This window comes from Chaetodon auriga, chromosome 13 (assembly GCF_051107435.1).
Source record: "Chaetodon auriga isolate fChaAug3 chromosome 13, fChaAug3.hap1, whole genome shotgun sequence".
Lineage (NCBI taxonomy): Eukaryota > Metazoa > Chordata > Actinopteri > Chaetodontiformes > Chaetodontidae > Chaetodon > Chaetodon auriga.
The window spans coordinates 9,907,318-10,050,292 of record NC_135086.1 but is presented as its reverse complement, the minus strand read 5'-3'; the positions used below and the strand labels follow the sequence as shown (position 1 = coordinate 10,050,292).

The following is a 142,975-nucleotide window of genomic DNA, read 5'->3' as shown; positions in this document are numbered from 1 at the left end:
TCTTGATCACTGAACCTGCTGTGTCTTCCAAAGGCAGAACTGTCACTTAATAGCAGGTGCTCATATATTGTGCCCAATTTTATCCTGTTTTCCTCAATAATTCCAGCCACTCTCACAAAACAGCACAGAGTAGTTATGTCCCTACCTGTATTTTGGCAAAGCAGAAATAGGACACCAGGGTAAACAGAACAGACTCTGCCTTCCTAGAAAAGCAGCAATGGCTCATTATACCAACAGGATATACACGCCAGGAGGCAGCAGGGCGAAGAAAGCAGGCAAGAAACTGGGGAGAAACAGAGAAACTGAAAAAAAAGGAGAAGAAATAAGAAAAATATCATGGCAGCATTTGGTTGCCATGATGTTTAGGGAGATGGGAGTAAGTATTCAGCGTTAATCTGTTTAAACACTGCATCATCGTGTGATTGGTCTCATTTAATGTGGATCTGAGTATCAAGGAAGAAGTGTAAAGATGAGACAGATGTGCCAAAAGTGTGGTTTTATTAGATTTGTTAGATTGTTGTTTGGACAAAACAAGATTTTTAATGCCTCACTTAGGCTATTTTTGGCATTTTTCAGATGTATGATTGGTTAATAAAGAAAACAACCCTCAGATTAACTGATGTGGATTTCTGTTCAACAGTATTTTCTTATGCCTTTAAAAATCATTTCTAGCTGAACCCTTCATGAACCTTTCAACTGGTTTACTTAAAAAAAAAAGTCAAATATTCCTCAGGTTTGTTTAGACTGACGGTGCGGCTGCCAGTGTCATTCACGCTCATGACGACAGACTGTTTTTCCTCTGTCCTACTCTTTTTCAAGAAGACAGGAAATTCCACAAGTGTGAATCGTGTCTTCTCAGCACCATTTCTAGGGCAGGACATAAATAAAGTGAGAGAAAAGAGAACAAAAGGCAATCTTCAAAAGACAGAGAGAAGCTTCATGTCATCCGTAAGTGTCGCTGAACGCACACCTCATCAGGTACGATGCATTATTAGTCAACAGAAAATTCAATCTACAACTTTAATGTCACTGGTAGTGAAGTTATGAGCAACGTGAGCTGTATTGAATCAAACTCAAAATGTCTGTGAATCTACTGGTGGCGGCTCACGATTGTACAAGTTTTATTATTTGCCAGTAAAGAGTCATAAGTTAATTATGTGAGGTCTGCTTCTACTCAAGTAAAATTCTGCCCACAACTTTTCCTTTTGCTGCAGGCATCTCGCTCCATCCTGGCGTTGCTCCTTTGTGTTACAGGAAGCAACACAGTCATGCTTAAAATACTCCAAATGTTTGTGTGTAAACAATTGGATTCTTTCAGGTTTTCAGGCATGAATATTCCCAGAATTGTAGCCATATTTAAGCCTCCCTGTTTGTACCGTTGCCTCTGTTCTACAGCATGTGTGCATGTGTGTATCTATGGGACTGCTGGGATGTTGGAAAAAGTGAAGCACAAGCAGCCAGCTGGTCAGGTCCTCCCAGGCCTCTGTGGTCGGTTCTGAAGCCACATCACTCGCTCCTCGGCTGGGTGGGGTTCGGAAGATGCTGGCGCGCACACAGGGCCCACATTAAAAATGACTGCGAACTGTCACTGCGATGATGTTGTTTGAACATGAGGAGCATTTGTTCATTTGTTTCAATTAGATGGTGTCTTGATTAGTGCGCGGTTGCTGTTAATTCTAATTTAACAGCGGCTAAACACAGCTAAATGTGGAACCATCAGAGAGGTCTAACTATAACACAATGGACATGATTTGCAGTTTGAGTTCATACTTATGGTGGCACTAATTACTACTATTGACAATATCTTTTACTGTGCAGGATTTAAGAGTTTTTTTTTTCATGATATTTTATATTGGCACAAAAATATTGGCCTTCAAAATTTCAAACTGGCTGACTACGATATGTCAGTATATGACGTCTAATTTGTCTGGTATTGGGCCTTGTTCAGAGTGAAATCCGTTTTTGGCATATCCGAACTATATGCAGTGTGATTTCAGAAAGTCTGGGCTACAAACAAAAAACAAAATAGACCCATAAAATCTGATTTTGCAATTGGATCCATTTCGAGGTGGTTTGAAATGCGATTCAAATCAAATTTCCACAGATGCGTCTCAATCCGGATGCTCTAGCCACTGAACTTGGGTTTCAAAGCGTCTGGAGAAAAGTCACAAGGCGAAACACAATGACGACGTCAAATCCAGAGTGATGGAAGCGCATCAGAGCGGCTGAGCACAATCCATGCTGCGACTAGCACAGCAGTATGGAGGACAACACAGAGAACAACAGTCCGTGGACGGACACTGAAATAAGCTGTCATGCGTACTTATGACAGCATGCAGATAGTTCTGTGATGTCAAGATGAACAAATTCAATGTGATCACTTGCAAATAAGTGCAGACAGTCTGTCTTAAAGATCAGAACAAATCTGATTTGCCCACAGTCTGAACAAAGCCTGAGGTGCAATCACACCAGAAGCCTTTGCTGTTACTTTTGGCAGTAACACATAACATGACCACGTAAGTTCTTGCTGCTGGGATGCTCTTTTGCAAACATTCATAACTAATAAAAACTTTCTCCTTCATTCTGTTCAAACTTTCATTACTCAATGCCAGTAGTGACACAGTGATACTGACTGCTGGAGATAAGAGTGTGTTAACTTACTTACTTAGACTAAATGGGTATTTAAGCAATATCAGTGGGGGGGTGTAAATGGTCACGCATCATTAGAAGTTCATTAACTTGTTGTCTGAAGTTGTTTTCAAGTCTAAGTGAAGTAAAACTATTAGTTTGTAGAGAATCTCATTTTTCAAAAATGAAAATATAAAAATGTTTTTGGCAGCACAAAAAAAAGTTTTGCAGCCACCTTCAAAATAAGAGCTCACACCCCAGTTGTTCAGTATTTGTATCAGACCCCAATGAGCCAGCATTGGTTCTAGTCAACATACAACCCTCTATTTAACACCCAAGGCCCTAGATCAAAATTATATCTTCTATTCTCTTCAGTGTCATTTCTCAATGTTTTGGTCACAACTATAGCTTTTTACATTAAGCCACAAAACCACAACAAGAATTAATTCAGGGGAAAAAAATGTCTCAGTGATGAGGAGTGAGTGATGTAAGGAATGGTGTGAAAAGAAAATGTGGTCAAAGCAGTTTAAAGTAGCTTAATGCAAAGAAAATACACAGCAACTCCTGTCTCTGCTGCACAGAAGTGAAACACTGTATGAGTGATGTTATCACAGTAAATACTGTATCCACAACGCATTATGTGTGAATGTGTGTGTTTCAGGGGGATAAACATCCTGCCGAAGCACTGTGGCGAATTTAGACAAGCGTTTCCTCCACAGCCGACCAAAATAACCCCTAATTTCCATTTGCAAATGAAAACAGAAAAAAAAAAGAAATCAACTAGGGGATGAGAAAGGAGAAAAAAGAGGGAAACTCTGCACACAAGCTTTCTGACTACAAATTATGGATGTGAATTTCCTTTCCCTGTTCTTTTCTCTTTCAATGCATTTCATTTATTTGCTGTGTAAAAAAAAAAAAACGGAGGAAAAGAGTAAAAGTAATTACAAAGGCTCCACACACATTAAAGAATAAATGACTTTGCTAAAATTACCTTTTTTTCCTCTATATGCCTCTGTCACCTGTTATCTCTCCCTCATTTTGACCAGTCCCCTGGTCTTTCTCTCTGTTTCAGCGGCACTTACCAACAGCCACAGTGAAAAGAAGCCACCATATGTATCGTCAAATAAAAAGCTCGTCCTGTCGGTGTCAGACGTCGTGCAGCCTCAGATGGTGGTGCTCTTTACAACAGAGCAAGCGTTTTCACAGCTTCTTTATGAGTTCGCGTGGGCTGCAATATAAACAGCACCACTCAATTATGTTACCAGCAAGCTGATGAACACTCCCTCGTCTGTGATCTCGCACACGTACCTACAGTGCAAGCACACACGTGCACAAACACCCACTAGCGGACACATATGGAGAGCTTGTGGTTGTGATCGCTTGTTGTTGTTCTGTGGCTGCAATCTTTAGATCAGCGTTCACATTACTATCACGACAGCACCAATGGTTATGGTGTGTGAGGCCGGTCTCATTCCCAGAGTGCCAAATACAGATGCAAAAGGTTCCCATTAGTGTCTGTATGAGACGCACCGAGCTGTCAGCTAACTCCAATGTAAACCCATCTATGGCAACATCACACAGACATAAGAACTGGTCTACCTGATGTAATAGAAACAGCAAAAAAGTCCTTACAGGTGTGGAGGTTGGTGGGTTATACACGTGAGCCTCACGCAGGAGACTGGAGATCATGTCCCATATTATCTGAAACCTCCACTAATTTTGTCTTTCTTTATCATGCAGCTACAAGGTTGGCAAGTATAGTAAGAACATAGCCTGCTCTGACTGATTTTTTTTTTTAGTAATTTTACAGCAGGAGGCATTAAACCATGGAGCAATCAGAAACAGGGTGGGATTAGAGGAGTACACTCCTAATCAGGTGCTCTCATAGCCTGGCAAATGCAATACATTTGTTAACATGCCCATAATCAATATATTAGTGTGTCTACAGCATGTTAACATACATTCAATGCTAGGCAAATAAAAAATAAACAGAAAATGAGGCGTACATAAGAACAATGCAAAACATGAAAAAGGTGCTTCCTACAACTAAAGACATGTCCTGCGTGATCACAGTCTTTATGTAATTTCCATCCTCTGGCCTACATATATCACACTAAAGATAATTTTAGCTCTACAACATTATTAAGAAAACTGTGCTAACACACTTGAGCGTAGTCCAATATTGTGTTTAGTGTATCCTATATTAAACAACATATGGGACTTATTGCAAAGGCTGTTCCGTGGGCCTCCTGGGCAGTGTGCAGTGTGTGTTTTGTATATCACTACCACAGAGACAACTACCAGGGGAGCAGTGAAACGGTAAACCACGGCAGGCAACACAACTACTGTTGAATTAATAAACAACTGCGGGCAGAAAGACCTGCTCAAGTGTGTGGGTCAAGCAACATCTCAGTGTTAACACAACTCTACTGATGCCAATATTTAGTCTTTTATGTTATTTTCAAAATTCCAGAACTATGATCATTTAGTAATTCACATTAATTACATTATTTGTAATACAGTATATTAATTTCATGTAGTTACAGTGTTACAGTACTATTAACTAAAGGTCATTTCAATTAGGAGTGACTAGTTTACGGATATAAAGCATTGTTGGAAAAATAGCAGAACGAGCTCTTTAACTGGTTAGTGACGTACTACACCTGACAAACGTTACTTGCATGATATTTCAAAGAGCAGGCAGGGCAAGAAATAGTGCAGGGAGGGCTGTAATAACAAACAGCTCAAGGCTGGGAGCTGGGGGCTTTCATCATTCTACAAGTTATAAATTATACAGCTTCTGTTTTTCTCACTTTATTGTCATTAACCTCTATCGCCTGCCGTTCACTGCAGCAGAGCAGCATCCCTCCTTTTCTGCTATTATTCTGCCATGCAGTTACATAAAGAACGATGTAAACAATCAATACTTCTTGAATGAGAGGCCATTCCCATTAACTCGCTCAAACTGTCTGAACACTTCGCATGTCAAAGTTGAGTCAGACTGAACTCTGACTGCGTGAGGCCAACGAGGCACGAGCAAATTGTGAACAAAAGCGATTACGTCTTGCTCCCGTCCTCACAGTCCATTCTCACGGCAGACATTTTGACACGCCGCAGCATGAAAAGCACAATTGTAAATAATAAAATTAACAATGGCTGAATGACATTTAGCTGCTTCAGTCTCAGGGTCCTGGTCACGCTGTCAGGGCTTACCGGGACACTTGAATAGAATGAAGCCATCATTAATGTTATTAGTAACACCTGTACTTTGACATGTGAAAATGACCTATGGGGAGCACCTGGAGGCTGTGTTACAGGTGCGGCTGATTGGATTGATAAAGAGCATATCGATTAGTGATTGACTTCTGTGTGCTGCTTTATTCAAAACATCCAAACAGCGACCAGCATTCACTGTTATTCACTGTGAAAAATATAAATACTAAAACTTCTCAAACCTTTGTTGCAGCACAGTCTCTGCACTCAGTCTACATGTCCAGTGTGTTGGAAACACTCAATTTGACCAAACTGTGGCTAAATACACCATTTCTGTGCTGCTGCTATAGTGCTTTGTGACATTAGGGATGAAAGGAACAATACATTCAGTGATGTTGACCAATGAATCATCCTCCATGTCTCAATTCAATTTAGGCCTCACTGTCGCATGAGTACAGCCAAAGCAGCACATTCGTACAGAAATGCATCTGTCTGTGTCTGTCTGCGAGGTTTAAATAAAAGACATGCACCGGATCTGTCATATTCACAACTCTGCTACATCATAAAACACATGTCTGTGTGTGTCCATAAGTGTCTCTCTGTGTGTGTGTGTGTGTGTGTGTGTGTGTGTGTGTGTGTGTGTATGTGTGTGTGTGTGTGTGCGCTGGTTGGCTGAAGGGAGCGGGGAGGACTGCTGTGGGCGGTGATGAGCAGCCACTCAGTTTCCACAGCAACACCCTCACTCAGTCAGTCTCCATGGCAACTGATAACAGCATTAGCTGATTCAGCCTAAGTGAAGGTTCATATGTTCATATCACAGGGAGGAAAATGGATGTCTCCTACCCCCCTACCCCCCCCCCCCCCTTTTTTTTTTTTAAATGGGCTGTTGATGACAAATGGGTGTGGGGTGTGGGGGTACTCCTGGGATACATTAGCAAACTGGAAGGGGGCTCGTAGAGGGCTCACCTGTGTCATGGCCAACAGCCCACTTTTTTATTAAATGCAAATCGGCAAGCACCACCGCTACATAAATCTGGATATACAGCATTTCCAAAACTATAAGAATTACGTCAAAATACGGTTGTGCCCAGCTGAAGCCTCATCATCTCAGCTGTGCAATTATCGACTTCTGAACTGAAAATATTTACTTAACAAACATGTATGATATTGCATACTGTGTCACAGTGTTACAATAATCTACCTATAGCTTATATAAAACAATACCTTTTGGCGGTCATTGCAAAATGCCAGCACTTGCAGTCAGGGTAAACAGTTAAGCTGTAACGACAGTAACAACAACTGCATGACAGGGTAACAGAAAGTTCAGCTTGCATTAACTGTGTCTGGCTCGGCTCAGGATCGGACATAAAACACAGAATGCCTGTCGGGTTTGGGTCGGGCACGGTTACGACCCTCTTGGACTCGGGTTGGGTTTGGACAAAAATATGCTGCCTGAGCTCTAGTGAGGACCTCACCGGGCATCTACCAAAGTGACATGTGTGCACGTATGTTTACATGCTGGTAAATACACTGCAGCTGAGCAGCTAATTAGCTACTTAGCCTGCAAACTGACATGAGCAGTGCACTTTCCCCGGTGAGTGTTTGTTGGGTGGCTCATTCAACAAGACATTCAACATGAGACTTGTGTTCTTGTTTGTAAGTTACATATTAAGGAGACTTAAGCAGGAAAGCTAATGTGGGTCTAAAATTCACTTCACACTGGGAGTGAGCACATATTTACAGGGGACACTGGTGAAGGTAATGAGGTGAAACTGCATGGGAAGCCTCTGGGGCCAAGCAGAGTCTATAACGCAACAAAAACTATGTAACTTCAAATAACCAATAAGTAGTGACCAAAGACACTGAAGCGTAACTTCAACAAATGATGCAGCACTGTGAAATATAACCCAATTAACACAAGCACAACCCACATCAGATGAATACAATAACTTGACCTTGGTATTAATTTTCCTTTACTCTCACCACATTTATCATCACAAAGTAAATAAGGAGGAGGGATTGGGTGGGATGGGTGTGAGGTTAAAGGAGAAATGAGAAAATGAGGAGGAGGAGGATGTAGCATAGCGACTGGTAAGACACTTAAAGATCAGTGACAATAAGGTCAGAAAGTGCTGAATTCATTGAGATACAACACTGCAGGTTTATTTATGACTGCACGTCAGTTATGTTTGTTCATGTGCTCATTTGTTTTGTAGTGTTGTCAAAGGTGCATACTTTGAATTGTCCCACAATCTAAATTGTAAGTTTTGTAAGCCTTATACCTCTTTTTCATGTTAAAAGCAGATCATACACAAAAACTGGGATTACATGATCAATATCACACAGACTGCTGTTCAAATCAGTCATAGAGGAGTTCTAATGCCAGTTTTCCTCCTTGCTGTTTGGACACTGAGGGGATGCCAGATGCAAGTAGAATACATGGAAATGGTCAGAAATGATGATGATAGCATAGCTAATGAACGATATGCTCATTGCTTCATGGCCGCCTTCCAAATCAAAGATAAAGTGGACACAAAGTGTAACTCTCCCACCTCTACCCCATTAAAAGAGCCAGAGGAGAAATGCCTTGCACAGCTCAAATAATTACTGCTGTTTACTTCATTTGGCACCATGTATCCACCTTGTTTTCCCAGTAAAGATACGAGACATAACTTTGACTGTCTCCACTGTTAATAAAAATGACTCAGTTGCCAGCCTGCAGTCATCATTGGTTTTCTACTTTGATTCTTTCTCTGTGTATGTTACATAAATGCAAATAGAGAGCAATAATTATTGTTATCTCCGCATCACAATTGGATTACTAGCACCAGGTTGCCATGGAAGCAAAAAGAGGCGGTTGATGCAACGGCTGAGCAAACACACACTTGGCATACAAAATATACAGAGGGAAACAATGAGAGAGAGGGCGAATGATCATGCTGATCTAGACTTGCATTTCCAAGGCTGCTCCCTGCAAGCAGTTACTATATATAAGGAAAGAGCTGGCAGGGTGCAAACGCTTGCTCCTCCAGGATTCCTTCATCCCTCCCCTCATTCCTCCAGCCCCTGCTGCTGAAAACAAGAGAGAGGCACACAGACCCATCACTGCAACACAGCAGAACACTGCATTGAGCAAATCAAAGCGGATGTGGATTGGATTGCATTAATGGATTGGAGACTGTTAAGGAGCAGCAAGCTTAACTGTGTGTGTGTGTGTCTGTGTGTGAGTGCGGGGCATGTGTGACAACGGTGGGTGGTTTGACTTAATGGCTGCCACTGGGAGAAAGGAACAAGGCTCGATATACAATTTTAGCTGCAATTGTAACAGCTGGGATGCGCTGCCTACCTGAGCAGTGCGTGTGGGTCGCAGAAGCTCCTGCTTTTCATTTCGGGGGCCATGTTAACAGGTTAGAGCAGCCACACAGCAACGCGAGCAGCTCGGCTGCAGCACTGCTACAGCAGCACGTTATCTAGAGAGTCGGTGTGTCATCTAGTTTTTCTACGACGTGCACAGTTCTCAGCAAAAACTGTGAAAATGATTTGATAGTTACATTGACATCATACCAGCAACATTACACCTGTCACTATAGTTTCAATGTCTATACCTGTAGAATATGCCACAGAGCCTGGGCAGCTCTGGTTTAGACAGTTGGGGATGTATCTGGGCTAGTCGGAGCTAGCTAAATTAAGTATGAGCTAGTTGAATATGGGCACGACAGCTAAGGTCACACAGTTTCATACAATGTTTCAGAATAACTGTATATGTTAAAAGTGAAGTTTCACGCCAGCAGTGTAGCACAGGGTAAAGAAAAAATATCTGCCAACACTTCATCCAAAAAGCAAAGCAAAAGAAAAGCATGGCTTTTGTTCAACTCTTCAACTCGAGTCCTGAAACCTCATTGGCTTTAAAATCTACCAATGGATTCACTAAGTTCAGATTGTACTCGAATTAAGAATTATTTTCTGTATGCTGTTGCATTAATCTACCATTTTGTCTTTGATAATGACAGTAATTTCAAGACAATTCCTGAAGGGAAGCTGGGCCGGAACAAATGCTGTTATCTAAAATGGATTTTTTTCTCTTGAAGGCTGAATATGAAACTCATGACAAATGATGAAATTACTTGTTAAAGCGAATATTTTGAACTTTCAGGATTAGTCTGTGCTCAATGTGTTAGATGTGCTTGGCTGGAGTCATGTCACCGACCCCTGAATAGAGGCTGGCAGGTAGATTGGTTAAACGTCCGTCTCCATTTGTTTTGCTTGTCACTTGGCTTGTAGTGCATGACATCTTTCCTGAGAATGGTATGTGTGTGCAGTTAAAGCTATTTAGTCTGAATTATTCTTCCCTCTTTCCCTCCTTTTCCCAGTCACCCATTCCCTCCAAGACATATTCTTCCCGCAATACGTTATTTTTTGTGTGCATATGCGTGATCTGCCAGTACAGTGATCCCATCCTCTGTTCAATTGGTGTAATCCTGTAATTTCCTCCAGTAGGGAGGTTCCCACTTGCACTTAATCTTATATAAACTAGCTCTTAATCCGGGAAATCTAATAACCATCGTATTGTTTGTGCTGCTGTGTCTGCAGGTTCTTCTGTGTGCCTTTACTTCTGGCCTCTATGGTTTTCATTGAGTGTTATCATGTTAAGACAGGTGACTGACAGGGGAAAGTCAGCACAGGCACATGGAGACCATGGATGGCAGGATTATGTGTATATTATCTGAATACAATTTCACGATGAAAGGATCCAGACAATACAATCCAGTAAAACATTCAGTCCAAAATACATGAACAACCCACAGAAAGCTGTTGCATCATTTCAAATTAGCTGGCAGACATGTTTATCTTGTACCTTTTCTCCATACAGTATGTACATGTAGAAAATACATTGGTATCAAAGTTTTCACTACACTCTGACCCCACTATGATATGTATTTGCATAAATACAGAGTACAGATTTCCTAAATATAAATATTGATGTTTATCTAGAAGCCTAGAGATACAAAAACAAAATATTCATTTTCTGTGGTATTGTTATCAATTCTTACTGAACTTGGACCAAAGGTAAGGCTTCAAGCTGTGGTTTCGTTGTGTATAGTCATCTGTAGGCAGATATTTGCAAAAAAAAAAGTACACAGGCAGAAATAAACCTTCCCCTTCACTGTGTTCAAACTTCTATTACTCAATGTCAATCACCTCTCAAAGGAGACAAAAAACCACGCATGTACTCCAAACTGCTCAATAACATCTTTCAAATTACTTATTTACCCCTTGAATAGGCGTTTTATGCTAAATTCACAGGAATGGTAATGCAACTTCCATACTGACATTAAAATGACACAATTATCCAGCTCAATGAACAACATGTACAATGTGCACTTTGCATAAATTTGTTTGACTGAATAGCTACTTCGGCATACATACAGTCAGGTACAGCATGTTGCATGAGGTTGGGTGTGATCAAAACGGAGTTTGGCTAGAGCAGATGGTCAAAGATTAAAGCCTAAAAGAAGGGAGCTGCTTCCCCTCCCCCTCAAGAGTCAGCCCACAGGTTGCTTGAGAGAAGAAAGGACACACACGCACAGTGTTGTGTTGTGTTTCCATCACTTTTGAGGACGTTACATAGACTTAAATTCATTTCCTGGAGACTTATCCTAACCCTAACACAAATATTCAAAGGTAACGGGGACTTTTGTTTTGTCCCCATAAGGAAGGCCAGGCCCCACAATGTGACTGTGAAAACAAATATACGTCCCAGCAACATGAGCAATACACAATCACTCACACATACACACAAACACATATGCACAATAATGGATCTGTGATAATCTTTGATGGTGCCTCAGTTGTGACAGTGGGTATCCGAGAATAAAGCTCTGTGGTATTTGGGGGTAGTGTGGATCCTGCTCTAAGTCGGATTTGGTGACAGCCACACTGAAGCTATCTGATAGGATAGGTCTGTCAAGAAGAGAAAAGTCTAGTACAACACATACGATGACACACAGCATTCAAAAGCGTTCAGAAGGAACCAGATTAAAGAGAGACAAACCATCTAGTCATCTATTTTAATTGACTACCAAGGGATGTTTGTGTATTTGTACATCCAGTGTATGTGTGAATGTCTGATTTTGTTCTGTGTGGGTCTGTACGCGTGTAGGCACGAGTGTTTATTACATAACCGAAAGAGGGCCGACTTGCCTCCCCAAAGACAACTGCTGAAATCATGAAACGCAACTCTTCAAAACAATGAGGGAATCATCCACGTTCCTTTCTTGTGTCTAACTTGTAAGCTTTTACGCTCTGAATTCCCACAGATCTCCAACAAGTTCAGAACCGCAGATCACACACTTAACAAAGCGTCTGGCGACACTTCCAGCATTATGATGGGAAATGGGAAAAACCAGCATGCCAGGCAATGAACAAAACTCAGAAATCAGATGAGGCCAAACTGTGACTCAGCATTTTGTACCCTCACTGTGTCTAAATATAAGATCAATTAATTTAGCTCAGTTTAAGTTACATTAAATTTCATCTCCAGTATTGAAAACACATATTGATTTCTCTCCTTCATCAAACTGTAGACAACTACACACATCACTGTCTCAGGTAACATTTACCCTAATAATCGGCAGTATTATCCAAACCTTGCTTGTTTCACAGCTACAAGAAGCCTGACATTTCCTGTTAATCTGGAACATAGTGGCATTTCATTAACTCCCTGTTGTTGTTAATGCGACTAAAGGCATCTCTGACTATCCCTGGAGAGAATAAATGGACTTTTAGCACATCTTAGGTGCATTTATGCCTGAAATTGATGGGATTTTTGCATTTTTCTGAACGAATGCTATTATCCAAGACGTGTGTTACTTAATGCAGGTGTAAAAAAAAGGTCATAACTTGGTATTCACTTGAGTGCTCTCTGTCTCTGCCTGTCATTCAGCAGCTCCTGTACCTGTTCAGACCTTACGTTGCATCACCATTAACCTCTGCACTCCACCAAGAAAAAAAACACTAAGAGAAGCAGAAGGGAAGTAAGAGCAGTAATATTAAAGCATTTCAATGAAGTGATGTGAGAGGCAATTATCCTGACAGAGGCTGTAAAACAGGTTTACGCTGGTGTTCAGTATCTGCATGTACAGTATTAAGACTCTTTCCTCTTGTTAGGAAGGGATTCAAAAAAGAATGACTATACACACACAGTCAAGGAAGATTCTGACACACCGCACATAAAAAATGGCATACCAAACAATAAGCCAGGGCTTAACAACATTTCCATTTAATTCTGCATTGGACCACCTGAAACCCTGTCAGGAACCTTTGGGAACCGCTTTTCTATTCATCTCTGTCATAGATTACTGCATCTTGATTGACAGGATCTCTCAGATGAGAGGTGGACTCTGCAATCAGATCGTGAGGCCTGTCATCAGCGCATGAAGAATTCCTGATGGAGAGATGAAAGAGGAAAACGTAGAGAAGGCTTGGGGATATTACATATTTCTTCTTTAAATCCTTGGAGACCATGAGGCGGTGGGTGGTGGGAATTTGATAGGCACTGGGTGGGAAGATCTCTGGATAATCTTTGGATCATCTCAGGGGTTTTGGCTCTCTGATAATGAGCGAGGTGAGTCTCAGTCTCTGCACTGCTCACACACTCCATCAGTTTGCTGATATACTGCATTTTATCAGGTCTATAATTGTGGTGATGCTGTCAATAAGAGGCCTTTTTATCAGCTTCCCAGTAAGTACATGTGCTTATGTAAAATTATTAATTATTAATATGTCAATGGAAGCACATTGAACATGCTAACCCACATTCGACAGCATCACCCAGATGAAAAGAAATGTATCACTATGCATTTTGTTTTTCTCCTCATCTACCAAACAACACGTGACTCCCAAACTGGGGTATGAACCGAACTGTGTACCGTTACATCCCTACTGTACTACAGTGCTGGTTGTGCTCGAGAGATATTTTCAGTGCAACTACAAAGGAGTTTGCTTATGGGAAAACAATCATAAACCTGAGGTATCTCTAACTGACAGGCCATTTAGCTGCATCTCTATGCCCACACACTCCTCTATGGAGCTTGTTATAAGGCCTTCTGCAAAATGCAGGAAACCACTCACACTGAATTGGATAGAGCAGGCTGAAAGAAATCAAATTACAGCATTATGTCACAAAATAAAGCCTGAGATGCACTAAACATCACACATGAGGTATCAAAGTGAAAGACACAGAGGGTGATTTGTTTCCCTTTAACACAAGCACATAAAACTGTAAATGATACCCACACACAAGCATACACTCCCACACGCAGACTGAGTGATACCGCACATCAACACTGATGCACACACACCAACACACTATGAGCTATCACACAGATGCAAGACACATACACACATACTTGTTTCCTTGAGCAGAGGAGAGGCAATACTAAATAGTTAGGTGAGCTGTGACTCACCCTTATGTTTTTCCTGGTTCAGCCCACACATGTTTCTCTATGAGCTCTCTATCTGTTCAGTACTGTTGGGTGAAGAGAATATGGCTCTATAGATATACTTACATCCTATAGACTTCTGACATCAGGCTGGTGCCAAAAATAAAACCGCCATTCAAAATTCCAGTTGCATCTTTTATTTATTTATTTACTGCTTTCCTATATGTGTTATGCAGCAAGAGCACAAACACTTTCACAACAAGTCGTGCCTCAAAATGTGCAAGGATCTTCTTGTGCTTTGAAAGAGAGACTCCAACAACGCCTGTAGAGGGTGACAGCTGACCTGTTGTCATCTCTGCAACTTTTTCAGTCTACTTTTAATTCTAGAAGCAATATTTTGGGGCTCTGAAGCACACAGTATGGCCTAAACAGGCTGAAATTTGCATGAAACACAGAAAGGATTGTGCTGCATTTTCTATATGTGTAAATACAGACTACCCCAGTCCCATTTCATGCCACAACTTAAGCAAGAGCTTCGATCTGAGTGTACAGGATATTGCGAAAGCACAAAACACCTGCATACCTGAATAACACACTCAGCTGCCAGTGAATTAGGTATACCTAGCAAAATGTCTAATATGTTGTTGTATTAGTCTGCACTAGTTTATGTGCTATTATGATAGTAAAGCCAAGTAGTAAAACTGGAACTGAACCTAGGCTGTTGAGATAAGGACTCAGCTTTGATGCATGGTACGTCCTGTGCCAGGTGAGCTACTAGAGCGGCCCCCAACTGAGTGTATTAATGAGTGTATTAATAATCTTTGGGAACATACTGCTAAGGCTTCAGCATATTAACTCCTGGAAAGGTATCTTTCTAAGAAGTGACATTCCCTCAGAGTGTAAAGCAGTTTCATCACTGAAGGGGTTCACTTATGGAGGTTCAGTATACTACACACAGCAGTGGTCCATCCCCAACTCAGAGCTGTCAGGAAGACAGATACAGCCTCGGTGTTGGGATGGACTCTTGTGGGTTTGACTGGTCTCAACCCCCCACAAACTAAAGATCAGCTAGTTGGACTTCAAGTGCTCCTCAGGGCAAAAAAAAAAGACAGTTGAACGTCGAAGAATCCCAAGACACTTAAAAAATGGGAATATCACTGTGCTGTGTAGCAGGTAGAAATGTGTCAGTGCAGTAAGTGGATATCCTTTAGCTGAAGATCAGGTGAGAGATCAGCCATAACACTCTACAGACAAAAAATGGACTTGAGCTTAGACTTGTCAGCAGCCCATTCCCTGACAGGACTGTCAATGCACAACAACTGAGATCAGCATTCTGCAGCCCATCAACATTTTAACGCAAATCCAAGATTAAGACTTACATTTTTTATTTTCTTTGACCGTGGAACGATTGGGGAGCTTTTCATTTTCTGGACATGAGATGTAAAAACGCATGACAACCTGAGCCTCAAAAGTAAAACATGAAATCTGACAGGGAGGCTATTCAATGGAGGTACTGGATTGGGGAAAAGTGCTTCAGTTCAGTGCACTTTCTCAAAAAGCAAAGGCAGGCATGACTTTTCTCTTCTTGAACCCACCATATGTGACCTTCACTGCCACCACAAAGTAAAATTCTCATGAATACACATATCTTTTCTGACACTAAATCCTTTAGGAACCATCCAACTTGTGAACAACAGCTGAACACAGTCCACAGACCTCACTGATGTAACCTGCTGTAACATATAATACAGGTTATTTTATTTTATATTCAGTAGAAGGAGCATTGCTCAACCAGACATTCAGTCAGAGGTTAAAACCCTGATGTCAGCATATGCTGAAGTGCCCTGGAACTAGACACTGACTCCACCATTTAATGGCTGCCCTTCAGTAACTGACCATGACCTGAAAACAACCTATAGGTGTCAATATCAGTTTATTATCACACAGGCCATGTAGGTAAACGCCCTCCACTGTGAAGCTGAACATAAGCAGCCAGCTAATGTACAATGCCAAGCACTTTATCAATGACATGCTAGCTGTTTATGGACCCTGTGTTCCAGCTTGTTTTTGTTTACTCTCCCTACCCTTGAGAAGAGGAGAGGTCAACTTCAAGAGGAGAGATAAGAGTGAGAAATGGCTTTTGAAGTGACATGTGACACTGTCAACAGAGCATGTTCAATAAAGAAATGATGATGTCATTCATATGTGCCTGTAAAAATATTACTTCTCAAACGAAATGAAAGTGCCACAGTTTTGTAGCTTGAGCCTTCAGTTTATTTCTGTCCCGAACATCTGCTACTTTCCACCACTCTCATCCAACCTCAAAATAAACACGACTGCATGGAGATGGGGGATTTTCCCTCATGGGTTGCCATACTTTAATTTGGCAACCCATGAGAGTGACCTGTGTGAAATATATTAAGTGAATATAGGGTACATAAAATACCACAGTGTTCAGGTTTTGAGGGATTATGTCTAGAAAATCAGAACTCATAGCAACTCTACATATAAATGGTAAAGATAAGTTGCTATAATAAGATTACCAGTTTTGTATATCAGATTGGTACAGTTTAAATTAAATATAATATACAGTATACAACATAAATACAGTACAGTTTACTAAAAAAAAAAACCTGACATTTTAATGACTGCAAGTCATTTTTCAAGGAAAAAATGTCAAACATGACCTGACTCTTATGTGACTTATAAACTTACATCTTTGGATTTAATAACAAAAACAAGAAATTTGTAAATATTAGGAAATTGTTGTTGGTATTTTCACTCTTTTTAGACATTTTTTGACACCAAAAATTAATCAATTAATGAAAGAAAACAATCAAAAAAGAAAGTACAAATTAGTTGCAGCTCTAGTTGACACTTAGATGTTATGTATAAATCACAGGAGCATCTTCTCACAACTTCACAAGCACGTAGACCAACAAGCTTCTCTCCTAAAAAACCTGGAGGACTTCACTTCGGCACACACAGAGAGGGAGCGAGATTGGCAGCTAGCTGGCAGACATGCCGGCTGATTGTGTTGGTGCTCCTGCCAAAGCTACCACCAAGTGTCTCTCTTCTTTCGTTTACAGATCCTTTCCCACATTCTCTGTCTCACACACACAACACACACACACACACACACACACACACACACACACACACACACACACACACAGAGCAGCATTACGTCAGTCGATGAATGTGACAAGTGTTGGTGTGTTTTTGTGTATGTATGTGTGTGCCTGGCTGACTAAGTATCTTGGTAGGAATCAGGATTAGGTTGTCTCACTGGCACACAAGGCTTATGTAAATCTGACCTACAGTACGTGGCACCACATGAGTGTGAACCGGTCTGCTGCAGTGCTACCTACACTGGCACCTGTGCCTGGACAGCTCACTCACTGACAGCCGACTGGACTGAAGACAATGAAAATTATCAGTTCAGTGAATATTTCCTGATACCAATCAAAGAAATGTGATTGCCATATTTTAATGCTCTTTAAAGGAATATCTTTTTACAGCCTGGGCCATACTTTTCCATTTCAATCCAATCCTACCAATTTCACACGTGCTATAATGTAATCGCTGAGTTAGGAATGCAGTGACACAGCAAGACGTGGGATTAATGTACAAGAGTCCATTAGGGCAAGCAACACATGGTCAGACAACAAATCCCCACTTTAACCTAATTATCCAAATTATCTAATCAGGAGCTGAACGGTACATTTGTTACCTAAACTGTCCACTGTTTGCGTCCACTAGATCGTCTCTGTAGTGAAATACAGACACTGTAACACAGGGGATGCTCGCCATCTTTCCAACTTGTTTTGAGTATCAGATGTTTCCATTTTACAGCTGATCCACTGAAACATACAGTGATGCTTTGTCTGAGGCGTGTATCTAGAAATTGTCTGTGCCTTAATCTCTGTCTGTCTTGATTTCTTTCTACCTCTGTGTCTGTGGGAGTCAGCCAGTCTACTCTGCAGGTGGCCTAAAATGCTGCCACCAGGCTCCTGACTGTCACCAACAAAACAGTCTATTAATTCCTCAGAACCAGCCTCCCTTCACTGGTTATCAGTCAAACAAACAATTGGTTTTAAAGCTCTGTTTTAAAAGTGCCGCATGTTTTGGGACCATTTTCCTTTTCTGAGCTCCACTGACTTTGTTCCACTTTCAGATTCCCTCACCCAATTACTGGTCCCCAGTAGCCGCTTGCCAGTGAAAACCCAGGGGAAATTTTAGAAGTGAGACTGTCTGTCCTTTGGTTTTTTTGTTGTTTTTGTTTTTAAGTGTTCTGTGTAGAATCCATACCTCCAGGACAGACCTTGACTTTGAAATGGGTTTTATTATCCTATTTAAAGTGCAACCCCAGGCTCTGCTAGGCACTCACCTCATGGTTAATTTCCTCACAGAAAAACTCTATACAAAAAGCTATACATCTGTGTTCATTCACACCACTACTGTACAAGTTGAATTCATCTGGTGTTGCTGCAAACCACAGGAGCAAAGACAGACCATGAAAAAGAACCTCTCGTAAAGGAAAACCAATCAGCGCTCTGGTTCATCTTGATTCCTCACTCTGACATCTGACTGACATCCAACCTCCTGCTGTATCGATCGCTCGCAACACAGGCAGTGATTCATTAGCTCAGGTATAGACCACCAATGCATCACCTTGACATATGCACTTTCACCTGATCTCTCTGCACACGTTGAATAATTAATGAATATTCACTTATAATTCAATTGCTTCTATAAATCAGATTGTAACAAGGAATTTTCAGGATGAGTTTTGAAATGAAAGTACTGCTAACTCAGTGGCCAAAAAAACTGGTTACTTCTATCACTGGTAGAGAGCAGGTACGTCATTGTAAAGACAGGCCAGCACATCCCATCTCAGAGGTCCACTTCCCCTCTAAGGCCCTACCAAAGTTTCACAACATTTCTATCAAGTATTCAGCACTAGAATTAGGTATTTTTGCCTACACAAACACATGCAAGCATGATCACAGAGTTGCATACATGAGATGCCAATGTTAATGCACTTTAGAGGTTGCAAATTATAACCTACAGATTTTAACCATACAGAAATTATATAAGAAGATCAAGATGAAGATACATTTCCATGTTTCAACCAAGACACACAACAGAATATAGACATCAGCTGCGACATATGTTTGCATCACCTCTCGTCCGTCCTTCCTCACGGTCTGGCTTGGAGCACGTAATGGCCAAAGAGTCACATGAGTATAAAACTGAATCTCCTCCTGTGCTTCACAGTTACAGGAGCCAAAAAGTAGACCGAGGTGAAACAATAGAAACTGATTGACAACCAGCCTGGCCCTCCAGGAGTACGAGCCCACACCATCAATGAGGAGGAGCCCCAAGCTGCTGCCTCATCCTGAATGCATCATGCATTTAAATGCATCTGCACGCACTGCTGGAAAAGTGGGCACAACAGAGGGAAATCAAAATAGCCAGCCCCTGTATGTAAATGAGACTGGACTGCAGCCCACAAATTTAATATCCCATCAGTATGAAGTAAAGAATCTCTGAGGTGGAACAGCCCAGACCGCTTTAGCTGCATTTACAAGTGATGGGTTCATGATGAAGCTGGGGTTCAGCGGAGATATCTGATCTTAATGTGAACACCTTTCACATATGAATTCAAAATCAAATCAGCTCAACAACACGAATGCAGCAGCTAAAAACTGGTCATGATGACAAAGACAAACATGCACATATTAAGGTTTAAATTGTGTGAACAGTCTGAGAATAACCAGCTAATATGACTCAGCACCTGTATTTGCACCTCTCTCTCTTTGTGTCTCATTAAGCAGCTTTGCTCAGCATATAAACCACTATTTCATTTCCACAGGGGCGTATTCTCAGTGAATTTTTCACAGTGACCTCATGTTATAGCGCTCTATAATGTCTTACAGGATGAATACAGCCCGGTAGCCGTGCACTGCCACCGCAGCAAGCCAAGTTCCCGCAGTGACCGCAATAGGTAGAGCCTTTATGTGGCACAATGCAGACATTATCCTTTCAACTCATCAACAAAACAGGCAATTAAGTGCGTAATTGGACCAATAACAGCTAAGACAATCAAAAAGTCTTACCTATCTCAGAGATTTTCTTGCTTGATCTGTTGCTCAGCTGTGATTTCATATCAGCCTAATTCCGCAACACTGCTCATTTAGACCTGGCAGAAAACAGAGATGAGACAGCGTAAGAACCCAAACCCAGTTCTCCTGTAGACGAACAATGCGTCCTTTCTCCATCCACACAGAGAGGGGCACCTCATCATTTCAGCTTCAATGACTGCTGAAATGCTCATTCACTGCCGGCGAAAGCCTCCCTATGACCGCCAATGTCACAAGCTTTTGTTGAGTCATTGCCATTCAAACACATTCGCTTGTATTATTACGCTGCTATGCAAATAAAGAAGTCATTTTTTTTACCTGTTCGGCGCAGTGTCTTTCAGTGCAACTCACGGTCTGTCGGACACAGAGGCTCCGCAGCCTGCATTTACCGTAATTACTGGACTAGTAACGCCGTTGCATTTTGACTGTGCTGTGGTAATTACGGTGTTGCGCTCCAGCAGTTTCCAAGAGATTAGAGGCAGATTAAATATAAATTTCGTATATTTCAATTTAGAAAAGTTTAAATGCAACTCTACTGTCTATCTATAGTGTTGTCATCCAGATTGTCCATACCGTGTTTTCACTATTTTGCTCTATGACAGCTAGTGCCTATCTTATCTGTCCAGGGAGAGGGAGGGCCCCTCCTCTGCTACCCTACCCCACGTTTCTTCCATTTTTTCCCGTTAAAATGTTTTTTGGGGAGGGGGATTTTTTCGTTATCAAACAGGGTCTTGGATAGGGGGTGTCATATGCTGGAGTTAAAACTGTGAACCCCCTTGAAGCAACATGTACTTTGAGATATCGGTCGATAAGTTTGACTTGAATGTAGCTAGCTTACAGTGTAGCTTGGCAGCACTGCTACCATTAGCTAACTTTAACTGACCCAACTCGCCGCAAAATAACTGAAACTATGATGAAAACGTGGTAACTGCCCTAGCTTGCAGGTTATTAAAAGTAAATCGTCGTGTTTTAATGGATACCCCATACTTTATTGTCATTTAGCGTTTGACCATTAAACTCAACGGATCTGCTGCTGCTAGCCTGGCGTATTAGCGTTAGCATACAAATATTAGCCAGACTAGCTAGCTCCTTTCTCCACACCCTTCCTATTAAAAACTAAATGTATTTTACCCACCCCTTGTAATAGCCCATTCATCCAAAAGTTGCAGTTTATGTCTGTTAAACTTGCCTTTGCCACCTCTGGAAACTTACTGAGTCTAAAATCACTCAGAGGTTTGACGGAGGCCCGTCATTCAAAAAAACCGCATTTACCGCGCATTTACACAGGAACTACTTTCTGACAAAGAAATAGTCCCTATAATGTAAAGTTGAGCTTTTAATTTCATCAGATATTATTTCAATTCACAATATTTTCTTGATGATTTAAAGTAGAAGTGTAGGTTTTGTATGGACTGACGGGGATGCATAAACTTTCATTTCAAGTATTATATGGTTGCATTACTTTATACTGCATCCAGTGTTTGGTTGTTCAAACCGTTCTCGGACATGTAAGAGCACCCTCTAGAGTGGAAATGCTGTAAATACAACCATGTAGAACTAATATAGAACAAAGTGCTGCCCTTCATAGTTGTGTCCATAATACATACACAATCATTCATTAATTTGAAGGAATACTAATTTACCAACAGTTTACATACAGTTTATCCTGTTAATTCCACTTACATTTAAAGTTGCTTGAGGAATTCTGTCTCAGTGTTGACTGAAGTTGACTTCTGAGGAGCAATATGGCCCCCATGTGGCCACCAGAGGCTCATTTTGCCTGCCAGCTATCAGGATCAGACAAACGTGGCAGGGCAGAGCTGAGGTGCACCTCCTGCATGGAGATGAGAGGGTCTCCTGATCACAGCACCTGAGCAAAGAAGCAAGTGGCCAAAGTGGAAAGTGGTGGAGGAGGAAGAATCCAGCTGTTCATATATGGTGGCAATTTTTTGTGTGCCACTGTACATTTTACATGTTGTTTTCTGAGAACCCAGGAAATATATTTAACATCACCAAAGAGGGGATCTTGTTTAAGTAAGAATGAAAATAAAGATCTGCCTCCGCTGACATCTAAAGCGATGGAGATGGAAAACTCGATTAACAGCTAAATCCTATTCACCTCTGCAAACCTGGAACCAGATAATTACTATGTGTAAATTAATTTCATGTGATTGAGTTTCTAATTCTGGACACCCACTCTCTCATATCTGGTATAAAGCAGGTGACACACATGCATGTGGATGAGAAGGATGACCTTGAACCACCATCTGCCCATTAAGCCTCATGGTAGCTGTGAAGGATATTATAAGAGGAGGTTATGCATATGGGATCAAAGTGTGAGCTGTTTCAGTCGGGCTTTGGCTCTAAAAAGCAATGACCTCCATAAATGTTTATCATCCCAATGACTGAAATGACCTCACATTAGTTTGTCCTTCCAGCCTTAGCTTGTACCAATGACATCTAAGTGAAGCACACTTGGCTGAAGTTGCAGACATATTTCATGTGATTGAAATAAAAAGCTTCTGACTGATGAGATGCTTCACTTAATATTAGAGTTTTAGGTTTTCTGTGTCTTAACCTGTATTTATACATGCATGCTCTAATTCTATATTTCCTTTTTTAATTTATATATTTCTGCATAAAGACCGTAACATGGCTTTGTACATTTTTCTCTGATACACAAAGGTTTGTGCAATCCAGTGTTCCCATCATAAAACTTGAGAAAATGTACCAGCTGGCAAAGTATGACATCCACCACTAAAGTATGTTTACGAATGTTAATATTTACTAATCATTTTTCCTTCTTCATAAAAAATACATACCAAAACGACAGTGTCAACACACAAAAAAATCAAATAGCACATGTGAATCAGGTGAAGGTTACATAAATATAAGTATGTTCTACAGTCTTTCTATGCAGACTTTTTAAGACAACTATGAAAATAAATAGCAAACGACAACTACAAACAGTATACAAACCTGAGACTACAATAGTGTTGTGCTGGCACATATTTCTTTACATACAGTACCTGTTGTACATTAAAATCTGAAAGTGTAGAAGGAACTAAAGTTGTCAGCTCAAACTATTGCGACACATTACAATACTTGCTAAATAACACTTTTGCTTCAAAGTATTAAGCAAATAACATCAAATCTCTGTAGTGGTGGAATGTATGAAGTATCCCAATTAAGATTCCCAGGGCACATTTTCTCCTCGTGGTCCCAGAGGTGAGGAAATCTGCAGAAGAAAGAATATAATCACTAATTAATTTAACTTACAAACATAATCATTTAAGTCACTTTCAGAAACACTCCTGTGTGTCGACTCTCAATCTTTGAGATCTGCTGACGGGACTGTGTGAACCCTCTACTCTTTCTTACAGACTTAACTTCCTAAATTACTTAAATTACTGGACTCCGAAATGAAGGAATGAATGAATTATGCCTTTGTTAATGACCAGTGCATGTATGTCCTGAAAAATGAAACCAGAAATCCATTAACAAATTAAAAAATAATTTGTGCTATGAATTACTTATTGGACAGATGAATGAAAGCGCAGAAAATTAATTAAATGACAAAGTAACTTAATGAATGAATGACAAAGTGATTTAATATACTGCCTTAATGAACCCAAGGACCAAATGAATAAATGGCTGTAAATTTGGAAATTGTCTTTTTTAATAAACGCCTTGCAACTGACTCACTGAATTACTTACAAAAGAAAAATTAATTATTTACAAAAAATTATTGAACAAAATTAAGAATTTGTTATGAACGAAAGATGTATCAAAAACATTCTGCAAAAAGCTCCACTGTGCACAATCTTGTGCTACAGCGTTTGAAAGCACTACATGTGAACATATTATTCAACGGGGCGTTCACTGTATTTCTCAACTTACATGTAGAAAACGTAAGGCACTGCTCTCTCAGTGGCCATCGGGTGTTCTGCTCTTGCTTTGTCCACCAGACGGCACTGAAGCACCAGAGGACCGAGCGAGGGAGAGCTGGGAGTTGGAGTTCTTTGATGTGGAGGAGGCAGAGCTCCACTCCGACTGCCCTGATGGGACTTTTTCTAGGTTATCAGAGAGCAAGGCTTCTTCGTCATCCTCGTGCAAAGGAAACACTCGTGGCTCCCAAGGCGTCTGAGGCTGCTGGAGGACAGAGGGCACAACTGAGTAAACCTGCAAGATCACATCCTGTTCAACCCTGATACCAAAAAAGTTAAGACACTGTGTAAAACATAAATAAAACATTATGTGATAACTTGCTAAGCCTTTTTGACATATACTCAATTGAAAACAGTACAAAGACAACATATTTAATGTTTTACCTCATCAACTTTTGTAAAATATCTGCTCATTCTGAATTTGATGCAGCAACACAACAAGCTGGGACAGGAGCAACTAAGGGCTGGGAAAGTTGTGGAATGCTCCAAAAACACCTGTTTGGAACATTCCACAGGTAAAAAGGTTCATCGGTAGCAGGTGATAAAGATACTATCATTATTGGGCATGACAGGGGCATCATGGGAAGTTCAGCCATTCACAGCAGAGCCGACAGCAGAGCACTAGTCAAACTATGGAAGGTAACTCCAGAGTTGTTGGAGAATCACTATGCTGGTCTATTCAACACAAGGAGCATCACTTGGGTATATTTTAATTGGCCAACTCTTGCATTGAGACTCAAACTGAGTATTTTTGAGTGTTTCCTGGGTTCCAGAAGCAGGGTTTTCTTTTTGTTGAGATGAGGACTCATTCATTAGTAGATGAACTGTGACTTTTGTACTGAGCACTGACTGCCTCCTTTGCAGTTCTAGTTAACTATCTAGTTCTAATCTACTAATTAGGCCTAAATAATTCTACTTCTATTTGAATGTCTGGCTCCCTCTGTGTTTGCTTAGAAAATGCCTGGCCTTTTGGACAAATGTAGTTGAGGACCGCTGGTATAAAGGATGCTACTAGATGGGCTCCCACACTTTGAAAAAAACATTGTCAGTAAACACAGTTCACTTGCAAATGACTGGATTCCTATTAATGTACGCACAGCGTCCCAGCTTCTTCGCGATCAGGTGTGTACACATCTGTTCATTGAAAAGAATTAATTAGGATGAGAATGTAATACATTTATCAATAAATCCGTAATGTAATAAGCCTTAAAATTTCATAAACCTAATCCAGAATGTGTCCGGTATTAAACAGTGAAATAATGTCCAAAATCATCACAGTGTTCCTCCTATTTCAGTCCCTTCATTGAGTTTCGACTTTGTTTCATAGGTGTGCATGGCTCTAATGCCTGGATGAAACAAACCTACGGTTGTGCTTTAATCAACGTTTGTATGGATGCTGAGTGCATAAGACGTGCAAAGGAGTGAAGTGGGGGATACTTGTGGTGTGGAGAAGGTTGATTAGGACAGTCTGGTTTAGTGGCAACTCATTCCTTCTCCAATCAATGCAAAGTGGTGCAGAGCAATCATGCAACTGGAGCCGAGTGGAGACAAGTATCTGTGTAGGCTCTCAAGAATCCATCTCGGCTTTATAACTCACACAATATGACTGCGAGAGAGTATTGATTAGTCTGCAGTCCATTTTTGCCACTTTAAACTCCTCCTCCCTCTCCTGAAGCACAAATAACACAGCCTTATCTTTGACTGGAATGTTACAGAAAATATCCTTCAGGGGCTGAAGTGGAAAAATGACCATTTATAGGCAATATTCTTCTCATTCTCCTCTTTACACAGTGACATTTCCTCTTTAGTCGACTCATTTTACCTTTCTGGGCCTTTTTTTTTTTAATCATTTTTAATGTTACAGGGATCCTCGACCCACTCTGACCATAGACTCATTATTTTAGATTTTATCATAGATTTTAAAGGCATTCAAGCCACCAGTTGGCATCAGAGTGAAAACAGTGACCCAAGTAAATCAGTAACACTGTCCATCTTTTTAAATTCTCCTTATGTAATGAGAAAATAACACTCCAAATGTAATAAAACCCATATGTAATATATCACTGGATGCATTACGGCCTTATAAAAAGCCTGTGGTGTGTTTTTTATGTGAATACAATTACCATGTATCACTATGTTGGAGGGAGATATTATATATGACAATAGAAAACTGCTATATATGACTCTGCACGAATTCCCTCCTATGACACCTGGATCATCATACTCTGATATTCCGAGTTTGTTTGGGGGACTTGGGGTTTCAGCTGTGGTGCTTTTGATCTTACCAGCCACTCCTCCGAGCTTTGCTGTTCATCAGTATCCAGCTGAGCACAGCTCAACTCCACAGAACTCTCCTCTCCTGATGTGCACAACCCGCCCCCACTGCCTGACAACCTGCTGCCAGATCTGGAGCGAAAAAACAAACACACCCCATGAAACTGCACTGGGAAATAACTCAACACTCCACTTTCACACGCGCTATATTTACAAGCGCAGAGACGAGCGAACCAAGCTGGAAATAGTTGCACTGCACAATCAGCACGGGCTGTGAGTTTAGGATTGAATCCAATTGTTGAACTCGTGTCTTCGTTCTCTGTATCTTCTGTTAAAGCATGAAATAAGACAAACACTGCCTGACCTTTCTGATGTTTGAAGAATTTGTTCCACCTGATGTGCATACACCTTATGTTTTGGTGCCACCTGATGCCTCAGTGATCAATGAAACAGTTTTCAACAATGCATTTGTGAGCCTGTGTGTGAACGTTTGTGTGTGTGTGTGATTTCTACCTTTTAGGACGCCTGCAGCAGTTTCTCTCTCCCCAGGATCCCCAGCGCAATTTCTCTCCTTGCTCTAAAGCCGCGTGTCTCTGGGCAAAGACTTCATCAGTGAGATCCTCCACCTGAAACACACACAAATCAAAGTCTATATTTTTTTCCACAAATCACAATAAAGAGCTCATGTCCAAAGGGATGAGACACTACCTGTCCCTCCTCATTGTCCTCCTCCGTCTCTGCCTCCCCGATCGTCAGAGGTGACGTGCCGACCGCCCGCCAACTGCCAAGAAAGACACGTTTTGAGCACAGCAAATTTCATGCATTGTTAGTCGATTAGTGTAATTAGAAACTCTGTCATGGGCTAACGCGCCGTACAAAACCAGGACCTGGACCAGGAGTTCTAACTCTTTCACAGGCAGTATTGTTCCATACCTGGGCGTCAGAATGTCTTTGTACTGCAGCTTTTCCACTTTAGCCACTGACATGGGGATGACAACGTTGTTGATGTTGTACACACTCTCTCCCTGGCGTTTGCGAGCAAAACCCTGAGAGGAAACATGGCCGAGCTGAAGTGGGAGCGACGGCACAGTTCATACCAACGATCCAGAAGTGTTCACACATTCAAAGCACTTCAACGGCACTGAGGTTTTCTGAAGACTGACCGGCTTGTTCACAGGTAACACATTATGCATGTCAAGTGATGCATTTTGTATTGTTTCCTTCATTTCACTGCAGTCCACAACCAAACCTTGTGATCCCAAGTTAGATTTCTAAGAACAGTTACCTGTGAGGTCTGCTTGCGTGTAACCTGTGAGAAGCTCTCCTCCAGGACTTCATCTGAACTGTCCTCTGTGTCACAGAGCTGGTACGGAGCATCTTCCTCACCTGGGCATAGCACACACACACATCCTCATGTTTCACTGGGAACTACTCCTGTAACTACTACTTACTACTACTATGATCTTATTGAAGTTACATTCAATAATTTCAGTAAAATTATTTAATACAATTTGAAAATGGGTGTGTTTAACAATCCTGCTCCTCACAATCAAGAGCGTTCAGTGTGCCTGGATTTACTGCAAACCTGGAATACAGGGTGAACACACACCTTCCATCAGCCTATGGATGCGTCTTCTTTTCCTTTTCCTCTGATTGGATCTCCTGTGCTGACTCTGAGCAGGGCCCGCCATCCTGATTGGTGACAGACCCATAACTCTGCTTTTATGATGCCTTGCATGCTTCTTGTATCTGTGACCTATAGTGACACACACACACACACACACACACACACACACACACACACACACACACACAAACTGATTTAATACACCACAGGAATTTCTTTTCATACCAATCTACCCTTCAGTTCCTCCAGGATTTTACGCTTTGGTTGTGTGTACAAAAGCTAATCCTTAACCATTAGTCCTCTTATTTTGGCAGGTGACTGCCTCTCAGCTTTCTGTTCCTTGCTCACATCACACCAGCAGCTTTATTTAAAGGAATCATAATGCAGATAACGTGAACCAAACCAAAGGCAAAAAAAATGTTTCATCTTGGGATTCTCCTTTTATATCCATAATACAGAACATCACATGTGCTGTAGTGCTTGTGCTCTATTCTTACACCATACAAAAAGCTGCCATAGTTAACTATTAATTAAGTTACGTCATTAGACATTATTCTCCATGTCATTTGCCAATATTCCACCTCCTGCTTGCTTTGACTGTTGACATAATCTCCTCTATTTTAGCTACAATCAGCTATGATAAGAGGTTCGTATCCATGTTCCAGGCTATTATTTTAGCTGACGTCTACTTGACAGACTGTCTTCTTCCTCTGCTATTGACAAAAGGAGAATAAGATCATTCAGGCTGACAGGAAATCGACAGAGTGGCGGGTGAGTGACGTCTTCGCCAATTTCCAATCTGCCTCCTTTGTGTGTCCTCTGCTGCTCTCCCTACTTCTACCGCATCACGTCTTGTGTCTTTGTTCACCTCACCGTAGTGTTTAGTCAAGTCTGGATAAACACAGGGCAAATTCCAAAATCAACCAATATACAATGGGCACAATTTGCGTGAGCAAGGGCCGCTTGAAGCCCTGAAACCACAGCTGCCACAATTATGTAAAGGCACGGGTAAATGATCGTTCATTAGCTTCAAACTAATATACGAAGACATGTATTGACATTGGTGAAACACCAGATGATTTAATCTCCATCTACTGCTCAGCTGGAAGCCTCATACAGAGCCAGTGGGGTATCTGACATGCTAGGAACCACTTAGGATGGTGCACAGGGAGATAACAAGCAAACACAGCGGTCAACTCTGAAGCAGCCATTTTATTCACAGTGGCATTGTTTCCTTTCACTGAAGACAACCAAGCGGGAGCATTGTCTGAACAAGCTGAATTGATAAATTACTATTTAGAAATAATTTCAACAACTTGATATATAATATTTAACTTTGTACAAATGATGTGTTAAAAATGTTACAAATGCAATTAGATATTAAGTGCCAGTTACTCACATTGTTCTGTGCCATGCTTTATCAAATTGGGACCAAAGCGGCACCAGAAATGATGTAGCTAAGCAATTCTAATAAAAGGCACATTAGCGCGAAGCTGCGGTGAGTAGCGCTGACTTAGCATTATCATCAAATTAGCACAGACTTCAAAAACAGGCTCCACCGCAGCAAAGAGGTGGGGATCAAAAGCCAGTGAGGCTCCAGTCTACTAGATGAATAACAACAACAAGAATGCAGGTGCAGTCTTTTAAATAGCACCTCTGCCTTCCCGTCATCAGGCTCATCAGTTGAGACATCAACACAGCAGGTCACAGTGCTCACAAGCAGCACCTAAACATACTGGCACAGCAAACGTGCTATGCTGTGGCAATGTGAAATGTTACCAAGTGAAGTACATGCCGAGCAAAAGAGAAAAGACAAAGCAGAATGTAAGAGAGAAGAGCACCAGAGAGCAGAACAGGATATGTAATCAATAATGCTAAAAGGTCAGGATCTCACTGTTGTGCACTGGTGTGGAGCTGCGTCTGTTGTAGTGTGCCAGACTGGATGGTTGGACATTGACTACCAGAGGCCTTTGGGACCATTCCGGGGCCCTCTTTAAGTAGTGGGACAGAGGAGCGTCTGGAGGAAGATGACACAAATTTAAGCATGCGGTCAAATATAACAGCAGTGTCAGCAGTCTACACTTTTTATGAATCAGTTACTCAGAACATCTCTAAATGCAAGCATGCAATCAGGGGCAACACACATCCGCAGTGTCCAAGCACCCACATCTACTATTTACTGTGCAAACCCTCACACTCAGCAGCATCTTGATGCAAAACAACACATCAGGAAACGCCACGGTTCTATTCCCAGGTGCCCGTTTCGAAGAGAACTCCAACAGGTTTCACTGGGAGAAAAGAAGGGTTGAGAGACAGCAACTAATGGACTGATGCCTGGGATCCACCTTTTAGATCAATACCGTACATCCCTTGTGCTGTGGTGCCTGGTCTCTCTATTCTTACACTGTACAAACAGCTACCATAGTTAACTATTAATTAGTCATTATTCTCCATGTCAGTTACCCGTATTCTCCATCTCCCGCTTGCTTTTACAGTGTGTGTAATCTCATTCTATTTTAGCGACGATCAGCTATGATAAGAGGTTTGTATCCATGCGCCAGGCTATTATTTTAGCTGACGTCTACTTGACAGACTGTCTTCTTCCTCTGCTATTGACAAAATGAGAATAAGATCATTCAAGCTGACAGAGTGGCGGATGAGTGACGTCTCCATAAATTTCCAATCTGCCTCCTGTGTGTCTCCTTCATTACTTCTACCACATCACTTCTTGTCTCTTTGTTCACCTCACCGTTGTATCTGACACAGCGGACTCAGAGGGGTTTCCGACATGCTCAGAACCACTTGATGCAAGCTGATGCGAAACAACACATCAGGATACGCCACTGTTCTACTTCTATTTCCCAACTGCCGATGTGCATCGACGCTTCTGAAAGGCAGCAATTTTATTACATTTCCTCAGAATGGCACATCCTGCTACCACTACTTCTGTGTGGCACGTCTAGTGTGCTACTAGCAAATGACCCAACACAGCTAGTGCGTGTTGCACCTCAAAGTAGGTCTACAGTGTGATGAAGTCAAGAAATGCCTGCTGTGAACTACGCCCTTCAGAAAAGAGCACATGAATCAACATCAGAAATTTCTTTCAAAAGGAAAACATTGCCTTGTGGACTGCAGCCTTTTCACACTAGCCATGTCATGTAGCTCTGTTAATGTTTGCCCTACCAGATGCAAGAGAAAACGCAGGGTGAGGGGTGGAGCTGGGGGTCCTGGAGGTCAGGGCACAACTTGAGCTGCAGTCAGGATCAGAGCACAGGAAGACAGGATCACAAGACGAACAACATGAACAGGATGACGATGAGAGAGAGGAGGGGAGGGTGGATTTCCCCGAATCCTGAAGCAAAAGAGAGAGACGAGGAGAGAGAGTTAGCATTCACAAGATGCCAAACCGTCAACAGAGCTTCTTTAACAGCGGTATTAACTTGGCTTTCTCTTCGTGTTTTGTTAGAGTATGAGTCATAAGGGTTTAAGAGAGCCACTCTCAGCTTAAGCACACTGATTAAAGTCATTAAGTTGTTAAAGGGCTTTCTTTGTCATCAGGCAATATCACAATGGTGGTGGCTTGGTGCTGCTTCTTATTATAATGGCGACAATCGCTCTGGGCTCTGTGCACAAAAAGTAGCGTTCAGCAAAATGTTAACAACTCTACTGGAATGTCGACATGTCAAAATGTTGGACTTCCATCAGAGAAGAGAAACCTATATCTGGTTTATATGTTTGGATATGAGCTTAATAAGAAGATTAGTGACTGAGGCTCACACTGCATGTTTCTATCACAGGCATCCACTATTTCTATTCAGTTATTTGTCACTGACTCCAAGCCCCCACTGACCATCTCAGTCACAGCAACAACAACAAGAACACACAAGATCCTGGATCCTCTACTGATAGCGCTAACTTGCCTGTTACATCTAGATTATAATATGCTATATAAAGCTGCATTCATATATTTATTTTGGCCCCATGGGGGTCAGCAGAACAAGCTGTAAACACAATACTGACATATTATTTATGTATAGTCTTTGCGGCAAATGTGTTAGCAATTACTTAACTATTCGCCAACCCAGCAGGGAAAGAGCAACATAGAACAAACACTGATTTGAGGTCAGTTTTTCTGGCCACTTGACAAATGGTCCACTCTCCTTTAAGCCATTTTAGTCTCCATCAAATGTAAACAGCTGTCTGGTTGAGAATTCAATGTGGGTTTGTCACTAAGAGACCTTTCACATTACACCTAGTGATGATCCACTGTTAGCATAAAATACTGACGGGTGCAGCTTTAAATAAACATATGACCAAAAAATGAGCACACAGCTGAAATGTCAGAATATGTGATACTGTATATAATCTACAATGATAGCGTATGAATTCTTACTACTGGAACCTGTGTGAAGTTAAGCAGGTCATTGCCAGCCACTTGACTCCCAGCGCTATCACCACCCCCTGATTTCACTGGCGGTAAGAACACAGCACTGTGCAATGTCCCGTGGTTAAATAAAGACTTTCAAATAATCACATGCATTTGCTTATTTGAAACAAGTCCAAGGGATACTACTGTTTAATTAAAAGCAGGTGTCCAGCTTTAAACATTAATTCCTGTTTAATTTGAGGAACTATTTTAGTGATATGGCATTCCACTGCTGAAGCCTGGCTTGGAGCTGCATTTGACATGAATGTGTTTTATAACTTGTTACACACCTTCATTAGCTTTTCAAACTTTATTAGAAAACCCCAAAAAGGGTTCACAGTTGGATTTTATAAGTGATGCACTGTAATGAAGTAAATTTGCGCAGCGATACAGTATTTAGGCAGAGTGCACTGCTGTCTTTACTGTCACATCCTCAGAATAGAGATGGGAAAATATGCAAATCCGACTGCTGTAGTTTAGCATCCGTCCATTACACCCACTTACACTGCGCAGGGACATGAGAGGCATTAATGAATAGAAACTAATGTATTCCAGTGGGGAAACTGAATTGTTTCAGAAGCGCGGAGTGGGATTAAAATAAAATTGTGGTGCAAATAAATATTAACACTGGCTGCACACGTTGCAAATGAAACAGCAAATAATCCCAGAAATAAAGACATCAGGGGCGGACCTCCACTGCTGAAGGGGATGTGTACATGTGTCCTCCAGCCATTCTAAATATGGGAAGACGAATCTTGGGAAACATGTCCGGTTCTGCAGTATAATCTACCCACATTATCTGATTTACACGAGACTGTCATACAGAATGTGCGTGTATGCTTTGAGAGTTGGAGGAGACGGCATGTGGCCTACCTGTGAAGCGCTGGGGTTGCAGGTGCTGAAAGTGAACAGTTTGGGCTTATGGTAGGTGACCAGGGGCCGGGTCCGGGCGCACACGCATGACAGATCCGCTTTGAAGAGCCTCCTGGTCCCAAGTCTCCTTCTCTTAGAGCTTCCAGGCACAAAAGCTTCATCTCCTCTCTGACCACTGTGGGAAAGAGATCAGATGAGGTCATGGAAATGTCAGGGATATGACTCACGCTAAGATCACAAGCACTAAAAAAGCAAGTATTTCAAGGTGTTGTTGGTTTTAACTAATTATAACCCCTTGTTTCATGCGTGAACAAGCAGAACGTCTTTTTTTCTTTTTTTTCATCATGTGACTTTTATCTTCACAGCCAGACGGAGAGTTAAAACAGCAGCAGGAAGGAAAGATGTGAAGGGATGATTCAAGTAGGGCCAGATGGTGGGGCCAAGCAGGCTGTTTCACTGGATTACATTACAAACAGGGAGCATCCTTTCAACCTTGATACCTTAGACTTTAGCCTCAGCCTAAACTGGACAATGGACAAACCCTTATCAGCACGATTCTCTGTTTTGGTCTTCATAGTAGATTTATATGTTACTGCAAACACAGATAAAGTGTTTGCTTTAACTACCTTGTACGATCTGCAAGCCATGAAAGAAACACACTCAATTTAGATTTGTGTGTGTGTGTGTGTGTGTTCTCTACCTTGTGAATGCCCCCTTGCCTTTCCAGGTGTGTGCTTGCTTTGATAGCGGTGAAAAGCTGAGAGGAGGCATCAGACTGTTGACAATCTGGCTGAGCTGAGCGCTCTGCAATGAAGACATCATCCAGACAATGCATTTCACGACTGACAAATCAAACAAAATACGATCCATCTCTTAAGCAGCAGCGTGCAGAGTGCGTAAGCGTGAGTACAAAAATTAGTTGATATTATTCATACCTCTCTGCTGTTCACGCTACCATTTGCTTGCTGCAGCACTAAAGGATTATTCTGGTTATTTTTAACCTGGGTCTTTTTCCTCTACTTTTGTTCTTATGATGATTGACATTTTGATGTGGCTCAAACGTGGCCACTGCTGCACTGCTGCTTTTAAACAGCACATACATACATCCAATGTCCAACCACTTATGAGGAGAGTGGAAAGCTAAACTCCAAACTCACTTCCAGTGAGGTAAATGAAGGGCTGAGGCTGTGTTAATGCACATCAGCTGGTGCAGGGCAATTGTGCACTTATACTTAATGCAAATGGAATGTAATCTGCAACAGATTCAAATGGGAATCTCAATACAGCTGTAAATCACATTAAGACCAACGCAGGTTAAACACAGGTTAAAACGGAGATTAGTTAGTGGGTGTGAGTGGATTTTTTTTTCCAGTGTGAAAGGGTTTTGAGACTAACAGACGAATCTCAGCACCATCTTACCGTCTCCAGCTTTCCCTTTGAGTTGATTAAATACCTGCAGGCTTTATAAAGCAGCAGGAATTCAGCATATTAACACACTGGAACAGCATGCATACCATAATGAATTAATCCTCTCAACCTGGCACTGGAATATAAATTCACAGATTCGCATCAGACTGACAAGCCTACAGACTTAAAGGATACTGACATAGTGTGCTGAGTTGTTGATTACTCTTCCCCTTGACTGCAGACCCTTCGTACTACAGGTGTGTGTACCAGTTCCTCCCTCCTACCTGTCTCTCGATGTTGTGCAGGAGCCGCGTGGGGCTGCAGGGTTCAGCGTCAGCATCCGAGGCGGTGCAGGATAACCCCGCCATCTCTCTCAGCAGGGTCTGCTGAATCTGTCTGTCTGTCTGTGGCTGGGACTGTGCAAGCACCACACCACGCTTAGACACACACACAGACAAATGTTAACCTAAAAAGAGGACTAATCTACTGATACATATATTACATGTTCATATTCATACAATTTTTCAAAGTATTAGGAGTCTATGAAAGTTGGTTGCATTGCTTAAATCACACATACTATAAGATACTTCAGCTAAAGTGCTACTCATCTGTTACAGTAAGACAGTCAGACTAAATGCTCTCTATGGCTGCCAGTTGGCATATGACTTTACTTGGGTAGTTGCAGACGATGTTTGTCTTACCTTGGTAGACCGGATGTGCTTGTGGAGCTTCACCAGTTGTTGTATCCACTCCTCCAAATCGGCCAGGCGCAGCTGCAACCAGCTCCATCTGCTGCCCAGCTCCGCTCTCTCTTCCAGCCACTGCCGCTCACAGCTGCAGGGGTACGTTCGGGCAGGATGATGGACGACACGGAAGGACAGTTAGACCCATGAAGTGGTATTATAGCATTCTATCAATTTTTGTCAAAGGCTTTAAAACCCTGCTATAACCTCACAAGAAGGTCATTCACAATGCTTTGGAATTTGGCCATGAATGCTGAAAAATTGCAAGATACTGAGCGCAGTCACAAAATCCAGCATGACCGTTAAAAATTGACCACTGGAAGTGCATGAGGAGGTTAGCATGTGAGAATAACTGGCTGGAAAATGTGTCACCAGAGAGAAAAGTAACACAAAAAAGGGTGGAGGACAAAGGGAGCTTGACCAAATCATTTGTCATTTCACACATTTGTGCTGCAGCACTGTCACCATATGACCTATTTTACCGTTATGTTGCCATGTGTAAACTGTTTAGCATCCTAAGAGCATGGAGGAGGTCACAAAAGCTTATCTAGGCCACAGAATAAAACACCGTTGATTTGTGTGGTGTGTATCTATAGCATGTTTCCATGGCACTAGCCTGTTCAGTTAGCATTTATCTTCTGTGTGTGTGTGCGAACGCGCACATGCATGCGTGTGCGTGCGGGTGTGTAGTTGGCTGGCAGGGCAATAGTTGCTATGGCAGTGTTCTTGGACCTTGGCTAGGATGGGGGGGAGGATTACCCCACCTCACACACTGCTGCAGGACAGAGAAAGGTTAGGCCAGCCAGCCAGCAGCTACACAGAGTGTTTGACAATACCCTTTGGTATTATGAGGTCGTTCATTTAAGATCAGCCTATTACGTCAAATACCCAAAATGCTGTTTGCTTGCCTGATTACAATTACACTCGGTCTGTGGTCGATATGAAGGAGAACAAATGAAAACGAGGCCTATCATTGGCTAATGACTGCTTCCAGACCGAGTTTCACTCAACCCTAAGCTAATGTATGTTTATTTAGGACTCGGCTCTCTCTTCCCTCCAGAGACAATGACCAGACCTGGCGGCCCTGCTGCTCTTCCAGCTGTATAATGAGAAAATTCCTGGAATACTTGCCAAGCAGTGGGCGAGACAGGAGGAGACGACGGGAGAGGAAAGGTGGCTTTATACCTGTTAGTGTGCAAATCACGTAATAACATAGATGTTTTTCATGAAGGTATTAACATTGCTGTATATAATGAGGGGTCTTGTAACCCGCTGGCTACCCTCCACAGAGAGAAAGTTTTCCAAGGCCAAATCCTGAATAAAAGGCCAGCCCCAGCACGTAGTTCTGGGGTTACGAATTCTCCTATTTGAATAGTGTTTCTTGGCTTGTGCAGAGGCTTTTGGGTGTGTCCTGCACTGAAGCTTTCCAAAACCTATCCTTTCCGAACGCTCCGACACTGTATATTTAAAATCACAAACACACTGAAAACTGAAAATGAGCAGCAGCTGGAGGTGTGACGGACTGCTGCCAGGCCAGAAAATGAGCAATGTGGACACATGGTTTCAAATCAGAGTCAAACCATGTCACTGCCTCACAAGTTCACACTTACAATGTTAAAGGCCAACTATTTCCACATTTTCTTAAGGAGGGCAACGAGCTGTACCTCCTCCAGCAAGGAGATACATCCTCCTCAAGGAGGAACCTGCCATAAAAACTCCCCAGGGGAGGTTTACTGACGAAACACAGAGGATTGTTCAACAGACTGGGACAAAAGGCAAGCTGACACTTCCAAGATGACTGTAGCTGGCCAAATAAAAAGACACACACACACTACACATATAAAAAAAACCCTTTCTCATTCTTGTTCTCAGTGCTAATAAACATTGCCCAGTTTTGTAAATGGCTCCTGTTTATTGCACTGATTCAGGAACCATAGGAAACAAACAGAGGGGTTGAAGAACTAAATGTAACTGAAGAAATAAATGGCACTGCACTTAAACCAGACATGACTTGAGTGCAAAAAGATCAGTCTGATCGGACTAAAGCCAAAACCAGGATGTGACGTCCATGTGGTGTCCTCCCCACATTGCACCTGGTAACATGACATTGTTAGCATGGCACTAAAATGAATTAAACTCGGCCATCTGCACAGCTCTGCCTTAAATCTTTCAAAATCATCTTATTTCCAAATGAAGATGTTGCACAAAGTATCTGGTTTCAGCTGTATTTTTGTAACGTTGATCAGTTTAATCTTCAGATCAAAGGATATAACATGGTCCTTAGATTCTCTGAAATATTTCAGACATTGTGCATGAACACTTGACATTCTCATCCTAAGCAAGGTAAATGTGTCTTTCCAGGACATCCTGGTGGACAAGCAGCCAAAGACAGACATCAAGGTCTGCAGCTCCGCTCCAGCTCTGGGCTCTGTTTAGATATCCCTGTTTGTCTCTTTTTCTTGTTCTCTCTCCTCCACAAGTGTTTCCTATCACTCTCTACTGTCAGCCAGAAAAACAAACTTCATAAAAGAACAAAAGACTCTTTCTTCCACAGAAAATAGATTTGTTGTGTTTGGGTTTCGCATTGCTGCTGCTCCCTTTCCCCGTATTTAACACTGCTATGTTTCCAACCAACATATTTATTTGCGGACAAATGCCAAAACATCTACCTGACCAATGCAAAAATATAACCTAAACTGGCAAAATATATGTAAAATTCTCATCATTTCAGTGTGGAATGAGCACAGTTGATACTGTCTCGTGGACTGGCACACGCAAACACACTGCTTACACACCATCACATACCGTCTTTCTTTGCCGGGGGCAATACGAGCAAGGACATAAGTACAGCAGCACCGCCCCTCCAAACCACACACACTGGCACGCACTTCAAAAGTATTTTTTCGCAAGAAAGAGGAGGAGCGCGACGGCACAGAATGGCTGGCATGCTACAGGCTCGCCTTGTGTTTATTTCCTAGCCTGTGGGTAAAGAGAGCTGGCTAGGCTGATGAATGTGTGATGATTGCAGCATGGAAAGAGAATGTGTGTGTGTGCATGGTAACAAAAAAAAAAAAAAAAAAAAATGTCATCACACGCTCCACAGCTGGGAGGACAAAACCTGCACTCATTACAACCACACTGTAAACTTCACTGAGGGCCAAGTTAAATATGTGTGTAACACTGCGGACGCACAGCCGACCTCATACGCTGAGAAAGATGACTTTCCTAAACATATACTGTCCACCTGAAAAAAGTATTTCTTGTGTCAACCTTGGCATCTGTACATGTGTGTCATTTAATGCCCCACTTCTTGTTACGTCACATAAACCTAACTACACATGCTCCTTCTCTCCAATTTCCACCATATTTGTAACTTTTTTTTCAACTAGTTCCCTCGCCGTGCTTGCAGCGTTTTCATTGTCGTGAACTGAAAGGTCGCCTAGAGTGAATTAAAACAAGGCCAGTGGCTCCGGTGTTAACCACAGCTGGCTTCTGGCAACAAAATCCCAAGCAAAGCATAACAAATCTTTTGGCAGCGAGACGACAGTGAAGTTGGTTTCTTCTCATTGTTTTCTTCGACGCTAGCTGGGAAGCGCATGACACAATGCGAAATGATATGAACTTGATAAGCAAAATACGTGGTTCAGGGGATTTCTAAAGTCTAGGTTGTTTATTTGACTGTAATAACCAGCTGTGGCAACCGCATACACACTGTGGTTCTTAAAAATACACAAAGTTCTAAATAAGAAACAGCCCTCAATTTCAAAGCGGCCCACAACTCAAGACAGGAGGAAACTGTTCTTATAATTTGCTTGTAAAAAAGAAACCAACCTTTCCGTGTTATGGTACGGGTGGAAAACAAACTTTGAACAGGAGAATATGTCCCATTAAACAAGTCGGGCTTAGCTTGGTAATAGAACAGAATAAGAAAGCAATGATGTGTAACGAAAACTAGTATTTTTCTAATGATTAGCAGCTAATTACGGTTTTTGTTGGCAGCATCAGTCTGTTTGTACTGTCCAGCACCTTTGTGTTTTGATGAGTATTATCCTTTCTTTCTCTAGCAGCCACCTTCAGGGCTTCAGAATGTGAGTCTTATTGATTCATGTGCATATTTTCACAGGATGCATGCAGCTACATATAAACTACCTCCACTTGCTGCATACTCACACAGGTGAAGTCTTCGTTTTGCTGCGACTCTCGACCTCCTCCTGCTCCTCGTCAGAGCTGCTGCTGGCTGTGGCCTCGGAGTCCAAAGCCTCCTGCAGGCCTCTCAGCACCGCCTGGCTGCAGCAGCTGAAGTCTATGAGCTCCGTGAAGAAAGACGAGGCTGCGGACGACTCCGGCCAAGAAAAATGGGGTTTGCTGTCCGCTTGTGGAGGTAGTAGATCAGGATGTATGAAGTCCAGGCTGTCCAGAGACACACCTCCAAGTTGACAGTGCCTTTTCAGCCCCTCCAGCTGCTGGTCGCAGTGTTGCACGGCGTGCTCTCCTAGCAGGGCTTGCAGCCTCCTTTGCAGCCCCTGAGCTCGGCTCTGCAGCCCTGCCTGCCTGGAGAGCTGCTCCTTCACAGCCTCGTCCGGCTCAACTCTGGATGCCAGCTGGTCAGAGTTCACCCTGCCGCTGCAAGGCTGCACTGAAAATGGAAGAGGATAGCCCATTCCAGCCACTTTCTCCTGTGTCGATGCAGTCGGAGGTGCAGAGACGGAAGTGCAGCCCTGGCACTTTATCTGCCCGTGGGAATATGAAGGAGGAACAATGGTAAGGGTAAGAGGGGAGTGATGCACATCACCACCATCTGGCCCGCATTCGGGAGCAGCACTGTGTCCATGCAGCAGACAAGCCTCTTGGCTATTGTGCTCAGGGACAGGGACTAAAAATGTGTCTGGTACACCTGGGAAGACGGAGGCCACCTGATGAGAATCTCTCAGGCCTTTACTGAGGGAAAGGAGGCTGAGGAGGGAAGCGGGGCTTTCGAGGAGCATCGTCTCACACTGGCTGGCAGACGCCTGCAGACACGGGGAAAGCACAGGGACGTCCAGGGGGCTCGAGGGGAGACAGGAATCCAGAGAGGGAAAGGAGGAAAGGTTGAGCCACATCTTCTGGACGTCACCGTCATCCGTTGATCTCATCTGAGACTCCAGCTCAGTAGTTCGCATAGCTCTACCATCTGAGTCCATTCTGACAACGGCAGGAGGCGAGGACAGGTGGATCCCATGGCCATCTTTCAGGATTTTGGTTAGGGCTGGGGCCATACCGCTTTCTGAACCACAGACTCTAGGTGGCCAAGGCAAAATCACCTACCAATGCAAAAAATACCTCAAAATGAAAGCGTAATCTCAGGTATGCATAATACAGTGTATAAACACTGAATACTGAGGCCGTATCTCTAACATGCAATGAGATAAGTCTGATAAAGTCACTCGTTAGAATCAATGGAGACAAACTTCGGTTTAATGATAGGAAAAACACACAGCACGAGAACAGCAGCTGCAGTCACATAAACTGTCCATTAACGTCAAGCAGCTTCTGTTGACGCATTTTTACGGTTAACGGAGTCTATCTGTGGGAACTAATGACTTAACGTGAGCAGTCCTTCCTCCGCCCTGTTCTCTCCTTATCGGGACACATATTTTGGAGATGACACGCATTATTGGGAACATGAATTTGTCATTTTTGGTCCCACTGCTCAGTTTATGTGGGTTAACCCCGGTCGCGTCCGTTTTTCCCGCTGCCAGTTGTAACGGTGAAGTTAACTAACGCGTTAGCTTCACTGACCAACTCGAGGCGCAGATTCTCGTCTTGATAACAAACAGTAGCTTCGGAGGACAGACATGGAAGTGATGAGAAACGACAGGGTACTAAAAGAACAACAAGCGCTCAGGAACCAGGTGAGAGCCCGGAAAAAACAAGGGGGTTTAAGCTCTGCTGGATACTGGTTTTTGATGCTACATGCTAACGTGTGCTAAACCGCGTCCAGTAACGGAGGTTAGTGTTAAAAGTCTTTGACTTTACTCACCTGACCAGGAGGTAAACCGCTGATTTAACATCGTTATTCCAGTAAGATGTGCTGCTGATTATGTCACTAAATCGTTTTGTTTCCGTCGGTAATTGTTTCTGAAAATCAGATCTGACTGTTTTATCTGGTTATCCAACGAAACGTTTATTTTGCCCAGAATAAATCTCTCCTCGCGGCTGACATTAGACCACCTTCCCCTTCACTCATCAACTGCCGAGAGAACAGAGTACAGCTGAACGAGGAGGGGCAAGACCAGACGCATGATGCCTTCACGACCCCTCAAAAGCTCAGATTTATGAACACGAGAAGTGAATTAAATTAACCTAAATTAAATTTACTTTATTATAGTACATTAAGAAGACTAAGGTTTGTGTCTGAAACAGCCAGTTTGTGGTTTTCCCAGTTTGTCCGATCTGTATGCAAGAAGTGCACTTCATTCAACAATGATTACTTCAGTGTCTCGTCATTTTTCAACTTACCTTCCAATTAATTCCAACCTTTTAATTTCAAAATTAGGGCAAAATATCCCATAATTAGATCCTATCTTATAACCACAGGACAATTATCTTACAATTGCATGAAATTTAGCTCATAATTACGAGACATTTTTCCTCATAATTACAAGAAAATTATTTGATAATTACAGGAAAGTTATCTCATAATTACAAGAAAATTATCTCATAGTTATAAGAAAACTGTCTCATAATTACATTGCAAACGTCGTTGATGTGTGTTTAACCTAGACTACAATATGTCCGACAGACATTGAAGGTAACATCTTTGAGTATTTGACCTCCATCAGCATCAAAGGGCAAAATCAGTGACAGTGACAAATATATTGTTATCACTCTTAATGTTTTACTGCTGAGTCTTTGCAAATTATCAGTAGTGGAGGAAGTATTCAGGTCCTTTACTTAAGCAAAAGTAGCACTATTACACCTCAAAAATACTCTATTACTACAAGGAGGCTCTGAAGCTTCAGGAGCAGCTTGTCTTGTATGTGGGTTAAATCATTCATGATCTGATCCTTTTCCAGGTCCTCTGGTTTGAGCTTCAGTATCATCTTTGTTTAGACTGTACTTCAGACTCCTTGCTCCACTGTGCTGCCCTGAGCCGGATGTCTGCTGCTCTCTGCCTGAATACACCCAGGTTAAACATATTGCCTTCAATGTACAAGGTGATGACAGTGAAATGGGTACATGGACTGATGAACAGGGAGGAAATGGAGTCACACACAATCCACACAGCACAGAACACATACAGGACTCCCTGCAGATGCCAGTGACAGTGACCCTCACCTGACTGTTGAACCGCAGACAGGAGAAGGGCTGAAGTAGAAGTGTCCTCTCCCCTTGTAGTACTCTTACAAATAAAACCAGTGAGGCATTCAAACTCTGTGCCATGCAACAAATCTGAGGTATCTGCATCTCATGCAAGTCAGAATGTGTTTTTTCCCAACATGATTATTTTCCATTGTGTTGACATAATTGATTTTGCAATCACAATGACTTAAGTTTTTAGAAATTTGACATTTTTCTGACATGAATTCGATAGAAAGTTGTGGCATCTTGTGAGAAAGCTCAAACAGTATCAGTATCATGTGAGGTTAAAGGACCAACATCATGCAAATGATCTGAATTTGGTGCCTGAGTCTGACAATGCACCCAGATGTGACAGGAACAAGCAAAAAAAAAAAAAAAATGCTGACTAAAGTAAGGGTTTTCAGTGTGTATGTTTATTAAGTATACAGACGCAGCACAGAAGCTGTATGCAGTTAAGGCTTAGGCACATCTTAGATGTATACATGTTAGATCACAGACATTCCTGACTGATCATGAAGGCAACATCTTTAAGCGTTTGACCTCAGCATCCAAGAGTAAAATCACTGACAGAAGGCATTGTTATCATTTATGATGTTTTGCCCTTTAAGTGCCTTAAATGTGATTTGGGGGATTTGCCAGAATAAACACAACAAGATGAGCAGCGATAGCAGCTGGTGGAAGCCTGACTGAAATTTGTCAAACACATTAACCCACCTATTTAGCATTAATAAGCACTATTTAAACATTTAATACGTGGCTTATTAATAATGTAGTTATAAACTGATATGAGGACATTTTAAAGTGTTCATTGATGTACAGTAATCTCTCCATGGAGGCATATTTTATATTGTCATTCATTATCTGTGTATACACCAGCCTCTGCGTATGGGTGCCCATATAAGGAGTTAGAGTTCTTGTTCAATACATTAATAGATAGTCACTAAATCTGCATAAAACTACATTGTAGTGTGTTAAAAGTAATTTATTTCATGCTTATATATGTGGCAATTCTAAATGGGAGGATTTAAAGTAAAGCGTATATTTATCAAGATACCGTCACGACCTAACTGCGCGTTATACAAAATAGTTGCTCGTATACATCTGAGGTGTAGATAGGACCTACATTACACATATTTTATGAGAGTAAACAAAACAAAACAAAAGTTTAAAGTGACACACATTTTTGTTGCAAGACAGTTAGTTAACATGAGGAAACATTTTGTCTAAAAAGTTCTTAGAAATGCTCCTAAATTGTGTTGACACAAAAGCAAATCTACATGAAGGTTTTACCTTTAAAACACAACAGCAGTCATTGTGTCTGAGCTCCTACATTAATATTACAAGCCACAGGGGCAGATTGCATCTTTGTAGATTCATATGAAAGTGCCTTAAAGTGAGTTCAGCTCACCAGTGTCATCTCCGATCATCCTCCTTGTTCAGACTCTTGTACTTTAGGTGCTTTGCACCACTGGGCTGCTCTCAGCCAGATGTCTGCTGCTCTCTGCCTGAATACACCCTGACCAGCTCCCAGGTTGAACGTCGTACCTGTCATGTACAAGTTGATGACAGTGAAATGGGCATACGAAAAGCCGTATATGATTGCAATTTGCCCAGAAAAAATCTTGTATATAGTCCACATAGCACAGAAGACATACAGGACTCCCTGCAGGACGCCCGTGATGGTAACCCTCACCTGACTTCTCAACCGTGGGCAGGAGAAGGGCTGACCATTTGCTGCCATACGACACATGTGTTGGCACAGGTAGACTACAGTAGAACCATTAGACATCACCATAACACACAGACACATTAAGTAGTGGATCTTCAATAAGCAAATAAAAATTGTGAGCACAGTCCTCAATTCAGATGAAGGTAATGGATGGAAATTTATCGTGTTGTGATGCACTGTGGAATTGTAACTGAAACCATCAGGAGTACGATAAGTTGAAACAAGATAGTCTATAAGCACAACCGCACAATTACACAAACTGAATATTCTCTCAACAAGCAAAATGCAGTAGATGATGTGTTTGATATTCTTCTTAATCCAGATGAAGAGGGCTCTGTGTGCAGGTACAATCTGGGTTTGGTAGAAGAAGTTCAGCCAAACGGAGGAGGTCATACTAAGAGAAAAACTGCAAGCAAACACCACGAATGAGGCTATCATGAAATACAGGTTGTCGTCTGTGGTCTTGCCGAAGAACAGCACAATGGCTGTAGTCATGTAAGTCATTGTACAGGAAATCAAAGACCCCAGGAGACTCTTCAGAGGTTGCTTGATCCTTTCTCTGTGAAGTGGGAAGATCATGCAAAAGATGAAAAAAACATTAGCTATGACGTTGAGAATGATTAAAGTCCCATTAATCAGGGCACAGGTGAGAAAGTCCATCCTCAAGTTTGACTCTGACGAAGACGCAGTCGCGTTGAAACGTTAGTCTGTTTGCAGTATCAAAGGCTGCAGCTTGCAGGTTGGTCAGCGAGCTCCGGTCCTTTTTTCCCCTCTGAGGTTTCTTTGTTCTGAGAAGCACCTGATTCGACTGCACATTGCTGGAAGATCCCTTTCATCCGTCTTCACTTTGTTGTTTCCATCTCGGTGTCTTCTTCCCACGTAGTGCTCTTACATAGTAAACCTGTGAGGCTCTCCAGCTCTGCTCAGTGTAGCAAATCTGAGGTATTTGCATCGCATGCAAATTAAAATATGCAAATAAAGACCATTACTGTGAAATCATATAGAAAACTCTAGACCATAACATTTCACCAAATGAAACCTCAGACTGTATGTAGATGCTTTCAAGCACTACCATATCATACACCCTCTAATCAAAGTGACATTTGGACATCAACAGCTAGACGATGAGCTATTTCACCGGGTGTCAACTACCTGGTGTGCATTTTCACATCATTTGTTACCACACCAACACAGCACAGGGCTTTGAGTGCTTTCCACACCTCGGCTGCCCTTTTCCTGAATGTGGTCTGACCGATGCCCAAGTTGACCGTGGTGCCTGATATGTACACAGAGGTGACTGTGAAGGAGACCCAAAGACTGAGGGCCATGCGTGAGGACAAGTTGTAGGCGAATGAATCAAAAAGATAGAAGGTGCTGTAGAGGAGGTAGAGCACTCCTTGAGAGACCCCAGTGATGGTGACTCTCATCTGGCTTTGAACCCTCGGAGTGGAGAAGCGGCTGCCGTCCTGTGCCACGCGTCTTATGTGTCCACGCAGGTAGCGGAACGTGGAAAAGCTAGAAAACATCATTATACACAGACAGCCCAAGATATGCACTTTGACAATGACGACACAAATGCTGCTTGCAAGGTGCAGTTCATCAATCTGATATCCAATCCATGTACCGTTGATTTCAGTCAACGCCCTGGAGGATTGGACTAACATATCCGCAACAGTCACGGCACTGCTGATGAAAAAAAAGGGCCCGTCAAGAAACACAGCAATGAAGATGACAGGCCTGATGTTCTTCTTCAGCCAGACCAAAAAAGCTCGCCGTGAAGGGACGATCTGGATGTAGTAGTAGAAGTTCAGCCAAACAGAACACGTCATGCTGTTGTACACATAGAACAGAAACGTCACCCATAACGCAATTAACAGTTCAATGCTTCGATTTTGCTTCACCAGACCGTAGATTACGACCATTGGGACAGAATAAATAATTGAGCACCAGACAAGAAGTCCCAGTAGTGTCTTTAAAGGCTGCTTGAGTCTTGGTCTGTTGGACGGTGGGAAGATCAAGCACCACGCATAGAAGATGTTAGCAGCGAGGTTGAAGCAGTTGAGAGGAACATTGACTACTAAGAAAGCCTGCTCATTCGGTTCAGCGGATTGATGTTCCATTGGTGGTTTAGAAAAGTCAGAATATCAGGCGGAAGCCGTGCCTCTGTGTGGGTGCTCGTGACTTTCCAGCCTTAGACTGCACAAGACCTTATAGGGAAACAGGAAACCAATGGAAATGGACCAGGGCGGCCAATAGTCAGAGCAGTCAGAACAGAAAATCATTATGTAAACGACTGAATCTACAAAGGAAGGAATATCAATGGAGCATATGTTTCTGACATGCACCGTACCCGACAACATGTGGAGCACCGCACTGTCAGGTTATTCATCATTTTTCAGTTTTAGAAATAGCATTGTGTTGCTCTCTGGGGGTTGTTGAAGTTTGTATCCTGACATGCAGACCAAAACAAAATCACTGACCTGTTTTGGACACAATACTCATGCAAAGTTTACTAAATTTGAGGCTTTTTGCATATTTCATAAAGCAGATATGCTACATTAAAAATATTTTCCCTGTGCCCTGAACAGCATTCAGCTTCAGCCTTTTGTTTATACAGCATCAGAAAGAAAGAAAAAACAGCAGAGAAACAAATAATATGGTGGAGATATTCAGATTACAGGCCTGTCATTGTCACTTGTCAACACAGTGAATCTATTAACATATAATTCATGTTTTTCCCTTTAAAAACATCATCCCTCATTAATGTCATTGTGCTTCCAATGTTTGCCCTTTTGGCTTCTTCTCTGCTGCTCACTCAGTGTTTTATTACTACATGTGGATCTGAAAGAATTCATAGATTTGACTTAACTGAGCGAGTTCCTTCGGTATCGACCATCAGTCAAACAATGGCATATTTAGGAAGACGCCATTCAAATTTTAGATATTTATTAATGTTTTCCTTTTTAGGTAAACTTTTCCAGGATAACTGGGGCCTGGAGCTTTTCTGGGTATGCACTGGGCCTTCAGGGTACCCAAATGTAGTGGTGAGCTATATGTTGCTTAGCCAATAACTACACATCACCCTATAGGAAAGCAACTTCAATGGACCAGAGACTTTAAACTCTTGCACCATACCAGGTCACAGTGACACGACATCCAGTGGTAAATACTGACTGCTATAAGTGGGATTTAAAAATGTAAAATAAAGTGTATTTTATTGTACTGTTCTTGTTGCTCTGTGTGACATACATTCAGTTTAGTTTGAGCAACTTAAAGCTGTATAAATTCAGGCTCGAACTGTAGAAATTGTGTTGATTATAAAAAATAAACCTAAAAAAAGACTCAGAGAAAAACTGCAGTGCATTTTTTTTTATTTAAATAAGCACATCTGACTAAAACGCCAGAATCCACAGATCATATGAACACACAGAAAGAAAACAGTCACATAAAAATAATTCTCCATGTCAGAAACTGCAAACTAATTATGATACATCTTTACATTCAAACTCACTGACAGCTATGATCCTTCTGGGATACAGATAATTACTCCTCACACGCATACACACACCTCACAAACACCAATACTTCAGACACTCACTCTCTCTCTCACACACAGAAACACACACACACACACACACACACACACACACACACTTAAGGCCGCAGGTTTATCCCTCTTTAGTCCGTCAGTGTGTATGCATGAGATGTCCATTATGCTACGTGTCAAGGACGTGGACATACAGGGAATAAATAAACGTTGGCATCAAAATTCGTTCCTCAGTTTCTCTTGGCATAAAACCGCACTTTGTGCATCCTTCAGTGGTTTGTTAATGTCATGTTCCCTCGATACTTTAGGCGCAGACTATTAGAAGAAACTGATTATTTTCGAATCACAGCAGTGGCACGCACTTTTGTTTATATTTCAGCACTTAAAGGACCATTTCAGTGTTTCTGCATGCTCCAGTCCATTTGCTGCACATCACTGCCATTTTTTTCCCACCTTCCTGACTATGATCAACACTGATTTGACTTCATTCAATAATTCACATTCATTTCTGTGGGTGAACCTGCTTTTCTTTATCATTGTGCATTAATGCAGACTTCTCGAGCAAACCTGCACCGCATTACCAGGCAGCAGCAATGCATCAGCAGATATGTTGCATGTTTATGATGCATGGATCATGCACGTTTCACGCGCCTGCAAATTGTCTGTAAAAACACATTAGGGACGCCTGAGCTGAAGTAAACGAGCTGAGACATGCAGAAACGCTGAAACGGCCACACAAGAACCCTCGCAGGAAACATTTTACTTGCAAAAATGTGCACTTTCATAGCATGCACGCGCACGCACACACGCACATACATATTTTCATACTGTAGTTAGCATGCAGCCCTGAACGCAGATGGGCTCACACATTAGTATGGACACTTTGATAGAAAACCATCGTGACACATCAGTATAAGAGATGGTACGTTTCTGTATATGTGTGCGTGTTCAAGGTGGGGCATTTAGAAGTAGTCTCTTCGTCGTGAGTCGTCACTGATGAAGGAGGGGTTCCACTGGGCGGGGTAGATACACGAGTGGCGAGAACCCGGCAGGCCTGTGAACGGGTACAGGCCGTTTCTCTCCAGGTCTGAGTTATGCAACGCAGGCTGAAGGAAAGAGCACAGAAAGAGAGGAAATGTATCAGATGTGTTTAATTAACAGGCTCTTCTTGTCTAATATAGTGACTTATCAGCTGTATCCAAACAATGAAGACAAATGGAGTGAGTGGGAGACAAAACGGATGCGGCATGTCTGCTTACCGAGTAGTAAATGTCGGTCATCTGCAGCAGGTTCTTGGTGCTGCCGTTCTCCTGCATCTCTATGGTCTCCCTGCCCCACTCCATGGATATGCGGTTACTTTTGGGGAAGTCTGCGTACGGGGACATCTGCAGGTCTCCACTCTTGAAGATGATCTTGTTGATGTCGTTCTTGTCTTTCCTTGGAGATCAAACATTTTCAAAAAGTTAAACCTTTGCCGCCGTTCACCAAACCACTGACAGTGAGGAGCTGTGTGTTTTTGGGTGAAGTGATCCTTTAAGTAACTTAAAAACGAGAATTGCATTGTAAACTGAGTGTAGATTTTGTGCTGACAGTAACAGCAGTCATACTTGCAACAGGTGACAATGAGAGCGATGATGAGGATGAGGAGCACAGCGCCCCCTGCAGGTGACACCACGACTGCAATCAGCTTGTAAACTGCAAAGCCAAACAACAGCATATTCAATGCTAAGCTTTAATGTCAAAATTGTGACTTAAGTTAACAAAAAACCCTCTTCTATTGAAATGTTATATTTGGCCTGTTGAGGATTTTTTAGGGAAACTTACAATTTCCACAGTTGAATCCTCCAAATCCAAACATGCACCTGAAAAGCAGAAACACAACCTGCAGTGAGAATGTGCTCTTAAATCTCTCCGTGTTACTGGATTCATCCTGAGAGGAAAAAAGAGAGTTGAACTTACGGAACGCAGGTGCCGTTTTCCAGCTTGTAGCCGTCCCCACATTCTGAAACACGAGAATTTGATCAGAAAACGTCCAATTGCACAGTTTGATATAAAGAGTTAAAAAGCTAACCTTGTCTTGCTAATATTCCGTGTCCTTAATTTCAGTGAATTTCATGTGAAATTCGGAACCACGCGCACTCTCAGTGAAGCAGCTGACACACGCTCACCTAAGCAGGACAGATCTTCTGGGTTGTGTTTGTAGTAACCTTGAAGACACTGACAGTGGGCGGTGCCGCTGCTGTCTGCGCAGGTGGAGCGCTCGGTATCACACTGAGTCTTCTGGGCCACACACAGACTTTCCACTGCAACACAGAGAGGACACAAACAGTCATGAGTACAGCAACACAGGAATGTGATGATGGCCTGGACCACATGGCTAGTCCTATGTAAAACTGTGACTGAATATGTGAGCTCATCATCCTCTTTTTGAATGATGTAACTGTGCAATATTGTCTCAAATGCATCACGGCACTAGTCACGATGAAGCTATTTATGGCTAAATTGTGCCCTCTGGTGGCTGTAAACATACTAAGAGCTACTTTTGGTAATCTGCCCTCACTTAAAATAGTAAAAACTGTATTAAACCTGGCTAAACTGAGCAGAAATACACATGATGGTGTTTATTATGATTACTGGCTGCTACATTTACCGTGATAGGTGAGCTGGTGGTGCAGGACCATCCGACAGTGGGCCAATGAGGAGCTGCAGTTGCTGAGAGTCATCTGGATGCTGTTGTAGACCTCAGCACTCGTCACATTAGTGGAGATGGAAAACATGTTGACAGCTGAGATACGAACCCCGTCCTCTTCTCTGCAGACAGAGAGCCCAGAGGTCAATACAGAGGACTACACTGACTACAATGACATGGTAGATTTACTCTAAGGAAGGCCAAATTCTGCTATAGTAAAATTATAAGCACCTTTATCCTGATGTGATTTTGGAAGCATAACAAGAAATGACAGAAAATTTGAAAAAGTGATGGCAAGAACTTACTTCTTACTGAGCAGTGAGCGGCTGTAACCTCGGAGGACTGACAGCGAAGCATTGAGCTGAGGAGGAGGAAGGAAGAGGGTGTGTATCAGATATAAGCCTGATGGAGGTTTTCTCAGAAAGGAGACGATGCAGTGATGTTTACTGCTTCTCACCAGCTGAATGATCTCTCTCTGGATCTCATGCACGGTGCTGCTCTTAAAGACAGCGGGGTCATGAGGCAGCCTGTTAACGCTGAAAGTCCCCAGAAATGTCTTTGCTGTGGAGGAAAAAAAAATTTATTAAGAAATACTTTCGTCATCTGTGACTAAATTATAGGTATAAATTTAAGGTTTTACCTCTGGTGCAGGTGCGTCCGTCCTCCAGGTCGAAGCCGAGCGGACATGCACAGCTGAAGGAGCCTCGGGTGTTCACACACCTGGACCCGACGGGGCAGGGGTCCCTCTCACACTCATCCACATCTGGACACATGCGGGTTACAATATTATTATTATTATTATTAAAATATGAATACTAACCTGAAGCCATCAGAGTGTCAGGGAGAAGAGCAGAAACTCACCCTGGTTGCAGGTTGGTCCTGTCCACGCCTGCTGACAGTGGCAGGTGTACTGATGCTCTTTATCGCTCACACACATCCCTCCGTTCATACAAGGGTTTGACACACAGGGGTTTCCTGGAGTTCAGAGAGGGGAGCGGGCATTTTAAAAACAGACAGATGAAAGTGAATCCTTAAAAACAGTGTAATCATTTGGCACATGCAGTGGTTTCACACCGATAATCATTTTGTCTGACCAGTCTCCTAATGGCAGTTATTTCACAGCTTACCTAACTGCAGGATTTTTCTATATTTGTGAAAGATGTGCTTTTTACATCATTCTCAGTGCTGCTCTCATACAATCGACTAAAAAGATCAGTGCAGTATAATCAGCATCAAAAGTTGCACATAAGAGGAATTTGTGCATCACTATCACCTTCTTCAGTGCTATTCTTTTTTCAAGTTTTTGTTCCTATAAACTGAAATCTGTCACACTGCCAATCATTTTTTGTGCATTCCTGATGATAACTTTATACTTTATAATGGTCTAAAGAACAACATTTACACCCACATCCGCTGTGAAAGCTGCACGCCAAGTACTGCTAGTTAAAATGATGGAAGCATGTAAACCACTGACTCGGTGGTGGAGGAGGTGCCTTGGTGGATCTGACATCAGTGGGTGATGTCGTCACCACCAGGTCTGTGGTTCCTCTGTCTGTCTGTTTCCCGGTGGTCTGCAGAGGCTCTGTAGTCTCAGTTGGGGTGCTGTGGGTGTAGGTGGTGGTGATGTGCTGGATATGAGCTGTGGTGATTCCCAGAGTGCCCGTGCTTGTTTCTATCTGCAGGGTGGTGGCGTTTGGGGTGTTAGCCATGCCGGTCGAGGGCCCCTGGGTTTGGCTGGATGACGTGCGGTGGGTTGGGTGCGCTGCACTGGTCTGCAGGGCCAGGGTGGAGGCCGTGGTGGAGGGCGGAGTGTATGGGATGGTGGCCGCGGTAGGCGATCCTGGAGCAGAGCTGCTGATGGTGCTACTGACCCTGGAGGATGAGGATGAAGGTAGAGGGAATGTGGTAGCGGTGGTGGTGGTGGTGGAGGCAGGGGCTTTGGAAGTGTTTTCCTCTGTTACATGTGTAACATGTCTGTTAAAGAGAAAATAAATCAATCCAGACTGAGAAGAAAAAAACGAGCATTGAGAACTATTTTCCTCTTCATTACAACCATTGTTTTTGAAAATGATGTCCTCATTTAGAATTTGATGCCAGCAGTTTTCCACTTCGCCTTGGTCCATCTGAAATGAGCTCAGAGAAGGCGGCAGCTTTCTGGATCTGGTTCATATTCAGCTTCATCTGTGGATGCAGCCCTGAACTGTGCTCACAGATGACGGGTTTTGGAAGTGCTCTGAGCTCATGCAGTGATGTCCACTACAGAATCATGTCTGTTTTCAAAGCAGTGGCCTGAACATCACGGCCAGACAATGTGGGTTTTGGGCCTTGTCCCTTGTGTTTTTTAACATCATGTATTGCAGACAATGAAATCCCCAAATTGCAACGTCATATTGAGAAAACAAATCCTCAATTTGTTGCACTATTTGGCAGCACAGTGTGACACAGACTAGTGAACCCCTCCCCAACTTTCCTTCAGAAACACTCAGCCTCTCTGAGAGCCTCTTTTTATACCCAATCAAGTTACTCACCTGTTACCAGTTAACCTAATTACCTGTGAGATAATCTACCAGCTGTTTCCTTTTGTTGCCACTGACAAAAGATTTTTGAAACATGTTGCTGGCATCAAATAGTAAATGAGGATATCATTTTCTAAAACAGTTTCAACATTTCACATGTTGACTTTGTGCTACTTTCAAATAAGTCAATTAATAATCATTAATTAAGCACAAACTTCAATAAACAATAAAAGGTACCTTTCTGTGACGGTGACAGGTGTGGTGGTGAGGAAGACCTCTGTAACCAGCACTGGAGTGACTGTTAGAGAGTCGTCCAGGTCAGATGTACTGCTGCTGACTGTGGGGGGTCCTGTGGTCAGACCAAACCCCACGCTTTGCTCGCTGGTCTGGGATGAAACCCCCTCAGTGCCCTCCTGGTTCTGAGTGCTGGAGCTGTGGACTCCAGTGAAGGACTCAGTGGAGGTTCCAACACTAGACCCCGGCTGCTGGTCTGTCCCTGAGGTGTATGTAGGACCCTCTGCGGGTGAGGTTACGGGAGGTATGGAGGAAACAGACACTTGAGATTGGTCGGTGCTGGGCTCTGTCACTCTTAGAGGTGGTGTTGAGTCGGAGGTCTCGTCTGATGTTGAGGTGTGTTGGTGCTGGGTGGCATTAGCTTGTCTGTTGAAAGTCTGGGTTCCTGTGGGCCCCCCTGGGCTGCCAGTCTCTGAAGGCATCCCACTGAAGGAGTGGGTCATATGCTGGTCTGCGGTGTCCCTGCTCTCAGTCCTGGTGGACGGAGCACTGTGGGTGTAGTCCTCAGTCTCTGTAGCGCTGGAAGAAACACCCCAGGTAGAGGGGTTCTGACGGGAGCTGGACTCCTCTGTAAAGGCATAGGAGGTGCTGTTGCTGGAGGAGGAGGTGACAGACAGCAGGGTCCTCTCCCCTGCTCGGCTGATGGTGGTGGACGTGTAGGTGCTGTCAGTGTGGACGGCTGTGTGGGTCATCGAGGATGAAGCATCACCTTGTCGGAGGGTGGTGTCTGTGCCGTCCTGGGGCAGTCTGGCCTCCTCTGTCAACGTCCAGGGACTCGCCTCCTGGGACACAGCAGGAGAGGTGTCTGACATCTGGTCTGTGTTAACCTTCCAGGTCTTCCAGTCCCTGCTGCTGCTGCTGCTGCTGCTGCTGCTGCTGCTGCTGCTGCTGCTGCTGCTGCTGCTGATGCTGCTGCTGCTGCTGCTGATGCTGCTGCTGCTGCTGCTGCTGATGCTGCTGCTGCTGCTGCTGCTGCTGCTGCTGATGCTGCTGCTGATGCTGCTGCTGCTGCTGCTGCTGCTGCTGATGCTGATGCTGCTGCTGCTGCTGGCATCAGTGGTGGCTACAACAAGGGTGGCGGTGAGTGGCTCAGTCGACAGACTTATGGCCTCTAGTGGCCTGCTGTTTGTTTCTGTGAAGGTTTGAGTCTGCTCAGTTTCTGTGGAGAAAGAACAAAAGAACATGATCAAGTCTAGCTTTTTTTTTTGTAACAGCAGTATAATATTAGAAGCTTTTATTAAATGAGTGTGAAGGTTTCCTACAGAACGTTATCTCATAGCATTACTGCTGAAACAATTAATTGATTGACACAATCTTTTAAAAGCTGTTTAATCACTTTATCAAGAAAAGATACCAAGAATGTCATCAACTCCTGAGATAAGAGGATTTGCTGCTTTTCTTTCTGTCTTATATCACAGTGAGCGGAATAATTTTTGACAGTTTGTTGAACACATGGGACGGCATTCTGACTATTTTCCCACACTTTATAGACTAAACAATAATCCGTCAATTGAAAAAAATGAGCAGACTTATCACAAAATGAAAACAATCTTTTGTGGCAGTCCTGACCAACAGATTAATTGTCAAAACAGCTGTTAGCTGTGGCCTTTCAAAGTGTATTGATGACTCCACTACTCTCTACGCTGACCTTCAGTTCTTCAAGCAAACAATATTCATTACATGGCTGTTTCTCTCTCCTTTACTTTAAAATACAAACTGCTACTATTACGGCTCACTTCCAGCTGTGGCCACCAGAGGGGGCTCACCAGCCTGTGTCTGGCCTGCACAGGCTGCAGAAAGAGAGAAGATGCTGTCAGAAGTGTTGCTTGCTGCAGGGGCAACAATTTTGGGTGGAGAACAATTGGCAACGGGGCTCGTCTGCTCTAACAAAGGCATGAGGTCCTAAATATGGCGGTGACTGTCTCCGCTGGGAATCAGCCATTTCCTTCCTAAAGCTGAGTGAGCACAAGGCACTGGCAGAACAGTGTCACCATGAATCTGGGTGTGTTTTCATGTTCAGTGTTTTTTTTTTTTTTTCTTTGCCTGGCTCAAAGTTGTTGTTAAGTCATAAAAAAAACACCCAAACAGAACCAGAAGTGAAGTGTCAAGAAAGAATGTAGCTACAGGGACAGGGATTATTGTTTTAATGCTGTGTTTTCAGCAGATTGCCTTTGACAGCTGACGGTAGAGATAGACAGGAACCACGCATAGAGGTCACCCTACACTGCAAGTACATTAGACAAGGCCTCTGGAACTCCCCCAAAACATTTTTTCATTACCTTAAAGCCATGTTTTTTGGCTCCTTGGCAGTGAAGCAAGCCGTAAACACGGTACTGACACAGCATCATCTTTTAAATTGATATGACAAACAATTTCTACACATCCATAGACCACGGGTAACATTAGCATTCATGTTTCTGGCCACCTGTTAATCATAAGTCCAGTGTTTACTTTCCTTTCATCTCCATGCTCCGTTATGTTCACTAGCTAGCCGTTAACTTTGCCTTCCTGTCATTTGATGCCTTTAGCTGACACTGTAAAGTACATGCTACAGGTAGAGTTATAATAATGGGTGTGAAAGTGTCCAGATAAGCTCGGGTTGCAGCCTAATTGTGTTAGAAGGCCGTGTGCTGCTGCCATCCTCCATCAGACTGCTCCGCTACGTGCTGCAAGCCAGGCTAAATCAGTCTTAAGAAGCCAGCGTGCTCCCAACTACATAAGATGGGAAAAGCTATGCAGCTGCTAGCATATGAAGTCACTTGAAATGCTCATCCCTAATCAAAACAATGAGCCGAAAGATGCTAAAATGCACCACAGAGCTGAGGAGAGGGCTGTTGATTCTCTGCAGCTTCATCACTGTGAGGGATCCTTTTCACACTACACAGTCATATCGACTGTGAAGCTTTAAATGACACAGCGAGCATCCAAGGGGCTGAACAGAAGTGTGAAAATATCAAGTGTACGCGAGAAAATAGTCTGCAGGGCACGTCTGTGTGAGGTCTTTCTCTGGCCCAGAGAGGTTTTTTCTCTGCCTGTCAATGATGCTGTGCTGTCTGACAGCCGGTCATCTGGCCGGCCTCCAGAAAACCCAGGACTGGAACAAGAGAAGTCCACTGAGGATGAGCGTCGGTGCTGGACAGCATCCTTACCGCCAACACGCAGCGACCAGCAGCCACCATCCAAAACCGGCGGAGGGGAGAGTTCAGCTGCAGAACAGCCCGTCCACTGAGAGTCTGAGGGGAGAACTGGGCCACTCCACTCTAATTCTCTCTCTCCCTCACTTCCTCTGCATGTGTCTATCTCATTTTATTATTTTCTCTCTCTGGATGCAGTCCGGGCAACAAAACTCAGACTGGAACGCGGTGCTGGCAGCAAGTGGCGGACACTCCCAGATTCTCTGCCGTTTGTCTCTCAACTGTTAACACGGCTGTCAGTGTCGTCCTCTCACATCTGCTGCGCTTCAGAAACTCTGTGGCCTGCATGTTAACTTCGGCAAGTGCACTACGTTTAGCATATTAATGAGCATGGCGGCGGTGTGACGCAGCAGCGTTGTGTAGCGTTTGGTGTTTCAGTGCCAGCAGATCACATCGGTCGTGTCTTGCTGCGGACTTTTGCTTTACTCATTGACCACATGCTGTGAGCTGATTGACTTTCAGAGCTCAGTCTGTGGGTTTGTCACCAGATGACTGTGACCCGAAGACCCGGTTCAGGACAGGAAAGGTGAATCTGGGGGAGGAAAGTGAATCATTTCCACTGCATCATAACTACTCTTTGCCTTTGAACAAAGCATTGTCCCTCGCGTTGTTTCTGTGGAATGATACTGGGCAGCTCCCAGTATGAATCAAGTCAAGTATGACAGAAACCAAGCACAAATCTCACTGGACAAAAAGTTATCACTGACGTCACCATTAAAGCTTTAAAAAGTACCAGGATCTCAGCACAACGGTCAGTTTCACGTCCACTAATCTTTGTGTATAAATGAAGTCAGGTTCAATTTGGGTTTAAATGCAAAAGCCAGCAACACAAAACAAACTGTAGCACTAGCAGGAGAGCAGCAGTAATAATGGTAATATATTAATAGTAAGAGACGCCTCTTGCTGCAGGTGCATTGGAAGCAAACTCTAATAAAGCTCTGCTGCTGGATATTTTACTGTACTTTCAGTGGTGTCCTGCTTGCCAGCGGTTAGACGTCGCCAACTATTCTGAACTCAATTAATCATTTCTGTTATTTTTCAGGAAAAAATGTCAAACATCTGCTGGTTCCAGCTCCTTAAATATCAGGATTTGCTGCTTTTCTTTGTCATTAATGGTGGTACATGAAGAGTATTTGGGTTTGGGGCTGCTGGTTGGACAAAAGGAGCTGTCTGAAGATGTCACTTTGGGCTCTTTGAAAATCCTTTCACAGCATTTTGCTTCCAGCACTGCAGTGCTGTACCAAAACCCTCAACCTGAGGGAACTAGACTGCTGCTGGCTCTCCTATAAACATACATCTATTAGCTGAAGCTCATGATTCTTCCACTATTCCCTCTTTCATTGCTTTGAGCTGATGGTGCAGGTGGACAGCAGGTGTAATCCACAAGTACAGGCCACATGGGTGACTGTGGCTTCTGCTCAAACCAACCCTGCCATCTCAGAAAAGCAATGGCTCGACCAATACACCGAACAAATGTCAAGATTTTTTCTGGCAACAGCGACGCCTCTGTTTAATCAGCACTCGCGTCAAAAGAAGTGAGGAGGCTCATCATGTGCGAGTGTTTATCGGCTTCATCCGACTGAATGAATGGGTCTGACTGGATAAAGCAGTGAACCACATTTAACACCTTAATTCCTTCAAGGTGTGTTGAATGTCCCTTAAGGGGTCAGTAAAGTATTCGATCTATCTATCTATTGAAGTGGTTTAACTAAGATGCACAGATGTGAGCTTCTAGTATGAACCTTAAAAACACTTTTAAACTGAATTAGTTCATTGTTTGACCGTTAAATTCTTTAAATTCCTTAAATTTTTAACCAAAAATGCCAAAAATGTACCAGTTCCAGCACCTCAAATGTAATAAGTTTCTTGTTTTCTGTCTTCTATGACACTAAATGGAGTACTGGTGGGTTTTTGAACTGGGCTTTGGGAACACTGGGGAGCTATTTCTGACAATTTAGAGAGCAAGAGAGGACTCAACCAACTGGGGCAATAATAAAGATATAAATCTACAATAGAAAATAACTTATACTGACGCACACACAAAAAAAGAGCAGTGCACTTGTTTCGTGGTGCTTCAGGAGGCATATCAGCAATCTGTGGCAGCAGCAGAGATTTCACTTCAGTTACCTTTTTCATTCATATTTCAAGTCGTTACCGCACAGCAGGAGAGCTTCACTTTGGATATATAAAGTTGTAATTAGGAGATAATTGCTATTCTACAAAAGATGCTGAGATAGCTGCTGGGTTTCTATTGTACCCTCCAGCTAGAGCCCGTTTTAACGGGGTGGAAATGAAAAGTGGGCATTTATAGAGCCATAACTTCGCGGGGAAAAGAGGTTCTCAGACGGGATAATTTGGGTAAATGAAACCAAGTGAACTAACTTCAGTCAGTGTGTGAACACTTGCCCCTGCAGGCCTCAGTGACAGTGATCTTACCGAAGTTTCCAGCAGCTGCAGTGTGTGTTTCTGCAGAGTGTGTGAGCAGGATGTTCCTCTGTGATGGTGATAAACTCTCGCTGGAGGATGAAGTTGAAGTTGCATTGTTTTCCGAGCCGTTCAGTTCATCTGTGGCGCTTGAATAATACAATCCTGCCGTTACCGAATCCGTGCTGTTGTTAATGGGGGTCCCTGCCCCGAGGGGCCCCGGCAGACCCAGCAGGAGGACCGCCAGAGACAAACCGAGGACGTGATTCAAAAACCACGTTTCCATGATTTTCAACACCCCGAAACGGTCGCCGATAGTTTCCGTGAAGTCGAATAGAGGCCGGGGAGTCTCCCGGGGACACCATGAGAGGAGCGCTGCTGCTACTGATGAAGTTTCATAAGAATTGAATAAATCCTGGAGGAGGTCCGGAGGAGGTCCGCTGCTCCGACGGCGGGGAACGGAAGATAACAGAGCGGAGGCAGCAGCCTGTTATCAGAGCGGAGGAGCCCGGGCTCCTCCTCCTCCTCCTCCTGCTGCTGCTGCTGCTAACACACACACACACACACACACACACACACACACACACAGGTTTTCGCTCAGCCTTTGCTGCCTTCAGGTGTTATCGGAAGTCCGGCAGTTGAAAAAAAAAAAAAAAAAAAAAAAAAGGAAATGTTTTTTCAGCCATGAGAGACTGATGATGAAAGCTTTGAGACAAATCAAACAACGCTTCACTTCACTTCACTTCACTGCTCCATCACTGCCATTAAAAATAGTCAAATTAGAAATCACATCATTGAACAACTCCAAATTTCAGGTTAAGCTTACGAAGCAGTACCATAATAAAGACACAGTTATGACACTAACTTCTCATTATGATCTGTCCCATTAATTAAAAAAAAGCATTGATTCTGGCCTGAAAAAAATGGCTGGTGAGAGCACAATCAGTGCCTTAAGTTACTGAAATACAAATATAACTATTATATTTTGTAACCTGGGAACAGTTGCCTGTAATATTCAGATCATAGTTGTATTTTTTTAGAGTAATATAAAATTTTATTGATCCTTGAATGGGAAATTCACAAGCTACCCAGCAGATAAACTATATATAGTAGTTGAAGTTAAAGCACCACCTTTACCAGCCTCAGTATTAAAGTGATGTACATATTAATGCATCAATAATTATCATGCAATATTATAATGAAATGGGCCATTCTGCACAATGAGAAATTTTACTTTTGGTACTTTCAGTATATCTTGATTCCAATACTTTGAATGCAGGACTTTTACCTGCAACAGAGTATTTCTCCACTGTATTGCTATTTTAATTTAAAGTCTGAGTACTTCTTCCAATTCTGCAAAAAGCACAAAGACCCTCAAGTGTATTTCATTGACATTTCTGACATGTCAAGGCAGCGTCCTTGAGCTAAGACTCAGATATTACAGTTATACACTGTGCACTGTCCCATCCTTCAGCCGACCCATCCAGAGGTTTGTCTCCAGACTGACGGCTGTGAACAGAAACAGCTCCACTCCAGAGAGGCATCAGATGCCTCGGCAATGTTCTCAGCACCGACACAGTCATCTAGACATTGATGAGGAAACAAAGTACCAGCCTCTTTACACATTATCACCTGCCTGTTGCGGCTCTGAAAAGAAAATGCTTAGAGGAAGTGGTTTTCACGGTGCTGCTGTTGATCTGCTGCACCACTGGCTCTTTACTGCCTGACATGCAGCCTATTCACCCAGATAACATGACCTTTTGGAATACAGACGATGATATTCAGCACGTTTACAACAAATTAAACACTGTCTTCAAATGACCTCTTATTCCGAGCTATTAGCTGATCTGACGTTCTTTGTCGTACATCGGTCTCACTCAAAAATTATTTTTTTTAACAAGATGGATCAGCTGGCAGTGATTTTTAACAGGAGAGAGCTTCACATTCATGTAGAAAACTTTGATTTAACCCACTTTAAAGCTTATATTTTTAGACACAGCATCTTTTCCTCTTGACATCTGACACCACTGGTCTGATTGTGATCACATTTGAAGAATTCACCTTCGGCACTGCATGTCAATGAGGACAGATTTGTCTGATGGGTGCCATAATTTTCACACTTTTTTTATTTCAAAACAACATAACATCACACCATCAGTCTTTCTTGCAGGAAGCTTTCTGCATTATTTATGTAAGACACTGTTCACTTTTGTTATTTTTATTTAAACCACTTGATGCTAAAAGCTTATTTTACCTCCTGATCTTGGTTGTATTTTCTCCTGTAAAACATTTAATTGTAAAGTAGTGACCTGTACATTTTCTTCTGAGTCTGATCGACACTGCAGATGCCAGTCTGCACAAACACTTTGGCCACCTCTGAAACATGACTGACAACAAGGAAAAGCAAAGTAATAATGACCTGGGAGTGAACTAACATATTTTAATTAAACCTTAGTGTCACATGATCACAGGATATTTCAGCCACATGAGCACTGCGGTGGCTGGACTTCTTGGAAGTGACCCAGCAGTACAGTAATCTGACAACAAAAACTTTTAACAGCGGAGAGTTTCAAAGATTTTGATAATTCAGTCAAGGTTAATGCCATGAAGTGTATTAAGAGAAAATCAATTCCAACAACCAAAGGAAAATGATTAGAGTCACTGAAAGGTTAAATACAATAAGTGTGCAGAATGTGGCCCATAAGGCAACGGGAGGCACGGTTTGAGGCAGAAAATGTGGTTTCAGGCTGTGACATGTACCCAAGGCAGTGTTTCAGTCAGTCAGTGGAGCGACGGTTGCACCATCTTGTCGGCCCTGATGAATGAGGATTGGTGATGGCGGTGACGAGAGGCAAAGTCAGCGTTTTCCTCTGTCAACTGCTTGGTTTTCAGTCTGATGCTGGACACAGAGGGCGTGACAACCATCTCATCCCGAGGAGATCCTTTCCTCCTGAAAGACACCGAAACAGTACGAACACACAGGTATCAGGTCACACACATAACTGGAAAAAACCCAAAAAAAAACAAACAACACGTACAGAGAACATTTCTCATCTTAGATTCTCTGATATGAAATACAAGAACCAACAGATTATGAGAAGCACGAACGATTATTTTAGTTTCAGTCAGTGCTGGATGGATAATTTAACTTCGGATTTCTTTGAAATGATGAATGACCTTTCATTTCATACCATAACAGCAACACAAAATACCTGCAAATGCTATTCAGTGTTGATCTGAGCCACGTGAAGAAGCTGAATCGAGCTGCGATTCCTGCAAAAAAAATCTGTTATTTTAAGAAATGAACTCAATGCGTTACAGCAGCAGCAGCAAAAAAAAACAGGTACAAATATGTATTATTAATAATAATAATAAGTTTAAATTCCCTATGGTGACCGTTGTGGTTGTGTCAGTATTAGACACAGCAAGTCCAACAGCAGAGCAGTGTGAAACACACATCGACCACCTGTGGGACAAGTGGTTAACACTTGGAGCACTTGTGCTCAGAGATGTCATGAGTCAGACTGTTGAGGCATGCTGTAACGTTCTGACTTTAATGCACAGATGCTGGGTGTCCCCATCCAGCTATTCTAGAAATCCTACGCCACAACAGCTGCCAGCCTGCCTGGCAAAAAGACTGCAAGTGAAAGTCCCAGCAATGTGCCTGAGGACATTACAAAGGTCACATAATGACTGAGCATGAGGTGACCAAAAGTAACTAGAATTACCGCCTCACACTTGTATGCCTTGTATAGCAGTTAAGTTGTAGTTTACATCCATGTCTGTCCAGACTCATATAATACATGTAGTGAGGACTTTGAAGGAATTTGATAAAAGGTATTAAGTGTATTCTTTTGGTGAAATGGAAATTATCATGATACTGGCATATATGATTCCAGTGAATACAGAGGACTGATGGAGAGCGCCATCTCATGCACATGCAATGACAATCACCTGAAGCACTGGCTCTGGTCTAATGAGGTTGATCACTGAAGTTCAGATCTGAACTGGAACCATGTTCAGTCCATCACGGGAAATAGGGATTAAGGCACAATAGCAGGCTAATATTTACTACTACTGCTACTATATTGTTAAAAAGCTTGCAAGTGTCTCTAAACAGGAAATGAACTGATGGAAATCACCTATAGGGAGTCCAGGACTTGCTTTTCCGATGTAGAGGAAGAGCAGAAAGGCAACGACTATGTTTGCAAGGGCATAAACCCACTGAATAACAAACATAATCAATATGGAGCTCAGGGCCTGAAAGAAAACAAATTTATTCACATTATTTGTTTAATTCTGTAAACATAACCTTAAAATACAATGAAAGTTTGAACAAAAACAAATAATGTGCAGCATGAAACGTGTGACCTACCCCAATAAGAGCAACCCAGTGGTTGCAGAACTTTGCATAGAATGAATGGTGCATGGGTCTGATTTCAAAGCTCTGGTGCTCTGCTTTACTGCCAGCATCTGAAAGATTTAACAAAGGTCCAGGTCACTAAAAACAGGTACAACTAACCTCTATGACGTCTACTCCTGTCTCGTCTCGTCAAGCCTGGTGTCCAATGCTCAGAGCAGATCACCTGTGCTGTGAGGCTCTGATGATGATTCCTGCTCAGCGTGGAGTATCTTTGAAGGGCATTTGACTTGTGGTTCTTCTGCAGCCCCCGGCTCCCTGACGCCACACTGAACCTCAGCGTCCTCGTGAACTGGGGCTGAAACCGTCTCCTTTCCTTTCTCTTCTGAGAACATATCGCTGTTTAGGTCCAAACTAAAGCTGTCCATCAGCTTCTGTTTAACATTAGCCTTTCTGCCCTTGCTTTTACTGCTTAGCTCTTGCATGGAGGTCTTCTCAGCCCCACCATCCCCATTTGACGAGGTTGGGAAAATCTGGTCCATGTCCTTGGTGAACTCCAACAGAGTGCCTTTATCCTGCAAACTCTCACCTCTGCTCCCATAGTTTGGGAAAGTGGTCGCGATCAGAGGCTTAGACCTCTGCCTGCTCGACTTGCACTGGTTTCCTTTGGCCGGGATGAGGGTGTCCATCTTCTCTTTTTTCTGCAGCTGGAAGGTCATGGCCACGCTGAAGTAGGAGTAATCGATGAAGCTGTAGGTGAGCATGAAGTTGATGCTGACGATGGGCGCCAGCACGTTCACCTGTCCGATGAAAATGAAGGCCATGGTCAGCAGGCTGGTCAGACAGATAGCTGCCACTGGAGTCCTGTTTGGGCCTTTCTGTTGGAGAGAGAGAGAGTGTCACAATACAGAAAGTGACTGCATAACTGCATAATTGCACAACACATGAACATCTACAGTTCACCAAAGAGGGGATTTTTACCTTTTCAATTTAACTCAAGGATAAATGTTCTTTCATGGATTGAGAAAATGCTCCTGCTGAGCTGAATGGAGCATTAAATTCTTGAAAAACCCATTTGACTTTCAAATACATCTGTTGTGATGAAGCTGAAATTTTTAATTAACTCATGAAAAGTTAATCAAATTAGAATGAAGTTAAAAATCTTGTGTTTTGGAGATACATGAGTTTCATAGGACAGGATGTAAAAATACACAGCCTGGTGTGCAGAAAATTGTCCCATTCTTCCACACTGTGATTCTGTAGATTCACAACTTCAAACTATTGCTCAAACTTAAATGTCAGTAACATAAAACCAAAACCAGCTGAAGGTTAGCTCTCCATCTAGAGATATTTGGCTTCTATTGTGCATAAATACCACTAACGCTTCTGACAAATGGATTTACCAACAGTAGCAATGGGACGATTAGCTATATGTGTACACTATATACCCGAATCTTTTTTACGTCAAAAGTGCTAAATAAACTGATCCGCAAAGTCTTCCCATGACTTCATCTGGCCTTTCACTGTTCAAGAGTCCTGCTCAGTCATTGCTTACATATGCTAACCTGACTCTGGACAACTGAAAGGCCTATGAGGAAATAAGTCCCCCTTAAAGTATTAATGCTATTTTCTTCACAAGTGTCTGCCTATATTACATTAAACTAAATATGTTAAACATGTCTGACTTTCACTCATCCCTGAACTGAATCTGATCATCCAAAAATCATTAAATACACATGAAACACCGTCTGTAACAGGACAAAACCAGTGGCCCAACAATAATCCCACTCTCAAACTGGACAAATTGTTTTAACATGTGGTTTGTTAGCCAGCTTGCTTTCACTTCCCCAGTTCTATCACACAGTTTAAGGAGCACTGCTGTGTGCCTGGCGGGCCTCCAGAGCACACAGTACAGGGAGCAGGGCCCTGCCCGTCGCCCCCTTCCTGCGTTTGTTCTGAAGCTTTGATTTGGGCCAAGATGTCTAGGGCCTCATTCCAGCCCGCTGAGAGAGGTCAGACACTGCTGCCATCCAGGGAAGTCTGAGCAAAAGTGGAGGTGGACGAGGTCGGGACGTCAACGTGACTGTGTGTGTGCCTGTGTATCAGCAGGGAGTCGTAACTCATTGCTGTATTGCAGTCAGTCAAGTCACTTGTATGGAGTGGAGTCTGCAGTCTATACTTAGGCAGTCCTGTCACTGTTTCCTGTTGAGTCCGCCCACCACACCCCCCCCCAACACATCCAGGCTACACACACTTATTAGGTTACAATACATCAATCACAGCAGGTAGTCTGGGATGGTATTACTATTACAAACTCTGCATGACTCATGTTAACGTGATTTATCTGACAGTTCAGCGATTATGCAATTTTAGCTTTAAAGACGTAGGTTAGTTACTGGGGAATTTGTTTTTTTTCTAAGTGGTTTATGTTAAGGGTGACGTTAGAGTGAGCAGTGTGGTATTTAGGACAGCAAATTCTCAGTTTCATTATGCAAAGCTGCTTTTTCAAAGTGGCTTGCTCACCACAATTATCGGCCCACTTTCCTTGAGGTGAACCTCTCAAGTTCAACAGCTCCTTCAATCAAATGCGTATGTTTAGGTTTCAATTTGGGTTAAGTTTACCTTTCCTGTTGAAGGAGGCGGGTTGGGTACATCCTGAGAGCAGCACAGCCTGAGAAGTCGAAATTAGCAAAGCATGCCGTGTATGTTTGCACATGCAAACAGGAAATACTTTGAAATCACAGTTTCACTTATATGTTACACATAAAATGAACAACTTTATAAATGTGCAAATCATAATTTTAACTCAAGGTCCTCTTACTAGCTATTTAAAGAACTGACTTAAAAGTTAAGCATCAAAGTTTGATGCAATACAATTGGAAGCTCTGCACAAATCCAGCAAGTGGACCACTGGTTGGGATTGTTTTGTCGATTTGCTATTTCTAAGGCCAATAAATGAACTTTTGATGCTAAAATTATGTTGTTTAAAAAGACCATGCAGCAATAAATCTTTTCAAAGCTTACAGTGTGAAGCTCTACTCATACACTTCATGAACTGAGCTAAGCTAGGTGAGGCTAACTGAAGCCAGAGACATAAAGAAGCCATCTATGAGTTTGTAATAATAATAAATGGTGCACATGCAACAAACAATTTGTCACAAAGTTAGTACAAAGTCCAAATAAAAGTGTGTTAATCAAGTTATATAATGTTAATGTGACAATCTTAATATTCCTTGAAAAACATTGCTTTGAATTCTGTAAATGAACTCACTGGTGCATCAACACACACCCTCACTAAGTACTCTGCATTTAATCACGGTGACTGTGTCAATGTCCAAACATCCCTCCCTCTATGTCTGCATCCATCCATCCACCCACCCCTCTTCCTAGGAAGGCCAGAGCGGGGATGACCCTCTCATGGGCGATGCACTGGAGGATCCTGGGTGCTCCGTACAGGCCGCCCATGCAGGAAGCCAGGGAGGAGATGTAGAGGCCCAGCAGAAAGAGGAAACCCACCAAGGAGACCTGGAGGAAGAAGGAAAACAAACAGAGGGTGGAAGAGGATGGGGTGGGGTTGAGAGCTCACAACAGCTACACCCAGTTGAGTTCCGCTGCAGCCAGCCCCTTATGAAAACAATGAGAACTAACCACTGATGGAGAAGTCAAGGACTTTGAGTCAGTGATCAGTTAAAGCAAAATCTACTTTCCATATGGGTAAGCATTAATGGTACATTATTCACAGCTTGGCATTAATGTTACACTGATTGTACATGCGAGTCCACAATGTTAAAAAGCAACACGTGGTCAGTAACGTTGTGTGCAGCTGGAGGCTCTTGCTGCTGTTTTCAGGAGCACCATCTGCTGAGGTCTGTTCACTCCCACCAGAACAATCCCTGATTCAGATCTCGCCCTGACGCAGATGGTCGAAAACGCAAACTGACATCTCATTCATCACAGTCACTTACTCTCACTTTTCACGGCACATCACAAAGCTGTGAACAGTCTGTGTGTTACTGTATGCGCGTGAATCTAACCTTCAACTCACTCTGTACAAACTGAGCCGTCATGCCCGATCCCTCGAACATCAGCTGTCCATATGGAGCCAGACTCAGGCTCAATGTGGCAAAGAATTCAGAGTTCAAATGTCAAACCTCCATTCAACAGACATGTAATACACACAGTGTGTGAGACTCTGTATAACAACAACTGAGGCCAGACAGTGGAGACTTTTGTGCTTTTGGAGTGCAGTGATCCCCATTTACACAAATGAATGAAAGTCTCAATGATCAGTGTGACAAACTCATTAATTTATGACAGAAAAAGTAAAGTCAGTGATCCACTCAAAGTTGTATCTTTAGCCACTTTCACTACAGATCTGAAAGCAGTATACAGACTGCTGGTGAGAGCTAAAGCTGTTTAGTGCATACACCATTACCAATACATCCTCATATCATACCTGATTAACGGCTCAGTCATTTTATTAATTACTTCCTTGTCATTTTCTTGCCTTGTACAAAGCGTGTATTTCACTCATTTAGATGCCACATGAATTGTGGGATACAATTTGTTCTGAATGCTGCTTGAAGCAGTATTAGGAAAAGATTAAATGGACCTGTGTGTTAGTATTTTTTCCCACACTGGGACACACCTGTCTACTACCTGGCAGTGCTCAAGACCGCAAGTGTAGGTACCCAGTATTCTTCATATGCTTGAACCCAAGTATGGTGTAAATTACTCATATTTCTTCGTGAATGGGTCCTGTGTGTCAAGTCTGAGAACATGTACACAGTCAGAACCTGAACCAGTCACACCACATCAACAAAAGTGAGGCATCATGGGGAATCCCCTCACCTCACCCCGTCTGTTGAGAGGGCTTCTCTAAACAGGGCAGGATGGAAACAGTGAGAGAGAGAGAGACAGAGAGAGAGGAGTTTACCTTTTCTGCTATCAAGAAGTCATAGCGCAGAGCTTCTCTGGTGCAGATGGCCCCCAGGAGGAAGACAAAGACCAGATACAGGAACCACCTGTGGGTCACCAACAGGACACCACGCAGAATTCTCAACAACTGCTGCTTTCTCACTATTAATAGAGGAACTGTGTCATGACACCTTCACTGTCCGATGGGGCCGTGATGGGAATGTGGGAGGGTTCGTTCCCTCCGATGAAGGAGGGAAAAGATTGCATGTTTGAAGAGACTCCAGAAGGTGATCTGAAAGCACCACTAAAGTAAAATCAAAACAATTGGAAAGCACCTTTTTGGATGATTCATCCCTCGAGGGAGAAACTCCAGAGTGTTGTGCTTGAAATCTATTCTTGTAGCATCGCTTAAATTAAGAGGTTAAAATTTGTAAGATAGTCATTTTTATTTTCTTACATGTTGATGCTACAACTTAACACTTTGCCAAAGGGCCACTTCAGGCTTGACTGTGGCTCAGTCTGTATGATTCCACACTATTTCTGTCAGTGAGCACTTACAGTATGTATCTTTGTTTCTTGCTATATAATTACTGTCACTCTGTTACTGTAGTTGCAGTCTTCTGTATTTAATTGTGTCGTGTTTCCAAGTGGTGTTTTCTTATTTTAAAGTATTGTTGTTTGTGTGTGCGTGTGTATGTGTGTGTGCGTGTGTGCGTGTGTTGAGGTGTCACCATACGATGTGAAGACAGCTGCCAGCGTTCCCACAGGGATGTTGTGTTCAGGCCGCTGAAGGTCTGAGCTCATGTTGAAGCCTGCCATAACCCCTACACACACACACACACACACACACACACACACACACACACACACACACACACACACAGCAGACACAGACACACACACACCACAAAAATGTACACAACATACTGTACAATACAAAACACATTTTTATACTGCAGCTGCAAGAAATGAAAGCAGTGTTGACAGTCAGCCTTCATGGGCAGCTAAGACGATTCTAAAGACATGCTGCACACAATGTGGGATCAAAAAGACGACGATGGGGGCGACCTCACCTGTAGCAGCAGGGAAGAAGACCCCAAAGACTGTGAAGAAGCTTTCTCCTGGGCTGTAATCTGGCTTCACGTTACTGCTGAGCACCCTGGCAGAATAACCAATGAAACCATGGTCTGTAATGGGAGACAGCAACACGCAAAGTGCATCAGTTCTGAACCTCACGGCAGGATGACTGGCATGTCGTCACTGGGTAAACAGTGAAACAGTATAAACCTGTCACCTGCTCACATGCCTGACCAAAGACAGTTCTAATATTGTAATATAAGTGTTTTTTCAGATTTGTTTCTAAGCCAAACTTAGTGATAAAATACTTATTTTCAATACAGTCCTCAAATGTTTATCTTTTGACAGGAAATACTTTTCATTCAATGGAAATGCACCAAACCTTGCAGACAGAATTTCCATGAACGCTTGGATTGCTTAAGATTCAACCTCCTAACAACAAATTCTGATAAAAGCCAAAACCTTTAAATCAACCTTTTCCCCAGTGGCCAAGCTGCTGGACTGCAGACAGGCTGCTGTGTTGCTGCCTGCAGGCAGGCAGGTGTAAAGTGATCATTGTTGTGGTGTTCTCATCTGCTTGCTTCTTAGTATTTAGTGATCATCTTTAGCCCTTGATGATTATGGGTGACTTTTTACAATGCACTTCCTGGATAAGATGAGACTTAGTGGAAATGTAAACACATCACGTCTGCACCAGGGGACTTTCCTAGAACAGACGCACAGTCCCAGAGAGCAGGTGTTTAAAGCACTATCTGCAACTAAACGGTGCTGGTGGCCCAACTAATGCTTTTAATTTTTATATTCCTCTGACTCAAATGCCAAAATTGTTACTGATATGTTAAAGCCACACCTAACTGGGATCTCCTGTCTGCAATTAGAAACTGTCAGATGTCAAAATAAATGACAACAATAGGCAGCGAGACACTTTAAAAGCACTTCAAAGTTCGGACAGGTCAGTTCAGTGTCGGCCGGTCTGTTGACTGTGCAGGAGCAGAGACTGTTGTGCACTGGTGGGGGCCATTTAAAAACCACACAATCTGAAGGGCCCGCCTGTGTTACAACACCGGACATTTCCCCTTGGTTATCTTGCGATGGGAAAGAATGTGTTCTCTCAGATTAATGACATGTTTATCCAAAAGGAAGTCACCACCCTTTTCAGAAGCTCAGCAGCTTCCAAGTTTGAGAGAAAGAATGAGAGCGAGCGAGAGAGAGAGAGAGAGGGAGAGTGAGAATGCTCATTTTTGCCTTTGTTTTAGACAACAGCCAAAACCTTAAGGGCTTGATACAGTAGTTAGTCCAAGTGCACATGTTCTCCAGGACAGGAATTTAACGAGGCTGTGAAAACTAACATCAAATGGGACGAGGAGCCCAGACTCTTGTTCACTCTGTGACCCGGTGAGACCGCCCTCTGTCCAAACAATCAGAATTTAACAAATCCAGGGCAGTCAGTGTCCATGTCTGCACCACGGGCTCCCCACCCATATTACAACATCGCACTCCAACATCCAACCATGCCTGACTCTCTAAGTATTCGGCTGAGGGCGTTCACACATTTACGAGGCAAAACTCTTTCTATGAACACAAATTAATTGTTCCAATATAACCTTTGTGGAAGCTTCCCATCCTCTGGTGGTACTACATACAGCACCCCCCTCCCTCCTCATACTGTGCTCGTATATAAGGCATGGTCAGATTAACCTGATTGGAAGCCTCAGGTCTGGCTTCAAGTACAGCGCACACAGCAGGCAGTAGGTGGAAGCGTCATTATATTTTGCAGAGTGATCCAGAAACCAATTGTGTATATCACCACAGTTTGTGGTAATTCAATGCAATACAGCTTTATTTGGGAATATGCACCATGTGAGAACAATATAACTAAAACAATAAAAGGTGCTTGAACCAGACAGACACTGAGCTCATCTGCAAGGCAGGACTACAAGATTATGTAATAATGCAAGGCCCAGCTGATGTTGTACCTCGCCAATTCCCAAATGCGAGTGATCAAATCACAAGAGACACTCCTCAACAGAAGGCTTTTGGAGCCCATCAAGGTCTGGGGCCAAGTGGCACTTGCCTGCTTTCACTGGTTGGTAATCCAGTCTTGACATAGGTTTGATATTGGCTTTTAGCCATGCTAGCAACAAGTATGGCAACGTTGATCTGTCCATCGGTCCATCACTTTTGTCCAGACTGAAATACCTCAACGGCTATTGGATGGACATCCATACAGCTCTGTGCAGACAGGTCCCCAGAGGATGAATCCTACTGACTTTGAGTGAAAGGTTTTGACAACAGTGGAATGGAGAGCAGAGACTTTCATGTCCCACCCAGGATTTGTCCAATACTTTGGTTTATGACCTACACAACTGCGACAATCTTCATGATTGCTAATTAGAGGTAATTAGAAAATGCTAGCTAAAATGAGATGCTGAGAATGGTGAACATTATACCTGCTAAACATCAGTCATCATGTTAAAGCTACCATTGTGAGTATGTTAGCAGATGTTTGGATGTAGCTCAAAGCACTTCTCTGGCTACTCACTGAGCTGCTAGCATGGCTGTAATGATGGAGGTTTCTTACCAACCACAGCTTGAAATTCTTTCTTAATTTTGTATATTATATGACTGGTTGGAGTAATCAAGTTTAAAGTGAAGCGGGCTGACCTTAATCTATAAAAAAACTGCAAAAAAACAACAACTTCAAAACAGATTTATGGACAAAGCCGTGGTAAAAACAATCATATTTCAGTAGGCATGTTGTCTGAACAGCAAGTGTATAGGCAGACAGGGGCACAGCATTCCTCTATACAGACTGGAATGTGCAGTCACACTGACTGACCTCTCACTCTCCCACACTAACCAGTATAAACTGCTGTGCAAACTGCTGTGCATGGAGAACAGAGCAGGCTGTGATGTTGCAGAGGTGGGGCACATCCCACTGGGATGATTGAGAACTATATATTAGAGCGTGGATCACAGGGAGAGATGATGTAGCGGTCTCTGGAGTAGCAGCAGGCCTCAGATCTCAGTTCCGGCTCTCTGTCTTTGTCATTTTCCAAAAATGTGGGTGAGTCTGGTTAACACCCTAAACCCCAGACCCAAGGAGCACATTATGGCTTCCTGTTCTGTGGGGAATAGGCTTCAACTAAAGGGTCTGGGACTGGGTAAGGCGTGTCAGACTGTATTTCATCCGCACCACACTCAGGAGGTTTTGTGTTTGAGTTGTTTGGCTGCAGAGACAATACGCTGGCAGAGTTACTGACCAAACTAAATCATTTGCTGCACTCGAAGAAAACAATTGAGAAATGTGTCCTCCCATTAGGGATGATAGAGCACTATTTTCAGCTGTCTTACATATTGCAACCACGCAGTTCTTCACTTCTAACTCCACTTGTCACAGCACTGCAGGAAGGACTTGTCATAATCCGTCACTTAACAAATACTTGTGGCAGGAGAAATGAGGAAGCCAGGCCAGTCTACAGGTGAGAGCTCATGTGCATATAATTATATATGTACTGGTTCAAGTATTAGATACTTAGAGGAGAAATACTGACCAAACTGATTCATAGTATTATTCACTAAAACCAAATCTAGCCATGCTCTCCCTGCCGATGAAGAAAAGAGCATAGCTGGAGGTTGGAAGACTCCAATAATACTATATTATGTTTTATACATACATACATACATACATACACATTTATACAATACACACCAATTCTGACATATTCAGCCTTTCTTTGCAATAAACACATGATTAATTCAAAAAGGACAGCAAATAATGACGAATTTCATTACTGAGTAATCTGACGATCATTTTCTTGATTAATCATTGGGTCTATGAAATGTGAAGAAAAATCACAGTTTCCTAGAGTCCAAGGTGACTGGATATTGACAAATTGCCAATATCTGCCGAGCATACTGACACCAGGCTGACGAGCTTTGCTGTGGCAGTGATGGTGTCTGAAACCTGCCCCGGTGATGCTTTGCCAAGTGTTCACAGGGGACGTGCTATCAAACCGTGACCACGTGATTTTGGCAGCCGCTCCTTTTCCTTCAGGATGCGCCTCGCCGTTGAGCGCACGCTAATCTGGGCTGTTTCTAGCGGACCTGCTGGTCCTCTGCCAACCATGAGGTCACCACAACACACACAGCAGCTCTTAATTGGAAAAACCTGGAGAAGCCATTACGGCTGGTTCTCCCACAGCTCTCCAGGGCTGCAAACTGGCCTACTGTGCTGTGAGGAAGGCTGGAGGTTGGGAGGGGTGGACGAGAACAGTTTTTTTCTTGTTGTTTTTTTTAAACACAGGCATACGAGGAGTAATCTTAAACTAGACACTGCCCACAGCTGGACAGGTACACTGAGTTCTGTGTGATTTGCTGGGAAAAAGCTAAAAAAACAAGAGTTTACACCATGTGTTAAACGTTTTTTTCTGTTTCTCCTTGAAGGTACAGCGACTATTTTGTGTCTGGCTTGATTTCTGGAACACTTTTGTCTTCTCACTGGACAGGACGTTGATAATCAGTGAGAACAGGAAATGTGGGGAAGGACTTCCTGAAGGCCAGTAAAAGAACACAATCTACTCAAAAAAGGCAACATTTCCTCACCACAAAAGAAAAAAAAAAATCTTCTCAATAAACACTGCCAGTCTCAGATTTTGTTTAAGCCAAAGAAGAAAAAGAACACAGAAATTACAGAGATTTTTAACAAAACCAACCAACCACTGATTGCAAAGAAAGCTCTCAGCAGAGGAAAACCGGTTAACTGGCAAACAGACCGTAGTGTTTGAGAAAGGCTGTTACACAGACACCAGTCTGATGAAGAAGTGAACTGCAGAGGTCCAGTCGCAGCAGGACACGAGACTAATACTGCCAGTAATAAGTGATACTACAGCTACACCTGCTGGCCTGAACAGACATTCACCATTCTGGTCACCAGTCGAGTTCAGAGGCTTTTCCTGTTCTCTTTGGAACCCAAAGTAGATTTCACACACCCCTCCCTGACATTACTTAACCATGTCTCTAACGACCAGAAACAACACTGGGCAAACAAAAGGAGCTAAGATGAATCATACTGAATCATGATTATCTTCAACGTGACCTACTGACTTATTTTCACAAACTTCTAAGAATTCAAATGATGTGCAAAGTTGAAATTTGTCCAATTTGTCGGGGTGTCACCCCATTATCCTAAAGTACGATTGGCTCTCTGCCCAGTGAGAGGCGGGACCTTAGCTCAAACCAGAGAATTAGAATTTGGGGGCAAACACTGAATAATGTGACGATTATTACAGCTTGAAAATACTCATACAGAGTATTACAAGACACAGATGATTTGTACAAACATCTTGACTAACTTAATCCTTCATGCCTATGTTCATGACCCCCAGCCCTACCTGGGTCAAGGTGTGTGAAGGTGCCAATGACAAAGTCCAGCGTGGAGACGGCCAGCACAGCCAGCAGCAGCAGCTGGAGTCGGACAATCCACTTGACACCGGCCAGGTTGATTCCCAGCAGCGCCAGCAGCACCGCCGCCGACATGCCACGCACCGCCCACTGGCTCTGCAGACCCAGCACCTCCGCCACCGACTCAGAGAAACCAGTGATGTACATGGCTCCAGCCACGCACTGCAAGGTGGGAGGCAGTACAAGAGGACACAGCATGGGAAAATGTAAAGGCTGCATTACAAACCAAAAGTTTGCTACTCACCTGTCCAAACACGTAAAGGAGGCCCACAGTGCCCCCCACCCTTCCACCCAGGACGGTGGAGATCATGGAGTAGATTCCTCCGCTCCCAACACCACAGTGCTCACACAGCCCGATCCCCGACATCACCGTCACTAAAGCAACCAGCACGACCAATGAGACGAGCAGCATCCCGAGCAGCACGCCTGTGTTCCCCTGGATGATGTTCGAGGACAAAAAGGCACAAAATACTGAGTCACATCTGCAGCTGACGAATCTGCTGCATGCAACTTATCTGCAGCTGTAAACTGAATATACTTTATAATGAGGCACAGCTTGGACTATACAAATCTGCACACTGTACGACCTATACTGTCCCTATGCTTACTGCTTTGTATACTATTCACTGCACTCACTTCTTAAAGAAATAGTCAACCTGTTAGTCCTTTGTATATGCTCCTGTATTCACCCTGTCAGCATCTCTCTCTGGAGAGGAAACCCCATCTCCCAAATGACGCTGTTGTAGCTGTCAAGTTGAACTTAAACGGATGTCGCAGTTGAGATCACAGGGTCTTTGCAGCTGTGTCCTGTGATGACACTCGCACATTAAAGTGTTTGTGATCAACTGACAGGATGACACACAGTTAATGACAGTTGCAGCTAAAAATAAAAATCAAAAGCTTCCACAGAGCGCGACAGAGACGTGCAAAGCACACAGTCATCGCCAGACACAAGGCTTGATATTGTATAGTGGAGAAGTGAAGGCAAACATAATTTGAAGAATGTTCCAGCCATTGATTCAGTTCCATAATCAATCCTGAATGGATGTTTTAAATACCCATTGATATGGTGCACACTGTGCCTTCACTTCATCTGATATCATAAATAAGTCTACACTGTCCTCTTTGTCTTCTTCTTCTACCAGCTTTAGTGCACATGCTCGGGTGGCTTGTATCAAGCAAAATTAAAGTTCCATACTGATTTGTGCAAGTGAGGGAGGTCTGTCGCACATTTGCTCGCAGCAAGATGCCTGTGAGCAATCCTGATTAAACTCACTGCAGACATCCTGTGCTACCTCCTGAACACACACACTGACTTTAATCCAAATCCGGTGCAGGGGCGGACAAATGACGGAACTTTGAGTGCGCAGTTATTGAAATGCTGCAGGCTTAGCGATGGTGAAACAAGTGTGTTACTGGTGTTACTCCTTGTTTAAACAGAATTAAACAAACCGAAGTGACTCCGCTCACCTCTGTGCTGTCTGAAAGCCACACGTTGCTGCCTGCGGCTTTAATTTCAGTCCGTTGAGCAGCTTCCCTCTGTTGAATTGCTGCTTGAGGCTATATTTTCTAATTGATTGTGCTTGATTTGATTTCTTTCACTGTGAAGCGCTTTGTGACTGGTGTCTATGAAAGGTGCTCTATAAATAAACTTGGCTTGCTTACTCTTTAAAACTGCACACGAATGCTTTATTCAAACACACCTTTTAGGCGTAACTGAAGAAACAAATACACAAGTGAAAATGTATAAATGGGGGATTTGGAATAAGAGTGTACTGAGAGTGATCTTAGAGATTTTGGTTAAAATTTAGGTTAATTCAAATCTTTCTGGTTTGTTATTTTGTCTCTTTAATAACAAGAGTGCAGGTTTTCTGCCTGGATGTGGCTACACAAATGAGCATAATACATAATACTAGAAAACTGTGGTCATCAGGTAACATTAGAGTCACCTGATGATCAAAGTTTTCCAGTATTTACAAAAAATGCACAAAAAACAAAGCAGCACAGTGTATGTAAACTAACCACAAGGTAGCCGGTCCGCAGGAACAGCACCACACCGAAGATGTTGATCATGCAGGTGGTGAAAACTCCATCCCACGTACCGAAGAGCACCGGCTCCCACACGAACAGTTTGATCCTCCACCACGGCTGGCTGGACTGCTGGAGGCCCTGAACAAAGGGACACAACAGTGAAAGCACTGGCTGGTTTATAATGTCAGAACTCCTTATCATAATCATTTTGAGCCATCAGGAAAGTTACTGTAAATTAATAATGGCACAAAGACAAAACATCATGGCTTCTGCACTGCAGTTTATGGTGCTTTCAGACATGAAAGAATAATGACTGGACCTAACGGTGGAGGGCATTTCAGAGCAGACACCCTACCTGAGCATCTTCATGAAACAGATCGTGGACATGTGTGTCTGTGTTGGGGTCAGGGACTGCCCCCTTCAGCAGTTCTGCCCCGTCTCCCTCCTGGTCGCAGGTGTGCACACTCCAACCTATTGGCAGGGTTTCCATTGCAACCCACAGGTGTGAGCAGTCCTGCAGGTGGCCCTATGCGCTCCAGGTTAATCATAAGCTGAATGTAAAACACACAACATGAGCAAAAAAAAAAAAAAAAAAAAACAGCTTGAGGTTTCAATTCAACAATAAGTGACCGCAGTAGTTTGTTCTGTGGAGGAAGTTCCTGGTAAACAGCAGCAGGAGCAGCAGGAGGACACCCGGATACAGCAGGGAGTGCTCCTGTCACCACAGCTCATAGTGAGTGAGGAGCCAGGCGGACGTTTCACTCACAGCTGAGAGTGAGTAAATACGAGCCGCGGTTTACAGCGGCATGATGGATGGCATCAAGCAGCCGTCATTTTTACTACAGTTTACATGCATTTTTAGCTGTAAATTAACTATTCCGACACTATCCTTTTAAAAAATGAAAAATTATGTGTTTGTTAAAAACTATAATCACCCTTGAGGCTATTTTATCCGTCCTCCTCTGATAAACCCGCGGCAGCGACACTCTACTCCGGCTGTGGAGAAACCGCCAAACCTCATTAACAAACTTGTCAATTTAAGGTTTTCTAGTGGCGAAAGCAAAATAAACTCTAGTAACCTTCTCCTAAACACTCGGATTTACTCTTAATGCAGTCAATAACCAATACGGCAACTTTTTCAAATACAATTGTCTTGAAATTGTATGTGTTTTTGTCTAAATTGGTTTACCAAGAAAGTTACGTTTGTAGGAGAGCGGGACAGAACAAGCGCCAAAAAGAAAAGAAAAGAAAAGAAAAGAAAATAAAAGAAAAGAAAAGAAAAGAAAAGAAAAAAGCCATTAAGCCCTCATTCAAATTTTACAAGGCAAATACTTATCACTTAAAATGACTTTTCTTTCAGTTGAGTTTGATGTGGCTAGACTTACCTTTCAGAGTCCCATTGTCATTCCATGCGGAGGAAAAGAGGAATAACCAGCGATCAAAATGGCAAACGTGTTCATTATTCCATTGTGCCTCAGTGTGAACAGGACTTCCAGCTCCTCCTGCTGTTTACAAGGTGTTTCAAGGAAAAGCGACAGCTGACAGGTAAGTTCAGAGGCAGGCGGTGTCACTGGTTACCTTCCAGGGTGTGTTGCTGCCTCGCACAAAGATCATGTGTTAGTTTTGGCGAGACCTGCAGAAGCCAAGGTTGACTAATGATTAAAGGTGAGAAATGCACACCCCTCTCGATAACCTTATCTTTTTGTTTGTGGAATTCTCTGCCACATGTTTGGATTCAGGGCTTTGGGACAAGGGATTTGGTTGTAGGCCAAAAAAAGGCTAATGTGAGGATGTTTCTGACTTTTTCTGCCAGTCTGCAGCCACATTTTATCCACGAGGGAGAGAATAGTTGTTGATCTATCTACAGGCAGTAAACTGGCAAATATTTGCCGGCTCTTGGTTCCTGCTGAAATTACACATATACAATTTTAACAATTCAATATATTTTCCATTAATTAGATAATTTCTCAGTTGAAAACAGAGAATACATTTTTTCCACCTTCCCCTAAGTGAGGATTTGTCGCTTTTTTCTATTTTATATTATTGTAAAAATAAATATCTTCGGGTTTTGGACTGTTTGTGGGATAAAAATTACATTTTGAGGCTTCAAATGGGAACATTTTTCTAATTCCCTGACATTTCTGAATAAATGATCAAGCTAAAAAACAAACTAAATTGTGAATAAAACTTCCAGGTCAAATACTGTGAATTATTTTATTTATAAGGACGTGACACACAACAATCAAAACAACAATTTAATCAGATTGTTTACAAATCATAATATATTGCAAAAATCTAATCATATGGGTTACTTGACTGAAATGAATCAGCTACAATTAAAGCTGCACATTATTCATAAAACAAGTTCACTCGACCCAACAAGTTAGAGACCATGCAAATAATCCTTACTGTCTAACTTGAGATCAACCTTGAGGCGAAGCTGCACGGCTTCCTCGTCAGGGTCGTTAAAAGTATGAAAAGTCAAAAGTCCGGACTCGAGAAGGACATTCCCATCTGCATTTGAAAGATCTTGACACAAACGACTTGTACAGAGATAAATGAGGGTAGCAACAGTGACTGCATATGATATACTGTACATATCAGTGCCGTAAATGACATGTTTCAAAAATAGTTTTTATCAAAAAATTCATAATTCAGATCTTTTTACACAAAACAAATATTTTTTTCTGTAGCTTATACAAGGACACTTATGGCCAGGTTACTGACAATAGTTAATTAAAAGGAAAAAATACCATAGTACTGCTCATATAACTCGTGGGATACAATTTATCGAAGCAGAATTCCTCATCTGCGCTGTGCTTTCAATAACTGCTTACAATGAAATGGGTAGCTAGTGGAATCATTCAACCACCAAACGAGTTACACTCCACCCAAAATCTGTTTGAACTGACATGATCTGAAGCCGACCACAGCTGAGGTTAAACATTTGATGCTTAAAAAAAAAAAAAAAAAAAAAGACTTCAGGTGGAGTATTACTTTAAAACCTAATGGACACTTTCTGTGGGGTTTTCATTACCAACAGCTGTATACAGTAAATCCCATCATAACGCACAATCAACTGCATTAACTCACAAAAGAAGAGCTCACTTTAACCAATCAGCGATACAATTGTAAAGAAAAAGTGTCAATTTTCTTCTGATAACAGTGGTGAGATATATACACACACCTCAGAAAGCCACATCTTGTCAGCAAGTGAAATGGATTAATTGTTGAACGCAAGAAATGCTGGAAAAACTAATTACTGTGCCTTCCACTGACAAAAAAGTGTCTCTTGCACAAGACTTGTCACTCTATTGACACAAAGATCTAACAGTACTTCTCAGAACGTAAAAATATACAATGTATTTACAGCAGAACATGTTCTACACATTCTAGCGGGAATGATCGACGAGGGAAAACAAAGTGTTGGATGATTAATGCGGGTGCCGTCCCTGATTGTCAGTAGAATTGTAACAAGAGGGAGCTTAACATCAATTTCCAAACCCAATTTGATGGCGCATATAAAAACAGTGTTTTACGCGATAGCACCGAAGAAATCACACGTACGTGTACACATGGAAAACAAGCGACGGTGCGACGAAGCACACAGGAGACCATCGCATCGTATTCAACAAGGCCTGGACAGATGTGGCTTCCTACTGGATCCGAGCAAATAATTATCAAAACTTCAACATGATTCTGTACTCATATACACACACCGCAGCACAGTCAGCGAACAGTTTGAGAGTAAAACCTGGTGCAATTTCTGGCTAAAATTCTTAATACGACGGGCAAAATGACATCAAGCTCCCAGATCTCGCGTCACGTCTCGATGTATTACAGACTGAATAGTTTGATAGCTTATGTGTTTGCTGTTGTTGTGCAAGTGGAATAAGTAGCCTTTGAGTGCTGCCGAAGAAAAAGAGAAATATACAGGAATGAGTGAAGGAAAGGCTGGAATTTAAAAAAAAAAAAAAGGCACAGATGCAAAATAAAACAGGAAAACCAAGCACCTCATTTCTTCCTGTGCTGTCTTTCATTATACAGCCTGAATAAAACTTTGACTTTCAAGGTCGAATCTCATTATTCCCCCCAAATCCTGTACATCTTCCAGCAAGAACAACAACCAACGTACTACAAAACTGAGGCCACAACAGCTTCGTTACAAATGACGCAAAGCAAAAAAAGCATCATCTGAAGTTTCAAATGACCCAAATCTGACATGATGAGGATTTCCACTGACGGGCCAGACTCAGAAATCTCACCTATAACAAAAGGTTGCCTTTAAAGCAAAGGTATTATGCATTTCCTCCTCTGTCAAAGTACATACTACATTCCCTGTAGTGAAAAATGTGCAAATTGTGCAAAAATTAAGCACAATCTTCTTAAGTAATTTCACTACAACTCGCCTATACTTCTGAAGGAAAAGAAGAAATTATCCTGCAGTCATTACATGTGTGCAGCTATTTCATACCCAAATCTTAAAAAAAAAAAACAATAAAAAAAACCCCAACAACTTTTAAATCTAATACTGCCCCAGCCTTTTTATCACGATGTCTATCCTGCACTGGAGTCACACGCGTAAAAACCAGTGCCAAGGAATTCAAAGGGAATACATTAATCCTTGCTCAAGCTTCAAATGATTTAAAGACTTTCCTTCATTTTATGTTCCAGCCAGATCACAAAGGTGCTCCGCCACTTTTCATTGAAGTGTTTCACGAAAGCGAGGTGACAGTCGTCTTGTTTTTTTACAGGAAATGAAAGGCGTATCTTTGAAATATGTCTTTTAATCTGGAGTAACTTTATAGCCTTACTTTTTAAGTTTTAATCATTATTTTTACACCTTATTTTTTCTCTGGATTGTTTCAATTTTGCTATGCGAGGCACTTCTGGATGCATGGTTGTATGAAAGGTGCTGTAAAAATAAAGATGAGGTGAGTTAAACCATACAACATTAAACAATTTCTAAATGAAAGCTACAATTTCTTCTTTTTGGCCATCAAACCAACCAAATTAGGCCCAATCTGTCAATGGAAAATAAACTAGATTCCATATAAGATCAATACAATCATTTCAATCTTTCCTGTAGCATTCACTACACATCATGTAGAAACACCCATTTCAGGTGACATTAAAGTGACTTCAACGTAAAGTGAAGAATCAGTGATGATCGAATCATCATAAGCGTCCTTTCAGGAGACAATTTAACAGGAGTTACACGGCTGGAATTAAAATGGTTTTGAGGAGTCAACTCAAATTTAACCAGATAAACAGCGAGGGGAGGTAGATGCAGTAAGAGCAAAATGGCATATATACAGTAAAAAGGGGCCTATGTTTTAAGAAGTGGAAATGTTGCATGAAGCAGCGAGAGTGACTTCATCATTTTTTGTGCAAGCACACGGACAAAACATGGAAGATGAACGCTGTGGGAGGATATTCCTCTCTATCTCTTGCTTTACACTTTGGTCACTAAATCTCTAAATGTAGCAAGAAATATACCCATGCACAATTACAATTTAGTTTTTAAAGGGGAAGTGCTAATTATAAGTTAGAAATTTTCAGTATTTCCAGTCTATGAGGTTGCGTTTAACAAAAAAAACAAAAAACAAAAATGCTTTGAGAAAGAGCACAAAGTTGCAACGGAACTTGTTTTGGCAAAACAGGAGACATGAATTAAAGTGCTGCTAAAATCATAAACAGAAATGAATTCTTCCCCCTTCCCTTCAGCCAAAGGTTTCACTGGATGAAACATCAGGGGAGGAGCTCAGTTGAGACCTGGTCTCAGTGACTCTGACTAAGGGGAACTCTGAGAAGTCTGTGCTGTGTCCTCGAAGACTTAATTGTCCATTGGCAACAGTAAACTGTGAGGAGGATCCAGATCTTGATGCCTGGAAATGAGATTTGAAGTTCTGATCGAAGGAGCTTATTTGAAAAGTCTGCAGTATGCCTTGAGAGGAGTCTGTCTTTTTGGAGGGCGAGACCTGCTCCAGAAAGTCCTCCTCAGCTGGGGACACTGCGGAGGGAGGAGTTGTCTCATCACCTGAAAATGAAAATGAGTGCTGGGAGTCCCCGACCAGTAATCCAAAGTGAGGTTTCTCTAAAGTGGACCTCAGCGGAGAGCTCATCCCTGATTTGAACCTGCTGGGGGAAGGAAACTGTTTCTCGGTGGAGAACAGAGGTTGTCCAGCTAAGGTGGGGTTTTCGGAGACCAAGCTGAGGCTCTGGCTGGTCAGGTAGCTGTCGTTCTGGCTGGTCCTCTCCAGTGCTTGCTGGAGAAACTTGGAGTACTCTTGCAAGAGGCTGACCTTCTCGGTAGCGGGCTGAGCCTGGGCGCTGGAGGCTCCGAGGCTCTCCACGGGGCTGCTGTCTGAAACATCAGAGGAGTTGATGGATATGCTTGACGTCACCTCTGTATCAGCCACACTGAAGGAAATGTCTGATTGCCCATTGGCTTTGTTGGAGTAATGGTCCAACAGCGTCTGAAGAACCTCGTCTGGCAACACATTCTTGTCATGCGTGGCTTTAATCTCCGCGTTGATGGGCTGGGGCTCCAGGATGGTGGCGGGGACAGTCTCGTCGATGACGGCTGACACCACAGTTTGTGTAACAGGTGGCTGAGACGAAATGCTGCTTGTGTTCAGGCTGTAGTCCCGACTGTTGTTGGCCATCGCGGCCTGAAGGTAACGTTTCTTCTTGAGAAACTGCATGGCATCGTCGTAGTTTGTGCTGCTGGCTGCAGGCTTCGCTGGTCCTCCTTGAAGGGTTTCTACCGACTCGAGCTCGGCGTTGCTTTCTACGTCTAAAAGGCCTTGCTTGTCCACGATTTCAAAGGTGTACTGCGTGACCTTCGTATTTTCCTCAAAGGAAGACAAAGTGGACAGGCAGGGAGGCGTTTGTTCACTGGACTGCTTCAGACTCCTCTTGGTGATTTTCTTCAGGACTAGTTTGGGAGGAGTCGTGTCTTCTGGTGACACGTCTCCCTCTTGGTGCTGGCTAGCCGTTTCTTCAGGAAGTTCCACAGAGTAGTCTGCAATCACGTACTCGTGTTTGACTTTGGAGGGCACAGCATAGAGAGGTAGACCTTCAATTTTATTCTGTCTCTGCTCCTCCTTCTCCTCCGTTTCTACAACAGTGTGTGCGTCGGTCTGGGCAGCAGTGGAAGTGCCTGAACTCTTGTCTGCACACTTCTGGCGCTTCTTCTTGGGCAGTGAACACTCTTTGGCGAGAAAGGGGAGGCCTAAAGAATCTGCTTCACGCAACGGCCCAACTTTACCAGCAGCCTTGTTGGACTTTCTCTCTCTGTTCTCGTGACACATTCGCCTGTGCTTTAAAACCCGGTCTGTTCTGGAGAAGTACTGTGGATAGAGCACAAAATACATTTATTCTACTGCATTGGTGAACAGACGCAACCTACCGATAAACCTTAGGGGAGTCAATGCAGACACTTCAAGCCAAACACTTTCCAACACTATCCAGTGGTACTCACAGATACTAGTTTCAGCGACCTCTCTTATCTTATATATGCTGTGTGTTCACAATTAAATACCTGTTTTTCCACTATATTTGACTGTAATTTACTAGCAAACTCAAACAGCTTACCTGGTGACAGTAGTCACATTGGTAGGGCTTCTCGCCACTGTGAGTCCTCTTGTGTCTCTCCATGTGGTACTTCTGGATGAACCTCATCCCACACTCATCACAGCGAAAAGGCTTTTCACCTAAATAAAAGGCAAGAAACAGAAAAAAAAGAAAAAGACCAGATGACTCACTTGAAACTGAAATGGCAAGTAAAATCCTAATACATGCTGATTGCATTCATTCTTCACTCACCAGTGTGGATTTTCTCATGTCTCTGGAGAAGATACTTCTGAATGAAGCGCATATCACACTGGCTGCACTGAAACGGCTTCTCACCTGGAGTTTCAATAATGTAAAATAAACATCATTACATGTAAAACAACCACTGTCGCTATAGATATATATCGAATTTCGAAGCAGATTAAAATATAATTTTAAAACGTGACTGAGCAATTCGTACCAGTGTGAATGAAGACATGCCGCTGTAAGTGGTAGTTGGTTCTGAATGCAGCATTACAGTGAACACAGATGTGACACTTGGGGTTTTGTATGCCCAACGATCCATCATCGTTGATGCTGAGAATCTACAACAGCAAAGAAACACAGACACATAAGCCACGCTTTCGGTATGTACCCTTGAAACTTCTACCAAACCCATCCCCACATGTCCCTAACCACAAGGTCTGTTCTCAGTTTCTACCACAGACAATACTCTTGAATGTAGGTGGTGTTGTTACTGGGGCTTCAGAGCTGACACCCTTCGCTTATTACGTTATTTACTGACACACTCTAACTTCTACTGTACATTTACCGCCAGACTGACAACTCACTGCTAAGCTTTTCCTCTGTTTTCTCCCATTCACCATCACTTTTCTGTCACTGGCTCGCCTGCTCAACCACACGCTGGCATTAAGCACTGAACTACACCGCTCTTATTAAAACAAGAACACGGTGGAAGGCGGTGAATGTCTCGTGTTCTTTCTTCCTGGTATGTGGCTGTTTATTACAACAAGGAGAGAAGCTCTGTTTGAGAAAAGGCTGCAGGCAGCAAGATAAAAGACTGCTGAAAAAAAAAATAAAAAAAATGGAGAGCTGGAAAATCCTACATCAGAGCGCAGACGATGAGGCGACTCTGGCCGCACCGATTCTCTCTGACCAATCAACGGACTGCATTGTTTCTAGCTCCACCTGTAAGTACGGGATCACTGTGCTATGTACTTCGACAAAGAAGTAACGGAACCATCTGTTCGTACCATCTACAAGGAAAATAACAGTTCTAATGTGCAACAAACTGAACTGATCCGTACGGCCGGGTACCACAGCAGTGTTTGCTTCTATCTTATGGCTATCACTATGGAAAAGTCTCACACACATGCAGGTCAGACCATTTTAAAAATGTGATTTCTGAGATAAAACTGACTTGCACCTTTGCTGGTGAACGCTGCTTCCTTTTTTTCTTCTTAGGACACACCATCAGGTCCTTCACTCCTTTTTTGTCCTTCTTTATCTGGACCGGTGGCTCAGACAGCTTCAGCTCCTGCTTGATGCTCAACTGTAAAAGTAGGACCATAGATAGGCAAGACATTTAACAAGGCATATGACCTACTTTAAAGCCCACCCACACATCCAGCAGCTTATCCGGGTCAGACAGGTGCAATAGGGCAAACAGAGGACAATCTACCAATGTGAGGGGAACTAACCGTGGAGCAGCTGCTCCTCCTAATTTTAAGAAGCTAGTTGATGTGCTTCAAGCATCCTCTGAGTTTGACTCCCTGCTGGAGGTGAAATACACTGGAGAGAAATCTCAAGTCCTAGAAAGCCTAGAACATGCTGAGAAATCACATCCTCCAGCTGGCCTGGGAGCATCTGCTGGTCTCCAATCTGACTCAAACAATGTTGCCCTCATTTAAGCAAATAATGTAGTGAGCACCATGTTTTTCTTAATAACAAAACCAATGGCTAAAACTATGGAAATTACATCCATGCTGCAACAAACAGGAATTATGTTTGAAGCAGCCTCAAGCCTGATCCTGTGGATCAGCTTAGGTTATCCCTGACGATCACACTCAGGGGGAAAACAGCCTTATATTCACCACCTGTGCTGTATCTTTAATCTGTTGTAATGGAAAAGATTGAAAAGCGCAATCATTTCGGCTAATGCCTCTCTCACTAGAAAGACTCCTGATAGTGTGAACCAAGTACACAATTACTACAATATATCATCCTTAATGTTAAATAGTGTTATTTTCAGTGATGTTCTGTGGTGTGACAGGCTTTCTTCTTCTAATATTTATGTTGTATACTTCATATAACTGTCCTTGACTCAAGTGTTAAACACAGCCTTCTATTTCAGACCGCGTTTTCAACAATATGCGATCACTTAAATTTTCTTTGGCGTTGTTTTTTGCGAAACAGCACAAAGCTAGTTCATGTCTGTCAACAGCATTTAAGTGGGCCAAACGTGGTTTTCATGTACGTGTCAATACCTCAGTGAATATTCAATGCTGCGGGAAGTGATGCCTCATACCACACACTGCACGGGATGACATGAAAGGAAACTCACTACGATGACGTGGAGACAGAATCCACACAAATACTCTCATCAGTACTTCATAACCAGCATAAACTCACTGGCATATGAAGCAAGCAGGGCAACTTATTGGTGAGTTTTAGGGGGAAATGGACTCCCACCTCGCCTCCTCCCTCCTCTTCTCCTCCTCCTCCACCATTCTTTGTCATCTCCTCCTGCATCATCAGCTGCTCTGGAGGGACCAGGTCATGCGTAACCAGCGAGCTCCCAGTCAAGTCCTCGTCTTCGTCTTCATCGTCATCGTCCTCGGCCAACAGGGGGTGGTTTGCCAGCGACCGTTCCCCCAGGGTCATCACCACCAGTCCTCCTCCGCTGACCAGCCCGACTCTCCCTCCTCCATCTATTCCTCCACTGCTGCACTTCAGCAGCATACCATCCAGCTTGTCCTCAGTGTTCATTTTACATAGAGTAGTTCTAAGTCTGTAAAAGCAAACAGAGAGATGACCGGACAGGTATGGCAAGCCAAGAGTCAAACATACATACTGCACGCTGTGGAGTATTTGGCATTATGAGAAGGCGGATGTGAAACCGCACACACAACAGCAGCATCGGGGGATCCTTAATGTAAAGTAAGCAAAAATGCAAGAGTAAAAGCTCATGAAACAGGGAGCCATGTTGGTGCTGAAGCCTGGCAAGAACAAGTCGACAACAGCGTGGATGGCATGAGTTTTTCCATCCCCATGAAAGTGATATTTGAGATACTCAGAGGGCCCTGATGTTATAAATATTATGTATATTCTTGTCCTAGTAAGCTTCATTCACCAATTCACTAGTTGCACATACATGGCAAACTGTAAAGACTGAGCTCCACATCTTATGCCTCTTCTCGGTCAAGTGTCAACTTTTCTAACTGGGTCAGATGTTGTTTCTGTAATCTCATCTTACAACATGTAACTTAGCTTACACCACAGTTTAAATTGATAGCAAGCGATGAGAAACAACTAAGAAAGTGTAGAATTTATTGAAATAATGCGCTGCTTTTATGAACCGAAGCCATATTAGATACGTTAGCGTTAAGTTAGCTAACGTTAATGTACTTGACTCGTGAACTATGCAGATGTTTTGATATTTCTTTCAGAGACGGCTAAATGTCAGTCTACGCTGACAACAGGATATTTAATGAACTGAAAGAGTAGTCAGAAAACCAAGCACACATTTTTTACTGCAGCATTACACTGGTGTTGTCCTCTCTTGCCGTCAGACTTTAACAAGACCTAATTAGTTAACCAGCAATCACTTGATCTTAAAACGGGAACGCTAGCTAACGTAGCACTTGTGGGCCATTGGTAATAGATTTGACACTGCAGCTAGCTAGCGTAGACTGACCCACGAGGCAATAAACCGGGTAAGTACCTGTCAAGGTTTAAAAACACAACAACAACCACTTAGTCCCATATGTAAACACACTCACTGTGTCACTTAGGTTAAGTGGGTTAAGTCTCTTGCTAGCCAGCTAGCTAGCTGCGCTTGTCACATCACATTTCCAACGACTGCTGACGAAATGTAGGAAGAGCGGCGAATGTGCCTTCAGAGTAAAAGCTCGTTCACCAGTTCAAATGGTCTAGGACGAGCAGAATTAACTTTCCACCTACTATTGCAAATTGTCCATGGGAACATATGATTAGTGCCAGTATAACTGGGCCACAAACCATATCGACCATACAAATGCAGAGTCTTATGTACTAACTATTGTCACTGATAATATATCGGATGAAAACTAGGTTAACTTAAAACCAAAAGAGGATTTTTTTTTTCTCGAAATCACAATAACTTGCAACCTCACCAAAGCTGCCAAACTAATTCATCATGTTATCATATCTGCATTAACACTGCCCCAACCGCATCACTAAATACTTTACTTTGACGGCTGAGAACGGAAGTTGTATTGAATTTGCACTCCTTTGACATATGTCTACGGCCTGTGTGAAGCTAGTTAGCTAGCCGTTAGCAAGTTCCTGCAAACATTGGTCTATCTCTGTTGCTGTAATCTTCAGATGACACCGCATCCTCATTGCATTAGACGTGTCTTCTCACAAGCTATGTTCAACAATAAATTCTAGCTCACATCAAACGACATGCATGGCAAAGAGCACTACTTTCGTTTGCATATTTCACCAAACTTGTCAGGAGGGCTACTTCGCTTTGGCGCTAGCGCCTCAAGCTTCCTCAGCCACTCTGCCCAATAGGCCACAATGTATTGCCTGCTAGTAAAGCTAACGTTCGCTAACTAGCTAGCTTGCTACTAAGACAAATAATAACATACGTCTGAGTAGCGCACAAGCGATATGCCAACTATTAAAGCTGCATAATTTCTTCTTACCTGCTACGCGTCTTAAACCCGTATAGCTGTCATGATTGTTATGCAAGACTACAGTGTAATGATGGTGTGCGGAATAATCAAATACACCATCACGTTTCATGAAGGTATGAACATTTCTATTTGTCGCCATCTAGTGGTCAACATTGGTCAGTGATGAGCAGTGCGCTGCGCTCTTGATCACTGCTGCTGATCGTGATGTTCCCTCGCGCTTCAGCTTAGCGATTTACGTCTAGAAATGATTTTTAGAATAATCTCATCTATCATTTTTGCCCTTTGTTGTCATCATTGGCCTTTTTAATCAGTCACACAAAAATATGTAGGCCTATATCAATTTATGGTGAAACATGCATGATGCTTTCTAGCCTATTAGGCTAATAAGCTCCACAGTGGCTAAATATGATTTGTAGTCATCTGATACAGTCCATGCGGAAATTAAACCCGACCCTATTAGTGGGTTCCAGGCTGCATGAAAAGTCAGTTTAATGCAGTCATGTCATGTGATGTGGTGGTTCTTTTTTTTTCTTGCCTGCAGTCAAACTGCAAAAAACAATGTTGATTTCCTCTTTTTGGTGGTCGCTAGTGCAGAAGTGCCATTGCAGTTGAGTTTTGATGTTTGGTAGTAACCTGCAGCCCTCTCAGAAAACAAACCCATCTTTTCAATGATGACCAGGTCAGACTTAGTACCGTTTAACTCCTGCATCTACTCCTGCATCTACTGCTACATCGGGCCTGCTGACTTGACAACAGTTTTTCATGTCATTTATAGACCATCTTCCCTTTATTATGGGATCAGAATGGGATTAATTCTTTTTGAAAGGGTGCGTTAAGGCAACAGTATTAGTATCAGCACTATGAGAACAGTGTAAAATAGCAATAACGGACGGATCAAGTGGAAAACGGGTTTAATGCAACGCAATCATTTATCTATTAATCCTTCCACTGACAGCTTTGCCGCAAAAAGAGATGCTGAGGGTCGTGATAAGATGATAGCCTGTCATGCCGAGCCATCACACACACACACACACACACACACACACACACACACACACACACACACACACACACACACACACACTTCGCTGTGAGGAATACTAATCAACCTGTTTGCCCACAAGTGAGGCAGCTCGGCGCGCAACTTAGGACTTCTCCATTCTGTGTCTAGAATCGTCTCTCTTGGCTTCAAACCAAAACCTCCACCTGCTGAATTTCATCAGGTTTTTTTTTTATTTTTTTTTTTTGTGTGTGTAGCGCAACCTTCTTTGAACGGACCACGGCTGTTATCACTCCTGTCTACCCTGTCTGTCTCTTCTCATGTGCGACGGGCAGCCAGAGAGAGTGGATCTGGGGACAGACAGCCCAATCCCGCGCCGCTTCGAGCAAGGGAAGCCCCCCACGCGTTGCGCGCCTGGATCGCCGGTATAAATTCGCGTCGCGGAGTGCGTGTGCATGTGCGTCAGGCTCTTAATGTGTGTGTTCGCGCGCGACAAAGCCCCGGGCTCCGTCCTCAACAGTTGCTACCGGAGCGGCGGAGAGGAGAGGTGGAGAGCGAGAGAGACAGCAGACTGAGGACGGACGGACGCGGAGCCCCACGCCGCTCTGCCCGGCTCTGCTCCTGACATGCAGTCGCTCATCTCTCCGGTGACCAAGGCCATCCTAGTAGCGCTCTTCATCTTCGCCATACTCCTCATCCTCTATGTGATCCTTTGGTACATTTGCAGAGACGTGGACTGCGACCACGGCATTTGAGGATTCCGTTAAAACGGGAATAACGGGAATTTCGCAATGGGGCGCACAGAGGAGCCCGCAGAGCCCAGGGTCATCCCGTAAGTCTACTGTCTTCCTTTTGTCTTGTCTTTCTTTTTGTGTACGCGTGTTTCTAGGTTAACTGTGTGTGTGTGTGTGTGTGTGTGTGTGTGTGTGTGTGTGTGTGTGTGTGTGTGTTCGCGTGTGTGTGCTTGCGCTCATGTGTATGAGCGCGCGTGCACTTTCATTCTTGTCGTGCGTAATGTTAAATGCGCTCTGGTTAGAAGGTGATGGCCGAAGTGCGTCTCCACCGGCACCGGCACCGGTATCCCAAACCCCAAATGAGCAGAGCCCCAAATTCCTTTCTGTTCAACTTGACAGCAGCCATCCATCATTGGTGGCTTCTGTACTACAGACCCGGTGCTGTTACTGATAGTGAATTCTCAAAGGTGACACAATGTCATCAGGAGGATATCGAACTGGTGTCAAGCGGAAGACGGCGCGGGCGCGCGTGTGTGGGCTCTAATGGAGTATGAAGACCGCCGGTGACATTGCGGTAAACGGCGTGGGTGTCCCTTAAGGTCAAGAACAACAGTGTTTACATCAGGTTGCCAATATTGTTGCCCCCCCTCCTCCTTCCGTATCTGCAGCATTAGTTCATGTTCAGTTCATCTTGGTCTCTGAGGATGCTTCCACATTGGCATTTTACATCCAACGAGATAACAGGATTATCTCTATTGGCTCCTGTGCGCCTTTTACCTAATCTGCCTTGTGCCATGTTTTGGACTCCTTATCATGAATACCCCGCTAATGCCTTTACGCATAGCGCATTCATTCCCGCCTTGACACCAGAGAGCTTGTTCAACATGCTATGTCCAATCTTAGTTCAGGTAGATGCTCTTATATTTACTTTTTGCATACACACACACACACACACACACACACACACACACACACACACACAGACGCACTATCAGCCGCGCTTAATGACGGACTTATCAATATTGCAGGCACGTTGGCCCCCAATGCCTACATGCTGTCACATGGCCTATAAAGCTATTTAGCATTTGCGGTATGATTGCCATTTTTCATTTGTTTCATGTGAGTCCAAAACATTTTATTTTCATCTCCAGCAACCCTGAACCAAGGAAAATCCACAAACTGTGCGAGTTTTAAAGTGGGTAATGTGAAGGACACACCAAGGACATGTTGCCTTTTAAAGATTTTTAGGACATTTAAGCAGGAATGTAGAGAGGGACATGCCAAAACCCAGTTTATTTCCTCCTTTCTTTGCACAAAAGAGTTTATTCATCCTTTACATTCAACTGAAGCCTCACGATAGAAATTTATGTTACACATCCTTAAGTAAAACGAGGGTGGCCTTTTTAGAGGGAGGCAAAAGGGTGACTCAGTCCCTTATAAAATATAACATGTTGGTGATTGCTGAACGATAATCACCGAGTGCAGCTCACGCGGTACTTTAGCCACCTTTTTATGGACGCCATATCAACATTTTCCCCTATGAACACTCAGAGGATTTAAACAGCCAACCGTCTACCCCAACTCGCCGAGAAAGTGCGAGTTCAAGCTTAAAATTTTTAAACCCTCTTATTTTGAGCTATGGGCCCCACACTCTTGTATTTAAAAATCCATAAGCAGCCTAAATTCTGGATGCAGCCAGGAGGAAGAAACCCTGCAGCCTCCTAAACTATTGTGTGTACTCCCCTGCAGAGAGAGAGAGAGTCTGGTGGGATGGCAGATGCCCTCTTTGACCGGACTACAAAATGTTTCCTGTCAGCCATGAGAAGATATGCAACTAGCCTGTGTCTCCCCTCAACACACACACACACACACACACACACACACACACACACACACACACACACACAGATGGTAAATGACAGTTCAGACTCTATCGGCTGCAGTAATGACAGAGAGAGAGAGAGAGACAGAGAGCAAAAAAGGTATATGACAACTGCTTCAACTCTTGGTGTCTGTCTGTTTAAACCAGTGCCCTGGATTGTCTGTGTGTGTGTGCGTGTGTGTGTGTCTGTGTGTGCGTTAAGGTGTAAAGAAGGGAATAAGCTGTGTTTGAGCCATTGTGTATGTTTGTGCAGTTTGTTAAAGAAGAGAGGCTGCATGTGTGCACGTGTGTGTGTAGTGTGTGTGTACGTACGTGCGTGTGTGTGTGTGTGTGTGTGTGTGTGTGTGTGTGTGCATGCATGTTAGCGTGGGAGGGGGTTAAACACTGACATGCTCCAGAATGACAGATGAAAAAAAAAAAGTGGAGCAGGAAAGGCTCAGCGGGACTCAGCATGGGAGAATGGGAGACAGGTGTATGTCTGTGTGTGTGTGCGTGTGTGTGTGTGTGTGTGTGTGTGTGTGTGTGCGTGCGCGTGCCTTTGCATGCATACATCAGCATGACATTCACTAAAGTTTATTGAAGATGTGTTGCTCTGTTAAATCCATGTGTAAAGTGTAATATGGCAGTAATGGTTTATGTGGTGTGTGTTTCAGACCTAACAAGTTAATGAAAGAACAACACACCTTAAGGACTGCGTCAAAATGAGAAAAAAGTGAATTTACCTCACTCTTTCCAAGTATTTCTTCTGGTTTAGCCTTTTTCATCTTAAGTCATGTGTGTGATACAGGAAATTTAGCCCACAGACACAGCATATTAGTACTAGTTGTGATGCTATGAGGCGCTGACTGGAGGGCTCCTTACAGAATGCTTGAATGTTAATACACCTTGATAGATCCAAGCTAAATTGACGTTGAAGTCATTAAATATTTAGGGGTAAAAGTAAATTATTGAAGCTTGAGGTGGTGAAGAAGGGATTTGTTAACCTATTCTGGCCTGAGAATCTTCATAAACAATATATGACAAAGTCTGTGTGTGTGTGTGTGTTGCCGTCAGCCATTCATGCCCACAAAAAACCTTGTACTGCAAACAGTAGTTAGAGCCGCATGCTGATGAATTCTGCAGCTCTGTACAGTACTGCCTTCATACATATAGAAATAATCAGAGACGTCTCCCATCCTCAAACTGTAAATGTGACTCTAAAGGTCAGCGTTTTCCGTCTGGGTTGCTGAGATGTGGCGTTTAAGGTCACGGAGCAGAAGCTGCATCAACAACTGATGTTAAAAGCAACACGTTTAAATGAAGCTATTGTTTGGCGTTCACTGTGAATAATTCATACTTTTGTATATTTCCATTTTCAATATTTGTCATTCAAGTGTAAAACAGCTGCAAATACAATTTAACACGCTGCTGATTCATTTAGCTACAAATGTTGCACACCACCATTACATAACAAGAGCAAATACACAACTTAGCCGCTAAATTAATTAAAATATCATATATATGTCTAATGAAAAATGCCTTCTCTTCACTGACTTACCAAAAAAAACAACTCAGATTGAACCTACGAGTCGCAGCATTTAGAATGGCTGCTGTTGATACGTAAATAATATACGTGTAAGCTGTTTTGTTCCTTGGAGGTCAGAGGTCATGGTTGACCACAGAATGCCACTGCAAGCCAGAGAGTGAGCGTCTTTCTCAAGGACACTTCAGCTGGAGTGGATACTTTATGGTACAAGGACTTTAACATGACGTGCTGAGCTACGTGCTGAGCTGCACAGTGAGCTCCGTATGTGATGTTACAGCCATTTAAATAGTGTTAAATAATAGTGAAACAATGCTGAAGTATGCATTGGAATGGTTGCATTTCCCTGAGTGATACTCAGCTTTTCACCCATGATGATCGACAGGAAATACACTCTCATATTTGACATTGCTCAAAATGATAGATCTCCTTTGCACGATTTGGATAGTCTAATGGGTAATTTAAGATTTTAGGACCATAAATTTAATGTTATGCTAATGAGGAGTCAATATCCTACATATATTTGCTGTTTGTTCCTGCTGAAATGAAAACATTGCTGCTGTCACATCAGCCTGGTCTTCTACAGGAGTGTTTCTCATCCTTTTTCCTTAATGGACCCCTTTTCTGTCACTGAGTAACGTGACATATTTTATGCATATTTCATATTATATTCAATGCATAACAATAACGGTACAGAACAACTGATAAACTGAACAATTAACCCAAACAGTGGATGCAGTAACTGCAGGGAGTTTGTGTAAAAGGAGTGATTTGGATGAATTTTGAGCCGATTATTTCCTGTGAATATTGCATCAGAGGAGAGTTTTCTTGGTTTTTTTTTTTTTTTTTTTGGAACCTTTTGCCCAATTCTCTGTCTGTATTAAATATTTTCTTTATTTCTAAAAATCCTACATACATAATAGGCTTCTTTTTGACGAAGTCAGTGTTTTCTTACCCCTGAAACTTGTCTACTGTCAACTTATTTGATAAAACCTGGAATGTGAATTCTAAAATGAGATGTTTAAGCTGGAAAATAACTTAAGGATGTTTTGTGAAATGTTAAATAGGATCTAAAATCAAATACAAAAACCCCCAGTAAATGGATTTGAATGGAAGTTACCTTATTAATATCATTGTGTGTTTGTTTCCATTTCAAAGACCCTCCAGAGACTTCATTCATTCTCCTCGACCCGAATCCTAACCCCACAGCTTCGTGGTCACTGAAGTGAATTGCATTTAATGAATTGAATCTACATTTATAAATTTTAAGCTCTGTTAAGTAGCATTATTACCTTGAGGTCATGCTTTTGATCCCGTTTGTTTGCCTGTTAGTTAGAAGTTACCGCAAATCATGTTTAATGAAATCTTGCAGGGTGTTATGGGCCAAGGATCCAGATCCAGGTCCCGGACCAGGAATTTTATGAAGGCTTTCTTAAAATTTATTATGACATCAGGTGTTTTCCAGCATTTTAACCTTCACATCGCTGCACCGGGAGATGAATCCCACGGTTGATGAAGCAGATTAAAATTTCTACACATTTTCTATGATTGACATATCTATACCGTCCAGCCACAGTGGACAGTCCACTTACTGGAGTGCAAATGATGAATTGGCTATTTTTGATTTGTGTGTCATTACAAAGTTTGTCCACAAGAGAGAAGTGACAAGTTTATTTTTCAGCTGTGCTGCACAGCATGTACCAAGGTCCCAATACTTTTACAGTGAAATTTATGGGATCACAATCAAAAGTGTTTGCATTTTCGGAAAAAAAGAAAGAAATAAAACTTTCAAATATTGAACTTCAAAAATCCCTGGACTCCACTCACCCTAACAAGTAAAGAGACAGAGGACAAACTGGTATTCTGGACAGACTTTAGCTGCTTCGATCATGTGCCACCTTTTTCTGCTTCAAATTACATATTTTTTTAGGTTGAACACACAGTTTTTCTTTCTCTGAAACACACTTGTTGTGTGTTTTTTGGATTTACTCATTCACTACCATCAGCACCGCGTGCCTGGGGCCTCCTGTTGCACCTCACCCCCTTGTCTCTCACCTCTCCTTTCCTATCAGCTCTCTCTTGCACTCTCATGAAACCCCCCTCCCAAAAAAAAAACTTAAAAAAGAACGCACCCAGAGCCTCCCTTAACCTTCCTCAAACCTTAAATTCAAAACCGAGCCCTCGAGCGGAGCCTGAAAGGAGTGACGCCTGGCTGGGATGACCTGACGTCACAAGTATGTCCTCATTCTGAAGGTCTAAAACTCAAATTGGCTCTCGGAAAGATAGAAGCGCTGGAACACTCACACACACCTCAAAGCCATAAAAATAGATTGTGAGTGACTCAGCCGTTATGTAAAGTCCATCTCTGATAGGGCCGCCTGGGGCTGTTTATGTCAGTTTAGCTTGACGGCACTGGAGCTGAGGTGACACGTGTCTGCTGTGTCCGAGCTTCGATACACACTCGCACGCATTTGCACACACACACACACACACACACACACACACACACACACACACACATACTTTTCCCAGAATATGCGTGCAAGCCTCTCACCCTCTCACTCTTCCTTTTTCTTCTTCTCAGTCTACGCTCCCCAGTGTGTGTCCCCCGATGGACAAAGATGTGATACCGTCAGCGTAATGGACTCCCTCCAGCCCAAACAGCGTACATTATTAGCATTTCAGCGCAGACTGGGAGGGAAACGCCACATTAGACATGAATCACATCTGCCACCCCTCTGGCCAGGTGGACAGTTCAATCAATACTGTTAAACATGAACAAACCGGGATCTGAATCTAGAGCGATACAGTACAGCTCGCTGTTGTCTTCAGACCTGCTCCCGTCTGTATCAGCCGCTTCTCGTAAAGCAGATGTGATTGTATCATCTGCACAGGTTTCCTATGGGAAAACATTAACCTGTGTTAATTATAATGAGACCCCCTCCCATTAACCTGGGTGTGAATGGAGACCTTTATCGTCCCATGGCGGTCGTAATGCCGGTTCAGAGGCTGCGTTTCCATCCTCACTAGAAATTCATGGGGAAACACTACAGAGTGTTTTTAAATAATTTAGCTTGAAAGTGGTCACATTTAAATATCTAAATTTAGCCGTGTTTTTTGCCACCCACTAGCCCGCACCGGTCCAGCCCCCTCCTCATCTAATGTGTGCGTTGGATGAAGTGGAGGCTCAAATGCTGCAATAATCTCACTGTCAGAGCACAAATAATCAGAGGCGGCATCCCGCTCAGATGGGTGATATCAGATTTAATTTTCTTTTACGCAATCACGCACCCAAAACCAAATGTGTGAGCGCGTCTCTGCGACTGCACGGCTGAGCCGAGGCATCGGTGTTGTCGGGTTAAACGGAGGGGTAGGCGAAGGGCTCGAAGCAAAGAAAGCAAAACACAGGCGCGCACACACAGACACACACACACACACACGCCACCTCGGAGTCTCTGTGTGCACGCAGCCCTGGAGTGAGAGACAGAGCGAGAGAAAAGCAGAGGAAGACAGAAAGTGTGAGAGCAGGAGATGTAAGGGTCTCCTCACAGTCCTGATTCAGTGACAACAGGTTTCAGATAGAAACAGAAGCACGCACACACACTGACTCACAGACTGTTAAATTAAATGTGCTAAATACTGTGTGTGTGTGTGTGTGTGTGTGTGTGTGTGTGTGTGTGTGAGTGTGTTGCACATAGTTAATGACAGACTTAATTGGTGCAAGCAAATATCCCTCCCACTGCTCCTCACTCTACATCTACTAATGGAAAGGCATCCACTCCCTGAAGACTGTGAGGGGAAATGATGTATTTGATGAACATGAGCACGCAAACACACACACACACACACACACACACACACACACACACACACACACACACACACACACACACACATTTTTGTCCCCATCATGATGAATTAATAGCATGCACAACTTGGATGCAAAATACTTAATTTTATGCGCATGAATGTGCCTACAGACGTTTGAAAATATCAAACACATGAAAAAACAGTTTCAGGAGATATTAAATGCACCACTAGACTCTATCTCTCACACACACGGGAATGAACGTACGCATCCTCCTAACTCAAGACCACAAGCTCACGTTTTGCTGGAGATTTTCTCTCTAAAAAACAAGTCACAAACAATCAATTCACCCTGATCAGGTTGATATCAGAACTAACCCTAGTTAATGATGTGACACACTGCTTTCACTCTGCTTTTAAACCAGGTTCCTCACCTCAAATGTAATTCATGTTTTGGAGATATTAGACGTTTCTAGAGCTGCTCTAACATTTTCTATCATGGACAATGAGAGCAAAGGCCAGTTCCAGTTCAGTTGTGTAAAGCTGTGTGAAGCTCACAGTGACATTACAGTAGGTGAAATAAACCAGCAGTGCAGCTATTATAATGGCTAAATAAAGTCGACAGTACCACATGCTAAAATCTTTCTAACTGATGGACAAACAGTCACATATGCAGCAGTACTGTATGCCTCTTGCATGTTAACATTCCGAGTGACTTTTACGACTCCAAAAATAAAAGTGTATTTCATCACTCTTGGGGCATTTATGGCTTTTTTGTGTCACAAATGCCTTTAAGTGAAAAACAGGGACAAAAGCTCCAGGCCGGAAGTGAATCCAGGATGTTGTTATATGGTGTGTGTGCAGTCCTCCCACTGCAAACACATTCAAAAATCTCAGGTTTCACTTTCATGTTTACAAGCTGGCCTTTGGCTTCTCTCCCCATGGAAAGCCTGTGGCGGCTGCAGCTGAGGCGAGACAACAATTACCAAATCTGTCCTCGTAGTCCACTGCCTTTTCCCACCCACGGCTCCTAGCGCACATCCGGCCATCTGTGGAGGGGGGATCTCTCACTGAATTGCCTCTCCTGAGGGTTTCGTTTTTTTCTTTTTTTTTCTTTCTTCTCTGACTTACAATCTCAGTGTTGAGTAGTTTTTCTCTGTCTTCATAGAGCACGGGTTGGAAAGCCCTTTGAGACGCTGTACGTGATGCTGGCCTTTACCAAGAATCTTGACTTCCTGTACAGAAGACGTGGAAGTACTCATCATCTCATCATCTATGTTAGATGAGAAGATCAATACCACTCCCTTGTCTGTATGGTTAATTTGTAGATAGAGCCAGCAGGTGCTCACTTTAGCTTAGAGTGAAGACTGGGATCAGGCGGGAAACAACAAGCCTGAGTCAGTATGAAGTAAAAAAAAAAAAAAAAAAATCTTATTATAGACCCTGTTCACCACAGACATTTTGACTTGTCAAATAAAGTGAAGCACAAGAGTAAATAGGCTAATACACAGTGACCAGACGTCCCCGTTTCAAGCTGTGTGTTCCAAGTCCCGACAAATATCTGTACAACACTAAAATGTCCTGGTTGTCGCCACAATTAAAATAATAATTATGACATTATACTTGTTTTTAGCACTAACATAGATGTTTATCATGTTCTGTCCCACTCATTATTACCAAAGAGCTCCAGGAGGCCTACTCCTTTCTCCATAAAGCACCCAGCAGTGAAAATGCTGCATTCATGGCGTCCGTGGTGTTTAAAGGTGTGCTTTGTACGTTTCCTAAGTGCTGACATAATTGTCCTCCATCCTGATGGAAACTCCTATGGAGCATGCATAAGTGCATACATGCGCATAATGTGCATGGAAGTGCGGTACACTTAAGGCTCGGTCACCCTAAAATGATAACATTAAAAGTCGCCAAGCGTCCCAGTAAACCGTGTCAATGAGTGACTAGAACCCTGGAGCTGGCTCACCTGAATGGAATGCAGCCATCATTAGCGTTATGTATTCCACTTGTGCTTTTCCTGCTTTGACAAGTCAACATGTCTGCTGTGAAAAGGGTCTATAAACACACTGTATCTCCATTTTTTAAGCCATACACAAACAACATTGTAAGAACAATAAAATGTGTGTTTACAGGGAGTTGGTCCTGAAACTTTTCCTTCAGTACTTCACCAAATGTTCTCTCTCCTACTTTCCACCCTCGCTTCCGTTGGTGTTACGGATTCCCTCACATTTTTCAAACAACATGACGGCAAATGGCACACTTGCTCTACATCAACAGTGATATACAAACCCAGTGGCTTGTTTGGAAGCATTAAGCATTCCTTTGTCTCCCCCACTCTTACCACCACAGACACGCACTGCAAACACACACCTGCTGCTATTTACACACTCCAGATTTACTCCGTTTCACTCAGTGCACACATGCCTTTGTTCATCAGGTTGCAAGATAATTCCCCTCGGGGTTTGCTTTCCCTTCGTATACATGCACGTGTGCTGTCTCATTAGGGGCTGGACACTGCGTAGCCTGAGTCTCTGAGCCTTGAGTCCGTCCTTGATTTGTCTGCCTCTCAGATGGAGACGGCTTCTGTGGAAAAACTCTAAAAGAGGCAGAAGGACAGCATCAATTCACACAAGCTGTTGCACGTTGGAGCCCAAATTGCCCGTGACACACCTGGAAAATCCACTTTCTTCACAATATGACACTTCACCTGCCGTCTCCCCTGGGTGGCAGTTGATCAGCAGCTAAGACAAACGCGGGCTTAAGTGTTGAGGAACGGCGTGTCAGATCTGTCCTATTTGAAAACCTTTAGTGGCATTTTCTGCTAAAAAATATCCAATATCATCTACCTTCTCGTCTCACCAGGAATAAACCTATGTGAAACATGCAATAAAGATTACATTTGAACTGGCAGCGCACACACACACACACACACACACACACACACACACACACACACAAACACACACACACCCACACAGATCCCGTAGAGCTGTTGTCAGCCTGGATTTACAAAATAAGACAAGTTGGGCTTTGCAGCCAGCCAGTGGTTGTCATCTAAGACTAGGTGACTGTTGTTAGGAGCTATTTTGATGCTGTTCACATGTTATTTACATCACACACCCTCCTGTCACGTCCTGTTCCCAGCATGTCTCGTGTGTGTGTGTGTGTGTGTGTGTGTGTGTGTGTGTGTGTGTGTGTGTGTCCATACGTCGTCATTTGCGCGTCTGTGTGTGTTTATGTGTGTGAAGGACTGTCTCCCTGATGCCCCATCATCCCAAATAATCATCCGATAGCCATGCGTGAGATGCGATTTCCTTTAAACAATAGCAGGCCAACTCGCCTCGCTGACCCCCAACCTCTCAGGCTGTGGCAGAACAAACACACACACGCACACACACACATACATGCACACACATCCTCTCAGCTTGCAACACATTCACATTTAAATACACACACACACACACACACACACAGCCTCGACCGCTCAGCCTCCATCACAGCAGCGGTGATGACACAGTCTCTTTATGTTGCTGCTCATGCAACCGCCCTCTAAGCAGACTTTAATAACTGGTGCCAACGTCTTGTCAGCGCTGCTGTTCCAGCCTGACCCTAACTATTGGATAGAAGGCAAGACACAAACTAATACTAATGATTTCCCTGCCAAAGCGGCAAAAGGGAAGTGATTGTGAATGCCCCAGACCTGTCTTTAACATAGATGATTGTAATTTAGTTGAAATGAAGGACTTGGAGGACTTTGGTTGGCCTACTTTGAGTGCCAGTGATAATTCAGCTGGCTCTGCCCTGCTCGCCAAACACAATCCGTCACAGCAGCAGGCCGTCTGTTCACATTTGTGTTGTGTAGACAGGAGCATAGTTCCTATATTTGGCCTAAAATCTTTTTTGGTTCTGGTGTTGTCTCAGTCTTTTAGGCCGAGCATTCTGTCTTGTGGCGTGTGTCAATCACCTGTCAATCAAATGTTATGGCAGGATTTTCTGTTGAATTATGAGACGTAGTACGTAAGTGGTGCTCGTTCTGTGTCTGCTCGGCCACTGGGGCTCTAACTGCTCAAGCTGCATTTCAATCCACCTTCTTTTGTCTTGAATAGGCTAAATACTATGCTTTGTAGTACTCACATCGCAGTACAGTAATTAAAAATACTCCATTATGAGTAAAATCCCGAATTCAGAATTTCTGAAATATTAATCTGTGAAGTACCTACTAACTGCATCTGTTAAATAAAGGCAGTGAAGTAGAAATTTAAGTGGCAAAAATACAGTAAAAGTACCTCATACTTGTATTTAAGCACAACAGTGAGTAAATGTACTGATATTGTATAGAAAGTAGTCAGTGTTAAAGCCCTTTTCTATTCAACGTTATGCATATCTTGCAATGCAAACTGAAAGACCTGCTTCAAAATGCAAAGCTACTCACACATGGCAATCTATATAAAACAGCAACCAGATGTAGATTCAGTAATTACCCTTAATCAGTTTCCACTTTCGCACAGGTCGCATTGATTTAGCGATGGCCATTAGCATTTTAACATTTTGCTATGGGAAGGTGACTCAGTGCAGCAGGTGTCCTTTCATGCTATTCCCAAGAGACTGAAATAAACATTCATGCAAGATGAAAAGGTTGAATGACAACTTTGCTCTTTTAATCACTCCCTGACAGCTTCACAATCATCAATTACACACATTGGGGCATTCATGTAACTACTTTCAGCCTGTAACCACTTTCAGCTGAGCTTTTGTAGGAGGGTATGCCTTGTTCAAAAACAGGTGGGTGAATGAATTTCATTAATTTTGTAAAAACCCCACCAATGAGCATATATTTACAAGGATGCTCTCATCGTTGAAGTCTGGCTTTATTTGGCTGCTCTTTGTACTTGAGATAGCTGCTCGTGTAATTAAAAAATTCCATTTATTCACAGATAGTAACTTTGTGCATGTGACAAGTCTTTTAGCATCACTCCAGCACTGAAACAACTGAGAAATGCTGTTTTCACAAGCATCAGGGGAACTGCGTCAGTGACGAAACTTGGCTGCAGAAAATGGGGTAGACGGCTTTAACCCAGTGAAATGGTCCAAGATGTTCAGTATCAGCTGCTCACATTGTGTACTGGTGCTGATTGTCATTGTCAGTGTATGTCTGTTACTGAAGCTGTAATTAACACTGTTATGTGTAACACATTTTTATTGGAAGTTATTTACTAAGTCTAAAAAATGCACAAAATATGTGGAAAATAGATATGTATTTGTTGATAAATCATGAAATCTTGTGCAGCGAACTTGAGGCATATCATAGTTTCATGCATCAAGTCGCAGATGTTATTGGAAATCCTGCATAATTGTTTAGGGAAAACGTTGTGCTGATTAAATCAGAAGAATCAGTGCTCAGATTGCAGCAAAAAGTCACGATTTTGACAGCTGAGGTCCTACTTGACTAATTATCACAGCAGCATGACTCGCCTCTAATAAGAGTAGACTGGTGTGATGGACTCAAGTGATCCCGGGAGAGGAAAACCTAACATCCAGCAGTCAGCCAAAGTGCAGCTGCTGCAGACAGGAGCCGCAATGCTCCAGAAACATGGTCTTAAAGCCTATATATCCTGGGGAATTATGGATCAAACTCGTGTGTCATGCCTCTGTTGACTCTGCCGTGTGTGACCTATGTGGCAGCAGTTAATAAGATAGTCAGTGAGCTGAAGGGAGCAATATGCTGGATCTGCAGTGAAGGATCATACGGCACATCAAGCAGCCAAGCAGCAGCGACGACTCCTCTCCATCATACACTAATAATTCCTGCTCTGCAGATAAGTGATAGATGGGCTGCAGAGGATCCGTTTATTTTCAAGGTCAACTAGTCAGTGAGCTGTCGGAACAATTAGCCAAGTAGGCAATCTCGAGAAAAGAATATTTTTAAAAGAGGCTTCAATGTGAATGGGGTTTCAAAATAACCTTCTATACTGTCTTTCTATAGAAAATACTTACTGAAAGGTACGATAAGGAAGGGAGCGAGGATGGACGACTTCATATTGGAACGCATCCCGTAGACGGAACTGCACTTTTTCCCCGGAGCTGCTCCTCCTCTGCGCCGCTCGCTCCTTCACGGGACCAGGGAGGGATGTTGTCTGCAATTCGGTCTTATCTGCTGCCAATTATCAGACTTTACCTGCTTGGCTTGAAGGTTCTGTTGGTTCAGCTGTTCAGTGGACCTTTCAGGTTGCCAGGTCAGTGCGAGTTCAAGTTCAGCCAGGTGTCACGTTCTGTAACGGGGCAACCTAATGGTCTTATGAGTCGTGAGCGGTGGTTCATTATAAGTTAGTGGCTACAGAAGGAACATGACGTTAACTTTGCTCGTTGGTTCAGCAGTTTCCTTCTCGGTGTGAGCTGTCAACCGTGGCGGAATATCTAACGTTAACGTAATGCTAGCTATGTTAACGCTAGCTAACCTCAACGCTGGTTCAAAGTTTAGAAGTCGAAACATGAGTGAATTAAAGTGTTGTGGTGTGTATTATGATTGCCGAATTCAACAGAAGAGATTAAAGATTCATCCTCTTCTAAAATTAAGTCATTCAAAGCGTCTACATTAGTCGCCAAGTGATTTGGGTTTAAATTTCCATTTTTCATAACGCAATTTGGAGCGTATCTCGGCTACAGGTCAGTCAAGGCGCTGGATTGACAGTACGGCTGTTGAAATACGGTACATAGTTAACAGAAAGGAGCAACGACTGTCACGGTTGTTCAATAGACAGTCACAATCATAGAAAATCATTAAATTAGTTATCCACTTTCATCACGATATGCATGCACGGAAATCCCTGATGAAGACCAGTCCCTGTGAAAGCACTGCCATGCTTATTAGGGCTCAGGAAAACTAGAATATGTGTTTATTGTCTACTCATGACCTAAGAAAATAATGTTTTGTATTGCTGTATTCTTTAAATCACTACCACAGGAATTTAAAAACCTTGATTAAGTCCATCTGAGTTCCACAGGTCTAACCACAAGGACTTCTCATGTCCTGAAATAGCGGCCCATCTCCAAACAGCTTCCTTATCAAATGACATCCTCCCTGACATCTGTGTGTCCTCTTCTACCTCTGCCAGTGATGCCCAGACAAGATGGCAAGGTTGCCATAGTGACAGGAGGAGGCAGGGGAATCGGCTATGAGGTAGTCCGCCACATGGCCAGACTGGGGGCGCATGTTATCATAGGTACAGTATCAAGCACCACACCGCTGACATGCAACAGGACTGAAGGCCAACACAACAATGGCTCACACAGAAATGGATATAGGAGGCAATAATGTATACTAAGTGCAATTTTACACAGTTAGCTGGATGTTTTCACAAGTGGACTGATTATTTTAGATTTGGACTGCAGAAAAATAAGCTGATCACCACAGAGTCTGAGGTCAGAAGTCACCTGTCCGTGGCAGCAAACACGACAAAGCAGTCTGCCAAAGCACTTGCATGCAGATGTGACACTGATGGCAGAATGCAGTCTCGTCTCATCACAGATAATGGTGGGAATGCCTCAATCACTGCTTAACAGGCTGAGATTAGTCTTGCCTGGTTGTGCAGCAGTAATACAGTGAGAGCCAGAAAGACTTGTCGGGCTGCAGAGAGGACAGCGAACTGTTGTGTTATGACTTTTAGCAAGTAACACAAAAGTGCCGTGATGAGTCTCTTTTCTTGTTGAATGACAAGTTACTTTAGGAGAGAAACTGATGACTTTTTCAAAATAGCACTGGTCGAGAATACACACAGCACTGCTCAGGACTTCACTGTGGAAAGATTTCATCTTTAAACACTGTGGCCAGCGAGGTCTGTGGAAATATTAGAGGTGCATATCTCAAACTCTGGACAATTAAAATCTATTTGCATGGCTGGATTCCAAAAGAGTCGAGTGGGAGCAGTCTTTTTCAGTGTAGTGCGAGTGGGATCCGTGATCCATTTGAGATACTTGGCTTCAGATCTTCTTCTAATTAAGTAATGTGTGTTGTCGAGTCAACAAAACCTTGCATCTGCAGCTCCAGTTGTATTAAAGGCGTCCTCTCTGTGTGCCTGCTTAAAAGCCTGTCGCTGTCAGAGATCCTTACTTAGTATCAGGCGGTCAACAGTGCGTTCAGATGCCCCTCGACACCCTGTTGATCCATCTTAAGGTTCAGAATAACATCAGCACAGTTTGTTTTCATCGTTAGGAAATATGTGTGATGCTCCACTGTGAGATTATGGAAAGACTTTTTGAGCTCTGCAGGGATTGAAAGACTGTTATCAAACTGAGTGTTAAATGCAAATTTAGGATCATGAGAGGCTGTTTTGCATCAAACAAGGTCTGGTATTGTTCCATTAATTATTGAGTAATATTTATGGCTTGCAGATAAGTGCAATACAACAAAGTCTTACAACGGAAATGGCTAAAATGCTTTATACCATGACTTCTTGTGCTGGATGGGACACTCTGCAAGCGGATGAAATAAAATACAAATAACATAATTGATACTGAATAAATAACCGTAAAATGTTTGATACAAAAACAGATATAAAACATTTACTTATTGTTAGATATTAAACATTAACAACAGTATTTCTGTATATATTTGTGTGTGTGTACTGTATATAGTCATCTGAATGGACTCCTGTTGTCCATCTACAGTATACGCCCGTCTTTCTTCCTTCTTTGAAGAGCGCTCTCACTAAGATGATGCACCACATCAATCACTCACTTTCCCCACATCCCCGGAGCCACTTGCTTAAATATGTTGATCGCTGCACCTCTGATGTCTTCCCTGTCTTTCTCCTTCAAGTTATGCAGTTCAAGGCTCCATCTGTGATTAACGCTTCGGCTCCTTCACACACTTCAGCATTTTGTTGAGCCCTCTGACTCGAGGCTCTGAAGTGAATTGTGTTGTGCACGTTGAGGAATGCGTAACGAGGCCTTTTTCCGAGCAGGGAGCGTGTTTTTCTCTCAGACAGACGGATTCGTTGTCATATCTGCGCTCGCTGCTGTAATTTTCTCATGCGCCCTCCAGACTGTTACAGGAGGAGCCTCTTGCTGTAAGAGAGTTTTGTATTCTGGGTGTGACACTGCTGTGTTGTTCCCAGTGAGCCAAGGCGTGGAAGTTTCTCCTTGGCGATTTAGTTTTCGATGCTGATATATGGCGTGTGTACAAGAGTTAGCTTCACAGGTTATCTGTGGGTAATGGATCGCAAATCCCTGGGATCTCACGGTTTGGAGTCATGGATAGGATGATTTCTTTAGATCAGCAGAAAATAAATCAGTTGACAAGAAGAGCTTGGGAAAACAGCTGATGTGTGGAGCAGTGACAGGCCGATCATAATGAGCGGGATCTGCAGCTGTTCGTCTGCTGATCGCTTGCATCCAGAGAGGCAGGAGGGCCAAGATGACATCCTGTTTAATCGTCTGCATTTTGCTTTGTTCTTTTGTCCGGAGGGTTTCGCAGGGAATTTATGTTTTGAGGAAGTCCATTTTCCTTTTCATCTAAGATTTCTCCCAGCAGCATGCCACCACTGGCAGCTGAGCTAACTGCCATTAGCGTCTCCTCAAATGTACACTCCCGTGAGGCTTGATGTCATTTCTGCTGCTCCCATGAAACTAATAGGATACTCTTAATTCTCTGTTGGTAGTCTACGGTTACTGGGTTTGGGTTTATCTAAACTCAATCATCAGGTCGTCAGAGTAAACCACAGACTTGACTTGTGGTCGTGAAGGGAGTGTTTCACTTGTACCAGCTCATCAGGGATTTTACATTGAACATTGTGTATGAATACCCACTTGAACAATATTACCAAAGTCACATAATACAGAGAATAAAATACAGGTGAAACATCAGGATCTGCATTAATTGCAACTGCTAGTTGGTCAAAATGAATGTTGTATTTTCATTACCAACTTTTTTTTTTGTGTATGTAATATGCCTTTTACTAATGCTTTTCCTCTATTTTAGTTTTTCCCCAGAGACAAAGACAGCAGTGGTTTAAGGCATAAATTAAAAAAAATACTAAATAAATCAAAATTATGCAGTTTCTTCAGCTGCAATAGAGAAGTGCAGCAGGGGAATCGGACGTTTGACATTAAATAAGCAGAAAACTGAAGTCAGTGAGTGCGATTGTTTTTTGTACAGATAATTTACACTTTAAAGAAATTTGATTTCATGGTGAAAAGCCTGCACGTCGCTGCACGGCAGTCTGAAAATTAAGTATAAAAACTACATTTTATAAAAGTCGGTTAACTCCTTCAGAGTCACATCGATCAACAGAAAAATGATTGGCAGCTATTTTGATCATTTGAGGCCACAGTGATAAACGCTGAAAGGGGCCCCTAAAAAAAACAACAACAACTCTTTCAATGCTGTGAAAATATAAGTATTTATTGATTTGTTTGTATTTCATAAAAGCCCTTTTCCACTGCAGGATCTAAACACCTCCAAGATGCCGGGACGTGCGCAGAACAGCAATATGTTCTCACGAGCTCGGTTTCCATGGCAAGCCTGCATTTCCCATTCAGTTCACGAGCTTCAAAACTTTGAAGAAAACTCTGCTTTATTCATTCAGCGTGTATACCGCAAAGTCAATGTCAGAGTATCCGCCGAGACGGTTTGAGCAGAACATAAATGAGACTTGAGCCCGACGTATGATAACACACAAGATCAATACATGAAGAACTTGATTAAGTGTCTGTTGTCGTCGCAGACAATCCACTGAGTATTGAAGCTGATCCCGCAGGACGCGGACTGTATCTCAAATATCTCCGACCTGTTGAGATAATTCATGAAGTGAGAATATTTATGGTAAAGTGGATCCGTCTCTGGTAATGGAGTAGATGCATATTTCAGGTGGAGTGGTAGCATAGAGCCCCTGTGAGGAGAGTTTGTGATTCGAGCTCCCGCACTGTCAAATACCTGAGTTGGATGTTAACCAGCGTGTAATTGCGTTTGAAGTGTTTTTGAGTAGATTTGGATTCAAAATGACGCCTTTCGGAGTCTTTTTAAGATCAGATAATGAACCTTAAATTAGTTTTGGGTTGGAAAATGTCGAAAAAAGAAAATAAGACGAGCAGAAATTAGCTTGTGTTGAATAGAGGAACGCATCAGTGCAACGAGAATGACTGGAAAGATGTGAATTACTGCGCACATGCATGTTACGCGAGGAAACCCCAGTGCAGCCCCAAGTCCAAAAAAAAAGTCCTTCTTGACATATACTCAATTGAAAACAGTTCAAAGACAGTATATTTAACGTTTAACCTCATCAGCTCCAATGATTTTGGTAAATATCTGCTTATTCTGACTTTGACGGATGGAGCGAGGTTCACCACTTTGTGAACACATGATCGTATGAAGGATAGAAGGGAACGCGGCGCTGTAATGCGTCGGCTTTGTCGAGGCATAAAAGTCTCTCACCTAAATATCAGAATAGGACGGTTAGTTTGTAATTCAGATATCTTAAAGAAATCAGTATTTGCATGCTTCTTGTTTCCAGTGCCAACCTCCTACAGATCATAAAACCATGAAATGTAGGAGGTTGGCTGCGGGTTTATGTAACACATTGTGATATGTGGGATTGATAAATTGGGCTCGCAGAGGACGTCATATCTGTCCTCTAAAATCTACATTATTGCATTAACGATAGTGGAAGAAAAAGACCTTTGGAGGCCAAATTTGTCAAATGAGACTTGATGAAACTTATCAGTGAACAGTCAGTCACACAGCTGTGATGAGTGTGTCCTGTCCCATTAACCAGAAAGTACAGATTTATCAGATTTACAGTGGGAAATGTGCTCATCCTTTTACACCAGAGAGCCAGGTCTTGTCAGTGGTGAGAAATTGCTGCTCTCTTACACTAAGAATGGACAGCAGGGCGCACGTAGAGCCCACAGTACTGATAACTTATATGAAACCTCCACCTTTTGGTAGCACAAAACACACATGCCAGATGCAGAAAGAATGTAAAAATTGAGTCCAACTGAAAAGTATAAAGGAAAAAGTTTCAAATTGAACTTAATTTACAATTTCTTTTAAGTCCATATTTTAAAGGAGCAGTTGAAATTTTTGAATAATATCATGTCTGTGTATTAAAAATCTTTAGGCTAGCTTAGCATAAAGACAGGAGGCAGGGGAAAACAGCTAACCTTTAAAGCTGAACACAAGTTGTCACGGTGAAGTTGCCAGATTTGGTGCAGTCACGCCTCTACCGAGACTAAAACCAAAACCTCACTGGCTCACTGACCATATCTGGCAACCCAGGCTGTAACCGGAGATGCTGTTGTTTGAAGAAATAGCTCCAACATCTGTATAAGTCAGCCTAAAATGTGTTGCATTTGCAGGTTAAACAAGTTAAATGTATGAAGAAGACAGTTTTAGTTGCGTCTCCAGCTCTGTAGTGAACACACAGACACGACATTAATATCATTATTATTATTATTGTTATTACAGGTGTGAGGTAAGGTTTCCCAGTATGACGCGTTCGTTAGGACTTTCTTGGTCTGTGTCACGCTCGGTTCATCCATTTGTTCAGCTGCAGCAACATTATTAAAGTGAATTAATTAGGTTACAATTTTAACCCCAGCCCAAAATATTTAGTAGGCAAATTAATACCTCTGGGCATGTTTTTAATCAGCGGCTATTTTAGTGGAGAACTTTGATACGCAGCGTTCTCACTGACTGTTGGTCCACAAGCAGAGACGCCTGTTGAAGAGCGACTGTTTGTCCAAGAGAAGAAGAAAATCAGCGCGAGGTCACCGTGTGTTTGTGCGTGTTTGTGCGACCCCGGCGGCACGTCGCCCAGCAGAGCTGCATCCTCCGGCGCAGCCTGAACCGCACTGCATCAGGCTAAATGATGCTGTGCCCTTGGAAAAGGCCTGTGTGATAATCCAAGATTAGTGTGTGTGTGTGTGTGTTTGTGTGTGCGGAGAGGAAATGAGAGTGTGCGTATCAGCTGTTTGTGTGGGTGAAAAGAGAGTTTGCACGTGTGTGTGTTCTTACAGTACGTGTGCGTCACCGTACAGCAAATCGTTGCATTTTGGAAGCTGGAACAGTTAATGTTTTAATGTTTTGTCAATCAGCGTCTTATCGATTGACAAATCGCTCGATCGACGAGTTGTCAGAAGTGATTTGTCGGCAGCGAGAGTATCAGATCATCTGTCTGTGTTTCCCGGTGGCCTCTGAGTGGTGCTTTTTGTAAACCAGGGTCAATAAATGAGACACCAGCTTTCCTTCTCTTTCCCCTCCATTTGTCTTTCTCATATTCTCGCCTTCTGTTTCAAAGTGTTTTCTTCTCTCTCTCGTAGCGGCGGCCTTCATTTGTATGCAGGCATCCTCTGTAAACGCAGAGTCTGTCCTAGAGTCATAGAGTCAATGACGGTATGTTTCACCGGGGCATCTGAGCGTGTTAAAAAGCTATTAAAAAGCCGACTGCGCTGTATCTGATGTTCAAGTAACACACGGTTTTGTTGTTTCTGGTCCACTGACCCATTGTTTAACACGCATGTTGTTTAATAAAAATGGGGATATACATGAGATGTTGTCAGGATTTTATTGATACAGGACTCCCGTTGTAAAGTTTTGGTGTAGATTTTTGTCAGTGTTGCTTGAATCATGGCGTCGTTTAGCTGTCAGGCTCACTTTTTGTTAGAGCTGCAACTCTTAGATTAAACATCAAGGATTAGGTTAATTGTGATTGTTTTGATTAATCACTTTGGGTCAAAAATATGAATGTTTTCTGGCTTCTTTACTCCTCTGCAACAGTAAACTGAACATCTTTGGTTTGTGGCAAAAACATTTGAGGTCGTTTTTCTCAATTTTCTGACATTTTATGGACCAAACAACTGATCGATTAATCAAGATAATGACCGATTAATTGTCAGTGAAAGCGGTCGCTCGTGGCAGCCCTACTTTTTGTTTTATATCTTATGCATATTTGATGGTATAATTAATTGTATTTTTAAAGTACTGTGCAGTCTTTGAAGCCAGGGGAGCAGCTCATCCTCAAGGGCTAAATGGTTGTATCAAGTCCTCTTTCCATTTGAAAGTATTTCTTGGAAATACGTTTTTACAAGATGAAAGAACACAGGAAATAAAGGAGAATCAGTATTATTTTATTTGAGGCCTGTAAGGGCTTGTAAGGCATTGCATTAATCTGTGTGTGTGTGTGTGTGTGTGTGTGTGTGTGTGTGTGTGTGTGTCCTCTTTCAGGTGGGAAGGATGAGCAGGAGGGTCTGGCGGCCGTCAGAAGGATCTGTGAGGAGTACAAAGAGGCCAAAGGTAACATGCGAACATGTCGGAGGACGCGCGCACACACGCAGGCGCACATGTGTGTGGTTGTTTTCGTGTGCCGGTGTTGAAGATAAAGGGCAGAGCTGCAGCAGTGCGTCTCTGGTTTTACAGTCAGGTGTACAAACACACACGGCTTCCATGCTGGCTTTACAATGTCAGGCGTGTTGATGCGCCGTGAGGAAGAGGAGGGTACAAGGGAAAAGGCCACGTGAAGAAGAAAAGGTAGGGTAAGTCGAGCAAACTGCGAGAGAGGAGGACGTGGAGGGAGGCGGAGGGGTGGAGGAGAACATGATGAATGAGCAAATATAGGACAATAAGAGAGGGAAAAAGAAAGACGAGGTGGAGTTAAAAAGGAGGAGCAGAGGAGGTGATGGAGATGGGAGGAGACAAACGATGCGGCGAAGAGATTTATTACTTCATTGACTGAAGCTTACAGTGTTCTCTGTTACTCCCATGTTGAGAAATTGACTCAGCTGACCTTCACAGCACCATAAATTCCACCATAGTCTCATGACTAAAAAGCCTCGTAAGTTATTCTTTCGGTAAAAAACGGCCTTGAGTCTGGAGCACCGCGCAGGGCTTGTCGGCGGCTGTTTACCTCGGGGGATGTTCAGAGATTTGTACTAATGTAAAAATCAGCAGTTGTTTAATTATTGATGGGTCAGATCTTAAAGGAAAAATGAAATTTACTCTCATGACACTCCAGCGTAGTATCGCTAAATATTTCCCCCCTTTCCTAACAGAGTGCACACCTGCGGTCAGACATATTTATAGAAGTGGCGTCTAAACCTCGAGGCGCAGTCGTTCCGTGACGGGCTGTTCACACATACGGACCGTCATTCATTATGAATGGGACCAGGCGTTACGTGTTGTCACGATACCAGAAGTTTAAACTGGGATACGACAGCAAAAAGGAAAAAAAAGAACGATCACAGCGTTGGTAGAGAAGAAGCCATTGAACACTTCTCAACAGATCTGAAACGGTCGAGGACCAGCTGATCTTCTTCCCCATTCTCTTCCTCTGTGCAGCTTTGGTTGAAAGTCCGATTGTAAATCTGTCAAAGTATCGATACTTTTGACAGCTTTAAAAGGCGCCCAGCGGCACGACAGAGGAAAGTTTAGAGGAGCTCAACTTTATGCAGATGTACTCCGACACAATCGCACTCGTTCTGCTGCACACAGAAACAGAAGCGTGGAGTCTTTCCATTTCCTTTGGGTGCCATTGTTGTTTTAATACTGTGGACCGCACAAATACAAAAGACGGCAAAAAGGCTGTTCTGGAGTCAGCAAAGCAATCTGTACAAGAAGTAAACATCTTGTGTGTGTGTGTGCAGTGCATCAGAACACAGCTGCACGCTCAGCATTACGCTCAGGTTCACGAGAGGCCCGAGAGTCCCCGCTTTGCATCTGTGTGTGCAAACGCAGAGTGACATTGATTGACTGATACCTGAGAGCTTGATGAAGCAGCCTCAGCTTTGTCCTTCCCTTTTTCAAACTGGCCAAATAGCCATCTGCCATTAGCAATTTCAGCTTTACGAGTGCTGTGCTAACCTCATGAGTGCTATTGGCAAGCTGCTGCTGCTGCTGTGTTTGTCCCAACAGGAGGTGTTTTAACAAGCTATGCTATCATCCATGAGTCCATTTTAGCATGACAAATGACCAGACTGTTAAGATTCATGGCAGCGGGAAGCAGATATACCCAAGCTAACACAATGGTTTGTTCAAAACTGTCAATATTTCATGACAGCCAGATGGTGCAGTGTTTGAAATCTGAATTTTGATGATAAACAGTGGGGAGTTAAATCATTGCTCTTATTGGTAGATCAGTTTGTACTTACACAAAGGTGACCAGGCTCAGTTAAATTACATTTTGGCCAAAAAAAACTACCCTACAAGTCCAAACAAGTACCAGGAATACGTTTTGTTTTCTTCAGTTTCGTTAAGTTAATCTTAATTGTTTGCAGAGTAATAAAGATCCTGTGCGCGTTACTTGCACGAAGACCAGTTCTGTCTTTTATTTTTGCCATAATCTGCTTTCGGTGTGCATTTCATTTCTCCTAAATACACATTTTCCCTGGCTTGTAATTGAAAATGAGTCAATTGTCAAGAGGAAGGACGGTTCATTAACTCACGCTTTGCTGAATTAGAAAGTTGAAAAGAAGCGAAATCTGCCCTTCTGCCTGCTGATTAGCGCTAATTTCATGACCTTGTGTGAACATGCTGTTTTCTTGTTGCCGATTCATCATTACCAGGTCAATAAAACTCACTGATCATCAGATAACAGCAAACCGTACTGAGTACAGTTTCCACGTGGTGCTGAATGAAGCGCTGCCCGATGGGAAGCGAGCCGTGGTTCGTCTCGCTCGGCCTCGCAGTGGAGAGCAGCGGAGAGCCGGCTGGCTGCGCCCCTGCTTATGTGTAAGTGGCTGTCAGGTACAAAGACAGCGGCCGTGTAGCTGGTGTCATTGAAGTCGATTTCCCTGGACGGGGCCGTGGTGGAATTGATTACTTCTTTTGTAATTGGCAGGCACTGAGGCATAGGGGACAAGGGGGGTGTCTGTAGCCAGATGCTTGTGCACTGAATGAGAATGTGTTGATGTGTGTGTGCGTTTGAATGAGACGGTAATGGATTCTCATTAGTATGTGAGGCAGGAGCTTTAAACATCTCTCTCCAAAACGCCCTTTGGCATCCTTCCTAGTGTTTGCACATTTGTCTGTTGTGAGAAATGGGAGACAGCTGATAATATACATGTGGGCTGCAGAGGTGGTTCTCAGACTGGGGATCTGTGGACAGTTGCACACCTTCAGGGGATTTCAAGGTGTCAACAATGAGCGAGAATCTGGTTTCAGAGAAAGTGTGATGATTTATTTTACAGAATAGAAAAGACAGAGTTCACTGGAGCTGACTTTGAACACGAGGGAACGCTCGGTCTTATGTTCTTAATTGTGGACATTAGTGAATGATCATGCTAATGGAGAACTTGCCACCTCCGCTGTAGAGATTTGGGAAATGCAGCCGCAGCAAAGCTTTATTTATCAGGGTAAGCAGCACGAGCCTCCAAAGCTCTCCATACAAAATTAAATTTTTCATAAATAATTTGGAACTCTTATCTCTGAGTCTTCCTGAAAGCAAACACTGAAATTAGCCGCCTGAACGAGCTCTTGCAGCTCACTGAATAGGGATCTGCTTCCAGGTAAACTAAAACAAAACCAGCCGCCTGTTCATCTGCACGCGTCTGTTTGTTTACATGTGTTCCTTCAAAGGAATGCTTTGACTTTTTTGGGAAATGCACTTCATGACCTTTCTTGCCAAGAATTCGACGAAGTGAATGACACCACTGAAACATCGGTCTGTTAGACATGAAGCATGTCCCTCAACTTCATATTGAAACAGTACTAAAAGGTATTTTTGTGTTGTACTCCTCTGCACACATGTATGTACTGATATATTGTATGTTTGTGTGTATTTTTGTATGTGAAGGTGCGTTTGGTCTCATCTGATATCATGGTGTCGCTGGTGTAACAAAGGTGCAGTCCCTAGAAAATGTCAAGTACAATCCTGTGGAAATATGCTAATGAAGGTAGACTGCAAGTGGGCTTTAGTCAATGAGGCTTAAAGCATTTTACTTTAAATTATAAACATACACACACACACACACACACACACACACACACACAGGCAGATAAAGGGTATTTCTGTATTTTTGCCACAGGCAGCGCTGTCTGTCCACTAACTTTAGTCACGGTGCACTTGAAAGCAACACTTTGTGCCTCAAACCATAGGCCTAGATTAACAGTGTGAAGCAAGGGAACCTGTGTGTGTGTGTGTGTGTGCGTGTGCGTGCGTACGCGCATGTGTGTTTATCTGCTTAACACACGTAACATTTCCTCGCTTAGGTAACCCAGCTGCTCCCCCCCTACGAAAACTGCTGTTATTTTGCCTAAGCTCTTTCACTCCAATTAACGTCATTTTTAGTCGCCTTTGTCTTTATTCAGTTCAGTCATAAGAGTAATTGAACCAGTTTATAGAAGCATAACTTTGTTGGAATATGTTCTTTTATGAAAGGATGAGCATGACTTGGTGTTGGTGTTGCATATAGTTTCTGAGTGTGTGTGTACAACATATGTATAATGTGGGTGTTTGTGGTCATGGCTTTGGAGAGTGTCATGCCTTTGACACTACAAGCTGGAGTCGACTGGGGCACATCAGGTGAATGAAAATGTGTGTGGAGGAGCCAACGCTGGCACGACGCCCAGACCTAATATTCATGGATATCACTGCATTGTTTATCAGTTAGCTCAAAGTGAAACTATTTATACTTTTTGTTTTTCCTGTGTCACCTCATAATAGATGGCTTCAGAGGGAACGGTCCATTCATCCTTTTTGAGTTTTCTCACTTTATTCACACAGTGTTGAACAGAGGAAGAGAGGCGAGGTGAGGGGGATGTGACCCAGCATATGGCTTAAGATTCAGTATTTTCGACTTTTACTGCGAAAACTGATCGTCCAAACAAATCTGAAGATGGCCACTCACATTTGACCTCGTGTCCAAACATCGCTGTGAGATCCTTGGCAGTTAAGTTTTTGCCAAAAATCAAGGTGTTCACAGTCAGTTTTGAAGCATGTGGGTAATGAAAGATCTGCAGCCTTCTGGCAAGCAGAAGGGAAATTTGATGTGTTTCGCCAGCGATGCATTTTAATATCAGATTCAGGTGTAATCCCGCTTAATCATATCTACTGTAGACACAATCAGGACACAAGATTCATGTTAAAGCCAGGTGGAAAGAGGGGATTTACGGTTTTAAGAGAAGCAGGCGGTCTTCTCTCATCATTTTTTAAAATTGTATTTATTTTTTAAAGTTATTCATTTTTGCGAAGAAATGCAAATAGAGCAGAAGAAGATACTGCAGCATGAAATTGGACTCTCGTGCTTGAGTTTTGAGTATGAGGCGTTGGCGTTAGCCGACTTACATATTAATTACCTGCTGTTCAGGATGTAGACTGTGCTCGTATTTGTTGGGAGGCGGTCTGTGTTTAAAGTGCAACAGAGGATGTGAAAGTGGGATTTTGGTGGATGTGTACTGTTGCGTACTGAAGCCTGGCTGGACAAAGTACTCCGGGGTGCATTTGTCCCTCTTCACGAAATCTTATCACAGTCGGACCGAGCGAGATGAAACAGGTTTCATGCTGCAAAAGTGGCACAACATGTTTCAGTTCACCGCCTGAGCTGTTATCTCAGCGGCACATTTAGTTCAAATAGATTCAGCTTTGAAAACTGGTGGGTGACTTTCCGTTGCATTATTCAGGCTAAAACATTAGTGCACATACGAAAAGTCACAATGAAACTCTGTCTGAATTCAACGAATAAACACATTTAGTTTTATTGGAATAGTTCATATGCAAGAAGAGCTAAACGTCATTCTTAAAACGAATAAACCAACACGTATGTGGTTGATATTTCCTGGAGGACGCACTGAAAAAAACATGATTTATGACATTTAAAAATATTTGAGATACCAAAAAAAACAAAAACAGTTTGATTCACGTGCCGTGGAGTGCACAAAAAAACATGCTTTAGAAAAAGAAGTGAATAAAATCATTCATTCATTCTTTCCCTTTTCTCTTGTTAGCAGGATTATTCAACCTAAAAGCTGAAAAACCTCTAGAAGCCCAGTATCAATTAAATTAATTTGGAGTCATTTTTTATTTTTCAGTGGCTCTTGTGGTGCTGCAGTGGCTCTGATTGTGCACTGATGTGGCAGGAGCCATTTCTAATCACATTTAGAGTTCAAAACGACGTCTGACACACACGTCTGCTTTTCCATCCACAAAGAGCATCGAGTGGAGATGCAAAGACAGCTGTTTGTGAGGCAGAGGAAGTGGAAAAGGGGGAGAGGAAGACGATGGTCCACAAGCTCTGAAGCTTAGAAATCGTTAGTCGTCCATGAAACAATCCTTTGACTTCTGCCCCCTTCAAGACTTCACAAGTCATAAATGTGACATGGTGCATTCAAGTGTCTTTGTATGGAAGTAATACCAAAAAGCACACTGCGGCAAAAAAATCAGTTGTGTTGTGAAGCAACAGTAAAGCAGGATGGAGAAACAGCAACCAAATGGCACCTCCACCTTTCACCTGGAGCAAACATTTTGATTTGACGTAGTTAAATAATTAAGGACAGCTCTGTCCTGTTTAAGTGTCCCAGTGAGCCGTGACGGCGTGACAGCGAGCCAGCGCGCACAAAACCACGGCTCTGACACTGAAGCAGCGAAATGGAACTCAGCCGCCATTCATTTTATTATTTATACCTGAGTTCTTTCCTAAATGTCTGAATGTCTGTCTTTAATAACACAATTAATGAAGGCTGAGGAGGAAAACATCAAAGAAGAAGTTGCCCTTTAACAGGAATGTGCCACAAATTTCACTTTATTCCAACGAATTAATAAGACGGGTACCAATAAATTTTCTTGAATCACTTGTTACCAGTGATCATCTCAGTGCACATACACATTGCTTGTCAGTTTAGATAACTGCACCATGTCATTAAACTGTAAATGGAATGATTACAGAGCATGGTGTTATCGTACATGAATAACAGTAAAACTGGTTTTTAGACCATTTGAAAAAGCAGAATGTGACAGTTTAAAATTAGGAACTGACAATTCATTAAGTTAATGTCAAATTAAAAAATGAGAAATTACATTAAAGTAAGACGGCTAAGTTATGCAAATGCTGAAAATATGGACATAGCGTGCTCATAACTCGTGCAAAATGAACAACCATATGAGGAAGATTTTATGCTTCTTGACTTTTTTACTCTCCATCACTGAGAAGTAAGAAAACCATAAACTGGCGTGCCAGACAAAATGTCTACCTGTCCCTGTTTTATTAAACCACTTTAACACTTATATTAAAAGACTCAAACCCACTTTGCTCTTACATTAACTTAAAATTGAGTTGCAGCTCACAGCTGAACTTAACAAGCAGCTCGAGCAGTAATGCTGATAAATTAGAAAAGGGGCGAGGGATGGAGGAAAGGATCCGGCGGGTCTTATGTGTGCGTCTCCAAAGGCACTTCCTGTTGTCAGTTTCATATAATGCCTCTGTAACAAAAACACGGCCCGTGTGCGTTTGACTGTTGAGTCGAGGAAGCCGAGCTTTATAGGAGATCCTGGGGTCTTAATTGAGGGCTGGCAGCAGCCGGACCGTACCCGATCGATGGCATTTCACTCCCACCGGGCTTTTTTTTATATGACTGGCCTATCTGAAAGGACCCGGCCCCAGGGGAGCCAGCTCAAGACGACAGGAGAGGACTGACTGGCAGAGAACACACACGCGTGCACTCACACACACACACACACACACCTATTCTCTGGCTAACAAACAGTTGGTTGCTTGCAAACAATCCAAATACACACACTGAGATATACTCATGCGTATGGTCACTCAAATGAACAAACTGGCTTTGTCTGCCTCTGTCTTTTTCCTTTCTCCTGCTCTCTCTCTCTCTCTCTCTCTCTCTCTCTCTCTCTCTCTCTCTCTCTCTCTCTCTCTCGTGCACACACAGACACACACTCTCAGCAGGAGGTGAGTGGCATGGCTTGGAGATAAGGCCGCTATCAGACCTTCATCGCGGACGGCTGCACTCTCATCTGTCACAGCGGCCTTTTTTCGATATCAGCTCCATCAACCCTCCTTCCTCCCACTCCTCTCTCAGTCCTTGCTCAGTCTTTGTTTTATTATGTTTGACCCTCTGCAGCCTTACTGGAGTTGTTAGCTGCTAGATAGAAACAATGCATTATTTCTTGATGTTTGTCTCCTTTGTGTACGATGGCAGTGCACTCGTGTTTCAGTGCTTTGGCAGCAGCTGTTTAGCCCAAGAGGATTTGTCAAATACTGAAGGAGTCAGGTGGGAGTTTGAGGCCAATATGATGAGAGTATTATTAAAAACCGTGGATGAGGCAGCTTGAGGCATATATATCAGTATGGTTGACCTCCCAGTTCCTCATTTACCATTCTCACTGCTCTCTCTGATGCTGCGATATAGAGATTAAGCCCCGTCACCTGCACATCCGGAGTACGTTAGAGATGAAAACAATGCCACCGCTGTGTATTATAACTCCACTGTTTCCCCTGCCAGCCTGAGGCGACACATAGAAAACAAACACGTCAGCTTGTTGCAGTTGCAAACAAACAAACTGAAGTACGGCGCAAGGGACCGTCATTCAGTTAATATGTTTTACGTTGTTGATATTTGTCTTCATCGATGTTTTTGATGAAGGATGGCAGGAGGCTTATCAGTGCCATTTGGTTTAGAAATTTTACAAACAAGAAAAAAAAAAACATGTTACAAATAGGACATGCAGTTTTTCTTGTCTGAATGCGTTTTTCCCTTAGAGAGGCGCAAGGAAATGAAATCCTGCAGCATACACGGCGAGGAGGATTTAGGGCGGAGGTACAATTTAAAGCATTTCTTGAAGAGATGAGATTTCAATTTGCCTTTCAAGATGAGGAATGACAGTCCTGTGGATTGGGAAGGTCATTCGATCGACGGAGGGCCCGTTGGGAAAAGAGAGATGAACATTTACTTTTATTCATCGCAACAGTAAATAAAAGGAGCAGACAGACAGGGCTAAAAACAAAGTCCAAACACAAAGCTGCAGGGCTGGCCAGAAAGAAGAACGAAACATCCAACCGTAATTAAATGAACCCAGAAAATTTTAAGTAGCTTTGACTCTGACATCCCTCCAGTTGCAGATTTTTTTTTTTTTGCTTAATTCTAACAAACTGCTCAGATTTGTTAAAGGTTAAAGGGGCACAAGAGGGTCGAAGGGGACCACATGTTGAATCTTGGCAAAAAGACCAAAAATTTAACCTCAGGCTGCCAAGAGACGGATCAAGTGCCGGTAAAAGTTCACTCGGAGTTCTCTGAAAAGTGCACACATGCAGTAAAATAATAGATGAATACAGGTTGAACTGGAGTCTAAACTGTGTGTGCATTCTGAATTATTAAAAGAGGCTTGCCAGGAGTTTCTCTGTTGACCAGCAGCGGTGCATAAAGGGGAGCATCATGCCTGAACAACAGATCGACTTCTTCACTCAGAGGCTCTCTGAAAACTTTTCTACATCACTCCTGAGCTGGGACGTCTTGCTCTGTATTCGAGTTTACTCAGCCTGTAGACAGTCATGTGAGCGCGGGTATAGACATGCATGCGCTTTCTCAGACAAACACAAACATGACGCCGCAATAGCAAAAGTGTAACTCTTAAGTAGATCACAAAATGTGTGTCTGTCAAGGTATTTAAGTATACTCCGGTGTTGAGCGTCCCCAAAGTAATTTCTCTGCATACACACACTTATACTTAAGCACACAGAGTCAGTGTCACGCTCCGATGGTACCACCTCCAGGGCATTGCTTTCTTACCTGTGTCTTATCATACATTAGACTTGATATAACAGTGTGTTAAGCTTTGATGGCGCTTGGGAAGAAGTATTAGGTTTGATATAATGTGCCGGAGCCGCAGAAGCGTAGCGCTGCCAGTATTGTACTGTAAGAACTCACCGAGCCTGCTGTAAGAGATGATTAATACACTCTTTGATGTCTTACTGCTTGCAGAAATAATCCGTTTACAATGGCTCTGATGTGTGTGCTTCTGTGTGTGTGTGTGTCCTTTCCAGTGGAGTTCACAAAACTGGACCTCACCTCTCTGCAGTCTGTGCGTCAGTTTGTCCAGAGCTTCAAGGAGCGGGACCTGCCGCTGCACGTCCTGGTCAATAATGGTGAGTGATGGAGGTGTCGTGCTCTTGCCATGTGCGGGCTGCGTGCTGTATATGCAGAGCGCTCCGTCTCGTATTTGGTGAAAGAAGTGGAAATCCTCTGCAGAGCGGTGTAGTTTAGACGCTGTCACCACTTTAAAAGACTCATGCCTCAGCATTTTTGAAAGTGCTAGAAGATCAACGATGTTCTTTGCATGCGCTACGTCGGGCTGACTCATCAGTGTTTCCCAGCCTTTGTGTCCTCATGTAGCTCCACAGCCTCCTCAGATGAGCCTCTTCATCGACACCACCCGTCATCCTCCGCATGTGTTCGATTGAGCTGATTTTAAGTCTGATGTGATGCCATTTTACACTATTAATGACCACACATGCACCAAGTTTGCAAGCTTCAAACTCTGAAATGTATTTTTCTATGCTTTAAATGTGTGTGTGTGTGTGTGTGTGTGTGTGTGTGTGTGTGTGTCTCTCCAGCGGGCATCATGCTGGTTCCTGAGGGCCGTACTGAGGATGGGTTTGAGCAGCACTTTGGCGTGAACTACCTAGGCCACTTCCTGTTGACCTGGCTCCTCCTGGACACACTGAAGGATTCTGGAAAATGTGGTTGCTTCTCCCGTGTGGTCAGCGTCTCCTCCTCTGCCCACCGCCTCGGCGAGATCAGACTAAATGACCTAAATAGCTGGTAGGTTCACACTCACGCACACTTCAGCAATCACAACCATGTCAAATGAAGCAAAACTGTATGAAGAACATTGAATCAGTACAAAAAGTTTCCAGTTTGTTTGAACTGGGATCGTTTCTGTTAGTAATGATAATAACATTGTACTCATCAAGTTAATGGATGAGGTCTGGGAACATGCTGACATCAGTTACATGGTCAAACAGCACGTAACCAGTAGAGCAAGCTACAAAAATAACAGTATCGCACTGGGTTTCTTTTTGTTAGAGCATTTCAAGCCCCAACATTCACACTCACCTGCTCTGCCTCTGTGCTGGCATCACCTGCACAAGTGCACAAAGTCTGATTTTCTGTTGGCATCAGGTGGGCAACTGTTGGCTCAGTCTCATTCCAGCTTGCCGCACTGCTGTCCAGACGCGTTAGCGGCCTGAATATCTTCATGGTGTTGTGGCATTACCCCGACCAGTATCAAAACAGGGGAAAGCTGTGACCAGATTTCACTTCACAAGCTGCCATTTTTAGCTGTGAAGTCCTTGATGTAACTGGCCCCTCCTGTACAGGAAAGTTACAGTTGCAGCAGTTTAGACTTGTACATACAGACTTCAGCACTTTCAACAAGAGGGAAGGAAAGTATTAGCTGTGTGTCAACATCATTATCCTCAAGCGTGCATTAAATACTCTACTTGTTGTCTTGTGTCACGGGTGTGCATTCCAGTGGGACAAGCTTTATGACATCAGTATGATATCATAAGGAGTCTGTGCATTAAACAATAATCAACTAATTTTAAAAAATTTGATGACATCAAAGCAACGTTAAAATTACTTTACTGTTAGGCGTACACATATACAAACAGCAGCAAAAAACTGCATGTGTGCACCTGCAAGCCTGCGCTGCTGTTGCTGTTACTGTTACTGCAGATAGATGGCACAAATTAAACTGGAACCGCAGGTCCTGCAGATCTTTGTGAACTGCTGGCACTGCGGCTCTGCAGTCGAACGATGCCGCCTGGGCCTGGTTTCAGATGCGTCACATCAATGACACTGTGTGTCCTTGTTTACCAAATGTGCCCGTTGAGCCAGAGGATTCAGAGAAGCCTTGTTAAGTTTCCACTGTAAAATGAATTTGTCCTTGTTCAGCAGGACAAGTTCCTCTTACATGGAAAAATGTTACCAACTGAGGCAACAGTTGGAATGAACTGAACAAAACTGAGAGAAGCAGCTGTTGACCTATCTTTTATCCTTGGTATGTTTAAAAAAAAAAAAAAAGGGCATTTCATGTTTTTTTATGTAAAAGTCTGACAGTGTTTCTTTCTTTCTTTCTTTCTTTCTTTTCAGCCATTGTTATTCAGCCCATGCAGCTTATTGTCACAGTAAGCTGGCACAGCTGTTATTTAGTTCCCACCTGCACCAGGAGCTCCAGCGTGGAGGTTACCCATTGAGCTCATGTGCTGTGGATCCTGGCATGGTTGATACTGCTCTCTATTGCCACCTCTGGACGCCTCTCCGCTTGGCACAGAGAGCCATTGCTCGCCTGCTTTTCAGGGTAAAACACTGTTCTAACTTTCATGTGCTTCATTCAGACAGAAACCAGGCTTGATTTATGTCATCCAGTAATGGAGATATGATAGAAGTATTGAACTACACTGCCAATCATCCTGCCAATCATCCTTTCCACCATCTCTGATCAGTAATTTGATTGTATAATCTAATTAACTGAACACTGAATGCTTTCTTTCCCAAGTGGTTTTACTGCTCCATAGTACACTATCACACAGGATGTATACTGCAAATGAAAAAAAATCTATATTTCTTTACTTTATCACTGAGATTTTCCCTCTCAACTCACGGTATTTTGTCTTTAACCCTTGATTCAATTACTTTATGGTTACGGGAACATTTGAAGGAAGCTGAGGCCTTAATCTTGGTTACTTTGATTTTTTCCTTCGTCCCCCAAACTGCAGTTTCTTCTGTTGTTGCCCTTTCTAGGTTTCTGTTTGCTAAATGACTGGAATATAAATGCTTACAAGGTAAATTCTAGTATTTCAGTGTGTCATCTTAAAGGTTTGCAAAACAAAAGATCTACACTTCAAATCTTTTGCGGTCATAAAGCACATATCAAGAGCCAGAAGAGCTCAAGTTTTAATTTTAAACCTTTACAACTGACCCAAACCGCTTCCTCCCTCAGTATGCTAAGTTGAAATTGTGGATATCTGTAGTAAATCTGTCCAGTAAATGATGATTATCAGCAGGTTTTTTCCTACCAACAGTCATACAAAGCACTCCTTCTAAAAGTCAGCAACTGTGCAGTTTGCAAGGTCTGCTCCTGGAAAGGATCTGTTGCCACCTTAAAGTAATTCACAGTGACCTGAAACAACAAGTGCAGACATTGTTTAGGTTTTTATTATACAAGATGAAACACATGAGACTCGTGCACACGCACACACACACACACACGATCTATCCACATCGCTGAAAATGGAAGTGCTGCAAGGCAGGCTGTTCACTGTGTGTTAGATTTTAAAGCATTTCTTGCATGGCTTAAAGCGCTGGCCGCAGGCTGCAGTTAATGTCCCTGGGATTTAATGGAAGGAGACGTGTGTGCGTGTTTGAGCCCAAAACTACAATTGTCACAGGCATTTGCCTCCGAGCGCAACCTTTGGGATGCTTCTGTCCCACATACACAAACACATTAATCACACAGACTCATGCATGTAATCATTAACACTCACACACACTGTGATTCTCGCCTGTCCCGACACCTTTTTATCTCACGCCATAACATTTAGGTGCATGCAGAGCCAAAGGCTAAAAGGTTGATGGAAAGAGAGAGAAGACTTTATTAATCCTAAATCACAATACAAGGGCAGTCGAGGAGACTCAAACTAGAGACTCAACCTTACAAAAATTAGGATCATATTCTAAATTTGAATATAATGTATATAGTGTTGCAGTGGAATTGCATAAATGAGTATTTAGAATAACTAATAGGTATGTAGTGGGAGTGTATATTAGACTGTGCTTCTTAAAGCAATAATAACACATCATATGGGATTTAATACTGACTATGGAAGCCCGTGGGCGACTCGTCATTTATTTTATGTTAATGAATTCTTTTGGATGCGCTGTGCTCACATGCAACAGTTTTTTTATTTGAACACTGACAGAAAATATAAAAAAAAAGAATAATAAAGTAGATGCAAGGCACTTGCAATCAATATTCAGAGGAAGCAGTCTTTGTTTTTAGTGAATATTGTCAAAGTAATGCGGTAACGCCAGTTCAGTCAGATACAGCAGAGCAACAGGTGAGCTGGAATGAGCGGCCCATTTTTTATTTTTAGAGATTACTTGAGACGAACAAGAGACATTAACAGAACGGATCCGCAGTCATGGAGCGGGGGGGTGGAGTGAGGCGTGTGAAGGTGGAGACACCACGAGCCCCATCCTCCAGCCTGGCACCCTCACAAAAGGTCAGAGAGTGCAGAGCAGTACCCTTTACATCAGAACAGATCATCAGCAGGCTCACACACAGCAGCCGACAAGCTTTCAGAGGTACGTACGCTGTTCTTCTGCTCCTGAACAGCTGCTGCTGATCGTTCCATTGATATCAAATCAGCTTTAAACCAGTTCTCCAGGTTGAAACTATTTAGGTTTCTCAGTTTCCAATAAGTACGTTGGGTCCACGGAGAAACTTGCTAGCTGTTGCATCACCCATGATGCTATGGGCATCATTTAAACTGTACTGCATTTTCAGTTCATTAATTTCAGTAATAAAGCAATGGATGCAATTCAGTTATATTTTTCTTCTGCTGAGTCTGAATAAAAATCGTTTTCCCTCCAGCTGTAAAAAGTGGGTTCTTCCAAATTGGACTAGAAGGCAAAGAAAGGACGTCTCTGAGCTTTGTCACAGGAATGGAGAATTAAGTGGTTGATAGTATTTCTGTTATGTGGGGAGGTATGACGTGGAGCCAAGTGAAATGTTTTTCTTATTTTCTGCAGTTGTCTTTTGCTCCAACCAGCCCCAACTACCTGCCTCACATTGTTCTTTATTCTGGGATGGATGCCGACTTGACGCCGCCCTTGACATTATATGAAAAAGTCCTCTCATGTTACAAGCGGTGAGGCGGGCCAGCGATGAAACCCACTTGATCTGTATGGATTAAAGATGAAACCGGGCTCTCAAGACGCGTTGCAAACACTTTATAATCAATATTTAACAGACTCAGTGGGTGAAAATGAATCATCTGCAAGTGCTCTTTGCCTGGTTTCAGCCACAGAGAAATCACAGCCGCACTCGTCCTGCACACCACTGACTGACTGATCATTATATAGTAAAGTGAGGAAGAGGATCAATACACCAGATACCACATTTAAGTCCCCATTGAGCCATACGATCTCTCCAGTTAAGGCGCCACATAAGGTTGACATAAAAGCCCCAAATTTGGAAACGTGTGATTCATTTAAAAGCAACTTTTTTTCAAAAACAAGATACTTCCACCCCTTGAAGCTTTATTATCTGGGACAGAAAAGGCTTGACCTGCCAATCTTTGCTTTAATTTCTGTGATTCAGGCTCATTCAAGTGGGTTTCTTGAAGCATCGCCTGCCAAGGACTATAAGTGTGAGATTATTTTTATACCGCTTTACCCCATTTCCATTCCATGATATCATTTTAATAGTGTTGGAGCTCATTTAAAACACTGATTTTGTGACCTGCTTAGGTTAATACGGGTCAGTATATCTCAGCAGTGAAGGGAAACACTTATAAAAGCAAAACACTCAAGACACATAAGAATGCCACTGAGCAAAAAATAAAAAACATGACACCACGTGACCAGAAGGGTAAACTGTGGGATCGATAGCCCCTTTAAGGTGACCAGACAAGATTTTAATCAAGACAAACAGACAACAAGGCAATCACTAGACAAAAGGTCCAACGCTGTACTTTCGCCACCGCAGAGTCGTAAGCAATCAAGCGTAATGAGCAATGAAAGCAGTGGCCTGCTGTCATGGAGGGGTTTCAGCGCTTCCTCGAACACTTTTTGTGAGAAGAAAATAAAGCAGAACATTTCCATGTGTGAACAGACCTTTAAACTACAGACAGCAGCATGAATAATGAAGCGCAAGCTGTGTTTTCCTGTATCGTCGCTCGCACTGAAACATTTAGCCCTGCAAGCAAAATAATAATTCATTCAGAGGAACAATTAAAATTCATGTTTGGAAATATTGTGGAGTACTACAATGCACACACACACACACACACACACTGATTCACGCACACAGAATGCGAGCGGACTGTTGACGCTCGCAGGATGTGATCCCCCCTCTGCTCTGAAACCTGCTCCTGGTCTCACAGCTGACACTGAGATCATTGTTAAAATGCATCAACACTAACACTCACACACACTTACGCATGCAGACACACACACACACACACACACACACACACACATGCACACACACCCTGAGCCTTCTTTCCACTGATGCTAACACACAGTGACATCAGCCCCCCTCTGGCAGTCAGACACACACACACACACGCACGGATGCATTGTTTGTTTGTTGCAGTGATAACTTGTTGTTGAACTTGTCATCCTGCAGTCACTCCACGTCCTTTTGTTTATCTTTTGTATGCGATTGTGTTTATTTTTTTCGGATGTGTATACATTTATACTGTATTTATATGTTTTTTTTTTTTGTCCGCAGACTCCTGCAGAGGGCGCTGCCACTGTGCTGTACGCCGCTCTGTCACCGGCCCTGGAGGGGGAGCGTGGAGGAGGCTACTGGGCTAATGGGCGCAGGGAGATGACAACAGCGACCTTTGACCCCCAGCTGCAGCGGCGCCTTTGGGAAACCAGCCTTCGGTTGCTGGACCTGCAGTAGCGTGGGACTCAAGGACGACTGACTGGACTAAACCTCGAAGTAAACACTCGGGCCAACCAGCCACCTTCTCCTTCTCCCTTTCTCCGTGTCTTTTTTCCGTCCGTACCTCACATCGAGGTGTCCGTCGCCATTTATGTTGACAATCTCACAATCCGCCGCCGGCCTGTGATTGGTTATATGGAGAGCGAAGACCTCCTTTTTGTTCCAGACCCGCCAAAGAAGGGCTACAGGGAATGCATGACGTGTTTTTTTTTTTTTTGTTTTTCACTTTGAGCAAGCAAACATACTTACACACACACACGCACACACTAACTCCAGGGTTATATCGATTAGATCGCCTTGAGTTATGAACAGATCAGTCGTCCCCGATGGCAGCCGACCTTAAATGTCGTTCCACAGCGTTGCGCTCAAAGACCTGCAGTGACTCCGGCCTCACTCTGCCTTAATGTCGTTAGTCTGGCTTTGAGTGAAGAGCTCTGTTGTCCTGCAGCGAACTAAATGCTGTTTCCATCCTAAAATTGAAAATCGAAGCAAACATTGAAATGCTTCTTGGATATAGAAATAATGCAATTCATTAATTAATTAATTCTGGAGTAGTATATTGGCTTCAATGTCACCTGTTAAGTCAAGGCATAGCGCGCGCGCACACACACACACACACACCCGCACACACACATTCATGCACCATGACATTGATGTGATTCTTCAGGCCTGAATCCACCTCGCCGTGGCAGGGGAATGATTTCTCACATCGTCTTGCAACTGCGCTCGTTTTGACTGGGAGCGCTTTCGATTTTCTTTTATTTCGTGGTACATTCGTGTGCTTTTACTGGTTACTACTGAATCCTCATGTTAACTGCTGGTTGGTGGTCGAGAAGGTGTTCTTTTCCTGCTGCGCTCACGAAGATGCTGGGAAAACATCAGCTCCTCTCTCCTCTCTCTCTCCACCGCTCGGCAGTCCAACAAAAGATGTTCCTTCGGACTGATGGGGGGATTTGGGAAAACGCTGACAAAAGGAAGCAATCCTGTGTTAAAGTAGGCCTGAATTTAGAATAATTCCCCCCATAGACCTGAGGGTGATGAGGCGTTCGGTTTTGTTCTGGGGAATTTTCTTTGCTGTTGTCATTTTCTGGCGCCGGCATTTCCAGAGGTTTGCTTTTGTGTGCTCGGAAAACAAAAAGGGAAGGGATGGGGAACCAACGGCCACGTCACTCTGTCCCCGTTTTCCTTTGTGATCCGTGTTAATCGGTTTTACCGTGTCTGTGATACATGTGTGTTTTTATGAGTTAAGATTTAACTCATGCTATAGACCCAACTCATGTTGATGGATAGCACAACAATGGCCACTCCTGGAGGAACGGCGACGGGACGGAGAGAGAGAGGGAATGCACTTTACTTCTTCCAGTGCTCAAGCTGTGATTGGTTCCTCATTGCTGCTGCCGCTGCTTCCTCATTTGGCGCAGCTCCCAGTGCATTGTGGGATTGAGATTTCCCAGTGGTGAGAATCAAACTCCATCTGCTGAGCTGACACACACACACACACACACACACACACACACACACACACAGTCAGAAACAGTGGAAGCAGTACATCCAGGCACAGGCTTATCTAAACAAGCACACAGCAAACAAACATGTCTGTTACTCATGCAGGAAAATACTCTCTCTCACACACACACACACACACACACACACACACACTGCGCCATAATGCCATCTCCACTGTGATAAACCATTTTAGCTGTGAAGATGAAAAGTGTTATCTCAAATTAAAAAGTTTGGGCTAAAAATCCTTCCCCACATGCCTTCCCATGGCTGTATGTGTGCATTGTTGCTTTGAATACTGCCACTGAGCATCCAGCATTCGTTATTATCTGCCGTATGTGGAGCAATAGTATCACTGTGGTAGCTAATTCAGCCAGTAGCACAGAGCCAGACATTCAGAGGAGGGGGAACAAATGGAAAAAGTTACCAGCTTCAAGTTACCCATATATCAGGAACTCAAAACGTCTATTGGATAAAACCTTTTCGTGAAGACAGTGACTTAAGCGGTTAGATTTAAAGTTTAATGGAAAATTTCCACATTTTCCAAGCAGTTTGAAGATGTGTCGCAAATGAGGCCCACAGCAGGTCTGGCTGAACCCCCTAAATCCCCTAAATGAGACAGCGGTTTAGACTCACAGAGGCGAAGACTAATGGTGTGTTCGGGCGCTCCTTGTCAGCTCGTAAAGCCGAAAATGTCCAGGTTGCCATCAAACAGCCATAGTATTTTTTTGTTCGAGCTGTGATGCTTAACGTCAATACAACAGCAGGCAAATAGTGGTCCAGGTTAAAGGTGAATGCATCCACATTACTTCCATTTATTTGTAATGCCCTGTGATGAACATGTCCATGCTGCAAATAGTGGAGTTCATGCCTGGCTTCCATTATTTACAACCTACTGTTGGTTTACTCCATGTGATATGATTACTAATGATAGATCACCCAAACAGAAATACTGGGTTTATATGACACGATCACATGAATCAATTTATGAGTTGTCAGAGAGTGCCTGAACGCTCCATCAAACAGTCGATCAGCATGTAGTGGATTGCTGAAGTTCGAGGGCCCGATGCGTCGTCCAAATTCTGGCTTTTGTGGAGGAGCCTTTGAAGTGGGACAGGTCTTGTTGGCTCACTGTGGAGGGTCCATCTTTAGACGAGAGCTGCGTTCAAGTCGCTAGGGATGGATGGTCGAGATGAAGAAGATCCTCATACTCACATCACTGACAACACAAGTCGGTCCTATTAGTGTTAGAAATACTGTAAATAAATGACAATATAACAGTAAATCCATTTGGTTTGATTAACATTAAATAACTTTAGCTGGCGTGAGGCGGCCATGTTTGTTTGGCTTTCAGACACTTCTGTATTTTTAGCATTTTTTGAACATTTCAAGAGAAAACTTTCATGATCATTGCATTATTTGGATTTTACAAGCTCCTATAGGACATGAGGACGGCATAACTCCAGGAAAACACATCACACCTTAGCCTGATTGGCTGCCATTGCAGAACGACTTCAACTCCACCAGCAGGTTTTACCTCATTTGAATGAGAGTAGCTGATTCCAGTCAGCCAGTCAGGGTTCGGTGCATGCAGGGCTTCTATTCAGATAAACAAATTCAATCCACATTTTAATTTTATTAAAATTGTATCGCAAACTATCACAATCCAGAAACAAAGTTGCATTCATGTTTAAAACTCTTATTTAAAGCAAGAAGTTTGGTGTTTGTTTTTGTTTTTTTTTTTGTTTTTTTGCTGTAGCAGTTGTGCGGATTTGACTCTAAATGCCAGCAGTGTTCCTCAGTTTTTCTTCGACTTGTCAAACTGCTCGGAAACAAACCGTTCATCGCCTCAGTGCTTCCGTGTTTGACTGTGTGGTTCCCCGAGGCTACTTTAAGGTACTGACTAAATAACAGAATAACAAACAAACCGACCCAGTCCCGTTTAAACAAATGCGCTCGCTTCCCTTCACACAAATGAAAACACCAGCTTACTACTCAGCAGTGCTCGTTTAGAAAGTACAAGGCTGCGGTGTGGGCTGCATCCTGTCAAAGAGCTATTGTATTTTTCACAGTCCAGCTGCTGCAGCAGATGTATTAAAACCTGAGCGGGGGAGAGGGAGAGCATCGCCAACCATCTTTCCTATCTGAGCACAAGGTTTTCCAAAGACGAGGGGAGGAGGCACGTGAGGGTCTGTCCTGGTGTTCTTGTTGTGTCAGTGTGCAGAAGAGGGCTGCTAAATTATCAATGAATTACCTTGTTATATATTTAGCGCGCTCCCGAAGCGTTCCACACAGACAGGACAACACAGTGAACTCTCCGAACTTGAATTGCAAATATAGAAAAAGAGCAAAAACAGCTCAAGTAACCGTCTGTGATGTTGTCTGTATGTGATTTACTCGTATATGATTATTTCAAAGCGTTGCCACCACTGGACATTGACAAGTGGAGCTGTATGTAGACTGACAGTGTTCTAATAGCCATTTTTCTGTCTGACCTGGGATTACATTTATATTAAATGTTTCAGTCCCAAGTTCTGCAAATCCTAAATGTGTATATGTATAGGAAGAGAGATAATATAAAGATGTATACAGGGGGTATCCAGATGAACCGAGTCCTTCCTCTGGTATGAGGCAAACATGCTGTCCCCCCCCTAACTGATTCTCCTTTGGTGTGAGTGCGACCCATTCCCTCGACAAATCGACGACGTTCCCGCCTCAGATCCAGCGTGAACACTCAGTCCGTCTGGGCCCCTGAGGACTTAATGAGACGTGCAAAATGTTTTATTTTCAGTCATTATTTTGTTGTTGTTGAGATACACATCTTATTGCTTTTGCCGTGCCTATGAAGAAAATCTCCCTCATATATGTGTAACTGTGAATTTTTCATGTAGATTTGAGCTTGTAGAAACTGTGATTACCGTCTTGTCCTGTGCATTGCCGTAAGTTTTTTCTCTCTTTTGGAGCGATGGGAGTGTGTGTGCGCGCGTGTGTGTTTGTGTGTGCGTGCATGTGTGCGTGCGTGCGTGTCTAGATAAGGGAGTTCATGTTCATGTTTTTTGTCAATGGTTGTGACATTCCAGCAGCAGCCACCACCTTTTCTATTATCCAAAGCTTCTCAATAAACATATCATTGTGCCACTCTGGCTCTCCGTCCTTTCAGCTGTGTGTGAGTGAGAAACTGTCAGACTGATGACACGCAGCATGAGACAGCGAGCCTCGAGCGCAGTCTGAACTTTGGAGATATTCTCAGATCCATCAGTGAAACGCACGCACACACACACACACATACACACACAGACTTACTATCAGGTCACAAGGATTAACTCTTTCCTATCATAAACATCAAATATGCTCCAGTCACGAACCAAGAACTTCACCACAGATACATTTAGATACTCGGATATTATTACGACTGCACAGTGGTGGGATGTAACTAAGTACATCTACTCAAGCACTGGACTTAGGAAAAAATTGGATTTTGTACCTCAGGGAGAAATACTGCATTTTTTACTTATTACATTTACCAAGAATCTGACAGCTTTAGTTACTAGTTTCTCTACAGATTAAGATTTTTGCATACAAAACATGATGCAAAACATTTGGTTCATTTGTCATTCATCACTTGGCCACAGGAGATTCAATCAGTATATACGTACATTTGTCATCATAGAGTAACACAAGTTATTAGACCAACCCTGTCTGTTCAAATGTGGTCAGTGTGGCCTAATGTGATTATTTTCTAATTCTGTTGAGTTACAGCAATTTTTGTTTTTAATTTCCTTCGTACTTTATAGTAGTAGTAGTAGTAGTAAAAGATGGTTTTCTAGTCCTTTACTCATGCTGCAACAGTTTGTGTGGTGTCAAATTTAGCTCACACAGAAAACACTTGATAAATGCGAGAAAATAATCTGTAAATGTGATATTTAAACCATGAACATTGCACAGGAAATCTAATCAAGCAACTAGTTTTCAAACTGTAGTCAAGATACTTTTTCTGTTTAAAATGAGGGTTTGGGTTTCTGCAGAGCTGAAAGATGCATTTTTCATTTTTAATTCATTTATGGTAATTAGCAGAGCATGACAACGTAGCTGTAGAGACAAACTAAGGATCACATTTCAGAATGGAAAACACACAAATCTGAGACGAAAAACACAGAATCCCTCTCCTTTGCTCCCCACTTAATGTATTCATAAACCTTGGACCCAGACAATGTGCAACAAATGGATCAGACATCTCTCTTTGCATATGTGACAATGGAGTTCCTGTCAGAAGAGCTACTGTCATCGTGTCTTCAAGAAAAGTGCGACTGAGACACTTAATTAGGCAGCTGAGCCAACATGACTGAGCAGAACTGTGAATGAAAACGCCGGGAAAATGTAGGAGAACTCATCAAGGTGCGTTTGAATGGCAGGCGAGTGGCGTTACATCATGTACATGCCAACTTGTTAGGATGAATATCTGACACAAAGAGGAGAATGAGGTGCTGTCTCCTCGGCTCTTTGTAACATGAGGACACATACAATACTGCTCTGAGCTGACACTCGTCTGAGCTCATGCAGGCAGAAAACGCACAAGCACACACACACACACACACACATACACACACACCAACCTGGAATGACAATATGATCAACCTCATTCATGTCTTGGTAATTGATGCTCATGTGCTTGGGACAGATTATGGTTTATAACAGTGAATATAATCCACAAAGCATTCTAAACACACTTAATAGGTCCTTACTCAACCATTAAGTGGCAGCTCTCCCTCCATAAATTCCTTATGGGAGATTTAATGAACTCATTGCATGCACACTCATAAACTAGGAAGTGGCTAATAAGCGTTCATTTACGTAATTGCTGCCAAATGACTGAGAAGACATTATTATTCATGGCAATATTCAAGAGGGAGCTGGTTGTACACAGTCACTCACCTGTTCTACCTTCATGACGCAGTCTCATCGTCCATTCGCTACTGTGCAGGTCTTCATAGACCGGTTCCTCCTCATCTCAAAGGGTCATATTAGGCACTGTGTTACAACCCTGATTCCCAAAAAGGTTGCTCTCTGTGTAAAACATAAATAAAACAGAGTGCGATAACTTGCTAATTCTTTCTGACATAACACTCAATTGAAAACAACACAAAGCGCATATATTTAATGTCTAACCTCATCAGCTTCATTGATTTTTTGTAAATATATGTTTATTCTGAATTTAATGGCAGCAACACGTTTCAAACAATTCGGGACAGGAGCAACGAAAGAACAAAAACACCTGTTTGGAACATTCCACAGGTAAACAGGTTGATTGGTAACAGGTGATAGTACCATGATTGGGTATGAAGGGACATCCTGGAAAGGCTCAGTCGTTCACAGACGAGGATGGACTGAGGTTCACCACTTTGTGAACACATGATTGTATGAAGGATATTACTACATGAACTCAGGGACACTTTGTAAAACCACCAAATTCATCACAACACTTTTCTATTAACATCTAAACTGCAAAAAGTCTGTCTGTCTGTCTGTCTGTCTGTCCCCATAGGTCACCTTGCCGGTAGCTGCTGTAACTCTTTCACTGATTACCTTCATGCCATTTCAAGGCTTCAAATCTAATCTAACCCACTAATCACAAGCTAACCACCAACCTGTTTACTGCTTTTTCCTCTTGATTTATTAAACATAGTTTAATTAGGATTTTTTTCCTGATCTGAGGTCAGTGTGTGAAACAGATGTTTCCAACAGATGTCTAATAGGTGCACTGATGAGTCCTCTCAGTGACTGGAAGGAAAAACAGAATGACCTTTGCTTATTTGACCTTCGTACAAGAGGAAAATTAGAGCCTAAAAACCTCTGTGGTACAGTGTTTTTAAAGTGCACAAAACAGCCACAGGTGAACATACCAGGACAGAAATATCTGTATAAAACTAAGACACAACCTAAGGCACAAGATTTGTCTTTTCTTCATATTTCTGGCCAGCTCTCATCTGATGAATTAATAAACTAAAGCCGGTGTAGTGGTCATTAACAGACCTCTGCGGTGGCCCAGTGTGCAGGAAAGCATACCTACAGTGCCCTCTAGGGTGCCCTTTCAGTGGAGAAAATGCAGCGCAGTGCATGGTACACTTCTCACCTTTTAGCTTTACTGTAATTTTACATTTGCATACTGCTAACAGATTATAGCACAGGAACATTAAAGATGGGAGAGGATTTTAAAAATGAGATTTAAAATTTGCTAAAATTGAGAGGAAATAAGTGATAACTGATACTGTTGGTCAGGTTGAATTTATAGTAAAAGTTTCTTAGAGCAAGTTTGAAAGGATTTCTTTTAGGGTGAGAATGAAAATATGTTTTCAGCCCATCAGTTTCCCTGTTAGACGAGCACAAACGCACTCTGTTGTGTAAACTGCACCAAGTGAAGAGTGTGGCAGACGTTCACAAGGTGCCCTCCCAGTGGAGGAAATGTGACAAAGTGCACTAATGGGTGCCATTAAAATGGAACACGATGCAGTGCCACATAAGCTGCCCTACATGCTAGAAAAGGGTTTGGAGCTGTTTCATCATAAATGTGTCACGACTTCCTGCATGCTTTTCATTTCTGATATTCCACCGCTGCCCCTCGGAGAGCCTGAGCCCACCATCTCACAAAAGGTATCTGAAATGACAAAACATACACAACAAATGAGGATGTCTTGTCCTGCGGTCTGTCTGTCTGTCTGTCTGTCTGCAGGTCCACCTATTAGCAGTCTCTGAGTGTGAGATTAAGACGGCCATTAATCTTCCAGGCAGCAGTGGCTTATGGGAAAGGCCTGACAGCCCAGGGCTAAGTGATACATGGACCTTGTCAAGGCTCCTGATGGAGGGATAGATGGGTGGACAAAAGGACACACACACACACACACACACACACACACACACACACACACACACACACACACCTCTCTTGGCCAATAAGATATGAGAGGTGAAAGTCAGTACATGCGAGATTGCTGCAGGTATGATTAAGTTTAACAATAAAATATAAACACTGGCTTTCATTGTTGCATTCAAATGAAATAAAACCAATGTAAACCAGCCATCTTTGGCCTTCGATCCACCATACCTACAAATGAGACCCAAAATAAAGCAACAGACATTTGAGGACAGCAATGCTTCCCCGAATAACCTGCTTTTCTGTGCAACAACACCTGTAATGAACAACCTCAGTCACTTGCTGTTACAGACAGACAGGACACAGAGGTCAAACCCTGCTTCAGAATCTGGAGCAGGTTTCTGAACCGCATCCTGCTCCAGTAACAACTGCTCACAGGACAGAGAGCTCACACTGCACACAGGCTTTCATTCTGTGAAGTCCTGCTTTGTTTGCTGTGCATCTCCAGTTAATCTCTTTCTAATGATTACCATTCTGTGAGGCCAGATTGGTTTGGACTTGATGCTCGGCGGCGGCGGCGGAGCGAGGCCGGTGGGAATACAGATGGAGATCTTTGCTTTATAGTTCAGATTAAATGCTGTTTGTTTACATTAGTGGTATTTTTAGGGGCATGTGATTTTGTAGTCTGTACAGCTTTGTTATGTATTGCAGATACATGTATGGTTTGCTGAAACTATATTTCTCTTTGATGAGTATAGATGTGCCATATGCTGTTAGTGGCACTTGAAGCTGAAATAATGCCATCCATGCAGTATGTCAGGATGTTGCATCCATGTTGCAGCTTTATCTGGTTGCTGTCTGAGAAAAGCCTGAGGAGATGAAGGTCTGTTACGTATTTTTTTAAAGTAGAAATTTGGACAGTACATTTTTCGTGTTCATGAGTTTGAGTTTGCTGGAAAATATTGATTGTTCAGCTGTTGTCGCTGTGTTCAAAAGCATCTTGTAGCTTTTTACGCTCAACACTCCATAACTTGTTTTTAGATAATGGAAATGCCAATCGTACAGTGACAGCTGCATTTTACCAACATGCCGAACTTGAAAAAGCAGTATTAAAGCTCAGCATGTCAGACAGCTCCAAGCTTTTCTTATTTCTTATGGTGGTATGAAGTGAGGTGAGATAAGACTTCAAGTCAAAACTCTGCTTAACTTGCTCTGATCAGTTATTTACTATCTCAATTTGGGGATAAATCTGTGATCTCCACAAACTTTGGAAGCCATTTAAATGCTGGTTTGTATGGATTTTTTCCAGACATGTTAGACCACAGATGTTGTGGTTGGATATAAATGTCCCAGATTTTAACCCAACAGCCAGAAAAAATGTAGGCATTGTACGTCACGGATATGTTAAAGATTTACATCTTTAACGTTTCAGTTTTCAATTCTATGTTCTGACAGCGCTTTGGTTAATTTCTGCTTATGTTTAAGCACAAAAACCACCCGGTTTGGACAGCGGATCATGTTTTAGCTTAAAACACGACTGGAAAATGTCCAGACGTCTTGTTAAAAATACCCAGTCAAACACAGCTTGAACACTGGCTGCTTGTCTCACCCAGCTGTCACACCACCCCCATCCCCTCCTCCTCCAGATGAGAAGCTCGGCTCATATACATGAACTACATCACTTGTCATCACTTACATCCCTATTGTTGAAACATACCAACATTTTATTCTGGTGACTGGGCTGCAGATTTCACCCTTTATCTAATCTTTCAGAAGGTTCTTCACCACCACAAGAAAAGCAAAATGGAGTAAACCTCCAATTTAGGGCTTAAAGTTAAAGACACTTAAAAAGGATGCGAAAATCAATTATGTGTTGCTTCAATAGGAAAAAAAAAACAAAACACTGGGATTAGCCTTCAGTTACTCACAGCAGTTCAAACCAAACACTGCAGCTCACCTTGCAGAAAGAAAAGAAAAGGACGCCTCTCTGTGTCTCAGCCACAGTAAACAAACCCAACGACCTGAATAACAGCACAATAGATGTGTTCCATTAGGTTAAAAAAGGCTCCACAAATGAGTTTCACTAAACTCAGTCCTGACCGCCTTGATTTGTCCAGTGATGCATCATTTTTTTTTTTAAATTCTACCAATGAGCCACGTAAAACCAATTATTCTGGTGCGGAATTGGTATCCCGGCCTTCTGTCTCCAGTTTCCAGGAATGCAAATGGGATTATATGTTTACAGTGGTGCACGGGTGGAAGTGTCTTATCATGGTCACAGTCAGTGTGTTTAGGAATTTACAGTATGAGGGTTGAGAAGGTGAGTGCTCAGCTTTTGTGTGTGTGTGTGTGTGTGTGTGTGTGTGCATCCCTTACTATCTCTTAAAACACACTCTTACATACACACTCAGACACTCAGAGAGATGTACTGTAGGAGAGGATGGGATTTACTGTCTAAAAATGGCCAAAGAGGAGGAGGAGGAGGAGGGGAGGAGACGATGGCATGGTAAGTGAGAAGATATGTGGAAATGTAGCGAGAGAGGAGGGGGATGTATTTCTCTCTGAGCTGACATGGAAAGGACTAAGAGCAGAGGAGGACAAGTCATGAGGGAGAGAGAAACGAGGAAGGAAAAAGAAAGAAAATCAGGCACAGAATCAAGAAATGCAGAGAAAGCTGGAGGAACAGAAAATTAGCTGTCATTTTCTAAGTAAGATTTATACATTTGTAGGACAACAACGATGAGCCAATAACTCAGATCATTTTTTTCGAGCTCGAGTGAAAGGGAATGTCCATTTTTCTTGTTGTGTTAAGGTCTCTGAAAGTACACACACACACATCATGTTTACACACACACACACACACACACACACACACACACACACACACACGCAGCATGCACACAGGGTCTGGCCCGTCTGGAAAGCGGATGGCACAACAATCTCCAGGGCACAATGCTTCACTCCACCCACTCATCTCCGCTGAGAGGATTGAGAGAAGAAGAAAGAAGGGGAAAAATAGAGAGGTGGGAGGGCAGAGAGCTAAAAAAAAATAAAAAATAAAATAAAAGAGAGGGAGAAAGTGGAGAGAATAAACAGAAAAAAATGCCCACAGAGTGAGCAGAGGGAGAAAACAGCAGACAAGACAGGGAAAGGAAATAAGAAGATGAAGGGAAGAAAAGTGGAGAGGAGAGAAAGAGGAGGGAGGATGACACAGTGGAGAGGAGAGAAAGAGGAGTGTATGTTTGCGTCACATCTGCAGTGGAGGAGAACTGCCTGACAGTCATCAGACGCCTGCTGAATGTCAATCTCCTCTCCTCTCTCAGGTGGCTGGCTTATCCCTCCTTCCTTTTCTTTCTTTTCAGGGGAAGAAAACGCTCTGCCTTACGACGTCCTTGAAACGAGCGATGCGCCGTGTTTACAATGCTGGCTGATTTCGCACCTGGCAGTCCATCTTTTCCACGGCAGTATGAGCTCCTGTGGCTCGTGTGCCAAGCCAATACCACGTCATCGCGGTCGATAAACTATTACAGTTGAATCAATTCTCAGCGTGATACATGGATTGAATACAGTCAAGGTCCACCTGGTGTAATCTGCAGTCATCGGCTGCCACAGTGTTGAAAAAAAAAAAAAAAAAAAAAAAATGGGTAACAGGTTATGGCCTGAATGATGACAACTATGTGACTGAATTTGTAAAGAGTTTCCTAACAGCCTGTAAGTGCAAGTGGGTTAATGGGCATTAACATTGTGAATAATGTTTATATGATGGGTGTCGTTAAAGCAGCAGCATGATGTTTCGGGAAAATTCACAATATTCGTAGCATATTGGCTCTTTATTAGACATTATAAAGTGATTATGAATGCCTTATTCTACATGACCATATTCCACAAATACTGGGATTCATTAACTAAGAGTTTCCCCTCAACAACCTCCTAATGACTGTTTATTGTAGTAAGGGCATTGTTGTACATGAATTATGATCTTAATAATCCTTTGAAGTCCTTGAAAAAGGCATTAATAAGTACTTTATAATGAATAAAGAGCCAATATGCTACTACTGTGCATGTTGTTAAGTAGCTAGTTAATGGTGAATATGTGTACCTTAATATAAAGTGTTTCCCAATATCAACCAAACCTCTATTAGGGATGCTTAGCCTAGCTTAGCACTAAGGCTGGAGGTAAGGGGTGATGGTGATGGTTAGCTGACAGTGGCTCCATCAACACAAACAAAAGAAAATAAGACAAAAAAATAAGGTTTAAACTTAGTATAGGTCAATATTCCTTGATGTTAAATGTTAAATTAAATTTTCAGCCAGGGTCCCTGTAATATTTGTCCTTCAAGTGTGCTGAAGTAGCATGTCACATCATGTGGTTAATCTGCATTTGAGTCAAAAATGCTTTACATGCAGTTGCAAGAACAACACTTCCCACTGATATCTGAAGACGTTTGACTTGAAAGAGAACTTATTCCAATTATCTATTAGCCCCCCCTGCTCTGTCTATCTGCACATGTCTGCCATTTTTCTGTGACTCACTCTGTATCGAGTGTTTTGTCAGACTGATTGTTATTTGGGTGTGCTCTCCCTCATGCCTCTGAGCGCATGGAGAGCTGTTTTCTCTCCTCTGCTCTATGATGTGCAAAACAATCGTCTCCACTTCTCACAGCAGTATGATTTTTTTCCAGTTTCGCTCCCTCGTGGTGAATATCAGGTATCGAGATGATGGTGTGCAGATGATGTAGTGTGATGTGTCATTGTGTGTGTGGAGCAGGGACCACATCCTGCTTTGTCCTTCTCCCACCTGCCTTAGAGGGCGAAGACTATACTCACAGAACCTGGAGTTACTGTCCATAACCAAGGTTCATGCCAACTCATTCCTACACTGGCCCCGGCTTTACTGTGGTCCAGCCAAAAAACATTAAACTGTCACGATGTTGTTCATGTGTTAGATGTGACCTGAAGAGCTTAAGTTTACAAATGTAAACTCAGCCTGTGCCTGAGGTGATTCTTGTATGGACAATAGGCGGCGCATTCAAGGTTAAATGGAGATCTACCCTTAGTGGGTTGGCAGTCAGGGCAAATAAGCCCACAAAAGGGAGCCAGCAGGTAAGAAAAAGCAAAAAAAACAGAGATTATGAACCAGAAGGCAGATAGAACAAAGACTTGAACTTGGTTTAGTGGCACAACAGATGATCC

At 42.8% G+C, this 142,975-nt stretch overlaps 8 protein-coding genes across 22 annotated transcripts in view; 1 reads left to right on the top strand and 7 right to left on the bottom strand.

Moving 5' to 3' along the window:
- map2 (microtubule-associated protein 2) overlaps nt 1-20,889 on the bottom strand; it is an 88,526-nt gene extending 67,637 nt beyond the window's left edge. For 8 of the 10 annotated variants that reach the window (XM_076746455.1, XM_076746459.1, XM_076746460.1 and 5 more), the window contains exons 1-2: nt 20,747-20,889; nt 20,405-20,487 (exon numbers count right to left, since the gene is read on the bottom strand). The gene's annotated coding sequence lies outside the window, so the exon portion shown is untranslated. The remainder of the gene's footprint in view (nt 1-20,404; nt 20,488-20,746) is intronic. The other 2 variants (XM_076746456.1, XM_076746464.1) reach the window with 1 other exon arrangement.
- A 2,303-nt stretch (nt 20,890-23,192) lies between these two features.
- Nucleotides 23,193-41,977, bottom strand: kansl1l (KAT8 regulatory NSL complex subunit 1-like). 3 transcript variants are annotated; one of them, XM_076747634.1, is made up of 16 exons: nt 41,745-41,977; nt 39,896-41,025; nt 35,684-35,816; nt 35,267-35,419; nt 34,276-34,379; nt 33,576-33,750; nt 31,460-31,628; nt 30,171-30,293; nt 28,259-28,405; nt 27,935-28,035; nt 27,583-27,716; nt 27,358-27,430; nt 27,163-27,275; nt 26,661-26,781; nt 24,329-24,580; nt 23,193-23,666 (listed from the first exon to the last, which is right to left on the bottom strand). In XM_076747634.1, exons 2-15 carry the CDS (start codon nt 40,978-40,980, stop codon nt 24,356-24,358), a joined length of 2,856 nt encoding a protein of 951 aa, XP_076603749.1. In that variant the 5' UTR covers nt 40,981-41,025; nt 41,745-41,977; the 3' UTR covers nt 23,193-23,666; nt 24,329-24,355. The 3 variants fall into 3 exon arrangements, with proteins under 3 accessions (XP_076603749.1, XP_076603750.1, XP_076603751.1); XM_076747635.1 differs by having other exon boundaries at nt 27,583-27,695; XM_076747636.1 differs by having other exon boundaries at nt 24,329-24,577; nt 27,583-27,695.
- A 2,512-nt stretch (nt 41,978-44,489) lies between these two features.
- On the bottom strand, nt 44,490-45,290 carry LOC143330811 (uncharacterized). Its single transcript, XM_076747572.1, has one exon. It carries the CDS (start codon nt 45,288-45,290, stop codon nt 44,490-44,492), a length of 801 nt encoding a protein of 266 aa, XP_076603687.1.
- A 653-nt stretch (nt 45,291-45,943) lies between these two features.
- LOC143330810 (uncharacterized) lies at nt 45,944-46,915 on the bottom strand. The gene is made up of 3 exons (XM_076747571.1): nt 46,743-46,915; nt 46,458-46,625; nt 45,944-46,310 (listed from the first exon to the last, which is right to left on the bottom strand). Exons 1-3 carry the CDS (start codon nt 46,913-46,915, stop codon nt 45,944-45,946), a joined length of 708 nt encoding a protein of 235 aa, XP_076603686.1.
- Nucleotides 46,916-48,150: 1,235 nt separating this feature from the next.
- On the bottom strand, nt 48,151-59,920 carry heg1 (heart development protein with EGF-like domains 1). Its single transcript, XM_076747654.1, has 14 exons — nt 59,472-59,920; nt 53,785-55,000; nt 52,506-53,005; nt 51,893-52,006; nt 51,672-51,794; nt 51,489-51,592; nt 51,337-51,392; nt 50,993-51,153; nt 50,511-50,645; nt 50,302-50,344; nt 50,167-50,204; nt 49,950-50,037; nt 49,602-49,779; nt 48,151-49,448 (listed from the first exon to the last, which is right to left on the bottom strand). Exons 1-14 carry the CDS (start codon nt 59,743-59,745, stop codon nt 49,305-49,307), a joined length of 3,174 nt encoding a protein of 1,057 aa, XP_076603769.1. The 5' UTR covers nt 59,746-59,920; the 3' UTR covers nt 48,151-49,304.
- Nucleotides 59,921-61,885: 1,965 nt separating this feature from the next.
- Nucleotides 61,886-78,733, bottom strand: slc12a8 (solute carrier family 12 member 8). The gene is made up of 14 exons (XM_076747221.1): nt 78,693-78,733; nt 77,663-77,858; nt 77,299-77,445; nt 75,521-75,712; nt 75,207-75,438; nt 69,810-69,923; nt 69,473-69,560; nt 68,756-68,843; nt 67,198-67,344; nt 64,046-64,697; nt 63,835-63,932; nt 63,602-63,719; nt 62,672-62,732; nt 61,886-62,409 (listed from the first exon to the last, which is right to left on the bottom strand). Exons 2-14 carry the CDS (start codon nt 77,795-77,797, stop codon nt 62,241-62,243), a joined length of 2,241 nt encoding a protein of 746 aa, XP_076603336.1. The 5' UTR covers nt 77,798-77,858; nt 78,693-78,733; the 3' UTR covers nt 61,886-62,240.
- Nucleotides 78,734-82,164: 3,431 nt separating this feature from the next.
- Nucleotides 82,165-89,930, bottom strand: znf148 (zinc finger protein 148). Of its 3 annotated transcripts, none has more exons than XM_076747173.1 (7): nt 89,796-89,930; nt 87,577-87,895; nt 86,312-86,437; nt 85,346-85,469; nt 85,138-85,221; nt 84,907-85,025; nt 82,165-84,662 (listed from the first exon to the last, which is right to left on the bottom strand). In XM_076747173.1, the coding sequence occupies exons 2-7, from the start codon at nt 87,871-87,873 to the stop codon at nt 83,031-83,033; spliced, it is 2,382 nt and encodes a 793-aa protein (XP_076603288.1). In that variant the 5' UTR covers nt 87,874-87,895; nt 89,796-89,930; the 3' UTR covers nt 82,165-83,030. The 3 variants fall into 3 exon arrangements, with proteins under 3 accessions (XP_076603288.1, XP_076603286.1, XP_076603287.1); XM_076747171.1 differs by having other exon boundaries at nt 82,187-84,662; nt 87,517-87,895; nt 89,796-89,900; XM_076747172.1 differs by lacking the exon at nt 89,796-89,930 and adding an exon at nt 88,887-88,952 and having other exon boundaries at nt 82,187-84,662; nt 87,517-87,895.
- A 1,036-nt stretch (nt 89,931-90,966) lies between these two features.
- On the top strand, nt 90,967-134,051 carry LOC143330439 (polyprenol dehydrogenase). 2 transcript variants are annotated; one of them, XM_076747046.1, is made up of 7 exons: nt 90,967-91,618; nt 105,853-105,960; nt 112,959-113,027; nt 122,717-122,818; nt 123,287-123,494; nt 124,827-125,034; nt 129,193-134,051. In XM_076747046.1, the coding sequence occupies exons 2-7, from the start codon at nt 105,855-105,857 to the stop codon at nt 129,367-129,369; spliced, it is 870 nt and encodes a 289-aa protein (XP_076603161.1). In that variant the 5' UTR covers nt 90,967-91,618; nt 105,853-105,854; the 3' UTR covers nt 129,370-134,051. The 2 variants fall into 2 exon arrangements, with proteins under 2 accessions (XP_076603161.1, XP_076603160.1); XM_076747045.1 differs by lacking the exon at nt 90,967-91,618 and adding an exon at nt 104,854-104,973.
- Nucleotides 134,052-142,975: the final 8,924 nt, after the last annotated feature.

What these genes read in the sequence shown, in the direction of transcription:
- kansl1l (XM_076747634.1), bottom strand. Translation starts at nt 40,980, where the DNA reads ATGGCCCCAGCCCTAACCAAAATCCTGAAAGATGGCCATGGGATCCAC. An exon ending in AGCACATCCGGTCTACCAAG is followed by an intron (nt 35,420 to 35,683) that starts GTAAGACAAACA and finishes TGTGTGTCTAAG; the next exon opens with CGTGGTGTGGTGCTTGCACA. An exon ending in CATCCATAGGCTGATGGAAG is followed by an intron (nt 28,036 to 28,258) that starts GTGTGTGTTCAC and finishes TGCTATGCCCAG; the next exon opens with GTGAGGAAGATGCTCCGTAC.
- LOC143330811 (XM_076747572.1), bottom strand. Translation starts at nt 45,290, where the DNA reads ATGACTACAGCCATTGTGCTGTTCTTCGGCAAGACCACAGACGACAAC.
- LOC143330810 (XM_076747571.1), bottom strand. Translation starts at nt 46,915, where the DNA reads ATGGAACATCAATCCGCTGAACCGAATGAGCAGGCTTTCTTAGTAGTC. An exon ending in CTACTGGGACTTCTTGTCTG is followed by an intron (nt 46,626 to 46,742) that starts GTGCTCAATTAT and finishes TGTGTACAACAG; the next exon opens with CATGACGTGTTCTGTTTGGC. An exon ending in GCCGTGACTGTTGCGGATAT is followed by an intron (nt 46,311 to 46,457) that starts GTTAGTCCAATC and finishes GATGTTTTCTAG; the next exon opens with CTTTTCCACGTTCCGCTACC.
- heg1 (XM_076747654.1), bottom strand. Translation starts at nt 59,745, where the DNA reads ATGGAAACGTGGTTTTTGAATCACGTCCTCGGTTTGTCTCTGGCGGTC. An exon ending in AGGACCAACCTGCAACCAGG is followed by an intron (nt 51,795 to 51,892) that starts GTGAGTTTCTGC and finishes GCATGTGTCCAG; the next exon opens with ATGTGGATGAGTGTGAGAGG. An exon ending in CGGACGCACCTGCACCAGAG is followed by an intron (nt 51,593 to 51,671) that starts GTAAAACCTTAA and finishes TTTCCTCCACAG; the next exon opens with CAAAGACATTTCTGGGGACT.
- slc12a8 (XM_076747221.1), bottom strand. Translation starts at nt 77,797, where the DNA reads ATGGAAACCCTGCCAATAGGTTGGAGTGTGCACACCTGCGACCAGGAG. An exon ending in CTGGCAGCTGTCTTCACATC is followed by an intron (nt 68,844 to 69,472) that starts GTATGGTGACAC and finishes GGTGACCCACAG; the next exon opens with GTGGTTCCTGTATCTGGTCT. An exon ending in TGGCCTTCCTAGGAAGAGGG is followed by an intron (nt 64,698 to 67,197) that starts GTGGGTGGATGG and finishes TCTCTCCAACAG; the next exon opens with AAAGGCCCAAACAGGACTCC.
- znf148 (XM_076747171.1), bottom strand. Translation starts at nt 87,873, where the DNA reads ATGAACACTGAGGACAAGCTGGATGGTATGCTGCTGAAGTGCAGCAGT. An exon ending in ACATGAGAAAATCCACACTG is followed by an intron (nt 85,026 to 85,137) that starts GTGAGTGAAGAA and finishes CCTTTTATTTAG; the next exon opens with GTGAAAAGCCTTTTCGCTGT. An exon ending in AATGTGACTACTGTCACCAG is followed by an intron (nt 84,663 to 84,906) that starts GTAAGCTGTTTG and finishes CTCTATCCACAG; the next exon opens with TACTTCTCCAGAACAGACCG.
- LOC143330439 (XM_076747045.1), top strand. Translation starts at nt 104,868, where the DNA reads ATGTTGTCTGCAATTCGGTCTTATCTGCTGCCAATTATCAGACTTTAC. An exon ending in GGGGGCGCATGTTATCATAG is followed by an intron (nt 105,961 to 112,958) that starts GTACAGTATCAA and finishes GTCCTCTTTCAG; the next exon opens with GTGGGAAGGATGAGCAGGAG. An exon ending in GGAGTACAAAGAGGCCAAAG is followed by an intron (nt 113,028 to 122,716) that starts GTAACATGCGAA and finishes TGTCCTTTCCAG; the next exon opens with TGGAGTTCACAAAACTGGAC.